Raw genomic sequence first — 144,179 nt, 5'->3', positions numbered from 1 at the left:
ATAGACTCACTTTCACATGGGTGGGGACTCTGAAGGTAAAAGTTTCATTCCACTCTGGGTTGTCATTGTTTGACACAGTTTTTGTACGGTAGGGTCTTGCCGTTGCCGTGGGGAGAGAGAGAATAACGTAGCAGTCAGATTCAGACCCTGTAACACAGAGACAGGACAGATCAATCAGTCAGTTTCATGTGAAAATGTTTTAAAATAAAGCAGGTTAAAATTATTCTTTACCCTCTGAGACCCGCCCACGATCCCGACCGACTTTACCGTCTTTCAGAGGCTGTAGCAGGTTGAGGTTTAGAGCTACTAGGATCCATCGGTACCAACCTGGTCATGCTAGCTTTTCGGGAAGGAGGTCAAATAACACTCCAAATTTGGGCTACATTTTGGTAAGGAAAAACTGGCATAACCATTTTCAAAGGGGTCCCTTGACCTCTGACCTCAAGATATGTGAATGAAAATGGATTCTATGGGTACCCACAAGTCTCCCCTTTATGATAATCACATGCAGTTTTTTGAATGCATGTATAAATGTGTTATTTTCACCGATACTAAAATGGTGTATTTGAATATTTCTGCATACTGGGGTCCCTAAAAAGTCTTTGAATGACATAAATTGGGTATCACTGTAACTCTTGTGGATCCAATGAGCCCAACTGTATTCATGTGTGATGATGTTAGTCCCCATAGTAGACATTTCATTGTAGTGAGACCATTTTTTTAAACTTGACCTCACTGTATAAAATGACCTGTGGTGACCTCTATGATAATCACAGCCTCATGAACCTTTACAGCCACAAACTAGAGACCTAGAGCGTTCAGAGGATGGATGGCTTTCCTAGCTAGATTGACAATAAGGGGGTTTCTGAGCAGTTTACACAACAGAAGTGCTCGCCATCTAATCGCTGAAAAATGCCATTCTTGCAGAAATCTGTGATTTGGAATCAAAAAGATTTGATTCCAAATCACAGCATGGCTTTTTCTATGGTGTCTAATGTGATATGCTGGAGGGATTATTGATAATTTTTTATCAATTCTCGAATGGTAAAGAAGAAGGTTAAATATTACACCAAATCTGTGTAACAAATGGTATCAACCCAAAAATTGCTGCAACAACTTATGAGGCATAATAGAGCATGGGGATGACCATCATATACTTCTATCATAATGTTCTAAGCCCTGATACACTTTTAACATTTATTTTAAATAATTAATTAATTAATGTGTTGAGCAGCATCTCAAATTAATCTTCAGGTTCTCAGCTTTCAGATGATGTACATCACTTCTACATGACATCTACTGTTGACCTGCTATCTCCCCCTACAGACCCCCTAATAAAGACAAAAAATGGGTCTATTGTGGGTCTCAGAAGGTTAAAAGTGATTATATCTCATTCCCAAACATGCGCAGCACAAATTATTACTTAAAAACCATGTGAAGTGAAAAGCAATACTTACAGTAATCTGTGGAGTGATGTCGTTCTCCTCTCAGTATGGTGACATTCAAGGTCCAGTAGAAGACGGTTTCCTTCTGTTGAATAAGCCAACAAGAGTTAGTTTGCCGTATTTGCTAAATATGGCTTTATGAAGCTCTCACTAATCACCTTTAGTGTTTGGTTACTAGATTCAGATTGTCTTTTGTTTACTATTGTCTTCACTAGGGTGTGTATGTAGAGACCTTACCACTGGGGGGACATCTTTGAGGTGACTGCCTACTTTCTTCCCACTAAAGAAAAACAAACAGAACGATTTCAAATTAATGTAAAAGCTAAATATTTTAAAGTAAAACATCAAAAATTAAATAAAAGTAAAAAAAAACCCCACCTTTACCTTTCCAGCAGCTCAAAATCCATCCACAGTTTTCCCTTCGACCGTAGGGAAGAGGGCAGGAAAAGGAATCTACTGATTAATGATTTAGTCTACAAAATGTAAGAAAAAATTGGGAAAAATGCATCCAAGGTGATTCAATTTTTATGTTTTTGTCCAACAAATGGTCCAAAACCACAAAATATTTCATTTACAATGATATAACAAAGACAAAAAACAGTAAAGACCTCACATCTGAGAAACTGGAACCTGAGAATATTTGGCTTTTTTGCTGGATAACTGACTGATTAATTTTCTGTCCATCGACTAATTGATTAATTGACTGATTGTTTCGGCTCCACGGTACCCTTTTCAAATCATCTTGCCTTCAGATTTACTTCAGATTTGTAATCCTGGACTAATGTTGTCTGTTTTTAGTTTTTCAAAGTTGCTCTGTTGTTGTCTGGCAGTCTTCTGATCAATCAACACGTTTAACTGCATCATCATCAAATGTCTAAAGGTGCTGTGGGGGTATGTTTATTGTTGGGTAATATCTTTACCTCAGGGTCTAGGATGAATTCCTTGGTTTCCTTCTTCCCCACAGTCAGACTGCTGATATCAAACTTTAGGGTCGCGATCAGGTCGTCAAACTTCATGGGGTCCTCGTCATACAGGTTTATCTCGAGAGGGTTCTGGAAATATAACAGTCTTTATAGAAGGGTACGGCTTTACCAGGAACTATTTGTCATTTGTGTCCTTGAAAAAACAATGTTTTATAAGGTTTGAGGTTTATACGGAAGCCCTGAAAGGCAAGCGAGAACATTTTTTTTTTCTGGTAATCCTTTTTCTAAGTCTGATCTAAATTATTTTCTCTCCCGTGTTTATGACTTAAGAACAGGTGGAACATTGTTTTTTCTTTTGCCAGGATAATCTTTATAAGTTCCTTTTTTTTTTTTTTACTGTGAAACAGGTAAAAAAAGAAAAAATTAGGCAGATTTTTCTAAGTTCATTGTCATTCACATACACTGTAACAGGAAATAAACTGGGACACATCTGCATGTATACAACTGTGAAATGGTCTATCGTCACATTGTCTGTTACCAAGTGATGTAACATGTCTTTCGTTTGGCTAGAAATGTATTTTAATCGGCATTAATCTGCCGTTAGCGTTAGCTATACTGAATTGGCCGTTAGCCCACTAGCTAGAAGTGAAAAACTTGTTGTTCATGGCTAACCAACAGATACAACCCAGGTTAAGTCGAATGTCTAGCTAAAGTTGGTTTATTGTAAAATTTTCCCCCCAAAAAATTTCACTTGTTTTCAGACAGGAAAACAAAGTAACTTAACCTGTTCACAAACAAACAAAAAGGAACTAAGAAAGATTATCCTGGAATAAAAAAAATCCACCTGTTCTTAAGTCATAAACACGGGAGAGAAAATAATTCAGATCAGACTTAGAAAATGGATCACCAGAAAAACAACATTCTCGCTTGCCTTTCAGGGATTCCGTAGTTTTACCATTAAATGTTTTTCTTTTTTAATTTTGTTAGTGATTTGGAGTTTTACATTAATTAAATTGAGGGTCTAATAGTACAGAGTGTTGTGTTGTACACCCCCATTCACAGAGAAAAATTACACCAACCTCTAAAAAAACAAAAAAAAAGGACTCTCAGAAGTTACATGGCTTTTGTGGACACTAAACCTTCACAAATAAGACCGAAAAAAATGTAATTTAACTGTTGTCACCCATAAAGGGTGAAATGCATCCCTAACTGAGCTGCCGAGCGACACAGCATCTCAGTGCTATTTGCATGTAGTTAAATTAAGTAATGTGCAGACATTTGGCGCTAAATCAGCCATTTTCTTTGCAAATGAGCCTCATTGCCAAAACAATCCAATTCACAAAAGATCAGCGCTGATAGCCACACGCATGTTACAGTGAAATTATTAGCGTTTCAGAGTGATGGTGGTAACTGAAGTGCGGGAGGTGACGTCCAGATTTTCCAGTGATCACGGCAGCAGTGACTGTAGCAAGACATAAATGAATAAAGCTCCCCTACATGTCATTAAACCAAATATTATATAATTATTTCTTCTTTGCAAATTGATGCACTCAGCTTCAAAACTTTATGAGCACTGTGATATCATTAGCACAATATATGTATGTATTTGTCAAATACGTACAATGTGAAATTTGCCATGTGGTAAGTTAGTTAGGTACCAAGATAACTCATGGGGAAAGGTACTTTTTAATATTCGAGCCAACAGCGTGGGCTGTGTGCAAACTTAGGGTGTAAATAGGGTTTAAAGTGAACAACTGGTGACCTGAAATATCATAAAAAATAACAAATATGTTCACTCCAGTAGTATAATCAAAACTTCCATGAAAGCATGTAGTCCTTTGTCTTAGACAGTGCGTTGGTGTTGGTAGTAGTGTGTGATGGGATGCTTGAACACAGAGTTATACGTTTCAAGATTAACCCTTCAAATATGAAAGAATCTTCGGACACATGTTGTAACTGATTCAAGCTACAAAAAACTGTATGCTGAACTGAGCAGTTTTCATTATTCAGTGGTCTTACCTTGAGATCATCGGCAACCCTGACAGTAAAAGTTTCATTCCACTCCGGGTTTTTGCTGTTTGCCACAACTTTTGACCGGTAGACTCTGGTTGATGTGGAGGGGAGACATACGGTAACATAGCAGTCCGCTTCAGACCCTGGTGGGTGTTTGAAAACAGGAAAAGGATTAATAGACGAGAATGCAACAGTAAGCACAAGTCATAAAATATTTGGCCTGCTCATCACTAAAGTGACTAAAGTATATGTAACTAAAGTCATCGATATGGAAAGCTTGTTAGCAGCCCATATGATGATAAAGGTCTTGATTTATGGGGCAAAGCTTTGTTGGAAAAGCATTCTGAACTGTCAATGAGGTCTCATGAAACCACACCCACACAGTCCTGATGAAGCGAATTAGCTTAGCTTTTTAGTAGAAAGTTCACAATAAATAATGTTTTTTTCTTTTCTCCCTCAACTTAACTTAGAATGAATATATAGAAATACTGCTACGAGGAACTTTAATTGAGTGTTGATTTTGGCGGTCCCGGTCCCTGTGGACAAAGGCGGTAGTGTTTCCGAGCTCCAGAGTCCCTTTAGAAAACCTCTCATTTTACTGCGGCAGGGACAGTCTACCCTGCCCAGTCCTGGTTCAGGTTCTCCCGTGCCCCGGTTCTTCCCTCCAGCTGGCCCAGAGGTCGGTGTTGGCTCCCAGCGGAGCAGTGAGGTGAAGCTCTGATCCTGGCCGGACAAGGAGCCGCTGCAGCCGGGGCAGAGAGCTCTCCACCTCCCACCGGAGCTCCGACTGCAGGTCGAAGAGGGCAGCGAAGCCGGATCTGTGTCCGTCCGCGGTGGGCCGGTCGCTGCCGGAGGCCCTGCTGCAGTTTGAGCTGAAGGAGTTTCTGGTGAACCTGCACGATTTCATCTGATTTCACGCGGAATTGGACCCAACCCGAAAAAACGCAAGGTGAAATGCCAGGTGAACAAAACTCGTTCCAAAACAAGAGTGAATCTGGGGCGAGCAGTGTAACCCTCGTTGAGGGAAAGAGAGGGAAATCACCAAAGGAAACCTTGGATGTGGGTTGTACTTTCTTCAGGTATCCTTACTCAACTTATAGCTAAAACAACAAAAAAATAACATTGGGACATCCCTATAACTACTACTACTGAGAGGGCCCCATTTGTTTTCCAATGCAACATGTTATAAAAGTCACTTCAAACCAGGTTTAGGGCCCTTTAGGTTTCCTTGATGGTGGTGAAGGTTTGGTATCAGTGCATACCCTCTATACGTGGAAATTAAGCAACAGAATTTCATCACGATATACATCAAGGTGTGCGGGTCAAAATATGTTCGTTAAGATCAAACTGATAGTTACTGTGTGCGTACAATAATCTGAGGAGTGGATGTTTTCTGCTCGAAGCACGGTGACACTCAGTGTCCGGGAGGTAAAACCTTTATTCTGTGGAATAAAGCAAAACATGAAATCATGAGGCTATGAAACATATTTAAGAAAACACCAAATATGTACTGTATTCAAAGTCCTCTCTGGGACTAAATGGTATAGTATGAGGTTTCAAATACAGCCAAGAGTTAGGCTCTGTCATCACTGCCAAGATGGCGACGGACAAGCTTTTGAGCCTCACAACGGCTCTTCAGAAACCTATGGGTGACATCACGGAGACTATGTCCATGTTATACAGTCTATGTCTAAAACTTAGCTACCTTTTTTTTCTCGATTTGATTCCCATCATTTATCATCTTATTTGTTTTATATAAATATATTTCTTTTTACTTTATTCCTTGACATATGTTAGAAAATGTTCAATGTATTTGTTGCTTTTGTAATCATTTTTGATGATATACGATGTACATAATTCACTTGATTGTGTCCACATGGGATCAGACTAGCCCTAGTTCTTCAATGACACACACCTGAGTCTATTTGATTCCTTTGCATCTGACAACTGTGTACATTCTCTATTTGCATTAAAGAGGTAGCGGTATCGGGTCGACGCTGACGCAAACAGCCGGATCAGGTATCGGTGACAGTGGGGACGATCTATTCAATTCAATTCTATGTTTATATACTATATACATTATATAAAGGAATTTTAATTCCTGTTTAAGTTTTGACCAATGTGTTGCTGCACTAAAAAGGTTTACACTTGAATTGTAATTTGTGTTAATTTTGAAGATTTTTGTATTATTTTAATACATAAGCCCAGTCAATTTCCACTTGCAAATTCAAATGTGGGATGTGATGCAAAGTGGCTAAAATCATCACGAATAACCAAACAGTAAATTAGCATGAGATGGTTATTTCATTTTCATATGAAAATGAGAAAACGGACTACTGGTGGTGTCTATAAGCGATGTCGAATGAGCTCTGTAAAACATCGCTGGTAATGAATGAGTGCATGACGAGTGATGATGTGTTTAATTCATCATAAAGGGGGTGTCTTCAATGAACAGGTGCTGTCTTCTCACTGTAGCAATAACATGACTAGATCTGCAGTCATCGTTAACATGAAGAAACTGGGATCGATCTGATAAACAGGACTTAAACCAGCTTAGTGCGATTCCTTTTAATGCCAATTGATTGTTCCAGTCTCTGTAATAGGATGTGATGGTCAGTGGTGTCAAATTCAGCACTAAGATCTAACAAGACAAGTACACAGACAAGTCCACTGTCAGATGCAATTAGAAGGTCATTTGTCATTTTTACTAATGCTGTCTCTGTGCTGTGATACACTCTAAATCCTGACTGATAATCCTCAAATAAATTATTGTTATGTAGAAAGTCACACAGCTGACTGGCGACTGCTTTCTCGAGGGTCTTAGGCAAGGTTAGATATAGTTCTATAGTTGGCTAAGACCTCTGGATCAAGAGTGAAGAAGAGGTTTAATTACAGCTACATTAAAGGATGGTATGTAACAGATTGGAAAGTTTCCATATGAAATAGCTCAGACATATAATACAACGTGGTTTTGGTTTACATATTTTACTCACTATAGGGGACATTTAAAATAGTTTTAAGAGTAACAGCTATGTTTATTGGCTTTATCTTTTAATGATAAGTCATACAAAATTACTTTTTGCTACACCAAAACAAATACACAATCCTGTTAAGGCAGTCAATATGCTCTCATTCCGTTGTAAAATACTACAAATATCTGACAATGTAATATTGCTTGTGTCGTTATTATTTGCAATATAATATTCACAATTAAGACCAGTCACTTTCTGTGGGCTAAATTAATATATTATTGTCTTGGAATGATACAGAAACATAAGTACAAGAAAAACACAATAATAGCACCACAAACTCATCATTCTAGTATCAAGCAAACTATACAACCTTATAACAGTATTATGATGATTTCTCTTTTCAGTTATACTCACCATTGCCATTGGGAAGTTAGACAGTTTCACCAAGAGTTTCAAGAAAGCAGCTGTACCGCAGTCTTCAAGAGTCAGCTACTATCTGGACTAATGGCTGTTGATGCTTGCAAGCTAGTTTAGAAGTTTTACATAAGCTATGGAAATCAGAAACAAATTGGTGGAATTAGCATGAAACGGATGTTTCATTTCCATAGGCAGTTGAAACAAATTACAGACAGACGTCATCTCTCCAATGTGTTCTTGGTCATCCCCGTGGTGTCCTATCAGTTGGATATGTGTCCAGGAGGCAGCCTAATCATTTGGGTGGCTTGTATGAGCTTATCTCTTTTGTTGGGTCAGTACCCAAAGTTAATGACCATATGTGAGGCTCCCTCTTCACCACAATAGTCCTGTACAATGTATGCAGTGCTGACTTTACCTCCAATTGCTTCACACCCGGTTGCAAAACACTGGAGGTCACAGATTAATGATGCCAGCGGAACTTCATATAGGTAAAAAGCAGATAATATGCACTAGTGAGATCCCCAAACTGGATGCTCGCACTTCCTGATTCTGTCCATGAAAATCACAAACAGCAGTGATGAGAATGGACGGCTTTGGCAGAGTTGAACAGTTGAGAAACCAGAGGAAATTTGACTTCACGTGACTTACCTCTCCACAACGTGCTCATTATTCAAAATGATGGTAAATGTAACCGGTGATGTAAATTAAACAGGTTTAAGCCCCTAACAACTCGTGTTCACACTCTCATGGGAATGATAGTAGTTGATCTGTGGTAAACTGGTGCACTTGGTGTCTGATTAGATGGATCACTGCACTGTTTTCAGGCTGTAAGGAAGATCTTTCATTGCCACTCCACATTACTACTGCGTTGTGTGTGGCAATCCTTATGTGTGTGTGTAGCTTTTTTCCCATCTTTGTTCAAGAGCGTGGTCTTTCAGTTTGAGAGCATGACTTATTGATTTCACATTCACATTTTTTTAATACTTTCCCTCAAAACCCTGTCCTCACACTCAAGTAGCTCCTGCTTGTGCTTGGATTAGCTCTGCTTCTACTCAATCTGTGCAAGCAACAATATGTCTGAGTGCAAGCATTCAGTTTGAGCAGAGGCAGAGCTAATCCAAGCTAGTTCAAGCACAAGCAGGGGCGATTTGAGTGTGAGGACAGGGTTTTGAGGGTAAGCATTACAAAATGTCAAAAATCAGGTGTGAGAGCATTACCACCTGATGTTACATATGCATATGAAACAGGGAGGACGAGGACTAGCGAGCGTCAGAGCCACTGTCCAGGATGAAACATCAAAAATCCAGGAGCACGTCAAGAAGATGGTCCCAAATGATGAGCTGCTAAGTGAATACCTCAGAGAGTAGACACCTGATGATAGTGAAGAGGAAGAGGAGTACCACCGTCAGATAGAAGAAGTGGCTGATATCAAGAAGACCTACCAATGGCTGGAAAAAGCTGCACTGGCAGACGACACAAAAGCAGTAATCATGGCAGCAAAAGAACAGGCCTTAAGCACAAGGGCCATAGAGGCCAGGATCTACCATAGTAGATCAGACCAGGATCTACCATAATAGATCAGACCCAAGGTGCAGGCTGTGCAAAGACGCCCCCGAGACGGTCCAGCACATAGTAGCAGGGTGTAAGATGCAAGCTGGATCAGCGTACATGGAGAGGCACAACCAAGTGGCTGGGATAGTGTACAGGAACACCTGTACCCAGTATGGACTAGAAGTACCCAAATACCAGTGAACATACCAACGAAGGTGGTTGAGAACAACAGGGCTAAGGTCCTGTGGGACTTCAGATTCCAGACTGACAAGCAGCTGCTGGCTAACCAACCGAACACAGTGGTGGTTGACAAACAGCGGACAGAGAGGGCAGTGGTGATAGATGTGGCGATACCAGCTGACAGCAACACCGGGAAGAAGGAACATGAAAAGTGGACCCCCAAACTGGGAGAGTAGCTCCAGCAGATTCCAGGAACGAAATCTGAAGCCTCAGTCCAGAAGAGTGCAGTCCTAGGAACAGCTAAGATACTTCGCAGAACCCTCAAACTCCCAGGCCTCTGGTAGAGGACGTGAGCTTGAGGAAAACACAGATACCACCTCACGAGGGTGAGAGGGAGATTTTTTTATATATATATATATATATATATACATATATATATATATATATATATATGTAGCATCCGTCCCATGTATCAATACAATATTAGGTGAGTGTGTTAAAGGTAGTAGTACTATGGGCGGGGCCTGGGTTCTGTTTCAAATTAAGTGGCGCTATTACTTGTACTTGTAGCTATTCTGAATTTCACAACTTCTGTTCTCTTATTCTGGAACTCAAAAATGAATGGCGGTGCCTCCAATAAGATTAAAGAAATACAATAAACGTATGTATCCAACTAAGTCTTTAGTCTGGTATATTAATTCAATTGACCTTTTGTAAATAGTTAAACAAAACCTGAAATATGTAAGATGAACTACACCACGAGTATGCTTTAAATACAAAACTCCCAAGCTTTGGGTATTTATTAACAAAGGTGCAAATAAAATAATAAAATAATAAAGTAGCAATGAATTTAATTCAATTATGAAAGGAAAATACCACCCAATATTAATTAGCAAAATTAAATATTAGGTCACCTGGTTACTTCAAGTATCTTTTAAATCTCTCTGTAAGACTTCTTATTAGGCTCTAATACCACAAGTGTTTATCAGCATTGACATATAGACATCATCAATTCACTGTGGGCCCACACTCACACACACACACACACACTCCTATTCAAACCACAATGAAACGAAATAAAACGTTGCAGGCCCGTCATGGCTGGGGAGCGTTGAGGCCTAAAAACTGTATTGGTCGTTTCACTTGTAGACACAATCAATAAAATAAAAGGCACGTGCAATTTCAGTACTCACGACTCCATGGAACATGCAGGGGGGTAGGTGAGTGGATGAGTATGGAAGTTTTTATTGGACTTTATTAGTTGTAACCCACAGAAGACATTCCACAAATGTATACCATGATCTGCAAATGCACAAATAGCATTCCACGTGTAGAAATAGATGCACAAATGCGTGTTTATCACTTTACATGTAAACCTTAAAATACGTATTTACAGAGTAAGTTATGTGTATTTGCAAATCGCCCTGTATTTTTGCGGATGTGACTTTACACAACACAAATACAAAAATACATTTGTGGGTAGTGAAATATTTGCAGATCATGGTACATATTTGTGAATTGTCTTCTGTGGATTACAACTATTATCTACAGATCTGCTGCGCTACCAATCGGACAAAATTCTGTAAACAAACAGGAGGGAAGTTGCAAATGTCACATTGCCCAGTAATGCACAGGAAGCAATCTGCAAATGTGCAAACAACATTCCATGTGTAGAAAATAGATGCACAAATGTGTAGATATCACTTTATATGTAAACCTTAAAATACGTGTTTAAAGAGTAAGTTATGCGTATTTGCAAATCGCCCTGTATTTTTGTGGATGTGACTTTACACAACACAAATACAAAAATACGTTTGTGGGTAGTGAAATATTTGCAGATCATGGTACATATTTGTGAATTGTCTTCTGTGGGTTACAACTAATAAAGTCTTTTTGCTAAATCGCCATTAGCAATACAACTCGTTTTTTTACACAATAACACTTAGTCACAGTACAGAAACAATACACAAGGTTATATTTACCTCCTGAAGGTCACACATGTCCAAACCAGAGGATAACTTGTCGTCAACCCTGAAGTTATGAACCTTATGCCTCTATGACACAATTTTCACTCCACAGTGGCAACTGACATCGGCCCACTCCCAAACTCCATGAACTGCAGCTGACGCTAAGCCCTGCCCCTCTACCTGGAATTTCACTTTGGTTGGCTGTTTGCTTTAGGACATACCAATGCAAACAATGAAATATGTTGCAAATCAGGTTAGACTGCAAGGCTGATTACGGGTGTTGGATCATGTCCAGAACAAACAAACAATGTATTTTCATTTTACAGCTGTCTCTTTGTTTTTACACAAAATTTCACAACTTAAAGGGACTGTTTGTAACTTTTTAAGCGTATAAATGTACCGGGTCGGGACACATGCTCGCGTGTGGCCGCTGTCTCTGCTCCTCTGCCTGCTTGCCTTCACTCAGACAGAGCGCGCGCGTACTCGCTCCACCTCTAGACGTGAACACTCCACACTGCAGAAGAGTTAGTTTAGCTTCTATGTGTGCGTCATTCCTTTTTTTCCCCCTCTCTCTCTTCTCTAAACCTCTCCCCTTACCAATACCTCATTTCCTCACACACCTCGCACAATCGTTGCTCTGGTCTCCACCATCATAACCAATGGGATTTTGTATGTTTTGTATATTTTTACAATTCATTTATTTATTTATCTTTTTCTTCTTAGTAATTTGTTTGTATGATTGTTGGTATTATTATTGTCTTAGTATAAACTGTGCTGCTAAACTATACTATTATTATCATTGCTATATCATATAGATTATCAATCAATTATTATTGCATAATGGATGTCCAAATTATTAGTATATTAGATCACTATCAATGTTTTCACTCCCTTCAAACAACATTAGCATGTATATATGAGTTTCTATTCTTGTTTTATTTTTACCTTTCTCTTAATGATAGTAATAATGGTAATATTATTATTATTATTATTATTATTATTACAATTCATCAATTGGTTGCTGTTTCAATACTTGATTAATTGGTTTATTTGGTTATTTTCTTTCCTCTCCATTTGTCATTATTATTATTACGACTACCATTATTACTAATTTACTAATGAACTAATTAATTAAGTGGCTTATATATTGATCTACTACTAATGGCACTATGACTATAGGTATTATCAATATTATTATTATTGATGCTGCTATTCTCCCAACACAGAACAGGCTCTCTCCTGACGGGTCTGGGGGCTGTTCAGAAAGGGCAGAAGGGCGACAGTAGACACCTCTGACAGCCAGCCCTCTCTCTAGGGTCAGGGGGCAGCTTGAGGGGGGTAAACTGTCTCAGGAAACAAAATAAATACAAATGCAAATACAAATAAAGACCAATATATAAAGACAAAATATGATATCATAACATTGTCGGACTATGGGATATTATAAGCCACCCCTGCGACGAAAAATACTCAACCCCCCACCCCACCCCCTCTCTCTCTTTCCCGCCCTTTTCTTTCTCCTCTTTAAATACAAACAAACAAACACCCTACACCCCCCACACTGCATACATACAGTGGCACACAACTGTATACACACACTAGAACCTTACACAACAGACTGCCCTGCACTGTCAATAACACCACCCTCCCTCCACCAACATTTCTTATTTATTTGTCTCATTTTGTTCGTTTTGTTAGAATTGGCCTGTCCCGTTCATTTTGTCATGACACCCGATGTATTTTGTTTATTTATTTTTCTCTTTTGTTTGTTTCTGTTTGTCTTGTCAAATTTCAACTGTTTTGTCATGCTTCACTAAATAAAATTAAAAAAAACAAAAAAAACAAGGGGGGAGCGAAAACACAAAAAAAAAACAAGACTACATCTTAAACTGTAATTTCAATTGAATTAAGAGAAAAAGGGAGGACACATACTTAAACAATCCAAATAATTAAAATAAAGTAAAATAAATAAGTAAATAAATGAATTTAAATAAAAATGAATGTGGTGAAGGGTCGGATGTCAGGGAGGGGAAGTGTGTGGAGGGTATGTGTTGTATGGGTGTGTGTATGTGCTTAGAGAGATGACATGGGTCAGAAAGACAAAGATCATTTTTAATGTTTTTAAACCATATTTATACATTTTAACCAGCTTTTTAAAACATTTAGCCTTTTTTATTTTTTTTTTAAACTATTTGCATTCTGATATCTAAATGAATTTTAGCTAGGGCTACATATATATATACTGTATATATATATATATATATATATATATATATATATATATAAACAATAATAAACAATGAACAACAACATACAATGTCAAACTATTTCTGTAAACTGTAAAGAGCTGGAATAAATTTTGAATGATTAATGTAACAGGTTACTATATGCATATATACACTATATACACATACACATGTCTATATACAGTATATATATGTATATATATATATATATGCTTAGATTTATATTTAATGAGGATGATGATGATGATGATGATGATGATGATGATGATGATGATGATGATGATGATTATCAGACTGAACTATCTCGTCACATATGAAATGTATTGCCACTTTTGCACTTTGTTTTTTATTAAATTGCACCTGGTGTCCTTTACTGACGTCCCAAATGATACTTTTTTATGATCTCTGCTCTCTGACCGGACTCATACGTGTGATAGTCCATGAGCCTGACCCCCAAAATTTGGCCGCTTTGGAGGAACCTAGTCTCATAGTGATTTTTTTTTTTAAAGGTCTATGTCCTTAGTGTTGGAAAATACATGATAGCATGGCAGCAATGGTAGCTTTCTATGTGCTATCACTCCTTTTTTCATCCCTCCATCATTAAAACATTTCCATCTTTTTTCGCCATTTTTACACATAGATCCAGTATAAAAGAGGGAAACCAACACACAATATCATGAAGTCATATATCATTGTAAAGCTTTGACTGTAATCTATCCATCGGTCACATTGTCATGACACTGAGGTCAAGAGAATTTGACCTTTGACCTCTTATGCTGCAATGGGGCAAATTCTGAATGCCACTTCAAGTGCCCTTATAACTAGCTTCATATTGATCTGATGTGCCCATGGATAGTTCCAACATAAAGAGCACAAAAAGAGCTTTAAAATGATATACTATATGACTAACAACAATAACAGAATTTCTTATGAGAATAAACGTAACTTTGTGCAATTTGTATTTGATAGAATGTCAGAACTTTGCATCGGATTCTGTTATTGGGGCAGTTTGTAAATGGCTTTCTAAGCAGCAGAAACACAAAATAATAGTAAAACTTTCCTAAGAAATTAATTCTCTATCCATTATTTTATGTTTTTCCCCACTCTTACCTCATTATCAATATAAACATGTTACAACTGATGAGGCCCCAATTCAGTAGCAACGGGTTATATTCCAGGTGATATGTGAAAATGACGTTCACTTTTTCATTTTACTTTCCACCATAACCAAATTATGTATTTTGCATCATATCTCCTTAAACAAACACGATAACACAGAAAAGGTGATGTCTACCCCCCTATGTTTTGATGGCCAACGTTTACAATGATACCATTCACAACATCATAAACTGTTCCGGTGAATAGTTAATGGTGAATTCGGTGATGTTGTATTAAGCAAATCACAGTATCTGAGAACCTAGGCTTGACTTTATGATATCATGTCTGTTGCATGTAAAAAAGTTTAACACTTTTGTTCATTAACCCTGACAATACAGTGAGTGTGAAGAGTATAACAACTTGGGTTGAACCCTGGTCAGGTCAATTCAGATACGACCTGGGTCACAACCCGGGTGCAGGCCCAATTCATTAATTAGACCCAAAGCTGTCTGAAGGTTTACTTTTGAACCAAAGACAAATGTTGCCAGCCTTTGACTAACCGGGGGGGAAGTATTACCCTCACGGGCCACATGAGGGCCTCAGAGGCTTAATAGTCACACATCTCAACTGCTGCTGGAACATTATACAGAAACCATCCAGCGACGGGATTCTCTGTCCCACAACCTTCTAATTTAACGGCGCCGCGCTTTGGCACAGGAACCCTGCATTCATATGCAAATCCGTGACTGACATGTATTCCAGCATCCTAATTTATAGTGGTGAATTGGCCTTTTGATTATGGGCTGGAAGAATAGCAAATCAGAATATGATTACATATAAATCAAACATGTTTGCTCATCCATTGTAGATATGGGAAATGGGATGGAGTAACAAAGTTTAACAAGGTTTTTTGTCACAGGTGAGTAAATATTATAACTTGTTTAATGTTGTGATCAGCGGGTCTGAGTCTGCTGAGCACTTTTAAATACCTTGTATATGTATATTTAAATACCTCGCATATGTATATTTAAATATCTCATATATGTATATTTAAATGCCTTGTGAGGACTGTTAGGGTCAGGGCCGTAGCTACAACTGAGAGCACACATTTCATCATATCCTGATTCTGATATTTTCTTAAAATAAAATAAAATTGTACTATATAAATATATATATATATATATATATATATATATGGATTTTGCATTCCTTCCCCCAGAATTATTATTTATTTGTTTATTTATTATTATTTTGTATTTATTATATTATTATCCAGGCAGTGTCGTGATTGAACAGTTACATGAAAATGGAGGAAAAAAAAGTTAATTAATTAGATGTTTTGATTGGTGGCTTTTTGAAAATAACTTCTTCTTCAGGAAGTGGGGTGATGCCGAGGTGATTTGGATTCATGACCTCAGTGTTTGTTAAATCCTGCGCACGGACCTGCTGGTTAGATGATTGTTACTTGAGGAGGATGAACGAGCTGAAACGGGACAAAAGTCTTATTGATGTCACCATCCAAACATTATACCGAGATCCTAAAAAACAACGTCCATGTTGGCAAAAAGCGATTGATGTTGATGTGATCCCTATGAACATAACTACATATATACTACAGATTATTTTTTACTTTTTTCTTCATTAATCAATAAATCTTTTATCCTATAAAACATAGAAAATCTGGTGTCCAACCAACATTTCCAAACCCACAAATACATTCCGTTTACTGCGATGTAGAATCAGCAAATCTCCACAAAATCAAAAAACAAACATTTGGAAGTTTTGCTTTGATAATTAATTCTGATGATCAATCGATTATCAATAAATTTTCTGTCCATCACAGTGTGCTTTTCTACAAATTTTAATAAAAAACAGTCATCATCGACCTTAAACACAATATAAGGACATACACTGCGCATGCTGAATATTTACAGGTGTGAATAAAACATGTGTTTACACCAGTTCCATCTAATGGAGGTACTTAGGCCTCATACAAACTTCACATCTGCAAAAAGAAAACAGATTTTCTGTCTTAAATACTGAAAGTTAATGAAGCGCCAAGGACATCTTTTATATGGCAGAAGTGAAATAAAAAAGGATGTTTTGATTAGACGAGACATTACCAGACTGAATCACTTTCCTTTGTCGGCGATGTATGGGAATGTGTGAACACTTTACTTTTAGGTAAATGATGCACTGGTATAAAGGATTATAAAAGTGGTATATGTTTTAGTCTCGCAGTCAATGGTTGTAACTGACTTTGACTGTGACTGCTTCCACCTATTCTTCAAGTGTGATTCCTTTTCATCACCTCGGTAAGACTGTTAGTTCATAAAAACAGTTCTTAAAAGTCCCACTGATTAATGAAATCCATCTAGCAATTGAAAAATAGAAAAAAAAAAAAACAGGAAAGAGATGAAGGGCTAAATTTTCCTCATACCTCATTTATTCATCTAGGTATTCATTGCTTCTTGTGACTGCTCTGTTTTGTTTTAGGATAACGTTGCTGCTGTACACTATTATCGATACGTCTGCAGGACAATGATTGACCTTAAGTGAGGTCAATTGTGTTGGACGGTCAAAATCGGATCGTGTTTTCATGCACTTGTACGTCGTCCAAGGTCTGTTGTGCTTGCACAGCCTCATATTGTAGCATCATTTGTGAAAAATCTCTTTATCTTGTCCACAAATTTCAACACACGAGACCAAAATGTGTCCTCCTTCCAGTGATGGGAGAGCCAGTATGGGTTTTAATTTCTTTGCATGTGTCTTTGTTAAAATCCTATGATCACTGGAGTGCTGCCGTTCATCATGTTTGCCTCTTCCTTTAGATTTTTTCTGTGTGTTTTCTAAAGTCATACAACACCTACTGCGTGAAAAAGGCTCAATCCTCCGACAAAATGCAGACGGACAGCTTGATTTCATGGAACAGCAGAGGGCTGTCGACGCTTCATCCATCCAGACGTCTCAGGTCCTCGTCCACCAGCGTTTTGCTCTGTCTTTGCTTAGAACTGTTCTCTCGTCATGTGTTGTCTGCAATTAACTGCTTTATCCTGTTTCCAGCCTCTCTTGTCTCCTATGAATGATGTCCTTTGTGCCTTTCCTCTTTTGTGTGTGTGTGTGTGTGTGTGTGTGTGTGTGTCTGTCCTCCTATCCAGGTCTTCGTCGTAGAGAAGAGGTTTTTAGGGTCCAGGTCTTTCTTGCTTGGTGGCACCTGGAAGTTACTACCTACAAACTAGTGTTTGCATATTAAGTACTTAATATTGTCACTCTTTTCCTCCATAGCATAATGTACGCTACTGTTATTTCTGTCTACACACGACTATCTATCGCACGTCTGTCCATCCTGCGAGAGGGATCCCTCCTCGGTTGCTCTTCCTGACGTCTCTTCCTTTTTTTCCCCGTTACAGGGTGGAGGATGGGGGTGGGGGTTGTACTGTATGTTGTACAGATTGTAAATTTGACCCTTTGAGGACAATTTATGATTTGTGGCTGTATAAATAAAACTGCTTTGACTTGACAAACTTTGCCTCACGCAACCATAGGAGGAGCTCTTAGGCAACAGTCGCTGTTAAACCTTTGACTTTTCAAAAGATGTTAACGGATATGGTTGATTTTGGTGTTAATCCTTCAGCGAGAGCTCATAATTTTACCGCTAATATGTCCTGTTGTAAACATATTTAATTTGTGCAATTGTTGGTACAATTGCTAAAAGTTAGTAGTGGCTGGTAGTTTTATGTTAACAGTAACAAAATTGGTTTCACTACATCAGTGTGTCCTCTTTTCACACATTTAGCATGTCTGTTAGTCTTGACAGTCACATTTCTAACATTACTACATTAAAATATTACAAATGTATCAAATAACAACACAATTATTTGGGTTCAGGGTAAGGGTGACATGTTCCTTCATTACTATGAACACACACACACTACTTTGACTCATTACAGCACCAAATGGGGATTAATCCTCTGCTGAAAATATGTCCCAACAAATGTACTAGTTCCTACTGTTTAAGTTAAAAACTAAATTTTAAAAAAATTGACAGTATGACACATTTTTAAAAATTGATGTCAGTAGGAACCAATGGGCTTGGCGCTGAGAGCGCCAGACTGGATAGGGAAGTTAGAAATTATTGAGAGACGGACGAACGCATTGTTGGTTTTGGTCTTTTCATGAGAGTTGTTAGCAATACAAAATAAATAACTATCTATCCTTTAATTGCTTATGCATGTTTCTTTTCTAAGGTTCTCCGTACTCTAAGTCATTAAACAGGTATAAGTACAAATAATACTATACTGTACCATTCTGTGCTCTTCTTCTGTGAGTTTATGGCAGAGACAGAGAGAGGAATAGATAGAGTAGGGCCCCTAGGCCATACATACAGTAGGTCCTCGCTCCCAACAGATGTTACTGTTCAACAGCTGTTTGCAACTTCATCACTACAGCTCCCAGCAGGAATAATCTGCTGTAATTCTTTATCACCCAATCCAGTTAAGATGAGGTTAAACAGAGAGCAGCGCAGCTTCACAGTCAAGCCTGCCGTGTTTCCAAACACTCCCAAAAGATTTGCCCTGATAAAGAAAAAAAAAAATCCATCTGTATTCTGACAAATGGTGGGCTGAGTGGAGAGAGAGAGAGGGGAAGAAAAAAAAAAAACATGATTTATTTTCAAAGCTTTTATGATGCTTTCCATTGTTCCCCTCACGTTTTAGTCTCGATGCACGCTATGACTGCCAATGGGGATGTAACTGTTGCAGAGACACAAAGGAACTGCTCAAATTACACCTGTGACAATTACTACAGCAAGGCGCTGTCTGCGGGACAAAAGAGTGTTATCTAAAACTACTCACGGAGAATGTACAGAAAAAATCAATTACTGCGAAGGCTTTGTTGCAGGTTTTAGGCTGTCTGGTATGTCACACTTGAAATATTGTATTGCCAACAGCAGATTAGTACATCATTACTGATGTATTTTCTGTCTTTAAAATGTAAAATTACATATACTACCGTAAATACAAATTACCTCTGAGCTAGTCAATTTTCAATCTACATTCATAACGTGTCTTTACTCCACATCATTTCATAATGTAATAGGAGAAGACAATTTGCTTACGCATTGATGAATTACAGAAACCTTGCATAGGCAGTCAAAATCTAAAACTCTAAAACATCCAGCTGCTGAAAGCACGGCCTATTAGAACGCTCGATGATGAGATGACCGATGACTTTAGGGGGTCATGTCAAGGAAATTCTGGAAAAGCTTAACAATTCAGGGGATTGTATCAGAGCACTAGTCATGTTCGGAGGATGCATTCATTGTTGGTTTTTAGTCTTTTCATTGGATTTATTGACAATTCAATACAAAAATGAATGAAAAACACCAGCTTTAACCTTTAAGGCCTGCACTTTTTTGTTCTCTTCAACATAGACATATTATCTGCACACTCTCCTGCAGTCATTCCAGTACGGCTGCTCCTTTTCTACAACATATTAGCTGGGCAGATTATCTGGAAGCCCTCAGTGCCCATCAACAATAGAGTTGTCACTAGCCTGAGAACATTGGGTTCTTAACAACACAAACCAACACACACAGCAATTCATCCCAATTATTAGCTCAGTTGTCAAAACTGCTCCGAGTTAATAATGTGTAAACTTCAAAGCTTAAGGAGCAGTGTGTAGCATTTGGCGGCATCTAGTGGTGAGGTCGCAGATTGCAACCAACTGAAACTCTCCCGTGTGACAAGCAGGTAGGAGGACTATGGTGACTGACGAGAAAATGTCAAAGCCCTCTCCAGAGCCAGAGTTTGGTTTGTCCGTTCTGGGCTATATACTGTAGAAACATGGCGGCCGGCTCCATGTAGATATAATATTTCTGCCAATAGATCTCCCTAAATGCTATGCACTGTTCCTTTAATTGCTGTTTTCACAACACCACCAGTAACTACAAGCACTCCATGTTTATAAGGCACCAAGGATTTTGAACTAAAGGGAAAAAAAGCAGGATACAAATTCCACGCTCGCAGTGGAAACCATCAGCGCTTTTTAGCTCAGCTGCCAGTTTACCCTCCGCCATAGATGGAAACAAGCTCTTTATCTGGAGGGTTCAAGAACAGCTTGCTCTCTTACTGTGGAACATAATCACCACATTTGTAAACGTAAAGCAGGGCTTTGAATATAACCATTCATCTTGAGTTACCATGTTGTCGTTCAGACATCAAGGCTCTCCAAGGCCTGCGCTCAACACAGCAACGCACCTTGTATAAGAGAACCTAAAAGGCTTTGCCACAAAGTGCCAAGTAGCTCTGGGTCCTGATAACAGGACCACAAAGAGACAACTTATGGTAGGCATTAATAGCATGTTAGGTACACAGTTGTTTCTCCAGTTTGCTTTGACTGTGTTAACTGAATGCCACAGTCATAGCGGAGAAGGCATTATAAATAAACATGCTGACATCTCAGCAGGTCCTGTAACAAAAGTAACCATTTCCTCCCATGAAATAACTTGAAATTTCACACCCTCATTCTATTCGGACGGCTTGAGCAGTTTAGGGTTTGATTGATTTTCTGGGACACATTTATTTCTAACCAGACATTAAATGTGTTCAGAGAACAACTCTAATTTCCGGTGTTGAAATGAATGAAAACTGGTCCGAGCAGGGTCACATGACAGCACAGCGCATTGTTCAGCGTTGTAAAGGATGTCACGGAAGCATTGTGTTAAAATGATGAATTCACCTATTCAACTTTTGCATTTCCTTTATGTCCGACTTTGTGCTTGTCCGACTTTGTACTTTGTGTTAAATTGGATTGGATGAAATGCATTCCACATCAGCCATAATTCACTAAGGCTATGGTTTAGTCAAACACTGCAAAGTATAATTTTGTAAGCATATTATGGAGGGTTCTTTGTAATGCCAATGCTCTAAAATAATATGAAATAATGCTGAAGTGGCAATACTTTGGATTCCAGCCTCCAACAGGAGAAAATCAAAGGTCGTTTTAGTTTACAGGATTACTTTACTGGCAATTGGTGGGGGAAATATCAATTTCAACAGAAAATAATGAATATACAGTGGGGGTGATATGTCTTGATTAAAAAAAAACATTTCACTGACTAAGGTTTACTACTAGAGAATCTAGAAATATATGGCATTAGAAGGGTTAAAGTTGCAATGTGTAAATTCTGGCCAGTATTTTAGTTTAAATCATTCAAAAAATTAACTAACATTATAAAAAGAGTGTGAAGAAGTAACAGTTTTGACGTTATGTAAATACGTCAAAGTATATTGTGCTGCAGAGATATCTACTGACAATCAGCAAAGTCCGGCCCGTACCTTCTTGTATTACCACTTGTTCCTCAAGGAGCGATAGTGAGTCCAGTGTGTAGTGTCCCGTCTGCCCTCAGTCCAGAGAACAAAGAAGTAGAGCTGCCTCGAGGGCTTGTCAATAATACTTCCAGGGTCCGTGTGTGTTTCACAGTTTGTTTATTGGATTAAATCCAAAGTGGCAGAAACAAGAAAACCACTCGCACCCTTGCCTTGTTCTCCCTGTTGCTCCAAGAGACATACCCCCAGTTAGCAGTTACCAGTTAGCTCAAATTCAACTCCAACAAACACAAGGCTTTTATCCGCAGGAGGAGGTGGTCCGGAAGCAGTTTCAGACACCGTCAAGTTGTGGTCGCTGGTCTTGGCTTTGTTAACGCTTGCCGTTAGTTGACAATCGGGAGAGGATTGGGCCATTACCTGCGATGGACCACGCTTTGACAGCTTTGGTGTCTCCATCTAAATCAGTTCTTGGGAAGAATAGTTGCTCGAGCAAGAACTGCAGAGTGATGGATTAAGCTGATTAAGATGCATGGCATTATGGCAGTCCAGACCCAGTTGGCTAACACGGGGGCCATATTAGCACTTTACCAAAGCCATCTGACTCACCAGCTGAAGGACGGGCGTGTGGTGCCGACCTGATCACGCAGTTGCAAGACTTCTCCCTAAACTCATGAGGGAGCAGGCAGAGGCAGCTGGCAAGGCCATGGCAGGACTATGGGGTGTTAGGCACCACCTGTGGCTGTCACAGTCCATGCTGGACAGAGTGTGTCTGCAAGGTTACCTGTGGAACCGTCTGCCATGTTTAGTTCTGATGCTACTAGGATGCTTCAGCAGGCTCAGGAAGCTTGTCGCTGTGCTCGTGAGGGGTAAGGTGCATTAAGGCGGTGCCAGGAATGCCACACAGTCAGGGGGATCTGAGGGGCCAGCTGGACGCATCACAGAGAGGCAGACTTAAGCGGGATAGAGGAGGCGGTGGAGGCCATGGCCAGGGTCTGCCCTAGCCCCCGTCTCAGTCCTGACGCAGTGCCATCCCAAGCCTACCCCTGCCCTCAGAGGTTTCGTGCACCATGGGAAGCCCTGGAGGCAGACCCCTGGGTTGTTTTAACAATGACCCAGGGGTATCGATTACAATTCATGAGCGCCCCCCCGTGACACGGTTGACTTCATTCTTGGTGACATTGGCACAAGAGAGGCAAAAATCCCTCAAAATCTGCCTCTTTCTTTTTGGGCTGGGAACCAAGGTAACATGGAGGCTTTGTCTATGCCTCTTGGGCCTTATGGCAGCGTCAGTGCAAGTGGTGCCATTGGCTCTGCTGCACATGCGGCCGGTGCAGAGGTGCCTCTTTTACCTGGGGCTACGCCCTCAGAGACACCTGCAGACCATGGGGCTGGTCACCGGGAGGCTGTGTGTGGATCTCAACGGGTGGAAGACCCCGGCCAACATCTCAAAGGGGAGAATGCTTGGTCCAGTACTGCAGATGCATCCCTGGTGGGATGGGGCACAATCCACGACAGCAAGGGCACCAGCGGGGGATGGAGTGTCCCCTGGAAGAGCCAGCATATCAAAGTCCTAGAGCTGTGGGCCAATCACCTACCGAGTGTGCTGGGCCGTCACATGCTTGTGAGAATGGACAGCACGGCGGCAGTGGCATATGTCAACAGGCAAGGGGGCTTGGACTCCCCATGCCTTTGCAGGATGGCCCACAGGCATGTGCACGATTTCTGTCACTCAGAGCCTTGCATGTTCCTGGGCGGGTGAACCGGGGACCGGGGGCTTGGGCCCAGGGGAATGGAGACTGCACTCAGAGGTAGTTGAGGAAATTTGGCGTCACTTCGGCAGGGCAGTGGCCGACTTGTTTGCATCCAGAGAGATGCAAAACAGTACTTTTTCATTGCAATCAACAAACAACAGGGTATATCCATGGCTGGGATTACTTTTTGCTCTACCTGAAAAATATAAGAGACAAAGGAAACGAGGGTTGTGGGCCGGGGATTTAAACAACGCCAAACTAAGGAAAGTCCTGCCGAGATATCATCAAAACATCAGCTGTGCTATGCGTGCAGGTAACACACTTGACCATTTGTACACTCCTCTCCGGTAACAATATAAGGCCCTCCCTTTCCCTCCCTCTTAGCAAATCAGATCACGTCTCAGTTGTGTTTCTGTCTGTCATCAAGTTTGCTGATGACAGGACCGTCATCGACCTGAACAGGGACGAGGTGGCCTACAGAGAGGAGGTCAGAGTCCTGACATCTTGGTGCCAGACCAGAAAACTCCATGTCAACACCAGCAAAACTAAGGAGCCGATTGTGGATTACAGGAAGTGTCAGGGAGAAGGACACCCATCTCCATCAACGGGAACACGGTGGAGAGAGTCAGCAGCTTCAGGTTCCTGGGGGTTCACATCGGTGAGGACCTGACCTGGACTCTCCATGCCAACCACTGAGAGTTTCCTGACCGGTTGCATCACCGCCTGGTATGGCAGTTGCACCACCCTCGAATGTAAGGCTCTACAGAGGGTGGTGAAAACTGCTCAGCACATCACCAGGATGGAGCTGCTATCCATGGAGGACCTCTACATCCAGCAGTACAGGAAGAAGGTCAACAGGATCATCAGAGACCCCAATCACCCCAATCACCCCAACCACTGTTGGCTTTACCAATATACTGGCACTTTAACTTTATACATATAGTTACTGTTTTACAATCTGTTTACATCTCTGTATATATCCATCCATTATCTGTAACCACTTATCCTATTCAGGGTTACGGGGGGGCTGGAGCCGATCCCAGCTGACATTGGGTGAAGGCGGGGTACACCATGGACAGGTCGCCAGACTATCACAGGGCTGACACATAGAGACAGACAACCATTCACGCTCACATTCACACCTACGGGACATTAAGAGCAAACAATGAACCTAACCTGCATGTCTTTGGACTGTGGGAGGAAACCTGAGAACCCGGAGAAAATCCACGCTAACACGGGGAGAACATGCAAACTTCACAGGAGGGGCCCCAAGCTGGGTTTGAACCTACGACCCTCTTGCTTTGAGGTGACAGTGCTAACCACTGCACCACTGTGTAGCATCTCTGTATATAGCCTATATATATTTATACTCTTCATTATGCGTATACATTTACCACATTCCTGTTTACATGCAGCTTATTTATTTACAATTACTGTCTACCACAAATGTGTATTACTTTATTTGTTATATATTATATCCCCACATTCTAACTTTCACTATTTTATATCTTCGATTCTCATTTAGTTTTTTTTTAATTGTGTGATATAATTAGCATTGTTGGAGGGAGCTTGAGACCCAAGATTTTTTCATTGACAACAACTGTTTCTGTAATTGTTGTGCGTTGGATAATAAATAACTTGAAACTTGACACCAGCTAAAGGCATCACTGGCAAACACTTAACAGCACACCTTCCTCAAGACTGTTCAGCATAATGGCTGCTTATGGTGTTAGCCAACAAATATAATGTCAGGATTTCCCCCTTTTCATACGGCTAATTTCAAGCAGGATTAAACCAGGAAACCTGTATCTACAATTTTACAATTTCATTTAGCATATGAGTTTGTACAACACAAGCAAGGATTCATTAACATTATCAACAACGCCATCAATATCATCATCATCATGAATATCCTAATCAACATCAGCAACATTGTCAATATCATCGTTATCAACATCATCAATGTCATTAGGTGCGGAGGTGTTCACGAAAGAGCTGGGTCTTTTATCTATCTACAAGTGAAAACTCAGATATCTCTCTCCTCTGGATGTACAGTATCATATTAGTGAAGCCTGTAGGAGAAATTTGGTGTTTGTTTCTGGTGTTTAATGTACTGTTCACATTTTCTACGGGAATTGCACTGCGATGTCGGTGTGCATCATTTACAATATAATTAGGAAAGTGCTCTTACATTTTTATCCATCTATCAGTTGAAATTCCATAAAGTAATCTACCATTGGAACATGTGTGTGTGTTGTAAGAGAGAGATTACATGTCGCTATACAGTACACATGCAGTATTCTTCGCACATTGCAGCCCCGCGTGTGTGATATTTTTGGGGATGTGGAAACTGAACACATCAGTCTTTTCTCCTCCTCGGCCATTGTGTGTAGCTGAGAGGCCAAGACGCCGCGTCCTCAATCTATTTCCCAGGCTGGGGCTCTGCACCACAGCTTGAGAAGCCCAGGTTCCCCTTTAGTCGTTCCCTTTTTAGCCTCCTTTTTACCTTTCTCAAACAATGGATCCTGCCCCTCTCCAAACAGCAGCCCCCCAAACACTCGGTGAATAAAGTTAGTCCAACATGCAGCCCTTAAACCCACCCCGAGACTGCTGCCGGGCAGCCACACTCACAGAATTGTTTGTTAATAGTCCAATTAGATAATTGCCATCTTTCACTCCTTTTCCTCTCTGTTTCCCATAAAGGCATGAATGGCACTCAGGGAGGGGGGCAGATTGAAGAGGGCTTCTGGCCAGCTAAGGTGACAAGAAGGGCCAGAGAATGCTCCTTGCACTAGACCACTGGTTTGAATTGAATCATTGTGGCCTAATCAATGGTCTTATTGGATTACTGGCCACTGCTGTGTTCAGAGATATTGTTGCACTGACAATGAAAATAGCTAAGAGTTGGTGGTTGGGTGGGTGGGTGGGTGGTTAGTGGGCTGGAAGGCGAGTGGTGGAGAGAGGTAGGGGCCATTCCAGAGGTATGCGTGTGTGTGAGAGAGAGAGTGTAGGCAGCCTAAACACTAATGACAAGCTTTGTTCCCCTTTTTTGTCTTTTTCAAATGTGCAGGTTAAGATTATGAGAGCTGGAGATGGCTTCTGGGGTGCAATCATTTGAATACTGAAGGATGTGGCGTTAGCGGCCAGGACCTCGCTGGGCTGCTCTGCGTAGCTCTCTGAATGAACACAGGAAACTTTAACACAATCCCCGTTAAAGCAGAGCCCGGCATCGCTGCCGTGCTCAAACCGGCGGAGTCGTCATTGCCATGATAAATTTTGATCGACGTGGATTTGTTCGTTATCCTTTTCACCTGTCTCTCTCTCTCTCTCTCTCTCTCTGGCTCTCTCCCAGTGTCTCTTGCCTGCGATAGCATAGTGGCGAGATACGCACATTGCAGAATTCTGTTGATCGTGAGAGAGTCAAAGGGAAAAACGGGATCAAAGTTCGCTGACATGCTGCGGCAATCAGATGCGCTGTGAAAAGTCGGTGGAAAAAAATATCTGGCTGTGTTCTGCAGACGGAAGAATGAAGCACCCGGGAACTTTTTTCAGGTCTGGAAGAGTCGTACCACTGTGATTGCGTGCGTTCATGTGGGGTTCACGGAGGCTTGGTTGCGAGGCAAGACCAATCATTTGTCTTGATTCTCTGGGCTGAGAGCAGGCAAACTGAGGGGGACGGGACGAGCAAACCCCTCTATCAAGACCTGATCTATTTCCCCAAACAATTTAGTGTATTCATGAGGTTACACAAATGTGGAGGCAGCAAAATTACCGTAATCAATTGAAACAGCGAGTGCGCATCCATGGCTCTGATTATTTGGAGATCATCTATCAGCCTGATGTCTATGTAACAAGGAAAGGGGGGCATTGAATTACTGTTGAGTTCCACTGAGAAGTCCATGATCATTGGGCAAGGGAGTTTGGTCAGTGATAATAGGGCTCCTTGGTCGGCCGACGGAAGTATTTCACCAAACATTAGATAGCTGACTCTGCCCTGCTGAAAGGTGCTGTTTTGAAACTAAACCCCACACTGTCCAGACGATCTGGTGCACCGTGTTCTCTGTAATCTCCCTTTTTTTTCACCTGACAAAGGAAAAAAGAGGCGGACGAGCCACAGGTCCAAGAGGATAAACTGAGCATGGAGGTCAGGTACAACCAAGAGACGGAAGGGATGGGGCTGAAGAATGGACTAAAGAAGGGGAAAGATGACAAGGACTCCCAGGGCAGCTTGTCCAAAAGCTTCCTCAAGGAGCAGCAGGACTCCTTTTCCCCCTCTGGGACCGTGGACAACTGCGAGAAGAACAGGGGGAGCACGGGGGACCCGGACTACTGTCGGAGAATACTAGTCCGAGGTAAGGCTTTTCTTTTTTTGGAACTTGCTGTGTCGTACTTCAGAGATCACACAGTCCTTGTACATAATGTGAGTATACATTGTCTAAACTGCTGTTACGTGCATTTTAAAATCAGGAAACCTTCAAGAATTAAGTTGAAAAATGTAGCCACAGTAATATTAGACAGTTGTTGTTGATACACAGAAAGTTGATAATTAGGAGGATTTCACTTAACTTTAGAGTTAATTGCAAAATACCCCCTTTAAACAAAAAATTAATTTTTGAGGATGGAGCCTTTTTTTTAAAGTACAATTACAGAAACATAAAAATATAAGAGAGCTACATTATTTGTCATGAAAAAGAGATAATTGTTATTTAAGATATGTAGCTTAAATTCTAGGCCATAATTACTACATGTAGTCAGTAGGGATTTTTTGATTTTCATTTTTGTCATAAGACTTTTTGTAAATACTATGACGAGCAAGATGTTTCTTTAGATTTAATACCTTATGTGAAATTATTCAAAAATGTTTAAAGTTAATTATTAAAATGAACAATTCAGTCATAATTCCCTGTGTACATTTAGATGTGTGCAAGGTAAAATGCATTTAGGGGGAAAAGGCCTACAGGGTTTATACTGTACAGTATGTACTGCTTTACACTTTCATGGTGATAAATATTAAGATTATAAATATTTAAACACAGAAAAAAAGGAGTTAGGAGTTTGTTTTACAGATATTTAATGTCAACAAATCATTCCGTGGAATTGTGTGTATGAGTGTCAGTTGCCCAGAGAGTGATTTATGTAATTTCCTTCATGCAGTGTTGGCCAAACAACTATAACTATAAATATAACTTCACCATAAAACGGTGGATTAGTCACGCAAGATATTAATGAGACGGAGCAGCCTCACTACCTAAAATATAGAGAAATATTGTATTGGACATAACCTATATAATATTAGTTTTTATGTTAATAATAACATAATTGTGAATTAATTTATTGCAGCATTGCAAACACATTTATTTAGCATGATTTTTATATAATTATAAACTATAGTCAATGTAATATCTAAAACAAATTGCATATACGTAATGGAGGTTAATTCTACTATAATTTTGACCTACACCCATTGTTGTAATTTCTCTTTTGTAGTAAAATATATACCACTGTATACATGAGTGAAAATCTTATTTAATAAATGTTTTATGTAATCTTTACTTATTATGTGTACACATTAGTAAACACATATTTTCGAAGACATCTCAATTGAATTCATACCAAATTACAGAATTTAGGTGTTTTCCTTTCATAAGATTTAATCCAGACTGATACCCCCCTTTAATAATTACTGATAAAAAATAATATAATATAATAAAACTCCGAGATGTAATGCATAATTCAAACAAGCAGTATTTTTCTCTAAGTACATCATGCATGCACTTAAAGTTAAATTCACAGTTAAATTTGGAAAAAATTTGAATTTGTCTCATTACTATGAATTGTCAGTACCTCCACCACTGTTCTATAATATCTTTATTATTATTATTATTATTATTATTATTATTATTATTATCATTAATATTAATGATAATAATAATAATACGAATAATAGTAATAGTAATAGTAATATAATAATATTAATAATATTATAATAATAATATATATGTAAATCAGTCTCCACCGAGGAATATATTGCATTTATCTGTTCTACCTGTTCCTTGGTTCTTCTCTGTGCCTCAGCGTTGTTATTAATTCATCATTACAGATGCTAAAGGCTCTATCCGAGAGATTATCCTGCCTAAGGGTTTGGATTTGGACCGGCCCAAGCGAACCCGCACCTCCTTCACTGCAGAGCAGCTCTACCAGTTAGAGATGGAGTTTCAGAGGTGCCAGTATGTGGTCGGGAGGGAACGGACAGAACTGGCCCGTCAGCTCAATCTGTCTGAAACTCAGGTATGTTAACTGAAATATATGTATATGAATAGTGTAAATTTCATTTAATTTCCCTTTTGTTCCTGTCTTTAGTTTTATACTACCATCTATGTTGACTTTAGACAGTCATGTTACAATCTTTTAGGACCACTTGCTTTGCCACAGAGGAAAGTGAATTTACCCACATAACCCAATTCGATTTGTAAGCCTTGATGCAAATAAATGTCCATTTTAGACAAAGCAGTTTTATTTTAAAGGTGCAATCATTTTTCATCCTTATACCAAGAGGAATACTCCCATACATAATTACAGTTTGAGTCGAGATGGGAATAGGCCTGTTTTACAAGCACTTACACTACTGTAAACAAATCTTTAATGGCACCGGTAATCATTAAAAACCTGGAGCTATTGGCGAGTGTTATAGTATTCACAGACTTCGCAGGTTCCAGTTCAGTGTTTTGAAGAAGAGCGCCGGGGCTGAACCTTTTGGTTTGCATCTGGAATCTATTGTACCTTTAAGGATTTCCCCCACAGAGATATTTCTAATAATAGGCTATGTATCCCTTTAAAGTAAATGCATTGGCCTTCTTAATAAATCGAATGTAGTGTCTGTGTAGCTTATGGAGTGTTTGCCATTATTACTTGAAGCTGCTGAAATGAAAGCTGCCATTAGAAAAAAGTGCAGACTCGCTCCTCATGTCATGCGTGTGGGGTCAACAGTGTCCGACACCGTGTGTTTGACACCAGTTTCAGGTCAGCCTGTATGATGTGGACTGTCTGCTTTGCTCCGGTTTCATTCATCTATTTGTTTATTTCTCTAAATGTGCAAAGCGGCTAACGGCGCCATCGGCCAGGTCTTTGGTGCTAATGTGTTTGTGACTTTCATGCGGGCGGAAGGAGGTTGACCTCGAGCGGAGGTCTGCGAGAGCGAGAGGTCAATCTTTTTCCTCACAAAATGACTCCAAAAACCGACAACTTGAATCCGATTGTTGACGTACAACAAACAAACTCACCGTTCCTTTTATCAACAGCTGTGCACATTTTACTTACGGAGTTTTTACATTTGAAACATTCTTTTTTCATTCAACTAACACGTTTTCTTTTTTTCCACATAAATTCAATAGCAGTTAATTAAGTGTCTGAAGATGTTATTTCGCTCACATAAAGGTAATCTAGAAAATAACCTTTGCTCCCTACTTAGGCAGGACAAAGGCTTCAGGATTTTTCTTCACAGTGTCTCCCTTCTTGTCCTGATGAAATGCCTTTTAATGACATGGTGGAATTAACATTTTGTTCCCTGGTACTCGCGGGGTTGTTTCATTAAGGAGTGACAGCCATCGGCTGTGTGCACACCTCATCATCTTTGTTTGAGCTACACCAGCTTCACCTTGTTTTCTTTGCACTGAGAATGGAAACCTCTAAAATGAACAAGATGTTCCTTCTGAGCAGTCTTTACGTGGCAAACACAAACTATTGGGACGGAGCAGCAGGGCTTATTGATGTGAAATGGTTGTTAACAGCTGGTGAAGAGTTAAACCGCCCACTGAAAAAGGAAAGGAAAAAAATAAAAAATCAATGTGATTGGTGGAGCAGTAGGATTGAGATGGTGGCTCGCTGCTGCTGATTGGTACATATACATTAAGTTCCATATGAAAAGTAGTCTAGTGTGATTACGGCAGACTTACAGGAACAAATCACCTTGTATTTGTGTCAATTTGACATTAATTCAATTAAGATAATGTGAAAGTGAACGATGGATACGCCAGAATAACTAAATGGATCTGTGCAGTCAGATGAGTGCCTTGACCTAGTTGTTAAATTATCACTAAGAGGGCGTTCTTTTCCTCCTCCTCAGGTGTGGGAATATAGAGAAAGGTTTCTATTCGTTCTTTATCTTGATATTCCAATAACAGCTGGATATATACTCGACATACTTCCCACAAAATCTCAAAACTTTGAGAAACATTTCTGAAACAAATGGAGCGGATGATCTTTGCCATCAGAAATTACAAGAATCAGATGTCGTCATTATCCCGAAATGTAACCTAGGCGGCCTTCTTAGATTTCCAAAGAAGAAATTTAGGGTTTCTTCATTTCTGTACAAGGTTCTATATAATTTTGGAGGCTAAACCTAAATACATTTTCAGCGCCAGAAAATCCCATGGTGCTAATTAAAAGAAGGTACAGGTCATTGAAGTCATTGTGGCCATTTTGAACTTGGACGTGTAGGAGAGGATGATGAACTTTAGGTGAATGTGTCATTCAGGGGTTTCATGCCTTAAAAAATGTTTATCTTGGAACATCTACTGTCGAGTAACAACATTATAGGGCCTCAATTTACAATTATTTTTACATGTCATGTAGATTTCCAATTAACCAAGTGATCGCTTAGTCCAGGGGTCAGCAACCTTTTACAATTGAAAGAGCCATTTTTGGCCAAAAAATAAATTAAAAAATACGCAAAACGTATTTGAGCCTCATAATGAAGGTAACACCGCCTATAAAGTCTAATGCAGTGAGGACCCGAGTGCAAACGAGAGGCGGGACATTGAAGAATCGTCTTGAGGAGATTTGTCTGGAAGCTCTTTTCAGCAGGAGCTTCCAGTGTGTTTGTTTTGGAAATGTCTTTAACTTACTTTTTTTGTTGTTTGCAAATTTTTTGCCGCAGAAAACAAACAAATCTGTCCCCGCACTATTAAATTCTTCATTTTCCTCTAAGAATTTTTCTCTTTTTTTTGGATTTGGAAAACTACTGTAGCTATATGGAAACTCAAGACTAGCCAACGCTATTGAGGATTGGCAAAATTAGAGGATAAGTGACAGGCCGTAGACACACAGTTTAGTTTACTGAAATGTTAAAACTTGCTAGGGATGCACCAGTCCCACTTTTTCGGTCCCGATACCGATACCTGGGCTTTGGGTATCGTCCAACTGGTATCGGTGCATCCCTAGTATAGGCTACACATTTTTCCAATTGGAGAATGTAAAAATCACTCTAGGCCTACAACAATGATTCATTAAAGTTAAAATGTTAAATAATAACCATTATTCATTTCTATATAATTTTTTGTCGAAGCCACAGGAAGCCACTGGAGAGAGGCTAAAGAGCCGCAGGTTACTGACCCCTGGTTTAGTCTATAACATGTCAGAAAATATACTTTATACTGTTGTTTTCTCCAATCTAAAGTCTAACTGAGATATTCAATTTACAATAATCCAAAACAGGGAAAAGTCCTCACATTTGAGAAGCTGACTCCAGCCAATGTTTTTTAATTTTTGCTTAATAACTGACTTAAACAATTATTAAAATGATTGCCGATTGATTATTCCGGTTTAAATAAATAACATCATACCACAACTTTGCAACATGATCACAACAATCAATGAACAATAAAACAATTATCTCTTATACCGTATATATATATATTGGCAGTGTATCTGTGTAGGTTTCACATGGGGAGTGGACTATTTGGAGTTCATGCTTGAACCTTTTGGTAGCGTAGGAGGCTGAGAAAGTTTAGCATTGTTTTACATATGAAAGGTTATCTGTGAGTCAAGTCTGACTGAATTAACCTCCTGCTGCCTGCTAGTGTGTCACAGTGAGCCCTCTCCTCCTCCATGACGGGATTAAATCACCAATCACAGTCTGCGATCATTACCTGGTGGACCGCTTGTGTGTGTGTGTGCGTGTGTGTGTGTGTGTGTGTGTGTGTGTGTGAGCATCGCTGCATGTATAGCTCCAATGTATTAGTGAGTATCTGACAGTGCATGTGGTGATTGAGTAGGGATGGACAATAGACAAAAAAATAGACAGAGCTCATGACTGACAGAGTGCTCCCCCCTCCCCCACCTGATAGTGTGATACTTTAAATTAGGAACCAAAAATGTTATCCATCTCATCTATTTGATCTATTTAAGCTGCAACTGGGGTCCCCTAATTGAAACAGAAAGAGAAAACAATGATGTGAAGTCATTAGGAACCAATTGATTTGACAAAGTCATGAAAAATTGGAACGGTAGAATGAAGCAGCTGTGAGATGTGACAGAAAGTAAAACCTCTGGGGTCTGATGAGGGTTAATCTGTGAAGACACACAGTTCAATGGTGCAATTATTGTCGAGTAATCAGATTATTGCGACACTGTGATCACAGGCCTGTCTTTAAAGATTGTTTTTTGCCTTTATTGGTCAGTTAACAGTGAGGAGGCAGACAGGAAACAGGGGGGGAGGGGGTTAATGACATGCACCAAAGATTGTGTGCACGGTAACCATTCGGCTACCAAGGCGCACCGAAAAAATTTTTTTTCAAACTAATGTTGTATTTAGATATTTAAATTCACATGTTTTTTGTATCCCATGAAGGCATTATATAATATTACATGATCTACACCATTACTAACTATATGTTACACATTAAAGGCTCTGTCTCTTATGTGTGTGCCTCTCCAGGTGAAGGTCTGGTTCCAGAACCGGCGCACTAAGCAGAAGAAGGACCAGGGGAAGGACTCTGAGCTGCGGTCGGTGGTGTCAGAAACAGCAGCGACCTGCAGCGTCCTCAGACTACTGGAGCAGGGTCGGCTGCTGACGCCTCCGGGCATGACGGGCCTCCTGCCCCACTGTGGCAGCGGCGCGCTGGGCTCCGCTCTGCGCCCTCCCTCCATGGCCATGGTCAGCAACGGCAGCAGTAGCAGCAGCAGCGGCGCCAGCAGCGGCACGGCGGCGGGGGGCAGCCCCCCTCTACCCGCCGTCACCAGTTCAGGGACAGTGGCGGGCCTGCAGAGCTCGGCGGCGGCTCACGGCCTCTTCGGCTTCACCATGCCCTCCTTACTCAGTGGCGTCGCCACCCGCATTTCCTCCAACCCCCTGTCCATGGCCGGCTCGCTGGCTGGCAACCTACAGGAACTTTCCGCCCGCTACCTGAGCTCCTCTGCTTTTGAGCCTTACTCGCGGACCAATGGCAAAGAATCCATGGACAAGAAAATCCTGGAATGATGCTGTGTTTTTACATAGATGATATTCCTGTTTAGTCTGGACGCGTTTTGGTTGGTTTTCTTGGCTTTTACCGTCTTTGTTTGGTTTTGCTCATTCTCTTTTATCTGTCTGTGTCATGTTCTGTAGCAGTTCATGTAATCCAGTTGCACATCTGGCGCCTTGTACAAGGAAGAAAACAAAGACCTACACAAGCTCATCTAACAAAGACAGGGTGGTGGTGGTGGGAAGAATTTGCACAAAATGTTCATATAGGACTTTGTTACAGAGATTTAGAGAGACTAAAGACTACTGAGGGATCTTTCAGGTTTCTGTTAAACAAATGTTTAGTCCTGTCTATCAATCCAAAATAACAATATACACATGGGCCCAGGGAATATGGCTGCTTCACACCACAAAAAGCTCTATGGCTGCAAGAGCAGTGGCGACATAATGTATAGCAGGAAGTACAGGATCGGTGACAGAAAGTGTAAAGTGATGGTACCTTTCTGAATTGTGTTTTATTATTTGACCGTGTTGGGTAGATGCGTGTCACTGAAATGAGTAGATGTAGAGAAAGAAAGAAAGCGAGTTGTCAATGGCCACCTGAGCAGTGGTTTTGTGAGATCCAACCAGCAAATCAAAAAAAAAAAAAAAAAAAGTAAATTTAAAATGCAGCATTATGAATGAACAAGCAAGGCCAATTTCTCAACTCACAATTGGGGGGAGAAAAAAGAAAAAGTGCCTCTGTTTGAAGGTCACTGCAAGGCCAGTGTCAGCACCAAACCCAATGCATTTTGACGTGTGAATGCAATTTGCTTATGCAGATGCCTTGCAAAAAAAAAAAATCAGCTTACAAAAAGATCTTTTGTATATCCGTTCGTATTAAAGTTTGGACCAAACCGAAACATAATCCAGAGAAGGTGTCGTCATACAGTACGAAGGTTCTATTGTTCAGTGTTGTTTTCTCTATTGTTTGATGAGGACTTTAACATTTTACAACAAAAAGTCTTCACTTTGTGGCATTTTTCGTCTCCAAGATGCAGTACCTGACTTTTTTTTTTTTTGTCTGTGATTTTAATACCACTGTGAGTTCTCAGAGTATTGGTGTACAGTTTTTATTCCATGCACGAGCTAAGCAAAGGAATGAGTTGGTGAAAGGGGGGGAGGGGATGGGGGGGAGTTCTGAAGAAAAGCTTTTCAGCATTAGTAAGCTGCTTGCTTTGTCGAACACCACAAGGTAACATGTTTTTTCAATCATTAAGATAATACAATAACCTTTCCTTCCTGTGTGAACATTTCAAAAATCCACATCCTTCACAAAGACTTCAGGCAGAACTGATGCATGTGGAGACTGGGTGGAATTATTGTAGTATAAAAGTACTGGAAATGAGAAATGTACCTTCAAATTGTTATTTTATTGTAAATTATTCACTTCTGTATCTAATAGATTATTAGTATATCTGGGGAAAATAATGGATGAATGAATGTATTAGCGGGTTGAGGAATCAATCTTAAAGCTCTTTGGTGCTGTTGTTGTGAAATATCTTGAAATTTTGTGAAACGTGTGGTACAAATGTGCATATATATTATGTATGGCTACAGACAAAGACAAGTGTGTTTTTTCATTTTTCTTTCATACATGTTGCTGTGAATCAAGTTATGATAAATTTCATGACTGTTATACCTCATAACGCCACGGCTTGATGTGTATGCTCGCTATTTTTGGTCATGTGACTTACGATCTTATCACCACTAATCTCTGACTGAGTGGACGCGATGTGGAACTCCTGGTTGAAAGTCAAACAGCAGCATTACTGTTTAGAATGAGAGGTTTCAAAGGAGCACTAGCAATCATGATATTGTGATCAATGGGTAAGTTTGAATTATTATTGATTATTTTCAATATCAATTAATCGTGCGGTTTATAAAATGTCAGAAAATTGTGAAATTTTTCCCAATTTCCAAGGTAACATCTTCAAATGTCTTGTTTTTTTTCTGACCAACAGTCCAAAACTCAAATATATTAAAATTACAAAAATCTATAACAGAGAAAACAGCAGCAAGCCCTCACAAGTTTGAATCAGAATTACCAAAATCTATTTTTGTTGATCGACTAATGAATTAACTGATTATCTGTATCACTTCTAGGTTTCATATTTGCCTGAAATGGTATAGCCACAAGTGGGGAATAAATCTGTGACACGGCAGGCGAGATGTAATATAAAAATGGGAATAGTGACATCCCCCATTCACTTTCAAATAATTACTATTTTTGTCCTCCCGACACTTACATAAGAGTTTCAGTTTGATTTACCTGCTGAAAATCTCTGTTTTTTTATCACCGATGACAGAAGAGTTGACCAAAATGAGGATATATGCTCCTCTGGCTTCGATAATTACCGCGAGCTCATAACGACAAGCTTTATGAGCAGCAGCGTGGGGGGGGGGGGGGGGGGGATCAGTGACCTCTTTTCACTCTGGGTTTTGCTGCTCAGAGGTTGTTCTAGCTTGATGAAGGACCTGCAGACACCATTCAGGGCTGCAAAGCACCTTGATCTTGCATGTTTTTAGGGTGAAAAAAAAAATCTATATTTTCATTTAGAGTTAATATTCTCCAGAAAAAACCCCCACCAGAATTGAGCATCAATCAAAGATAAGGAGGTGTTCTTCTATCAGGTTTCTGTCAATGAAACTAAATGTAATTTTACATTTTTAAGAAATGCATTAATAATACAGCCTTTTACATAGATTTTATTTATTTTATTTTTTGTTGCTCGACAATCATTGAAGCAATTTCATCATAATGTGTAATTTATGAGATTGATATCAATTAGTAACAGCATAAATAAATCATAACTCAAGGTCCACTTACTGGCTTCTCCAGAGCTCAATCATTAGTCCCAATCCCTTGGTGAAGACCGTGAGATGTGGTTGAAAGCTCTGGAGTAAGCATTTAGTTACTATGCACACATCATCATGGACTTGGACTGAGCTGAGAGAGTGTAACGGGACATATGGAAGTGAGCACCGGTGGGCCGTGGCCGAGGTGTGCTGCAGCGGAACAGCTTTACCGGTTCCCCCATTAAGAACACAACAACACCTCGCCTGGACTGGAGACCTTTTTCTAAACACACATAAAAGACACTGTGTCTGAAAGCAACTGGCTAAAACTAGAGCATCTAGAGTAATTTAATAATTTAAAGGGATAATTTAAGAGCAACAGTAGTCCTCAGCAGTAGTTGAGGATGTGGACCAGAAGCACCGGTTGTAGTTGAGGTGTCTCTGCTAGTGGTGTCTGCACTGTAGTTAAGCATCATTTTGAGGTACTTCACATTCAATTTATGCTACTTTACTTTAATTCCACAACATTTCAGAGGCAAATATTAATTTATTAATGTATACTCCAACAATTATACTTCATTTGCAGATTAAGATTTAAAGGTCCCATTTTGTAAAAAGTGAGATTTTCATGTCTTTTATATTATAAAGCAGCTTTAAGTTGTATATAAATACTGTAAAAGTCTCAAAACACTCAGAAATACACACAGCCTGTATTCAGAAACTGCATTCGAAACAAGCCGTCAGGATTTCTGTCCATTTGTGATGTCACAAATCTACAATATTTAGACCATTTCACAGTTTTAAACGTAAACATACCAAAATGTCTCCCACGTTTATTTCCTGTTGCAATGTATGTGAATGACATCAGCTGACAGGATGTAAACATGGACCCAAGCTGTTTCCTAGCAACGCAGCTCCGTTGTAATGCGCTAAAACGGAGCGTTTCAGACAGAGCATGGATACAGGTATATTCAGACAGACAGGGTGAGAAAAATAATGTGTTTTTTTAACTTTACAGCATGTAAACTTGTTCTAGTAGAAACCCAAAATACAAGCATGAACCTGAAGATGGGCATCATATGTCCCCTTTAAAACATGTGATCAGTTTATCTACCATGATGTATTGTTAAAGATTAAACTACCCTACAGTAGTATACTATATTTTGCTGGTAATACTGTATAAAAGTTGTAAAAGGGCTTTCCACTTGTACAGTGTGGCACTGCAACTTTTACTGAGCTTTTTACGGATCTAAGTACTTTGGCTGTTGCTGTAAATAGAAAACAAGGACTTCCATCGTGGTTATTTTGTACTTCTCCTGGCAGAATAATCAGAGTAAAATTCAGGGACTGTCCTAACAGAGACAAACTGAGGCTCTTTAGTGAGCAGACCCACAGAAACCAATCCTCCCCACTGTGTCTTGGGAATCTCCCGGGGGAAAAAAAAGGTCACATTTACGCCTCCAACCCCCTCTCCACCCCCCCACAGCCCACCCCACCCATTCTCTCCCTTCACCCCAAGTCCAATTAGAAGGAAGGTCGGGGAGGTTTTTGTAAGTGGGGGGTTTCGGGGGGGAAAGTGTGTGTATGTCTGTGTGTGTGTGTGTATGCACGCGCAGGGCTGTCATAGCTGCAGACCACCAACATATTCCCCCACCCCCTCCGTCACATGGTCCGGTCTTTAAGCTCAGGTTTTAGGAGGTGAAAGAAAGGCTACATCCTGTCTTGTTTTTAGTATCTGTTTTTTTGGCCTTGTCCTTTTTGTGCCGGGGATTAACATGCTAACAAGTCTTTACTGAAGAAGCGACCCTGTTGCAGCGCTATACGGATCTACAGGTTGTGAAAAAAAAAACCTGCACAGTTTAGTCTCTCTGCTTCCTCACAGAATAATTAATCCCATTAAGTAATCAAAGAATGAGGGGAGCGGAAACCCCTCGAAAGCAAGGGTTCCACTTGTGTATTCTGTAAAACACTTAGCATAAAGCCATGAAATAACCGTAATTACCAAATGTGTTGAAATACTACAATGTTTAATTACATCTGCAGCACCCTTGCTACTGTATTGTATCGGCAGTTTAGAAATACCAAGAAATTTCCGTGTCGCTTTTACAGTGCCACCAATGCTATCAATGGCTACACAGGAGGAGCACACAATCCTAGTACATAAGTAACTAAGCTACAATATTATTTGCAGTGGAAGTATTAAAGTAAAATGAGCAAAGCAATTGTCATTTAGCCTGGTCTCTATTCTGTTAATTGATTACTTATTTACTGATTTTTTTATTTGAACCTGCACTAGCAATAATGGATCAAATGACTGTACGTAAAAAGATGAATTATCACCCGGCTGCAGCTCTTTGGAGCTCATTGTTTTGGTTCATTCTCACGGCTCTCGACACCGAGTTAGAGACTAGATGGTGAGCATGGTGGAGCATTTAGCAGCTATACACATCCAAATATTTTTAACTTTTAGATATTTTATTGAGGTGTTTGGAACGGTTGTTGACAATTATAAATAAGATACCGTTATTTTTTGTAAGAACAGGCAACAGAAACAAAGGACAAGATAAGACTGCAATCATTAATAATGAAATAGAAAATAATAACAGAAATGACAAGGGATACTTCCTAACAACAAGATACAGGGTACTTGAAACAAATACAGTAGGTTCGTAGCAAAGCCCCCCCCCCCACCCAAGAAACCCAAACATTTAACCCTTATAGATTACTCTGAAGTGGAGGGTCAGTCATACTCTCTCTCAGAGACAGCCAGCATTAAAACATTAGACCATACGGACATACATACACAAACCCTCATTCATTTTGTCTATCTTTGCGGTTCGGAGCCCACAACAGACACAAACACACACATACAGATAAAAAAAACAAAAAGAAACACAGAAGGAAAATTAAGAAAAATGGAAAAAGAACCTCAGCAAAATATATAAAACCTGGCAAGATTGTCAAAAATGATTGTATCCAACTATAAAGCAAGGAATCTCTGTCTGTATGTCTGTCTGTATGTCCTTCATTCTCTAGAAGCGCTCATCCGATGAACTTCACACTTGGAGGGTGTATTGCCAGGGACCCGAGGGAGTGCTTTTTTGGTGCAATTTGGACATGCAACTCATTCAATATTAATAAACTTTGAATAAACAGGCGACAGCAGCGGGGTCAGAGCTTCAGGGCTCTGCAGACATCCAGCATGTGGTCTGCAGCAGGCAGATTGCAGCTCTGCAGTTCACTTTTGCTGCTGGATCCTGGATATAGCCTGCTAAAGCTGGATAACGTTACAACCAAACACTCTGCCATTGCAACCCAAATTGTGTATGTTTTTGCCACATTGACTTATAACGTCCCCGCCGGCAAAATACCTCCACTCATTAAATCCATGCTCTACTTTATAGCAACTAATATGCTTGTTCTGAAATTACTACCTTACTACTAAGTGTATTTTGCCGATGTTGCAGTCAGTATTACTTGCGTGACTTGGGTGTGTTTTTTCGAGTAAGACTGTATTTCCCCGCTGTAAGACTTATTACTAACTTATAACACTAATAATGTTAAGGCCAGCAAAATACCTCCACAAATCAAATCCATGCTCTACTTTATAACTGCAGTTGTTACGTCAAAGCAAGCGACCAATACACCTATTTGGAAATGACCTCCGCTAAGTGTATTTCACCGACATTTGTGATCGAGAGTAACCCCGACATGTGTGTGTGAAGCAACTATGTCATGGTAGGTGTATTTGCTCCGGACCCAAGGACGCGCAGTGTCGAGTGTGAAGTTGTTTGTATGAGCGGTTCTCGAGGAAACTGCGAGCAGCAACACCACAGGCCAAACATCCAGCCTGTTCTGAACAGGCATGTTATGAACCAACACAGTCTCACGGCAGTTCGTCAAATAGTCACAAAATTTAATCTATTTGATTTGTGTACATTCACATGAATTTTTCATGAACGCTCAGCACGACTTTCAACACCATATCAACAGTTTTCTTTTGAATATCCAGCAACACGTGACACACATGTCAATATCCGCTCCAGTCTTTTCAAAATAAAACAACTTAGTTAGGTTTAGGAAAAGATAGCACTTTTGGTTCAAATAACTCTGGAAGTGCTGTAACTTAAGTAAAGGAAGTCACGTGACAAATAAATCAACGTTGACTTCTGGTTTCACACGGGACACGAACCAACACGAACGCCGGTTTACTGGGCGTAAGTCCTGTGATTTTTGACCCACCCATCCAGCCTGACCGCCTCCCTATGCGACGTTCGCCGCTCTTTATATGGTTCACAATTAAGTGGATCACATATGAATTGATTTCGTGCTGACCATCATGAAAAAAATTTGAAATTCCTGTGAAATCAATACATTAAATTTCGTGGCTATTTCACGAACTGCTGTGCAACAGGCACTGCACTAGTTTCATTAATACCACCCTCCAACTCCAACAAAACAAAAACCCAGAGATCTTTGAGGTCTTTGATAGAAGTTTCGCCCAGAGGTTGAATGAAAGGTTGCCATATTTAAATCAAAATCTGCCTGATCCATCCTAAAATATCTAATCCTCTCCACCTTCACTGTGGTTACAAGGTCCACTATAGCCACATTTTAAGTATAGGTACACATTTCCCCTTCCATAGTATTACATGAGACAAAAATTAAGAAAGCATTGGTGAGCGGATGAGAGACCACCCAAGGTATCTGATAAATTAAAAATAATAGTTTGGGAGTCTGGTTTTACATGGCACGCAAATATTTCATATATATACAGTATATAATGTTAAAACCATAAAGCTAGTAATTCTTGAGACATAGCATTTAGCTGTGAAACGGAGTGGCCTTGCTGACGTCACATTCTTCACACAAAGGTGAAACGGAGGGGAATATCGTGTGCAGTTTCACCTTGGAGTAATGGAGTCTGTGAACGATCTTAAATTGCATGAGGCTATAGATCCTAATATTTTTCTCAGGAGTTGGTGGAGACCACGAGCCAAAAGGGGAGTAAACATTGGACTTAAATTAATCTGGTCGACACAAACGCAACTGATATTGCTTCACGCCTGGTGCTTGTGGAAATAGGCCATCGTTTGCCAACAGGTCATTATTAGATTACAGGTTTCCATGATGCTTTTGCTCCGGAAATATATTATTTATATCTCTCTGTCCAGCCCAGTCGCATAGTAAAAAAGACACAAATTTCCCTTTTTTTCGTGATGGTCAACACAAAATCAATTTATATGTAATCCACGTAAAAGTGAACCTGGAAGTATAGAGAGCAGCGGACCTCGCATATGAGGAGGTCGGGGTGGATGGGTGGGTCTAAAAACAACGGTCTTTCGCCGTGGGGAGACCACTGTTCGTGTCCGATGTGAAACCACAAGTCAACGTTGATTTATTTGTCACATAATGTCCTTTACTTAAGTTACAGCACCTCCTGAGTTATTTTAACCCAAACCGCAATCTTTTCCTATACCTAAGTAGTTTCGTTGCCTAATCCTAACCAAGTGGATCGTTCTTCCGGCGATCTTCCGCATTCATTGGGCACATGGAACATGCGCAGTAGCGTCCGCTCGGTCACATGACTCGGTCACGGGGTCCCAACGTCACGCCGTCGTCACGGCTTGCGCTATCGTCACGGTCTGGGTCTCATTCACATGAACGGAGGACGGGAATAACTATGGATTTGGCTATTAGTGCATTTTACAACTTTTAGGAACTAATGATTTAAATAAGGACTGTTAGAGTGTTCATACTGGGAAGTTGATTCACCAAAAAAAAAAATTTTCTGCTGAGTTACAGACGTCTCTTTCCCAATGTAAGTCTATGGGAAAAAGTATTTTTGTGCCAAATGGCATCACGTGACGGACACGGAAGTTGCAGTACCGCCGTTTGGCCACTACGAAAATTGGGATCAATGACCGACGCTCTTCCTGGAGGCTTTGGGAGGATCACCAGGCCCCCGTTAGATTGTCCCAGCAACATTATCGCCCATGCTCCCGATATACAAGAATGACACCTGCAACTCAAAATGCATTTGACATAAAAATATTAAATAAATGACAAAAATGAGAATAAAATTTCACTGAGGAAAACTAAACTAAAATACCTGACTGTTATGACTAAAACTAACAAAAACCAGGTGCCAAAATGAACACGGGTGCTTATCAGAGCGCTTTCACTGAAAACAGCTGCCTGCTTCTGCTTTAAGCTCTATAGAGCTGAGGGGAACTGTATGGAGCCTGAACAGTGACAGTAAGTTTTGGCATTGAAAATAAAATTTGCCATTGAAAAAGGAAACATTGGCACTGAAAAAATAAAAAAGGCATTAAAAATTATTTTAATATTTTTTTGCATTCTGGTGTTTTTCAATGGATTGTCTTCAGATTGAAAAAAAAAACTGTCTGCATAAAAAAAAGTGATACTGAAAAAGATGAAATCAGAAGATTTTTTTCAGTGCAATGTTTCATTTTTCAATGCCAAATTTTATTTTCGATGCCAAAACTTACTGTCATTATTTCAGCTCCATAGAACTGCAGAGTTGGATGATAATTCAACCCTAAAGGGAACCATTTTCACATTATTACCTCCGCCAAGGCTGAAGGCCTAGGAAGGAGGTTATGTTTTCACCGGCGTTGGTTTGTTGGTTTGTTGGTTTGTTGGTTTGTTGGTTTGTTGGTTTGTTGGTTTGTTTGTCTGTTGCTCCAAAAGTCTGCAATGGAATTGAATGACGTTTTTTGGAGGGGTGGGATGTGGCACAATGAACAATCCATTCGATTTTGGTGGCGATCCGGTTCATGATCCGGCTTCGGGATTTTTTTTAATAACTCCGCTCAGCCTGTGCATTAAAACCACAGGCTTTAAGACATGCGCAGTGTAACACAGTGTTAATGTTTTCACATTAAACTTGATGAAATTACAGTTGAGTTCGACCAAAGCACACTTGGTGATTGTTGGAAAGAGTAACGACGATGGTTTAGGTGAGTTTTACTTTGTTTCTGTCCAGTTTGAATGAAGTGTTTTACGATGCTCCGCTACGTACAGCTGATCTCCACATAACCAAATACACGTGGATGATGGCGCAAGCTGCACAGAGAGGGGGGGCAATCGTACTTGGGCACCTTGGTGGAGGTCTGCGCTCTATATTAATTATTATAATAATTTTACTTATTGTTCATATTAAAAATATTGGTTTGTGCAGCTACAAAGTTACGGAAAGGTTAAAAGAGGTGACCTGTCTGCAACAGGGTATGATCCCCTGTGAGTCTCCTGCTTTAACATCAACAGCAGTAGACATACAAAATGAATGCGTGGATTCCTATTACCTGTTACCTATTTGCCTAGATGGCTGGATCTGAGGAGTTTGAGGGAAATCATATCCCTTTGAACTCATCATAAAAAAAAAATGGTATTTCGAAAATGAGGGCACTGCGCCTGTAGGTAGAAGCCCTTCACTTGCATTAATTTGCTATTTTTTGCATGCGGCCTGAAACGTTTGGATGAGCTCTCTAGGGGTTGCCGTCAGCCTCACCACGGCAGTGCTTACCACGGCAGTGCTTACCACTTCAGTCTGTAGTGCTTTTTCCGCCATCAGAGAGAGAGAGAGAGAAAGAGAGAGAGCTGTGCATGTCTGTATGTGATGTGTGACTGCCACTGTGTTGGTTGTGCAGGGGGCATGGTTCAAAATCATCTTCAAAAAGTCGCTTACAGGCTATTGTGCAGAACATGCTGCGTCAAATGAGAATGGATCAGAGCCTCAAAAACGAGAAAACGGCAAACTAAGGGTTTTTAAGGGGAAATTTGTGCTATCATGTAATTTTACCTGTCACTCAACAGGATATTGTCTGTGATTGTGTGTGCGTGTGTGTGTGTGTGTGCGTGCAGAGGTTTCCAGAGCTACAAATCACTAAGCATTTCTGTCAGATTTTAAACATCTTATCATATTATCTCAAATAGTAGCCTAGCTGGGGCCTTTGTTTAGTGTTGTGTGCCGTGCGTTATCTTTCACTTTCACTTTACAATCAGCTATTCGTTCATGTCCTGTGTTCACAACATCAAGTCACATTGTCACAACATTAAGCATGTGTTTACTGTGGCCGAAAAGTTAGGCCGAGGGGTCTGACAAAGCGTCAGCATGTGACGAGGTGGGATGAGAACATGTTGTTGTTTAAGTTCAAGAATGATTTATTATTATAGCTCACCTGGTAGGGGGCGGGCGCCCCATGTACCACGGCTCAGTCCTTACCGCAACGCTACAACCTACAGAATTGGAAATCCCAGTATACGTTCATTCATCTCTTTCTTCAAACTACTTCAATAAACAGCAAACTAAACTGCAAATAACGACTGGAAATCTGTTGAATTGGGTGTGCATAAGATCATACCTATATCTACCTGTGTATAATGGATCATTGGAATCTGTTCAAATAAAAAAAAAATGCCATCACAGTGGCCAAACGGTGGAATTACATAAAGGAAGTACTTGAGTTTCATATCTTCTTGACTCTATTTTTCATTCGGCACCAACTAGCAACTTGTCGTTAATTGTGACAAAAGCATACAAGCTGTGATGTTGATATAACATGATAACGAATTGATGATAAATCAAAATATCTGCAGGGAAGAAGGCCTATGTAGCTCTCAAATGCAGCAAGCATACATTCAAATAAGCTAAGAAAGAAACACAATATGAATACTTTGGCACATTTCCCCAAAAATCCACGCTCTCCTTTCTGGTCTACCAAAGAATACAATAAATCAGCAACAATTAATTCAAAAATCTGCTGCACGAGTGCTGACTAAAATCAAAAGGAGAGCAAACATTACGCCTATTTTAAAGTCTTTACACTGGTTACCTGTTAGTTTTTGTATTGATTTTTAAATTATTTTATTAGTTTATAAGGCACCACATGGCCTTGCACCAGACTACCTTGCAGAAATGCTTTTTGGTTTATGAACCAGGAAGGTCCCTCAGATCCTCCGGTTCTTCTCTTTTAGTTGTTCCGTAAAGCGGAACAAAAACATTTGGTGATGCTGCTTTCAGCCATTACGAGGAGAGGAACTGAGAGGAGCTGAAAATATAGATATTTTTAAACGTAAACTAAAAACCCATCTATTTAGTCTGGCTTTTATGTAGTGTTTTATAATTTTATGGTTTTATTGTTTATACTTATTTTATTTATCATCATCATCTTAGTGTTTATTTTACTCTATTTCGTTTAATCAACATTTTAATGCTGATCATTATTATCTCTTTTATTTTATTTTAATTCATTATTTCAATACAATCTGCTTATTTTGTGTAGTTTCATAATTTGTATTAATTTAATTTGTTATTGTTATTTGTATTCCTTGTATTTTATTTATCTTTTATTATCTTAAATACCAATCTTTTATCGCTTTCTTATTCAATGAACTTTTATCTTGGTTGTTTTGGTGTGCATTATAGTCTCTAAATCCATTTTTAACACTCTATATTTTGTCTGTCCAGCACTTTGAATTGCATTTGACTTGTTTGAAAGGTGCTAAATAAATAAAGTTTGATCGATTGATTGATAAGGACCCCAGACTTGCTTTTATTTTTAATGCAGCAGAACTGGCAGCTAGATATAATAGCTGCATGCTACACCTACCTATATGCAAGTGCTTATATTTTTTTTATTATAGGCTATAAACAGATAATAATGCACTATATTCACTTTTTTAATAGTCGTGTATCACAGCTGTTACCCTGCACTATAGTCAGTTTTAACAGTTTTCTTCATCTCCTTGTATTTTTATATCTGGTATATTTTTTTGTACTTTGTACTACTAACTTTTTACTGCCTTTTTACTAACATGTTTAGCACTATGGAACTGTGATGCTGGAAACTTGAATTTCCCTCGGGATCAATAAAGTTACCATCTATCTATCTATCTATCTATCTAATCAGATGGTCCACCTTGCTCTGGTAACGTGTTATGATTAAAAGGTAATCCCCTACTTACCCATATTTTCTGCTCATGCGCCCATCAGTCAGCTCCATCCCCTCTGCAGGAGACATCCGGGTCCTCGGTGTGTCACATGACCAGCGCTCTGCTGTCATTCATGTTATTCAGCAGCATCTAGAGCAGCTCTCTGAATCATCCTTAGCTTTCTCCAGGTCTCCTGCTCTTTATCCCAAGATGGCAACACTGGTGGCAAACAGGGCGATGGACGTGAACGGCTTGGCAGCAGCGGCGAGGACACACACCCAGGCTGTGACCCGAAACTACATCTCTCAACCTCGGCTAAGTATGTAACGTTAGCAGGCTGCTGGAGGTAGCTAGCTTCTAGCTTCAGCTGTAGCTAGTGGCTAGCAAGGTTGTCGTGCTGCATTCAAGGACATGGGAACAGTCAGGAATACGAAGCTCTTGTTAGAATACTCCGCTTATCTCAAGCTTTTATTTGGCAAAATACCATTTCTTGTTACGCTTCAGTTGGAAAAAAAATTCAGCTCGGATCCAGGATAGTAATACAGGGAAGTAGAAATTGAATGAGAAAGTCTTAGTCATGGTTTTTCACACAACAGTGTGTATTCCCAGTTACCATGAATGCAGCATACGGGGGCTAATGTTAGCTAGCTACCTCTCAAGCTATGAAGCTAAAACTGTGAATCACGACTATATACAAGCGATCTGTTTTAAGCTGACAATCAAGTGTGGGTTAAGGTTACACTTTAGTAGTATAACCAACATCTGTAATTATACTTTTCATGCTGTATTTATTAAACTAAATGTCATTCGTGTCGAATAGCAGAGCAGCTAAGCTAGCTGCGGCTAGCTCGGCGTCATTAACCGTTTTAGCTACACGTAACAGGAACTGTAGTCATTAGTTTAACTTAGACTATTCTATATAACGTGACAAGTCGGATGTTCATCTAGGGACAAATACATCCTTGTCACTGTTGTGATGACTGGCCAGCTAGCTAGATGCTACTAGCGCAGTGGGTTAGCCCACACTGCAGCAGTCAGCTGACTGATGGCAGCATCACCAATGAAGGAGACAGCGTGCAGTGTGTTTGTGTTTAATGTGTTGAGTTGAGATCTGAACATGTTCAACAAAGCTCAACTGCCTTCAGATGTGCCCTCACTGCCGTGTTATTACTGTTATGTGGACTCCTTGTTGAAATGTTGGAAGCTTCAGCGTCTGGTGACAGATGGGATGATGTCTCATGTGACTCGATCACATGATGAGTGGTGGTGCAGCCTGCAGTGGTGTTGATGAGAACAGCAAACCTGCAGCTTTCTCCTGTTGGTTTACTGACACCTTGACCCACAGTTGTTAGACAAATGGAATCCGTTTATCTGTGCTGATAAGAAAAGAGTTATTAAGAAATGTTTTTTGTTGATTTGTTTGCCATAAAAGTTGTCATGTTTCTGTCCTTTACATGGCCATTTCAATACAAAAGATTTTACATACTCAGACATATAGTATTCGAAGTTTTCTGATGTGTTCATGGTGAACTAAATAATTGTAACACTGACAATTCTATAATAGTAGACCAGGTCTTGTGGAAAGTGTCACATTTATAGTTTGGCTGTTGTGCTATAGTGTTGAGTGTTCAGAAATCAGAACTTTGGCTAAATATTTTTAAGACAATAATGCAATGCTATTAGCATATGTGATCAAATATTTTTTTCAGGTATTATATTTATTAGATCATGGGGGATAAAGAGATGAATGGTGATAAGTCCAGCCGATTTATTTGCTGTTATTACTTTTATTATATTGTAAGCAGGGTTTGAAATTCATTTTTTTTCTCTTCCATCCACTGTGGCAGGCAAGTATTTGTTTTTAGTCTGCCACTCAGAAATTGTATATGCCACTTTTTAAATCACTGCGCTAAATGAAGGAATAACATTTTATCTGTCATTCAATATTCGATGTATTTTACACAAAAAACAATATGCACATGGTAAATTCCAGTGTTCAAATTACACCATAGCTTCCGGGGGAGCCCTATTTTTCTATGGTGGGATGGTACTGTACACGGTACTGTACTGTACTTTGTTATTTTCATCTATAGTGGTTGTTTGCATAAAGACACACAATTCAAATGATTATTTAAATATTTGCTTTGATAAAAAAAAATCTTGGCAAGCTGCTTAGAGCTAGTGTTAGGAAGTTAAACAGGTCATAATTCCCTCTCTAATATCTATTTTATATTACTGTGAAAACATATCCCTCAAACAACTCAAATTCTTAAACTCTTAATTTTACGAGGTTACATTTGAACACATCATGATAACGTTGTAATTAACCTTCGCCCAATAGTCATTTTTCCTAAGCAGAGTTTGAACGCCTCATAATAATATATTATAAATATTCAGTATAGGTACAGTATGTTTCGAAAAATCTATATTTTTGACAACAATACAACCTAATTATTATGTTATTCCTTCAAGGAGTTTGCTACTTGTATAACACATTTTAGTTTTAAAAAAATCATAAAAATACATTAAAAAAAAGAAAAATCCCTGATACATAAACCCGGGCCACACTGCCTGTGTGAGCAGTGCGTCGCGGGACCTCTTGCTTTTTATTTTCTGCGCCCATGTTAACAGGTTAGAGCAGCCACACTGCTCGCTTAAGCTGCGTGTCTCTTTTAGAGATTCAAGGTCTCGCCTATTTTTTCAGCGTGTTTTCCTCCCTCAACAGTGAAAATGATCTTTTGACAGTATATGGACATCACTCCAGCAACATTGCTACAGTTTCCATGACTATATCTGTAGAATATGTCACAGGCATGAAAAAAGTAAATATTTATTGATAACTCCCGTTTCAAAATAAAAGCCCCTCTAGTGTTTTTCAGTAGACAAAATTCCCTTATCTGTTAACACACGGCTTTTATTCTGAAATATTTGCAGCACGTCTCCGTAAATTAATAAAGTATCGGCTTTTAATTGTGGATTATTATTTACAAATGAGCACACGCTTCTAAACCTTTTTCTGTCTAAAATAAATATAAATGACATTTACAATGATATTAAATGGCCATTATGAAAGGCAAACTCAGTAGCAGCGCTGCAGCAGAAACGCTGTTGGTGTGGACATAAGCGTGTGAGAGACGCAGCAGTTCAGCGAGACAGCCACCGCGTGCTGCTCACGCATCCAGTGTGGCCCCGGGCAACCCTGAAGCCTAATCCTAAATAAATCCAAAATTTAAATGGAGCGGGGTAACCTGTCTCAAAGAGCTAGCCTTCAAATAATTTCATTAGCCTGTAGGGTTTGAACAGTGAATTTTAGTACCTCATGATAGTCTGAATGCTAGTTCAGCTTTATTACCAGCAGCCTGATATTAAAAGTATGGATTAGTCGAGTGAATCACATTGGTTGATGATGTCAGAGCTTTAGATGAATGTCCTGCTTAGGGAATGAATGGTTACACAGTATTCTGTATATTATTGATCATTTTATGGCCATGCTGGTTACATTATTTCAATCAACACAGTTCCAAATGTTGTTCCTTTTTGGCACTTTGCTCTGTGGGTCTGATGCTGAGTCTTCACCGTGACTTTGATTATGCTGTCGAACACGGCCCGAGCCATGAAGCCAGCAAGGTGATGATTTTTCCGTTTTGTAAGTGTCAGAGAGGCAAGCATGGACTAAAAGCCTCTTAGCAAACTAGAAGGAAATGACTTAATGGAGCTTGGGTCATCTGAGAGGTAAGCATAGAGCGTGCAACATGTGATAAAACCCTTATTCTAAAAACACCTAACCATCCTACTTCTGAAATTCTCTTATTTGCTGAATGGCTCCCCCTTTTTTCTCTCATCAAACACATTACTAAGCAGCAGCAGCAGCAGCGGTCCATTCTGATGTTGAGGCAGCAATTCAGAGCCAAATGATTATCTCAAGTAACTGTTCAGAAAGTTTTTATGTGCTCCTCAAATACTGCAGGTGCTGCATTTACAATGTGTTTAGCATGTTTAAAGACCCTGCTGGTGGCTAGAGGAGATTTTTTTTCCCTTTAATGTCTCTTATAGTGCTTTTATGTGGACATACATGGGAGAGGCATACACAGGCACAGGTCTACAGGTGTAGTTTTATTGACTTAAGTGCAAAACTATAGAATTTACACCATCATACATTATATTACATGAGTGCCAGTGCTAATGCAAACGCCTGTTCACCAGAACCGAGTATATACTGTAGCCCATGTTAGGTCCTGCTCAGCAGGAGGTTTGAGAAGCTATAGGGCCCTGTTGAAACCTGGTATTAATATGCGTCCTGGGTGAGACAGCTCTAAGTACAGGTGTGAACGCACTCAAGACGCATTGAGGTCCGATCGCTCAGACCACAATCGGAGGTGGTCTGGGCCATATCTGGCCACATTCTTTTAGCAGTGTTTACGCCAGTGTGTCCTGGGCCACATTAAGAACTGTGTGTTTTACAAGAGCGGTGATCCACAACGCCTATACTTTATAAAGGTAGTAAAATAATGGCAAACACTTTTGTGATCGGATCACCCAAAGACACATGTTAACGGCAGGTCTGAACAGGGCCGTTGATCCTTTCAGATGGACAGCCAACCACTCGGGGCTGCAGAGAGAGAGAGAGACGGTACACATCTAGAGTAGGTTTCAGTTCTCAGTTGACAGTCCATTAGTGAATTATGTCTATTATTCCGGAGTGTTGTAACTTCTGAACTTCTTTTGCTGAGCAGAGTGAGGTTGTCCTGTTCCTCTTTTAGTTGTAAATTCCCCTTTTTGTAGGGTATGTGAATCACATTTTGTGCCAAACCATATTGAGAGTCAAACAAAGTAAATGGGCTCAAACAACGAATAGAATGTCTCAGAATGAAGAGCTGACAGCTACAGACGACAAATGTTCTCAGAATTAGCCTTGTCCCTGTTACTATAACCTCAGTTTGTGTAGAGTAGGAAATCCCAAAGACTTTGTTCAGTATAGCCAGTTTCCAGGCATCAAACAGTCTATAAGATCACAATGTTGAGATGGTTTTCCGCTACCTTATTGACTTGACAGAGCTCTAAGAGAGGCAGCTATTGAAAAGCTGCTCCCGAGACAGAGCAGGAAAATAAACAAATAAAGAGATTTCTCATCAGACCAAGCCTTTTCTTTTAAGAGGCCTTTGTCTCTCTCATGTCAAATGCGACAAAAGCTATTAGCCCACGAAATGGCTGGTCTTTGTTTTAGTAGTGCATTCTGTCATTTAGTGCTATGAAAAGACATAGAGCAAGGCACTATACTTCTTTGTGAGGATTTAATTAATGGTAATAATGTAGTCACGATAAACAAATGTCTCATCTGTCACCCTGAAAGTAATTTCTATAAAATCAATGTTATTTTTATAACAGTTCTATAATCCACATTCTAATTAGGCTTAAGCAGCTAGCTTGTCAGTAGGAAAAAAAAGACTCCCGTGGGCGTTTGCCATTCTTCTCATGAAAGAACATTAAAATGTAGGCTAAGGATTTGACACCATTTCTGTCTGTCGCATGAACAGAAACCAATCCACATGAACAGCATACTTGTATTGCTGACCGCTCCATCGTTCATTTCCTGACATTCATCTTTAGAATGGGTGGCTTATTTAGAGAAGTGCATATTGTCCGATAGGAAAAAAATCCCCCATGACATTGTATCAGTCGAGTAATTTCCATAGCAGCGGTGATGATTAAATCTGTGCAGTGAGCCCAGTGTTGGGAAGGGTCTCTAACTTTTGGTCTCTTGTTTCTGGTTTTAGTTTTAATATTGTATCCACCAAAGCTCTCGAAACGGGAGCAAGTTTTGCTGCCCATTAGTATAGCTAATATTCAGATAGTTGAGTATATAGCATGCACTTTTAATATAACCTGTTATTCTCAGTCTCATCATCTCAACATTTCTCACTTACTCACTGTAACTTTTCCTCGTCCTTGACTATAGTTTTCCATCTTCATGTAGTAGTGCAATACATTAACCATCAACATCTGTGATAACTGGGGGGGCGGGGCAACGGCATCGTCGTTTGGCGCAACCTTATCAGCTGTAACTGCCGTATGGGAGCAGTGCAGAGTGGCGGCCGTTAGCTAGCCGGTGGGGCACGCTCACATGCGCGATATATTATTCAAGCATCGATATTGCCCACATATTCGCAATGGTCACAAAGCAGGATTTGCGATGTTGGCAAATAAATGCAAACACGTCATTCTACAACTTTTTTGCTGCTAGATACAAAAGGAAAACTCGCACGGTTCTCATGTTCCATGACTAATCCAGTGCTTCCCATTAATTACCTCCAGTCTAGGTAGGCCCGCCACAGTTTCATAATGAAGTGGAAATATTTTCACACTTCTCAACGGGTGGGGTTCTACGTCTGCCCGGGGGTGTGATGCGACCGCCTCTAAAGTCGGCTCGGAAAGGCCCGGAATGAAGTGGCGTGTGGCACTGGCCATGAGCTTACTGTGCCTGCTGCACCAGCGCTCCCTGTTGGGAGGAATGGGGCTCCCAGCGTTACTGTCGTCAGTGTGTATCAGACGCTGAGGGGCGTGTCAAAACTACCTGAAACGGGCTGCACACCCTGCACGCTGTCATTGGCTGGGGTTCACTCACCCAGCGTTGACACAAATTTGTTTTGACGCCACTTATTTCTATAATGCATTAATGCAACTTTGGATTTTTAGCTTTTAGCGGGCTCAGTTTTAAAGCTAGAGCGAAGATACTGGTATCAAATGAAACTATAAAAACCTAAGGAATCCATCGGTACCAACCATTTCATACTAGCTTGTTGTAAAGGAGGTTAAATAACGCTCCAAACTTGCGCTAAGTTTTGGTGAGGAAAAACTTCCATGGCCATTTTCAAAGGGATGGATATGGATTCTATGGGTACCCACGAGTCTCCCCTTTACAGACATGCCCACTTTATGATAATCGCATGGAGTTTGGGGCAAGTCATAGTCAAGTCAGCACACTGACACACTGACAGCTGTTGGCCATGAGTTGAGCATATTTTTATGCTAAATGCAGTACCTGTGAGGGTTTCTGGACAATATTTGTCATTGTTGTGTGATGAAAATGTGTGATTAATTTGCGATTTATCCTAATTAAATGGTTCAATCGATTGTATGTATTTATGTATGAATGAATGTATGACGTGAGCAGGTTAAATGCTCCAAAATGTGCCTGAATCACAGCAAACGGCTGTAAACTGTTGCTCTGTCAAAGCCCCATGCTTCTAGCTATTGTAACCATAGCACTCCACCACCTTTGTAATGAAACTGTTGTGTTAACCAGCTGCCTTTCTGTATAGACAGCTTTGTTCCTCTACTATACTACCCGCCAGCAAAAAGGCCCTGCAGACAAGAGGCCCCACTCCGCTCGCAAATTTGCTTTTGGTTCGAGTCTGATTACATTTCCTCACAATCAGAGCAGTGAGGTAGGGAGTCCTCTTTATGAGGAGTACCTGCGTACAGTACCTACAGGGTTAAAAGCCCGTCTCATCTTACTACACAGATTGCTTGGCAATTGGTTGGAAAGAGGCGTGTCTATCCTGGCTGCTGTTTATAACGTACTTTCTGTTGAAAACTTGATCCTAGATGGGCTTTTGTATTCAAAAACATAGCAATTTTTTTTTTCACTACACTAGGTGGAATGGAACAGCTTGTCCGGTGTGAAACTCTCAAACAAATAATGGTTTATTTTAGCAAATCCCAGGGATACCTTCTTGATCTTATTTGCTATGACCTTGATGTTAAAGTGCCAATCTCGAAGATTTTCATTGAAGCAAAATTCAGTTAAGTCACTATTTATCAGCGTATTTGGTAACACAATGGTGATTGAGCCTATGTGACCCACTGATGATATATTTGCAGTATTACAAACTGGGTGTCTGCGGCAACGTTCCCGGCAAGAAATGCTGTATTAAGGCCCGGTCACACGTGCGAAATTAACATTTGTCTCCCGTTCACTTCCATTCCGTACCTGCGAAGGGGAGAAAAAACTTTTGCTTTCGGCGACGAAGCAAATTGGCACCTTCACATTCCTGTGGAGTTCAACTTCGGTTGAACTTTCAGTGCAAATATTGGATCCGTGACTCTTGGGGCTGAAACGATTCCTCGTGCACTCAAGTAAATCGATTACGAAAACCGCAAATTGTTTGCATCGAAGCTTCGATTCGCGCAAGGGTTTGCGGTGGCTCTATCAACGGTGCGCAGATTGATTTTGCGAGTGCAACTGAAGGTGGACACTAGGGCTGTCACAAGCAATCCCAAAACAATTATTGGTTTGGTTGGTTGTAATTGCATATTGGCGCTCGACAGCTTGCACCTGAGAGAGAGAGAGAGAGAGAGAATACGCAGAGCGAGGGAGAGAGAGAGAGCGATGAACGGACTTACTTATACAGTCTATCCAGAACGCACTCATTTCTGGCGAAAGATCGCAACAATTGATAAGATGACAGACATCCTTTTACTCGTAATGTTGGATATAGCTCCTGTATTTTGTGCCCACATGATTTGATCAGTTTGGATGACTCGTGCAGCTCCAGCGCGGCAGAGAGGAGAGACGTGCAGCGAGAGTCCACAGGGAGCAAGACCCCCAAATATTAATGAATCGATATCAATTTTGATTTTGAACACATCATCACAGTTCGATCAGTGGCAGGCAAGTTTCTTTTTTTTGTCTGCCACTTTTGAAATCTCTGCACTAAATGAAGGAATAACATTTTAGATCTGATGTCATTCAAAAAACATGAATTTCTTACAAGGAATTTCTTCCTGCCTCAACGAATAGATGCCTCCCGGACGCAGAAAATGTAAATATTGCGGCGAGCCACACTTTGTCGCTGACTGGTGTGAATTCAGTGTTACAACCTCCAGATTCGTCACGTGATGCCACTGGGCCCAAAAATACTTTTTCCCATAGACTTGCATGGGGGAAGAGATGTCTGTAAATCAGCGGATAATTTTTTTGAGGTAAATCAACTTATGAGTTCAAACACTCTAATTAGGGGTGGGCGATACATCGAATATAGTCGATGATCGAATAACTCTGGCTTCCTCGCTTTCCAAAGCAATCCCATATGACGAAAAACTGCAAAATGCAAAGAAATCACGGCCGCTGTAAACTACATCGCAACGCTGGTCAGCGTAGTTGAAAAGCCCTGATTCAAAAGACTCATTAAGACACTTGATCCAAAATATGAACGTCCAGCTAACAGAACCAAAGCTGTCAGCCTGAATAAGTGGACAAGACTGCAGTTTTGGCAAAATTGTTCCAACAGAAAACCACTAATGAATATAAACAAGAAGGTTTTAATGCAGACAGATGCTGCAGGGACTACAAGAATCATCATATTGGTGTGATTGTATGCATCAAAGGGTTAAATCGAGCATTTATGAAGTGCTTAGAGGATATTTGAAAATATCGCGATATATCGTGTATTGCGATATTGCCTAAAAATATTGCGATATTATTTTTAAGCCATATCGCCCAGCCCTCTCAGAGCGGCTGTGCTGCAGCGCCTCTTTTCACCCCCCTGCCTCCCCACCCCCACACCCGAAAAGCCCAGTCTGCTCTGATTGGTCAGCTGGCCCGCTGTTGTGATTGGTCAACGAAACTAAACTCTTTGGACTCCGCTTCAGCTCCGCTCTAACTGACTTTGTTTGAGGGCGTGCCAAACTAGCCGCTATAGGCAGATATTATGCAAAGTGTGTTACATGGCGACATCGCCACGTTACAGAAGAAAAGGCTATCCACTTCTCTTTATACATCCATGTTTGATCCAGTCAGTTAATGTGGTAGTATTTTCCCCGGTAAGCAGTGGCATTGATAAATACAGACATGTCAGGTACTTAAAGCATTCAATCCCATGTTTTTCAATTATCCAGCCGTAGCTGTTCCAGTCAGGCTTTATGGAACATGGCCCCCATGTTTCTTTTCATTTCAGTGCTTTTGTTTCCCCATCAGTGCTGACATGGCTCGAATTGTTCGACGATTAGTTCCTTGAGCCTGTTAAAGAATATGAACCTTAAGGAATACGTTAAGATTTCTTCAAGTATATGTTAATACACTGCTCAAGTGCCAAATGTACATTGAAAGAGTACTTAGGTAATCGTTTCAGACTGGCTGTGAAGAGATCCTTTCGTAGAGCAACTACACTGTCAAAATGGCAAACAAAATCTGCAGTCATATTTTATTTTCCATTCTCCAGTTGAGCCAACGCTAAAATAAGGCTCAGGTTATTAAAATCCAGTGGGTATCTTCATCCTGGTAATCATATGGGTTTATTGTCGGTGTTGTCTCTTGGCAACAGACTGACGTATGACTGCCAGCACGTATCAACTCCGTAGCAGCTCAGCAAGGAAACGCTGTCCCTGGCAACACAAAGAGGTCATTCCATTTGATTTGTCTAACTCTTAAGCCTCATGTTAGTTCACATTAGAATGCGTTTTTGCACAGAACAAGGACTTTTTATTCTCTTTGGTTCCAACGTGTGGTAGCTGGCCCTGTGGTCCAGCAGAGGGAGTTCTTATAATTCACTTTCAGCTTGACCTGGCAGTAAAAAAAAAGAGGACACTAAGTGACCGAAGCCATGCTGAATGGATAATCATGACGCCGAAGGATCTTGAGAAGCAGTGTGTGGAAGTATTTTGGTTTCTTCACTGTAGATGGCAAAATTACCAACAAAGATGAGGCTGTTTGCTGACTTTGTAAAAAAAGCAGCTGCCTTACTCTAGAACAACGACAAATCTGAGGACTCACCTGTGAGCTGCAATCCAAGTGAGGCTGCGGAGGCACCAGAAAGATGGAGCAACGTCAACTGTACAACCTCTTCTGACTACCTGCTTTTCACCAAACTTATCCTCATGACCCAGATGCTTGTAAAAACGCTGTCACCGATAAGACAGCGAGATTTCTATGCAAGGATATGCAGCCCATTGGCATTGTTTCTGGAGAATGTTTTCAGGATAATGACAGAACTCAATACACCATTCCAGTAGGGTTTTTCCACACATATGTGCCGGCTTGGCTCGACTCGGTTTGACTCGGCACGTCAGCCCAGCACGGCAGGGATTTGTGTCTCCATTGCAGACGGTGGCTAAATACCTTATCATTTCCTATATTCTTCACAGTAAAAGTTCTGTAGACTAGTTTTTAAGAATAGCCGCCAACAAATCTCTGCTAATTTGGAGATAAACATTACATTTCCTATAAATTCTTCCCAATAAAAGTTCCACCGTTATTTTGTTTATTTAAAAGCTTTTATTATGAAGCAGCAAAATCGGGAAATGTTTTTCAGTGGTCAGCAGTAAATAAACATCTCTCCCGTACAGCTGAAAGCGAAACGATAAAATAAAGCAGATATCTGAAAGTACAAACGGGGAACCACGTGAGATTCAGCCAGAAGCTATAACCAAAGTACTGAAAGCTGAACACACAACGTCTCTGGTCTCCTGCACAGAAGTTGAGTCTGGCTCGCTCGCACACGCTTGTTTGAGGGAGAAAGGGGGGGGTCGTCGCGGGTTGGCCGCGGTCGGCGAGACGGCACCGCAACCCACTTGGAGGCACCGCTGCATGAAACTCACTAATCTTGTCGGTTAATAATTGGTGAACGAGGGTTGGCTATCGGTTAAAAATTAGCATCCCTAACTGAATGGTAAGACACACACGCTGACCACCGATGGGGTGCATTACGCTTCAAATTCCGTGTTGGTTTGCTTCCATTCAAACTGGACTTTTGGAAAAAAGTGACAGCCCTGCTGTGAATTTTGTCCCCCATCTTTTACATTGTAGTCGCTCTATGAGGGGTTTGTCCTTGGCCAGTGTGAGCATGATTACAGTGACCAACAACTCTCCCAACATGCAAATGGCATATGAATGTTGTTTTATGGTAGACTCCGGGAAACAATTCAAACCTATCCTTTAACGATTAACGATGCTCTTCATCTCATCTTAGCTGCCATTGCCACACCTACCAGAGCCAACGTTCTCAGATTTTGGCACCACGGTTTGTGTTTTAACCAGCCACTGGAAATGTGGAGAGGAGGGTAAATAAATGATCCTGACCTGCAGCACAACTACACAAATGTGTGGGGGCCCTATGGTGGACTGTCCCGTGCCATTTTGACCAAGTGCAACTTTGATACTAGTGCACACTGCCACCTTAAACCATCAACTGTCAATGGAAAAGTGACAGTAACAACATGGAAACAAAGGCTGTAGAATGATTAGAGGATTAGAAGTAATTTTATCATGTTGCGTGTGTGCGTGTGTATGTATGGGTGTGGGGGGGGCTGGTTGTAGGTTTGAGGCAATTAGCATTCCCATGTCCAGTGGGGCTGTGGGAATCCCTTGAAGTAGAGGCGAAGACGTGATTGTGAGGTTGCACATCACAGCAGCCACTGCTTTGTAGCGCTCATTTATTGTCAGAATGATGATGCGCCCCCATCTCCATCCCGGCTCTGACCCCCCGCCTCCCCTTGAGTTCCTCCCTCTTTCAGCTGGGAAATTGAATTGTGTTGGAATGCTCTGTGCCTCTTTTCTCTGGCACTTGAATGGGCTCTTTAGTATTTCACACCAAGGTGTCCTTCAGGGTGCGAGGTCAGGCTACCAAAACAGCTTCTAGTGGCGGATTAGGACCAATTAACATCTTTGTACACAAAGGGCTCTGGCAGCTGAACAGGCTGCAGGGTGACCCACACTGCTGTTGCATGCCAAGCCAGGGGACTGCTGCACTTGAGCTGAAGTAGCAAAAGAGGGGTGGAGAAAGTTTTCCAAACCTAATGGGAAATGTTGCTACTTCACACCTCATGGCCGTATAGCCCATTGAGCAATCGTTATCTTGTGAAATGAGAGCAAACCACTTTTTTTTAAACATCACAGTTATACGTAAGAGGGTACCATGAACATTTTTTTTTCTTTCATATAATGATGGGCTACCATATAGGCCAGGGTTAGGCCTTTAATCCCTCTGGAACTACCCATTCTAATATTATACGCACCTCAGACTTTGTGCCACCAAATGGCTGATCAATTTGCTAAAAGAAATCAACCTTAATAAAAATAAAAAAAACTATAGGAAGTAGCAACTGATGTAATTCCACTCAGAGCCTGACAATTGCAGGAATTTTGAGGCCAATACCAATGTCAATATTTGGAAGTTTAAAAGATCCAATAATTACATATTGGCCGATAATAGAGATGTCTATGACCAACATACAGTATGTACTGAGAGGGACATTTTACAGTAGAACAAAATAAATGTGTCAGTGCTCTCTAGTGGGCAAACTAAGTCTTTATCATTTCTCTACTGTAATTTCTTGTTACTTGGCCAACGGCTGATCTAATTGTAGTTTCAACATGACAATAAAGAAATGGTTTTCACAGTTTGGCGTGGAACAACTAGACTAGCCTGCACTCAACCTCACTAATGCAGGTAAAGGGAAAATGGTTCAATCACAAAATAGATATTTCCATTTCTTTTTTTTTCTTTTTCCAAAGAGTAAACTCCTTATGGTCTTTTTATAGTTTCTGTATTATTGTATGTCTGTGATGGGATGTTGTGGTTGTGAAATATAGCTTGATTGTCCCAATGAATGAGGGAAGGCAATGTTACTTTAACTTTCTTTAAAATTTCATTTACCTCCTCCTCTCGCTGTTACCAAATATCTACCATTAAGATGCAGTACATTGATGAATTTCTAAGATGTTCCTGTATAACTATGTAGCCCAATTTCCCCTGCATCATTATTATTATTATTATCACCCTTCAGTTAATAGCCATGTGTATCTATTTTACGTATAGGCTAAGTGTAGCTGCCAACATGGACAGTCTGCCATTTGTGAATGGAAAAAAAGGACTGGCCATAAAAAGAAAAAGAAAAAAAGATAACGTTGTGAAAATGTGATGGAATTTCCATTAAAGCAGGTTTTTTGTGAAAGGCATGTTTGCGTATGGGGAGCTGTCTTGAGCTTTAAGTATAAAGATGTCAATTAACTAACTATAAAGCAATCAACTTCACGCTTGGTGGGTGTATTGCTGCGGACCCAATGGTGCAATTTGACCACATGGTGGCGCTATATACCAATGACCTTTACGTTTTGGCCTGTAACTTTTGAACTTTTAAGTCTCAGAAACACAATTCTATCAATCATTCTATTCAGTCGTCCCATAAATTTTGTAGAGAGAACATCTCTGGACCAAGCCAGAAAAAGGTGCTTTTTTTGGATTATTGGTGTTCCGTACAGTTTAGTTAAAGCTGGCCCTCACAGTTCGCTGCTCAAATACTGTGGGCAGGGCTTATATTAAAAAAATTGTCGTATCTCCTGAACGCTTTGTGCTATTAGGACCACATTTGGTGGACATACTGTATGTAGATATGATATCTGAGTGATCATGGCAAATTTGGTGCCATTTGGGCAATAGGTGACGCTGTAGCAGCATCATCTAACTATATGTATGTATGACTATCCTTAGCTTATCTCGAGAACTGTTCATCCAATCAACTTCATACTTGGCGGGTACAAGCAGCCATAATGTGGTTCTGGAAAACGCTGCAATCAGCACTTCCGGCGGCCAAGTAAACGGCCTGTTCTGGACGGGCATGCTCTCTCCGAACCGGGCACTGCACTAGTTGTAATAACAATAATTCTTGGAGCGGTTGTGAAGTCATGGACTGATCTTCACTGGGGAAAGCCATACGGTGGTTGGATTTGTATTTTGTGTACGACAAGTATACTTTGCTCAGTGTATGGTGCTCCCCAAGTATATGAATTTACATGGTTACATATGGCTGGTTGGCTACATGGTTATGGGGATCTGCATTTATACCATCCAGTGAAGATGAGGATATTGTATCATGTGTTGCTATTTCAACATAGCAGGTGTGGGCTATACCGATGAAATCCTCTACTGTGGTTAATGTTATTTAGCAATATTAATGTACATCGTAATATAGTACATTTTCTGGAAAATTGGAAAAACTGTTTATGAATAACAGAACCAGAAAGAATGTCTGTGTTGGCCAATCTACCACCATACTTCATCACAGCGATGCAAAAATCATATTAAATGTAATATAATAACGTGTTTGATCATTTTAGAAAAAAAACTTTTGGCTGGTATATTTTACTAGAGCCCAATCATTAATATATGACCGATAACTAGTAAAATATTAATATTATATTTATTTAATTTATTAAATATATGTGTGTGTTCGAACAGCTCATTTGAGTGAAGCTGTATGTTGGCTGTTGTAACATGGCACAATATTAGTACAATTATTAAACCATGTTCTCATTCAATAACTTGCCCCTCACTGCAGAGCAAGGTCTTGTAGAACAAACAGAGAAATGTGTGTGAGAACTTGAGTCATTCACCAGAATCTGGGCCCTGAGGCAGGAACTGAGATAAAGGAAGGCTGTTTAGAGTAAAACTAATTTTATTTTGGAGAGGAAAATGTATTTGTGGTGCCCTTGGTTTTTATCATCACACTTGAGCCATCTTTTCTCTTGCTCTCTCAATAGTCTCTGCCCCACCCTCCCACCACCACCTCCCACTCCACCCTCAACACACACACACACACATACACACTGTCTGCCTGGCTAATAGAGGGTGAAATGCAGGTGTGTGTGTGTGGGAAATGGCTGCAATACTGTAGCGCATTGACAGGTTATTTTGTTGGCCTCTGCCTAATTAGTGGCATAGTGGATGCACCCCGCTAAGCTTTAGTGCTTTATGTTCGTACCAGTCTGCTCTAATTTCCTCGCACCTTTGATATTGGCCCCGAGACTGACGGCTCGCACATAAAGAGGAACACCAGACCATGATAGAAAACCCGGTGGAAACAATACGGGTCTGCAGATGTGCACGAGGGCCGTTATGGGGGGCGTCAATGGATTTGTTGCAAACTCGACGTTAAATCGGCCTCCACGTCAGCAGAGTAGGGATGCTGATTTACAATTCTTTTCTGACCGATAGCCGACCCTCTTTAACCGATCATTAACCGTTAACCGACAAGATTAGTGCGTTGCATTCAGGGCTGCTAGTGCCTTACAAGCCGCCCAGCTGCAACGATAAGCCGATGCACAGACGGGTTGATTCGATCATTTATCACCAGCTGCAGCGTATGAGCAAAACAGACTGAGTCCTCAGTTCACCAGTCCATGAGAGTTACTATAGCAGCCACGACGCTGCGTGCATTGTCGCAGCCACTTTCCCAGTAAGAGTCTCCGCCGCATCATTTAGTTTAGCTGCAAGCTTGTCAGCTGCGTGTCTGCCTGGCGTAATCTTTCGGGGTTTCCGCCAGTGTGTTGCAAGCCCGGCGGCCCGCTGTGTGTACGATGATGAGTATGAAGCTAGCAGTAACGTTATAACTGTGAACGTAGCAGTGCAGTGTGTGTGTGTGGTGAATAAATGTGTACCGATTCATGTTAAATCAAGCGGTGCCAAATTTCAGTACCTTAGCATGCATCCGAGTGAGAGTATGAGCCAGTCGCAGTGGCGAGCCAAAAGCTGTCACAAGCGGGGTTAACGTTAAAAACTCAACGCTGACAACCCTCGCTGCAATATTTGTAATGCAAAATGCAAAGCTGGCCAGTTGTAGCCTCGTAGCATTTATTCACCGACAAATAAAGTGTACACACACTGTCTGCTACACTTTTGTTCACAGCTATAACACCACACACGTACACGGTCTGTCAGAAACTCGCTGAAGTTTCACTGCGCTGACCGTATGTGTGTGACTACGGTCAGCGCAGTTCACTACGGTGAACTGGGGACTCCGTTGTCTGTTGTGCTCATACACTGCGAGGCACAAATCTTGTCGGTTAACGGTTAATAATTGGTTAAAGAGGGACGGTTATCGGTTAAGAATTTTTTTTCAAAGTTAGCATCCTTAATCAGATGTGTGTTAAACTATGCCCTGGAGATAGACTGACGTTCTAAATGCGTAACAATGTTGAAATTGAAACTTAAATTACATGTTTGTTATTACAGAGAGAGTAAATTATCAACAAACAAAAAAAGTACTAGTATTGGTATCGGTTCAAATGCGAACGGTGCGCAACCCTAAAAATACTGCTTATCTTCTTAACAATGACCGAATCCCAGAACGGCATGCATTTGGCAAGAAATGACCTCTACTTTGTGTGATGGAAATGAGGGAGCTTTAAGCACAAATTGAGAAGCAAATTGCCATTTCACCTCATTGAGGATTAAAGAAATACACAGCAGCTAAAGTTCAGGGAAATGGCAATGTGTAATGTTTTCCGTGACATATTTGATGTGTTGTGTCCATTGAGTTGTAGGAAGTTCTTTCAGTACATTTTGCTGCAGTTATTATAGTTTAATGTTGGGGAAGGCCACAGGCTATTTCCACTAACCTTCATCAATGATGACCCTTCAATTAGTGCTCTATTATTGTGAGGCACAGAAATAACCACATGCCTGTGTAATTGTACGCAACCATACAAGTGAATTTCATGCATTTTTTCCTGACATTTTCCTGCCTTTTGACATTCGGGCCTCGAAGTGCATGAAAGCTGTTTAAATCTCCCCGTGAAAGGTCAGCTTGTCATTATTAACAGTATTGGTTGTAAGGGCGTCTACTTATTCTCACGTGGATTGGTGGCTTTCAGTCGTACAAAGAAATGGGAATATTGTCAGTATTGCCTGCGGCATTATCTTGTCTTGATGCCTGTTGGAATAAAGAAATGAATGGACTATGAAATTCTTCTCTCTTTCAGCCTACTCTACTGTGTCGGGTGTAAATGGACCCTTGGTGATCCTGGATAATGTGAAGGTGAGGCTGAATGAGTTGTCATATTACTACTACTAATACTGCTACTACTACTAATAATCCATTTTGAGAATTTATTAAAGAGGTTGAGAGTGTAAAAGCAGTGTCTTCACAAGCCAATGTACATCACCACTAAATATTATAATATTCTGATCTATTTAGTTTCCAGGTAGCTGTAGTGAATCTGTGTTGATTCTCTTTTGAATTAGTTCCCCAGGTACGCTGAGATTGTCCACCTGACGCTGCCGGATGGCACCAGGAGGAGTGGGCAGGTACTGGAGGTGATTGGAAGCAAGGCAGTTGTCCAGGTAAGAAACAATCCAAAAAGTGCACCTCCTCTACAGCTGAAAATGGTCCCCAACATATTCACAACTTACTCCTTGAGTGAGTAATGTTCACTAAAACCACGGTACCCAGCTGTTTTAGGAAATTACCGGGCCTTTTTAAAAACATTTAAAACGAGGTATCTGTGAGCCGTTTTCAAAGATTCTCTCCAAACATGTTTTAAGACGCATGAAAGATTTTCTAAGATAAGATGAAGCTTTATTTATTCAATTAAATTTATTTTTTATATAGCGTCAAGTCATAAGAGAAGATATCTCATGATGCTTTTTATTTATCCAGATGGAAATTGCACTACAGCAGTTTTAAAGTTTAAAGTAGGTGAGATTGGAAGTTATTTTTATAATCCTGACAGTAGTACATGAAACGGGTAATATGAAAAGAAATCATGTTCCTCTGTGTCCTGCGGTGCCCCTAACGGCATCTGCGAGATTTCACAAACCGGAGGAAAACAACCAGTGAGAGATGATCTGGAGTCTGCTGCCCAGCTGCCGTCTATGAGAGTCCAACATTCGCGAACTCTGACCAAACGATCAAACTAGGCAGCTCTGATCAAATATGAATCAATATTCTGTTACTGTAATGCCTATTTCGCTCCTCAAATGTTTACAGAAACATCTTGTAGTGTACTATTTAGCTGTAAAATGAAGAAGTTTGTGACCAGGCAGCCATGTTGAGATCTGCTGAGGAAATACCAAGCACCGCCCACCAGCCGGAGCACAGCCAATAGGAACGCTGTCTCTCTGAAATTACCTAGAGGCTAGATTTTCTAAAGCCTGAAAACAGAGCCATGAGGTGGTGCAGAAGTCTAGTTTTCTCTCAGAGCACAATATGCTGAAAAGGTTATTATGGAATTTTTGCCCAATGATGCCAAAAACGTGTTGCCTACTGCAGCTTTAATATTGTGTTCAGAATTATTTAGTTTATTTATTTTTAGAATTTCCCCCCCCCCAATTTTTAACAGTTTGGAATGCTGAATTCCTGCTGTCACTGCTAACTACGGTTGGCTTTGGGAGGGCTGCAAACAGAGTGAATGTTTCGCCAACTATTTGATGGATTGCCATGAAATTTCCAACAGATATTCAAGATCGTTCGAGGACACATTCTGACGACTTTGCCGATACTCTGACATTTCCCTCTAACTTCACCAGAGGGTCAAAGTATTTCCTTGTGCTGTGATATAATCTCTGATCTGGCTCAAATAATGTGGACTCCCCCCTTACCTGTACCTAACCTAACAGAGAAACTTTTTTTTTTTTAATGTACTGGCTTGTCATGTGTGTTTGTTCAGGTGTTTGAGGGAACGTCAGGCATCGATGCCAAGAAGACTGCCTGTGAGTTCACTGGCGATATCCTGCGTACCCCGGTGTCAGAGGACATGCTCGGTAAGATCAACCTGATTTCACTTTGCATATTTAATCCAAATTTAGCATTATATAGCATTAAATAATCCTCTGAATAGGTTCAGGTTTTGTTTACAGCTGCACAGTGCCCCATCCTTTCTGTCTTTGGAACACAAAGATAATCATTTTAGAGCATGTTGAATGCTGTTTAAAGTGTTATACTGCATTTTCTTTCAATATGCTTATTTTACTTGCGTTTTCAATCTACTCAGTAAATGGTAAAGGTGAAACGACACTGAATCAAACCCTTTTTGTCTGAATGTTCTCAGTGTGATTATCTCAGTACAGCCCAAGGTTACATGGATTTCAATAGCAGTAGAAAGTAAACCTGCTTTTGTTTTTGAAGTATCATTAATCACGTCTATGAATTTATAATTACTTGTACTTGTTACTTGTAGACTCGACAAGAGCCATCAGAGCCACTCTTATCTGTTTAGAGTCTGATACAAAACAGAATAGATCAGATGTGGTTGGAAGCGTCATCTAATGAATTTCATTTTATCTGTGTTTCTTAGCAATTATCTTTGAATTCAACTTCCAGATAAACCGTTATTTAATCAAAAAGAAAGACTTCATCTGCCTGGCTCATAGGAAATCTTTCTCTTTCAGGGCGTGTGTTCAATGGCTCAGGCAAACCCATCGACCGCGGGCCCAACGTTCTGGCTGAGGACTACCTGGACATCATGGGTACGACCTCAATGACCTGTCGCCTTCCTATGTTCTAGGTTATGTCTCTCACAACCATGCTACATTAACAAAGCACTTTCATCAATAAGAAATAAAATATGCTGGTATAAAAATGTGCAATTTTTACACATTAAAGGGGACATATCATGAAAAACTCCCTTTTCTCAGTGCTTGTTCTCATCCATCTGGGTATCTGGAGCGCCTACCAACCCTCAAACTGTGAAATAAGACGACCCAGTCCGTTTTTTGTGGGCTGCCTAGATCAGAAAATTCAACAAGCCAATCAGATCTGGCTCCCCTTCCTATGTCACATGCAGGCTCATTAGAATATATCGCCCACAGCTTGAGAACTACCTTTGTAAAGGTGGACCGTATTTTTTCTCCCAAGCCAATCAGAGCAGACTGGGCTTTTTCAGGAGGGGGGTCTTAAAGAGACAGGCGCTAAAACGAATGGATGAAATGAAAGGAAGTCTTATATACAGCATATTGTTCAGAAAACATGATGTGCTCCTAACAAGCGCTACTGCAGCCTCTGTGATGAGGAAAGATGATCCGTTACTCTCTACTGATTGGTTAGGATATAACCCCTCCCAACAGACATTGCCTAACCTGAACACGGTGTCTTGCTTGATGAATGAAGTGAAACAAAATGTCACTTAAATCTGTTATCAAGCCTTGTAATCTCTGGCATTGCGGTTCCAGTCCAGCCGCAGCAGCCAGCTGCATCAGTGCTTCATGGAATGTGACTTGGCATTTGTTTACTGTGCGTACTTCCAAACAGCAGCCAGATCAGAGGCTCGGCCCCTTTGGCTGCAGGCTTTATGTGTGCTGTACAATTTGTTCACTTTGTTTTATAAACAGTATTTCTAGCAAACAGCAGGAAGCAAGTTGATCATAGAGTTGCCAAACATAATTATATAGATTTTATTAATTGAAGCGAAATTCCTTAATTCCAAAGCGGATTCCTGACGGTGATTGGTGTTTTTCCAGGTCAGCCTATCAATCCTCAGTGCCGTATCTACCCCGAAGAGATGATCCAGACCGGCATCTCAGCCATCGATGGCATGAACAGCATCGCCAGAGGACAGAAGATCCCCATTTTTTCTGCTGCTGGGCTGCCCCACAACGAGGTGAGACCACCAAGCCAGTTCATTTCATCAGCTTCAGGAAAACATTCCTCTGGTGCCTGATTACCAGCATCCTGGGAATATGTTCTGAATGAAAGTAAAGTAGTATCAGACACTCAGCATCAGTTGGGCTCTAGGATCTGAGATTAACTTTTTTCACTTCTTGCCACTGTGACAGGCAAGTATTTTTTTTGTCTTTTGAAATCTCTGCGCTAAATGAAGGAATAACATGTTAGACCTGGTGTCATTCAATGTTCGATATATTTTATAAAAAAAACATATGCATGGTAAATTACAGTGTTCGAATTACACCGTGGCTTCCAGGGAGCCCTATTTTTTTGGGGAGGGAGGGTACTGTACTGTACTTTGTTAGTGTCATCTATAGTGGTTATTTGCATAAAAACACAATTCAAATGATTATTTTAATATTTGCTTTGATTAAAAAAAATCTTGGCAAGCTGCTTAGAGCTAGCGTTAGGAAGTTAAACAGGTCATAATTCTCTAAGATCTATTTTATATTACTGTGAAAACATCTCCTTCAAACAACTGGATTCATTCAAGTGTCTCGCCAAAAACTTAGTTGTACAAGACTACATTTGAACACATCATGATAATGTTGTAATTTACCTTTCTCCCAATCGTCATTTTTCCAAGCAGAGTTTGAACGCCTCATAATAATAACTCAATGGCACCTCTGTTAACGTTAGTAGCTCTGTTATTTAACCAAGCAGGACTGTGCTGCCCACCGGCTGCTAAAAGTTAACGTTACTAACTCTCCTCCTGATTTCCTGATTTCAACAAGGATTGTTGTTCACAGTGTCGCATTATCACGGAAAAAATAGGCTGCGTCCCCTCAGGTTTAGTAGTGCCATGCTTTTGAGCGCAGTTTTTTCTCTCCACCGTGGCTACGGTCCCAAACAAACTGAAACATGATACGGCGTGCGTATGCGTCACTGTGCGTGCGTATCTGTCGGAAAGCATCTATACAGAGGAATCGATAGTCAAGGAGGTATGAGATGCCAAGGAATTGGACAACTAGGAACCCGTTCTTAACGGGAACAGGTTCTCTATTCCCATCTCCCATAGTATTTTACCTGTTTGCCAAAGTGGCGGATTGCCTGACGATTTCACCCACCAATGACAACAATTTACCCGTATTTGGCAGGTGGCGGGTGCTAATTTCAGACCCTGGTTGGGTCTGAAGACTACAAGTTTGAAAGTAAAAAAATCTACAGGTGTTAGAAAGAAGGGATCTTACCAGATCTCTGTAGCCCGCCGCTCAGCTACTTGAGGCTACATTAGCCGCTACGAGTATAACACACCCGAATCTCTGAACTGAGCTGTGAGCAGTCTGGGCTCAAGATTTTAACCAAAGAAGAATTTGTGGAATGAAAGAGATGATCCACAGGGACCGCCAAAATCAACACTAAATGAAAGTTCCTCGTAGTAACTTTACGCAAACGGCAAACTGGCAATAAACTCGGCTACTAGCTCTACCTGAAACTGAGCGGGTATACGCGTTCCTAAGGTCAAGAAGGAACCTCCATGCTCCAATCGCATTATATTTTCTATAAATAAAAATGTTTTCCACTTAGAGTGCCAAAATCTAAAGAGAAACGCTTTGGGACACGTTCATGTTTATTTCTGTGGCAGTCTCACAATGGAAATGTTTAACATTGATGAGTCAGGTCATTCATCTGTGTCAGCTGTTGTCCTCTGTGTCGCATGACACGCAATTTGACTTCTACTTCCTTTTCCAGGGTTTTTCATGCCTCACAATGGAGATGCATGACTCAGTTGTCCCGCATAAATGACAATGTGTTACATACTAGAATATCACATGTTGTGTAAAAGATGTTCAGGTGAAGTAAAACATTTGACATTTAGCAATTCCTAAGATTTTAGTCTTGGTTGATTTAGAATTTCTTTGTTGAGTGAAATTGATGGAATTGTGCTCAGAGTTTAACAATCTGGAGTCTTTGGTTGCATCTGAAATTCCACACTAACATGCTATTTATACACTAAAACAGCTTAGCATGAAACCAGTAGTAGGTGAATTGCACACTATCTCTGGTGAAATATTACAGTATGAAACGCTGGACACTATGCCGGCATAAATATCCCGCAATGCAATGTGGTAGTGATGACAACGTTGATAACAGACGTTGACAGACAGCTCTGTAACGTCAATACGGCCGCCGCTCTGCACTGCTCTCATACCGCTGATAACATCACATCGTGGAAGCGTAGCACCCCCCCAGGTTAACACTGTTAGCACCGTTAGCCGCTAACCTCAGTCTTCGCCATGTTGAGAGCCGTGTGGAGGCAACCCCTCTGCTCTGAATATGGTATTGAGAACTGAAGGGGAGTCGTTGTGTTATTTTCCAGCGAATTTTTGTCACAGTAGGACTGCTTTGGAAATCGTCCAAAGGCAAAAAAAATAAATAAATTAAATTAAATAAAACAATAGCCACAAAGATAACTCCATTGTATTTGGCAAAACAAGATTGATTGATTTCATCTACTGGAGCACTCCAGCACAACAACACAGTTGAGGCTTGTTGTGTGATAGACCATTGGCTGTTCTTGATGCTCTTCAGTTAAAAAAAAAAGAAACCAACGTGTATTCTTCTTTTCACTCCTACAGTCCGTGTACACATCAATGCTCAGGGACGAAATGTAATGCGTTACTGTCTCACAATGGTTTGCAATTGTCAGGCAGTAACGGCATTGTACTATAAATGTTCCGATATCCACTAAAAACCTTATTTAGAAGTTGTTATGACAGCCAAACATAGAGCACCTTGACACAGGGAACAGCCTGTGTTTATCTGCCACCATCAGTTGTTTCACAAACTGCAAGTAGAAATGTTCCTGTGTAAGTCGTAGCAGTTAAAAATATATACAAAAGTAATGAATAATAAATACATTTAATAAATTGAGTATTGCCTCCAGAGGAGGTCTGAGTACGGTTCGATTCAGAGGGGTCTGAGTTCTTCAGGAGTGTTCACATTATACGCAAAAAAATGAGTTCATTTGGTGGGGCTGAAAGGGACCAAGTGTGAAAACACCTTCTGAGACAATTTTAGGTTTGAATGTTAAAATGTAGAGAAGCTTTAAAAACATCCCTTAAGCTCTGGTTCAGCCTCGGCGCTCTCATCAACCTGGTTTCCAGCAGCAGCAGCAGCAGGCAGCTGTTTTCAGAGTGAAGCAACACATCTGGCTCTTTAGCTTCGAGTCTGCTTTAATATCAGAGTGTTTGGCAAAAAAAACAACGAGGCTTCTAATGCTTGATCTGAACTAGTATTCTAGTGGAAATGTACAGAGCAAATCTGTCATCGCATCAGTTTCTTTAATCACTTCTCGTGTTTCTACGAGCGTAAACCGAGCCGTCAACCTCGGTCCCGTCCGCAGTGTGAAAATGAACGATCAAACGGTTCCCGCTGTGGAACCGGCCAAAACAACCACCCCGGGTGTTGTCCCCCTAATGATGAGCCGCTTGTCGTGCCGTTGGGATGGTGTGAAAACTCGGCTCATTGTTTCATTAAGCGCATGTCACAGAGGTCATGCATGTGCTGGTCTCCTCTATGGGCCAGGTGCCTGAACCCGGGGTGCATGCAGAGGTCAGGCCCGATCAACGCCGCGGCCGTGACATCATGTGATGAGCGTGAAATTCCTCTTTCATTCCACAAATTCATCGAATCCACTTGATTTCTCAGCTTCAGTAAAGAAAGTGGTCGTGGTTAGTCGTACGACACATTTATTAAAGAATAGATACTCTTATTGATTCAATGAAAATTGAATTGATCTACTGATACGTATTCTCTGTGCTCTCTACTGAAGATGGAACCCTTGTTTGATTTTTTAAATAATTTCCTTAAAATAAAAATAAGGTGTGCAAAGCCAAGTAGGCTCTCAGTGTGTCGGATACATTTTTAGTAGTATTTCATATCTTGTGTTGCTCATCTAGTTTTCAGCTTGTGAACATGAATTAGGCGAAAGTGTTTCTGCGTCTCAATGACGTCTTTGAGTTTGAGTAGTTATTTATAACCTTAGGTACTTGCAAATGTTGGAAGCTAAATCTAATTAGATTGGATAAGGGCTTCAAAAGGATTTGGGTTCAATAAGCAGACTCAATACTGGATTCAGAATCAACCAAATGCTGGCGAATCCAAAGCCTACTTGACACCCAACCTCAGACAGAAAAAGAAAGTTATCATTGACCTTCTGTCAGGAATACACGCTGCTTCATTAAGTCATTAAAGACTGTGTGTGTGTGTGTGTGTGTGTGTGTGTGTGTGTGTGTGTGTGTGTGTGTGGACTTTGAAAACTCTAAATCCTCTATGTGTGTTTTTCTGGCTCCCAGATTGCCGCCCAGATCTGTCGCCAGGCCGGCCTGGTGCAGAAGTCCAAGGATGTGATGGACTACAGTTCTGAGAACTTTGCCATTGTCTTCGCAGCCATGGGGGTAAGCAGACGCCCCTCTCCCCCCCCACCCCCCACCCCCATCTGTGACTCTAATCCCCTTTTAACCCTGATGTGACACCCTGTCCCTTCTCTCCCGCCCTGCTCTCGGCCTTTTATTCACCAGGTGATTTAACCTTTAAGTCCCTCTTGTTCCTTCTGCTCCTCTGAGCGTGTAGACACGTTACTAATTCAACAGGCCCTTTAATGCTGTCAGCAGCCCGGTATCAAGTTCTCTCTCCTCCTCAGCTGCTCCTCCTGTTCCCCTCCCCGGTGGTGACAGGTTGACCCCTACCAGAAACACACACACACACACACACATACACACACACACATGCACACACATTTGCTTCACTAGCTAAATACTAATCCTTCCCTCTTCCTCTTCTCATACATTTCACATCCCATCGTGGTAAGTCTAGCGGGAGAGTTGAGGAGCAGTGTGAACAGAGATTTATACAAGTCAACACATTGGTATGCATTTTTTTTAAAAGAACAATTTGAAGGACATAATGCACACAGTAACAGCAATGCATCTTTTTAGTGGTAAAAAAAACAAAAAACAGGTTAAATCACAAAACCTTTCTGTTGACCCAGAGTGTAAGACTTCTATTGAGCTATCAGTGAGCGTTTTAGCCCCGTTTCTTCTTTTTAGTCAGTTTTTGACTGAACTCTGACAGTGATGAGACTTACCAAAGAAGAGCATGAACTTTGGTTTTTAGTTTTAACCTTTTCCATTCCAACCCTCTCTACCTGTTTTGTCTTTTTGTAGGGGGGTACAGGGGGTCTGTAGGGGGAGATAGCAGGTCAACAGTAGATGTCACATAGAAGTGGTGTACATCATCTGAAAGCTGGGAACCTGAAGATTAATTTGAGATGCAGCTCAGGACTGTGTGTAAAGCTCTTCTCGTCATAAATAAGAAATAGACGTGAATTAATTCAAATAAATTGTGAAAGTGTATAAGAGCTTAGAACATGATGATAGAAGTAAATGATGGCCATCCCCATTCTCTTTTAGGTCTCAAGGTGCTGCAGCAATTTTTGATTTGGTGCTAAATGTAACAATTTTTTTACCGCTTGAGAATTGATAAAAATGCTCAATAATCCCTCCAGAATATCACATTAAGACACCAAGACCCTGAGGAACGCCATAGAAAAAGCCATGCTGTGATTTGGTTTCAAAAACTTTTGACATTTGGAGATTTCTGCAAGAATTGCCATTTTTTTGGCGTTTGGATGGCGAGCACTTCTGTTGTGTAAACTGCTCAGTAACCCCCTTATTGTCAATCTAGCTAGTAAAGCCATCCATCCTCTGAATGCTCTAGGTCTCTAGTTTGTGGCTGTAAAGTTTCACGAGGCTGTGATTATCCTAGAGGTCACCACAGGTCATTTTATACAGTGAAGTCGAGTTTAAAAAAAAATGTCTCACTACAATGAAATGGCTCCTATGAGGACTAACATCATCACGTTACACATTCAATGTGATCTCTTGTGAAAACGGTTTAAGGGGAGTTTCAGCTAAGGTGCCTCCGTCTCATTTAATTTCAGGTCAACATGGAAACTGCCCGCTTCTTCAAGTCTGATTTTGAGGAGAACGGCTCCATGGACAACGTCTGCCTGTTCCTCAACCTGGCCAACGACCCCACGTAAGATTCAGTCCGATCTCATTCCAACAATCAGAACGGTTCCTGTACCAGCCAGTCCCAGTCTGTGTATGCTGTTTACAGTTAAATTCAGAACTCATTTTGTTATGTGTAATATAGAATAACTTAAGTTTTTTTTTTCTGTGACCAATCAGCATCGAGCGTATCATCACCCCTCGCCTGGCGCTGACGTCAGCCGAGTACCTGGCCTACCAGTGTGAGAAGCACGTCCTGGTCATCCTGACTGACATGAGCTCCTACGCTGAGGCTCTGAGAGAGGTACTGTCTCAGACACACTGCTCACACACTGTGTACCATCTGCAAACAAAGTGTTTTACTCCTGGATCTAGTGGGGTTAAGGTAGACTAAACAGGAAGATACTATTTTCATCCCAGTAAATGGACACTTGGTAAGTAGACGCCGTTGAAGATGTGCTTATTAGGTGTTCTCAGCACGAGTGACGGGCTCAGCAAATTAACCAGAATATCCTTTATTTTCTGTCCATTTAAGGCGTTTACAGGAACACCTCTCACTTTATCACATAATACTTTACCGACTCGTAACCACCTTTGAAAGAATTAAAAGGCTTCTGAAGTCTGGCATTTTTAATATATTTTCTCTTACTGTCAACAAATCTGATGAAAACTTGTAGTTTCCTAAAACAGCAACTCACTGTAGTTGCTGTTTTAGTGCTCATGGTATGGGTGTCACGATATACCAGAATTGACTGTGATATTTAAAAAAGGAAACATTGATATCATGTTAATAATACACATATGATAATATTGTGTAAATAATCCAGCACTTCTTAATTCATTTTTTGTATATACAGTTATGGTTACAGACTTAGAACTATGTCTGCCTTACTGTCCACTATATTCAGTGTTATCTTCAGGAGGGTGTCCAGCAGCAGTTAAAGCGCCACACCGTGTGGCAGCCCGTCAACATAACACACTAATGTAAATCCTCTGCAGCATTAGCACAAAGGTGATAGACTCACTAAAGTAGTGTGCTCCTTGCTGAAATGTACGATAATGTGTCCTTCATTCATACCTTAACTTCATTCTTGTCCGATTGGCTTCAAAAGGAAATACCCCCCCCCCTCCCTACCCTCACTGTCCTCCTCTCTCCTTGTGGTGAGGAGTCAAGCCCCTTCGACTCACTTTTGTGTCTCGGTAATAATTCTTTTATGTTGTACAGTTTGCTGTCTCAATATGCCGGCAGCACAATGCAGGTTTTTTAAATGGTGCATGTGCACATTGGGTTTCCCTTCTTGCATTCGCCGTCCATAACCGTGGCACGCGTACGCCTCGCCAATAGTCTGCTAAGACCCAGGCAGCAGCACCTACAAAGAGCCAGGAGGACATTAACATTTAACTTCTGTTCCCATTCAAGGCACCTGAAGGTTGAGTTTTTGCATTGAATATACAGTTCAGAAGTGTTTAGCCTGCCCATTCACCTTTGACTCAAGGATGAATGGGGTGTATTTTCTTTTCCCTCTTGCTCTCAATTCACTTGACTTTGGGGACAAGGTATTTGCTTTTGGTCATTTTTGTAGAGGGCCTGAAAACAGAATGGCAACATTTCCAACCAGCTGTTTGCCTCTTGTGAAAGCTACTGAAGGAGTTAGCATCACTTGACCCTCCAACGGTAAATGGTTTTAGTAGATATTTGTTTTTTTTGTTTATTTGGAAGAGTACAGCAAAGAAAACCCAAGTAAGATTAAGTCTTACTGAAGATTAAAAAAAACAACCTTTACCAAGAGGTCTTTTGGGGAAAAAAATCAAGACATGAATTAGGACTGTAAAGCTGCACTAATCTTTATTTTTATAAACAAAAGACAAACATGTAGTGAATAACCCACAGAGAACTGACCCTTTAATAAGCCCCCCCACCCTTACATGCTGTTGTTATCATGGCATCATTCAGTTCACAACAATAGCACTGGCATAGAGATCTGTAGGAGCTTTTTAGATAGTGCATCCTTGATTTCAGACAGGTTGGAAAGCAAGCTCCTAATTTTTAAACAACAACAATCAATTTTGATGTCTGAATCAACAACTGTCACTTGACTGATTGTATTAGCCCTAACTAGATAGATTGGTTAGCTAATTAACTTGAACTGAGTTCATTGGACGAGTAATAAGCTTGCTAACAGCTGGTGAACATAGTGGAGCATTTAGCAGCTGAAGAGACGGATATTCTTCTCAGGAGGTGGTGGAGACCATAATGGAGCTAAAAGAGCGAGAGTATCGTAACTTAGATTCATCAGTTGGACACAAACACAACTCCAAACATAGATAAGTGCAAAGCAGAGAAAGATAGAAAGTGTATCAATGCGTCAGCACACAGCAGACAACAGAGCATCACAAGACATAAGTATTTCAGCAATCTGTTGTTTACAGTTACAGAAGGCAAAACCGTCGGGTCACTGTCTTAATGCTTATGGTGACACGGTTGAACATCACGGCCCTGAGATTATCTAAAGGTACAGTGTTAACTGCAGATATGGAAATTGCCATTACATTGTGTAGTAGGGAAGGGGGAAAAAAACGATTCACCTAGGTATCATGATTTTTTTTTTTTATTATTATTTTTTTAAACTACTAATCTTTTTTTTAATGCCAAAATCATAAACTGCATATCAGAAGTGGCCGTGATCACCGTGACGTCACCCATTTGTTTGTGGACTGCCATTTTGAAGCCTCGAGTTTGGCATTTTGGCCGTTGCCATCTTGGTTGTGACACGTGACAAGAGAGGGTGGAGCTAAATACAACCGAACACTGAATAAGATATTTTTAGGGAGACCAAAATATGAATATTAACTGTCATGAACTGAAAATGAATGAATGCAAGTTTAAGGCACTTTGGCTTCACTGGTCAGATTCAATACATTTGAGTCTATGTGGAGGTAGAAGGAAGTTACCGCTTTTATTGTTGTAGTCGTAGTAGTGTGATGTCATATCCGTTCCGTATCCGCCAACCAAAACAAACCGCAGTCGGCTGCAGCGACCTGAAAACGGCGGAGGGTCTGCGTGGATACGACCTGCACCCTCCCATGTTAAGTCCAAAGTGGTAAACACTACACATCCAGTAAAGTATGGAAACACTTTGGGTTTCAGACATTGACAGGAAAAGCAGAGCTAGACATTTATACATTTATGTTTTATGCATTCAAACGGCCCCGATGGAGCTGACCATGGATGTATAAAGAGAACGGAGCTGACGAAGTTAGAGGAAGTATACACGTCTGTTTTTCAGAATAAGGTGTTAACAAAGGGAACTGTATATACAAAATACATATATGGAAATAAGATTGATTGGATTATATTCACCACAAGTATAAAACATTACATGTCCCTTATAAATTAAAAAAGAAAATACCACTAATTTGTGAGGGAAATGTCTTTATTCTTTGATTTTTGGGTTGCTGGAAAATAATTAATAAATAACACCTGACAATAACTGATATATTTGACTTCAGGACATCTCTGACTACTAAAATCAAACATTTTAACTGGATTCATTTAGAGATTTTCCAAAGTTAAAGTCCCTAGAAGTGGTATGATTCAACTTGAATATTATCGAATCGGGAGATAGGTGTATCGTCCAGCCCTATTGATAAACGGTGATCATCATTTTCAACTTGTTCTGCTCCCAAGTAGCCAAAAATGAATTAATGCAGCTTTAAAATTTTCTCAAACTTGATGACATAAATAAAAAAGCATGTAACCAACTTTGCTCTCTTTAGCTTATGCTCTCATGTCGCCCACCTTAAGGTCTCTGCTGCCCGAGAGGAGGTGCCCGGTCGTAGAGGTTTTCCTGGCTACATGTACACTGATCTGGCCACCATCTACGAACGTGCCGGCCGAGTGGAGGGCAGGAATGGCTCCATCACCCAGATCCCCATCCTCACCATGCCCAATGACGGTGAGAGCAGCAGCCTTCGATGCTTTAAGTCGGACTAAAACCACATCTTCACAACTGTCAGCCCTGTAGGGGACTAATTATAAACATATGTGTTTTATGCCTTCAAAGCAACGTTAACAGTTTTTTTTTTCTGCTTGTGCATCTGTTGAATATCAGCGTGGTCATGCACATTATACTTTTTGTATTTTCTGTCCTTAAATGCCGTCTCCGAAATCTTCTTGACAAGTTATTGTTTGAATCACTGGAGCAGGCATCTCAAATGGACCGAGGAGACATTTTTGATGCCTGCAGTTACCATAGCAATACTCATGAAGAGCCTACTCCTATGTAGTTGAACAGGAGTCCCCCCCATTACAGCATCACGGGGAGGTGATTGTGTCGGCTTTTACTAAACACTGCTGGTGTTCCCAAGAGCTCTTGATTTAGAGTAAAGGTCTTTAAAGTGGGAAGCTAGTTTCCTATGTGTGACTTTATTTTAATGCCTGCAAATCACTGAGTGATTTGAATTGTAGATGTTCTTCACTGTGTGTGTGTGTGTGAACTCAACTGAGGCCTTATATTTAGTGTTTACATTAATTGTGCTGCAGTATGTAACAACTACACACTAATTTATGGGATATGTTGTGGGGCTCCAAAAAAAATACCTTTTAGTCGACTCATCAATTTGATTTAATTGACAGATCGAGTTTCTCCACAAAGAATCACCACTTTAAATCTGGTGTTTACCAGGAATGTGCTCACAAGTTTCCCTGGAAATAAGTCATTCAGCATGAAAAATGACAAATGGACTATATAAATCTTAGCCGTCTAAGACCAGAATGATGGAATAGTGGAGGCAGCCCTAATATGTTGTGATTGAATGCATTTTTGTGCCTCTAACAGACATCACCCATCCAATTCCTGATCTGACTGGATACATCACAGAGGGTCAGGTCTACGTTGAAAGACAGCTGCACAACAGACAGGTATTCATCAGGCCTTTTAAAGCCATTTCTTTAAAACAACATTTATCCAATTTGGGGGCAAAAGAGCTGCTACTCATTCCTGGGTTCGATGGTTCCAGTGTTGGATCCAGCATGCCACATTTAGTTCTGCTCATTTTTGTGTGCATTTACATACATTATACATGGAGCATTTAATGGTCAAATCAATGGTGCTCCAAAAATATAATACCAAAATATCAACAGAGTGAAAACAAGTGGAATGCAATCCTGTGGGAAGGCTTATCTCATCAGTCCTCCTATTTCTGACTGAGTGAATATGTCCCTAAATAAAACAACTTTCTGTCATTACATTGTTAGTTTGTTTTAGTAACCTCTATAGTTGATATAAAATCTTTTTTTCTTTCTTTTTTTTTCACATTTTGCATTAACAACACATGTCATCTTGTCTTTCAGATCTACCCACCCATCAACGTGTTGCCTTCACTGTCCCGTCTGATGAAGTCCGCCATCGGCGAGGGGATGACCAGGAAGGACCACGCTGATGTCTCCAACCAGCTGGTAACAAACATTTTACCTGTTGTAAAGAATAATCCTGTAACCTGAACACGAGGGTGAATTTTGGAAGTTGGATGAATAACTGAAAGCACTGACTGAGGATACTATATGGAGGGAAGTGCCAAGGGCCCAATCCCAACGTCCATACTCGCAGTCTCACTCAGACTTTGAGGCGCGTTCCCGCACAGTCCGTGAGGGTTCAGGCCTTAGGGGGGACTTTGGGATTAGGCCCATATCTAGACGTTTGATGTCAACCATCTGATGAACCGTCATCATTATTAATATGTCTGTCTGTCCTTGTCTCCAGTATGCGTGTTATGCCATTGGTAAGGACGTCCAGGCTATGAAGGCTGTGGTGGGAGAGGAGGCCCTCACCTCTGATGATCTGCTCTACCTTGAGTTCCTGCAAAAGTTTGAGAAGAACTTCATTGCTCAGGGTAAGAACACGCTAAAAGAGCCATTCACACATTTTCAACCTTGTTTCCACGGATTAGTACAGTACACATACAGAAGAAGTACGTCTTTGTCATTCACAATAGCGAAGGTGCAAGCGGCAGCTGGCAACCACAGTTAATAGGATTCCTCTGCCTCTTCACAAAGGCAGCCATTACTCACATCTCGAATATTAACCCATTCAGTCCATTGACAGAGAATGAATGGCCAACCATTTTTACAACAGAGAAGTCATTAAAGACATTTATTAAGCAGAAATATCAAAGTTTTTCTGCTTGCTGCTTCTCACGCATAAGAGTTTGCTGCTTTTCTCTTTATTGGGTTTTTGTCTGTTAGTCAGACATGACACTGTTCACTATTTTTGAATCATTTTAAAGACTAAACGATTAAAGCTTCAGTAGGCAGACATTTTTTGGCATTATTGGGCGCAAATTCCATAATAACCATCTGCCGTCTATGAGAGCTAGCTGTCAATCACTCGCGAACTCCGATCAAACGGTCAAACTAGGCAGCGCTGATCAAATGTGAATCAATATTCTCTTACGTTAATGCCTATTTCTCTCCTCAAATGTTTACAGAAACATATTGTAGTGTACTGTTTAGCTGTAAAATGGAAAGTTTGTGACCCGGCAGCCATGTTGAGATCAGTTGAGGAAATACCAAGCACCGCCCGCCAGCTGGAGCACAGCCAATAGGAACGATCTCTCTCTCTGAAATGACCTGTGATTGGTCAAAGTCTCCCGTCACGGTCTAGATGTTCTAAAGCCTGAACACAGAGCCATGAGGAGGTGCAGAAGTCTAGTTTTCTCTCAGAACACTTGAATTACAATATGCTGAAAGGTTATTATGGGATTTTTGCCAAATGATGCCAAAAACGTTCTGCCTGCTGAAGCTTTAAAGAGCTTGTGCTCTCTGCACATGCAGTCAAACTTCATGCTGTTTTATTTAGGCAGTGTGGGAGCAGGAGGAGTCTGATTTAGTGGTTAGTCACTGCTGCTAACACACAGCAGTGAAACGCTCATTCAAATACCCAGAACAAACAGCTCAGCATGGGGGGAATGAATGAATGAAACCACATACGGAACCTTAACTTTATAGGGATTATGAAATCAATTCAGAAGTGGGAATGGGTTCTCGTGATTTCCTGATTTTCCCTGGAGGATGTAAAACTTAGTAAGCGGTGGAAAAGTGTCTCCAGCGGTGACACTCGCTGGCTTTGAGTTCCTGTGTGTGATTCAGTTCTGTTGTATAGTCCAGACGACTTTTACTGGAAATGTGTTTCACTACATTTCTGTCACATTTCTCTCAAGTATTCATTATTATTATTATATATATTTTATTATTATTCACTATACTATAGCGTCCATTGTGATTGACTGTAATTGCAGATACCACATGCTGTGTTGTGCAACATGCGGTTGTTGTTACAGTTGAAAGTAAAACCACAGAAGTCTTTATTCATCGCAAAGAGATCAGATCAGAATACTGGTGGTGTGATATAAGTAGGAACAGTGCTTCAGGTTATTGCTCCTCTATTACAGTATATTGCTTTGTAAACTGGCGGTTGAAGTGGCGTCCACATTGTATTTCATGTTTCCATCCGTCACTAGAAAATATTGATCTGTGCAGGTTCCTTCTTTTGTTGCCGAAGCATACGTGATCATTTCTTCCTGTTTCTTGAAAGTGACTAAACAAAGCTCAGCCTTGCAGCAGTTTATTCGTCTTTGTAGATGCTGTACATACAGTACCTGTTACCTCTTTTGAACACTGATGGATTCCACAGGAGAATAGTCATCATGGCAAGACGAGATGGGATATGGAGAGAGAAATATCTTTAGCTTTTTTCCCTCCCAACTCGACGCAACGATCACACCAAGAGCAAAGCAAACTTTTCGTGCGGCGCGATCACACACAAAGTCAATGCAAAAGAGGCGAATAGTTGCAGAATCAAACCGGGTGGCGCGAAAGGTGTGAGTGGCGCCAATGGTGCAAAGCTAACACGCGAAATTCGTGTATTCGCGGGATTTGAAATATTTCAACTCCAGCGAGACATTTGCGTGACGCTGCGTTGCGAAAGCCTCCCGGCGTTGAGATCGTCCTCCTGTCGTCACTGACGTCACTGATGTTGTTGAATCAGAAATGAATTAAATAATTCTTGTATGTGTCTGTGATCAACCAGAGCTACGATAGTACATCATATCTGTACAGAGACCGGACCGAACTCTGTGTATAAACCACAGACTGTCTACGGTAGAAACAACGACGTCGCTGCCGTATTTATGCCTAGATGACTTTATGTTGAGTGTTGATGAAGCAGCTGCATAGCCTGGCACTGATCCATCCAAACTCCATTCAGAAAAACTAGCATTTTAAAAGTTGTTTGCTTGTCGTCATGCGGACAGACCTGATGAAGCATGAATTCAGACTTTTTACACATCGGCATAATTATGTAGTTATTTCAGCATCCTTTTGATCCATTTATTGACATTAAATCACAACACGATCCTATTTATTTTGGGTTCATACCACAGTAGCAACGTGTGGCTTGCTAGATACAGTCAGTGCAACGGCGCTGTATGTGAATACAGCTCGCCGCCGGATGATGTTATGAACCCAGACACGACGGCAACAGTGCTCGTTTCTCCCATGGTTGATGGCAGAAAAGTTGTTGGTATCAGGTTTAAGTGCTTTATAAATACTGTTAAACTATCAAAACGCTCAGTATACGGAGAAACACACACAGCCTGTATTCAGAAATTGTGCGTTTGAAACAAGCCGTCAGGATTTCTGTCCATTTGTGATGTCACAAATATACAATATTTAGACCATTACACGGTTTTAAACGTAAACATTCTAAATGTGTCTCCAGTTTATTTCCTGTTGCAGTGTATGTAAATAACATCAGCTGACAGGAAGTAAACATGGACCCAAACTGTTGCCTAGCAACGCAATTCCGTTGAAATGCACTAAAACGGAGCGTTTCAGACAGAGGGTAAATCCAGGTATATTCAGACAGACAGTATGAGGAAAATAAAGTGTTTTTTTTTAACATTACAGCATGTAAACATTTTCTAGTAGAAACACGAAATACAAGTAAGAACCTGAAAATGAGCACGATATGGGACCTTTAAGACTGGAAACTGATAGCTTAGGATGCTATTTGCATGGAGTAGCATAAATACCAGAAATAGTTTAGTTATTTTCAAATTGACTTTTTGCAGGTATTTAGTCATAAACCAAAGTATTGTACAAATGAACATTTTAACTAGATGATGGTTCTAGACGAGAAGTTACAGGATCACCAAAGTGATTACAGTTCGTCCAGAGGAGGAAACCTGAATGTCTGAATCACATTTCAAGGCAATCCAACAGTTGTTGAGACATTTCGCTGAAATCCACAAATGTCAACCTCACGGTGGCGCTAGAGGAGAAGCCCTGGGATCAAAGTCAGTAGGATTCATGAATCTGTGGACACTCGGGACGCACGGTGGCTTTAATATATTTTATTTATTGTTGTCTTTTATGAGATAAATTGAACTGTTCAATGTCCCGTCATGTATTTTGAAGCCAGTTCTTGTACAGGAATTATGTCATTGATATTTAGATGTATCATGAAGAGACCCCCCCCCAGCCCTACTATGTATACTGAGCATCCATTCAGTGGTCTGTACGGTGTCTCCCATCTAAGGTTTGACAAGTACAGAGGTGTTGTGGCTCACCAGATGGTAACATCCTGACCATAACGAAAGAAAAGAAAATGAAATCTTCAAATCTCAAACTATGCACTTGATCAGACGTCATGTCACAAACAGTTCAAGAGAGTGCTATCGTCACAATAAGGGCTCTTGGTATGTTGCCCTTGAAAAGCAAAAGGAGCTGACTATACAGCATGCCTCGTGATTTCTCAGTATTTTACCAATAGCAGCAGTGTGATGACTTATACATCTCATTTTTCTATTTGTGATGATTCACCAAAAGAACCACACGGTAACAGTTACAGACGGATGGATGTCCTGATATTATTGGTTGCTACCAGCTTACACGTCATATTTTGTTTTACGGGAAGAAAAGAGACTTTGATATAAAAATACCAAGAAATTGTTTTTATATATATATATTTTTTGGTATATATTGTTGAATAGGTACACTGTAAGCCCGGGGATCTAAAAGGTCATTTCATCTGGACTTGAACACTAAGTTTCTTCTTCTTATCTCTTTCCTCACGGTCCATTTTCAAGACCCTTTTTTTTGCTTGATGTGATGTACAGTGAATGCATTAGACAGCCACAGTTGACACTATGTTCTAACCCAGCACCCCCTCTCGCCTTCCCTCAGGCCCGTACGACAACAGGACGGTGTATGAAACCCTGGACATCGGCTGGCAGCTACTGCGAATCTTCCCCAAGGAGATGCTCAAGAGGATTCCTCAGAGCACCCTGGCCGAGTTCTACCCCAGGGAGTCTGGCGCCCGTCACTGAGGCACACTAAGGGATGTCCTGGTTACCCACCCTCCTCCTCCTCTCCCTTTATCCCTGTCTGTCATCTCACCCTACAGCCCAATGTTGTCAGCCATCCCAAAGCTCACCTCCCGTTTTCTCCACTGTTCTTATTACCACCAGTTCATCATGAATCAGCTCACCCCAACACCACCACCCCCTACTTCCCCACCCAGGATGATAACAGGATGATAACCCCCCCCCCCTCCTCTGTAGATGTACTGTACTGTATATGTGTCCAGAGGTTTTGTATGGAAGGTGTCTGTGGTTGTGACGTCTACCCCCTTGATTGCAAACAAGTCAACATATCCTTAAAATGATAGATGAGTCCTTATTTATTGGGGCGTGTTACCGCTGGATTCCCCTCTTCTTCTTCTTCTTCTTATTTAAATAAATGTTTTGTAGTCTCCATCTCCCACCAAAAACAAGAAGTTTCCAGCTGAAGGAAGAGGGGTGTGTGTGTGTGTGTGTGTGTGTGTGTGTGTGTGTGTATAGGAGGGTCCAACCCACCGCCCTGCAGTCATGAAGTTGGCGTTTTATTGTCTTGAGATTCAACGTAAGTAAGACTGACTATCTGCTGACAGCTTCACGAAGTGGACATCATAAACATCACCATATTGGTATTTACCTGAGGCTGATTTTAAAGTCCAGTACTGCTCTTATTTTGCCGTATGTATTGTTTAATAGTCCCTCCCTCTCCCCGCGCGCTACTCTGGAAAGAATACAGTGGATGTTTACATTATTTGTGTTTTGTTGTTTGATTTGTGTCGTGAAATTACGAGTATATAAGATTATATTAAACATTCCCGTCTGTCTGCAGAAACTAATTCTTTGTTGTGCAACAATACTGGTTTTGTGAGGTAATGTGTAATAAATTAAATGATGTGAGTCCGCTGTCTCTATCTGTGTACACCTGCATAATACATCAGCAGCCAGTCCGTGTCTCTCTGTGACATAACACGGCTCCTCTTTGGCCACAGATGGAACCATATGTCACACGTCTACTGTCATTTTATAGGAATTGAATATACATAAACATAGGAATACATTCAATCAAGCCTTAAATTGACAGATTCAGCGAATCTTTTGTGTTTTACCAACTCCACCACGTTAGGTAAAGGTGTCGTCTATTGTTACTATATGCAAATTACTTACTTTGTGTATTTTGCCTAATACATTTGTTCTGGCCACAGCCAGAATCTCAGAGAATCTGGTTTTATTAATTCTTCGCACGTTCAGGTTTTGGAACAACGTGATCCACCTTAAAGGCAGAATGATTGACGACAGCTTGTCTTATCTGTCAAGCTCCATTTGTTTAACAAAAAAATGAAGCTCAAAGGTCCACTATACTTATTTTTGTATGTTCCTTCTTTATTTCCTCTCCAAAATAAAAGCCGACCTTTCACTCCGAGAAACAAGAAATAGTTCTAGTCCAAGGGAGTCGCTCTTCAGTATTGTACACATTTACATCAGAAGTAGCCTATTTGATTGTTTCAAAAAACAGTAGTCTACATCATCAATGTAGCAGATCCCTTTAACAAAACATACGCACAAATGATAATAGGCTGCTTAATAGATATTTATTTAAGTATTTATTACCATTTAACTACTAATGATATTTTATCTTTACAAATATTAATTTATTTTTATTTTTTTTATTATAATTTGTTAATTGCCATGCCAAAACACTTTAGATGAAACAACTCCAAAAGCTGCAGCACTGTTACACAGTAAGTAGTATAGGCAGTATTATGATCACATGTCATGTGTGCTGTGCTAGAGTACGCGCGTGAGGGAATGTACCTTTGCAGGTGTGTCGCAAGGAGGAACTTCCTGTTGGACTTTGGTTGTCTCGCTATGGCTGCGGAAGAACTGGATACGATGGATGTCATTACTAAGTTGTCAAACCAAGGTAAGCTTGCTTTGAGCAGCTCTGTCAGTAAAAGATAACCGTTAGGTGCTTGGAGTCCGGTGGGATTGGGATAAAAACGCTGGTGGAGGATAACGAGTAGCGTTATATAGTACATGATCTTACCGTAGCCTACTGCATGCTGGGGAGACGTTCCTCCACCTGGACTGAGACTCACTAGATATACTCAAGTGAACTCGGGGTTAATGTTTACCAACTTAAAGGGTGGGGTGAGTTTTCCTGGCCAAAGTCCATGTAATGTACAGTGCAGTAGGAGGTGGGCTCACCTAGCCATGCTTGGTGAACAGTAGCTATTACATGACGGTGGGGAAATTTTCCCACCAGTTAATAAACTTGTGATCCAATTTCACTGGACATTTTACAAGAAAAGATGACACTTAATTTGTGTAGCGCGCTTACTTTAATCTTTAACGTCAGGTGGCGGTGTGTCTGGCCTTCCCGGTAGAGCTCTCGGTGCGGGGCTGCAGGTTTCCACCTGGTGCTGCTCACGGCGATTACCTCATTAACGTTATGGTTTCCTTACAGCATTGGGTTTAAATCTGAAATGTTGCCAAATACGCGCTTTTGCTTTTCGCTTCGACACCAAATCCTCCACCATCGTCTTGTTTGACAACTCTCTCTCATCCCGCGTGTGTAAAATCTGAGTCCTGCTACCCTGAGTTGAGACTACGGGATGTATCCCCAGCAACGTCGCACGAAAAGGCCTGCGAATGACATGATAATGTGCAAGGCAAAATAATCCGATGAGAACGGCGTTCTTGCTTTAGGCGTGTCAGTTGTACGCCATGTTGTCTGTATTGATTGCAATGTAAGCGCATCCGTGTGAATATGCTACGCTTAGAGTTAGTGACGTAGAATAAAAAGTGATAAAAACCACTTACAGCGGGTAGGAGGGGAAGTGGATGGGTCCAACAAACACAAACCCGGCTTGAGGCCCTTCTGTGTGGAGTTTGCATGTTCTCTTCGTGTTAGCGTGTTCTCCGGTTTCCTCCAACAGTCCAAAGACATGCAGGTTAGGTTGACTGATAGTCTGGCGACCTGTCCAGGGTGTACCCCGCCTTCGCCCAATGGCAGCTGTGATCGGCTCCAGCCCCCCCGCGACCCTGAATAGGATAAACAGTTACAAATAATGGATGCATGGAAGTTCGTGACGTGTTTTCCGTATGTTATGTTGTTTCTGTATGTTTTTTTACTTAGTTTACATACTTATTTTAACGCCAACCATGAAGTTTTTCCTAAATCAAACTAAGTGGTTTTGTTGCCTAAACCTAAGTAAGTGAATTTGTTGCCCCCTGCTGGTACCGCACCTTCATACACACACTCTGCGAGGCAAAACGTTACACTGACATGCTCTTCTGTGGTGGACAGGTGGGTCCATTACACACTTTAGCGTGATATCGGGTTGTGTACTTGCCTCTTGCCCAATGTCAGCTGGGGCTGACCCCATAAAGGATGAGCGGTTACAGATAAAGGATGGATATAAAGGAAGCATATAAGCACCAAACTGAAGGGTATGGAACTAGACTAGTCCGTCTCCTGGAGCTCCAATATACAAACTATCAAAACGCACACAGAGTGTATTAAAAAGCCCCATGCCATATTCAACGACAATAAGTCAACTCAGTGGTGGAAATAGTATTTAGATTCTTTACTTACGTAAAAACAAAACACAAATAGAAAGTACAATTTTTCCCTCTAAAATGAAGTGGAGTTCGAGTAAAAGGATAAAGTAACATAAAAGGAATACTGAAGTAAAGAACAAGTAGAATTCACAGTATTTGAGTAAATGTACTATTTCACTTTTCCCCGCTTAATTACACCGCGTCTTTAAGACGAGTAATACAGCTTGTTCTGTGACAATGAGGCATTACAAAATACTGTAGTCATTAGGCTCCTTGTTGCACCTGGAACAATACGTCATTAGGTTAGCCGTAAAGAAACGGTTGATGCTGGTTAAATGTGGTGTCCTCTCCTCGTATTGGTTGGTAGATTTGAACACCACTAGTCATTACTCTGCCATCAGCACAAAACACTTTTTGAGTGAGAAAAAAAAAGAGAAAGGTTACTCAGATTCTCCCTGTTTTATTTCTACTCCAATCTTTCCGTCTGCCTCAGGTTTGCTTTCTAACAAGCATACTGTACATCCCAAAATGTCAGACTGTTTCTTTACAAAGCCCTCAATTCAGAGCTTACCTCACTGCAAGGAAATGTCACCCTTAGTCAGCTTCCTCAATGTCTCCAGGATTTGGTTACTGATTAACACATGTTGTTCCATAAGGGGAAAATGACATACCTCTTAACACAAGTCTGTTCTAACTGCATTGTACAGTATAGCATCATGACAGCTTAACATCACCCCTTCTCAGTTTGTCTCCTCTTAGCAGTGGGTGTTTGTGTTGGAGGGTTCTTCAGGCATTCAGCATGAAGCAGCTAAAGGGGTCATATTATATATACAGTATGTAGACTGTATATGCTAGAACAAACAGAGGACTGTTACAGGAGATCCTCTTTTATAGAAGAAACCGGGCAAATCCTTCCCTGTATAAGGTACAGTCATAGTTTGTAAAAAAAAAAGTGGTAACACGTCATTTTACAGGTCCGCAAATTATAAATATAATTAGCAAGTAACCTATTTAAAATGCCTTTAGAATTACTGCGAAACTACCCCAATATTTACCTCAAAATGTATTGAAAATTACTTTATTATAACCATTATTTAATTATTATGCTAAAATAGCATATAATGGTTAAAATAGGGCTCTGAGGCTCGAGAATCAGCTGCTCTTCATCGGAGGTGGAAAACCAAAACTAATAGAAGACACTTCTGATCAGACACAAATCTCACCTTCTTTGTGTGACTTATTGTCTACGTACTGTACAGTAAGGGATAATGTACAGCAAGCCGGTCATTGTTGTGAAAGAATCCCCGACAGGGCGATGCTTCGCGTCGGGGTCTCTCATCGCCCTGAAGGGGATTCTTTCACAACAATGACCCGCTAGCTGTACATTATTCCGCTTATTACACAGCTACTTATTTAAGAAATCAATATTTGACACAAAAACGGTCCGCCAGAGTCCGACATCAGAGCTGTGCCCATAGCAACAGTCTGTTATACATAGCAACGGTCTGTTATACATAGCAACGGTCTATTATACATAGCAACGGTCTATTTTAGAGAAATTACAGGCCGCAGAACGCCGTGATTGACCAATCAGAATCGGGTATTCAACACAGCCGTGTAATAAATGGAAATAAAGCATATCAATTAACTTTGTATTCTTTTCCTGGAAATGTATTAAATAAATCACCAGCTATTGGGAAATAGCGGAATATAATTATTATATAATGTTTCTAATAAAGTGTTACAGATCATTTGTATGGTCACTGACAAGATTAGAAAAACAATACTTGTTTTTCTATGATACATGTGTCGTAGAAGTAAAACAGTATATTTAACAGGTCTGCAAATTTCATGGTAATTAGGTGATAATTAGCAATTAACCTATTTGAAATTTCTTTGGAATTACTGCCAAATTACCCCAATATTTACCTCAAAATGTATAGAAAAATTAATTTATTATAAACAATATTTCATAATTATATGCTAAAATAGCATATAATGGTTAAAATAAGATCCTTAGGCGCTGCTCTTCATCAGAGGTGGAAAACCAAAACTAATAAAAGACACTTCTGTGTACATAGAATATAGCATATCAATTAACTTTGTATTGTTTTCCTGGAAATGTATTAAAGAAATCACCAGCTATTGGGAAATAGCGGAATATAATTATTAAATAATGTTTATAATAAAGTAATTTTCGACACATTTTGAGGTACATATTGGGGTAATTTGGCAGTAATTCCAAAGAAATTTCAAATAGGTTACTTGCTAATTATCGCATGTATTGTAGAAAAACAAGTATTGTTTTTCTAATCTTGTCAGTGACCATATAAGTTATCTGTAATATTGTCTGTAGTATGCTGTCATACACATTTATGATAGAAGGCAGTTCCCCTTACTTTGGTAGTTACACCCAAGGCAAACATTCAGACAAGCACAGTTACTATATTCAGCTTCCCTGCTATAACAGTCAGCTGACGCAGAACACGAGCTGAGGTAGTCACCAAATGAGAAGTTATCACATGCCGGACAAGTTCCACTTGTCGTCTTATTTTAAACAGGCTGATGTGAGTTCTGTGTTCTTGACTGACACTTGCTTTACTGTGATTTCCTGATGAACATGGCCTACTGGTGTCCTTTGCTCCCCACAGCCCTGCAGGAGTATGAGGGCCTGCAGAGGAAGCACGAGACAGCAGCCATGGAGGTAAGTGTTAATATCAGTCAGAGTTAGACAGATAGATATTGTATATTATAGACTTGATACCTGGTTCTGATAAATGTCATATAGTTTAGTAACAGTGGCAGCGCAGCAGTACTGTAGGATCAGTACACAGTTACAGTTAAAGTACTAGTTGGCCAGGCTCTTTTGAATGAAGGTAGTAATGGTTTAACAGTAGTGGTAGCTTACTGGTACTCTCTACATGAGGTAAGAGCGACTGTCCACAAGAAAATAAGAACACTGTTCAGAAACAAGCTCTGTTTGCATTACTCTGACATGGACCTCTAGCGGCCGAGTCTGGAACAAAGGTGGAAGTAGTGTCACATTGTTGCTACGCTGCGGGGAGGAGGTTGGGATGGATGGCTCCACGTAATCACTTTGACATGGGAGCCCACTGTTTGCTTCTCCTACCAATAGTGGGTAGGTTTAACCTAACCATGATATTTCCATAAACTAGCCAAGCTGCTTTTGTACATAAACCTAACCTAACCTAACATAAACCTAACCAGAAAACCGTCAGTGAATAATGTGTGTAACAGTTATCTGTTATGGTTTTGGAAAGCAATAATAAATGATGTTGTCTGCCGACCTATTGGAGGACTTCAGAAATATTACCATTAGGGATGCACGATACCGATACCGGATCAGATATCAGGCTGATGCAGACTCAAATAGCTGGATCGGATATCGGTGACAATGGGGCCGATCTATTCAATTCAATTCTACGTTTATATATATATATATTGGAATTTAATGTTTAAGTTTAAATTCATTCCTGCATTAAAAAGGTTTACACCTGAATTATAATTCCTGTTCATTTTGAAGATTTTTTTATTTTGTATGATTTATTATGTTAATAATAAATAACAATTCAGCAAAGTTATATCTATGTATTCATTTGTCACATTTTGTTTTACAAAGTTAGGAAAGCGATGTTTAAGTCAGGCCTGATGTTGCCTTTCACATAAAAGAATGATCCCAGTCACTTCGACACAGTGAGGCATACAGCTTATTAATTAAACACTGGTATCAATCGGTACTCGGTATCGTCCGATACCCAAAGCCCAATGTATCGACGGGAATCCAGGGAATATTGCTAATGGAAAATAATTAATAAATAAATACATTTACTAATGAATAAATAAATAAAAAATATTTATTTTAAATGAATAAAAAAGAAATACAAAAATAAATAAATAAATATAAATGAAAATCAAACAGAAGAGTAGATAAATAGGGGAATTAATAAAAAGGTAAATAAATAAAGCAAAGCAAATTTAAACAGAAATGTCAATTTATGTCACATTTGATCAATTAATTAATGGCTACACTTATTTTTAATATTATTTTTGGTACATTTAATGGCACATCCATTTATTTATTGAATAATTCATTAATTAATTCATTTATTTTGATTCTGGCAGATTCCGTCCTCCATATAGGAGAACTACGATGGCCGATGCGAAAATGCAAAAGCTCTCTCTAGAGTCAGCATTTGATTTGTCTGTTCTGGACTACTGTAGAAACATAGCGGCGAGGGGACCCGCTCCCTATGTAGATATACACGGTTCATTCTAAGCTAACGAAAACAAAACGATTCTTATTATCAGGTGATTATAGACTAAAGAAAATTGTATTATATTAATAGAGATCCCCCTAAATCCTACACATTGTACCTTTTAAGAAAGCATCTTTGTTTCATACAGGTCTCCACAAAAATCACACCATCGTCATTTTTGTATGTTTTTCAATGAAACTGAGAACAGTGATGAATTCCTTTAATATTCTAAATCATATTGCAATATCAGTCAAAATAATCGCAATTAGAGATTGTTTCAAAATCGTTAAAGGAATAGTGTGTAGTTGCAGATTACAACTTCCCCCGTGTGCCGAGAGCGTGGGAGAGATATGGTGGCCGACGTGAAAACGCGGATGGCCCTCTCTAAAGCCAGTTGTTGAAAGAGCAGCGTAGGTCATTTGGAGCAGAGCCAGTGGGAACTGAGTTGTGAAGCAAGAGAGAGAGAGTGGCGGCGACAGGAGCAAGTAACGCTATCGACTCAGGCCCGAGCAGGAAAAGTTAGGTTGGGTTTGTCCGTTCTGGGCTACTGTAGAAACATAGCGGTGCAACATTGAGCACTCTCTGGAGAGGACCTGCTCAGGTAACTAAAGAAAATGTTAATATTATATTCCATTTCTGCCAATAGATCCCCCTTATTGTTACACACTGGTCCTTTAAGCCCTAATTAGTATCAGCCTTCAGAAACCTATTAGGTAACCCCCTAGTTACGTCTTGGTATAGAAGCTCAGAACCTTTTGAGCACTGACTGATATTTTTTCACAAACTCAAGTACCTCAAGCTGGCATAAAAAATACCTCTTCTTTACTTCCTCTTTGATTAAATTGCTCATTGAAATCATAATTGTGATAATTAGGGCCCGAGCACCGACCAGGGGTCAGCGAGGCCCTATTGAAATCGCTATGTTTATTCTTCTTCTCCTTTTTCTTTTTCTTTGAAATGAATCACATTTTTGAGAGACTATACGTGCTCAAAAATGAACGACACTTTGCACATGTATCAGAAGTGGTGAAAATTGATATATTTTATAGGTTTTCGTGTATGGGTGTGGCAAAATGGCTCGATAGCGCCACCTGTTGAGTAGCCTCGGCGTGGGGTTTCACCTAGATGTATGAAATTTGGAAGGCATATGTAACATGTTGAGACATAAAAAAAATTGTCTGTTGGAGGTATACCGTAACCCGACAGGAAGTCAGCCATCTTGAATTTAAGGTCGTTTTTTTTACCATTTCCAGGCGCTGTACTTTAAAGAAGATTTAACCCGATCAACTTCAGATTTGGTCAGTAGTATCTTAAGACCTTTGCGATGAAAAGTTGTAATGTTCGTTATGTGACAAACATCATCCGATTCACATGAAATTTACATTGTGTGGTCTACACTTGATAATGAGCAACATAGTGCATGTTTAGCGTGTGTTCTCTAGCGCCACATAGTGGACACAGGACGTGATGAAAAATTTGCAATACGTCATTTCCTGTGCCGCTCAATCCACGCAGGAAATTACGTCTAACTTGTGCGTGCAGTGTCCGATGGTCACTGAAATGTACGGGTGTGTCAAGTGACCAATTCTTGGCATATTGTATGTCTATCCATACTGAAACCAAAGTATTGGCACTGGTATTGGAAATGTTCAAATGCCAGCACTAACCCTTGTGTCCACATCCACTGTTAAAGAGAAAAGAACTCTGTATACTACAGTATATGTCATCTTTTAGACGTATCTCATAAAAGTACTTCCATTGAATTTCTTTTGTATGAGCTGACCTTTAGCATTAGAAGCAGGACTGGACAAACGTTTAACAAATAATTATGAGGGGCCGTACAAGACATGATTAATTATTGCACTCACACACAAATACATTCTCCTTTCACGTACATATATTTTCACTCGCACAAGAATATATGTATGTGTGAGAAGAATATAAGTATGTGCGAGAAGAATATATGTATGTTTGAGAGAGAGTATAGTTGAAACGAATATATTGTAGATGTAATGTAGGCTACAGTCTAATACACAGTCAGATTCCACCACTTTATTAAGGAAATGTAAGTCTGGTAAAAGATGAATTAATGGACCACACTGAATAAAACTTTATTATATTATTGACACTTTTCCCCGCTCTGACTTTTTTATAGATAAATGTGCACAGTCAGAATATACTGTACGAACATGTCTACAATCTGTACGTCGACTGGATTCAAATGGAGGCTCTGCCTCTTATTTACCTGTCGCCATGTGAATCATAGTATCAGAGCTCTATTGATGATGGCTTTTTATGTTCAGGTTCAACCTACTCAGAGTTGATTGAACTGACCCTGATCAGCTGTTCTGGAACCAAAAACTCTGAGGCTGCGGTCGAAAAGTCAAAAAATTACGTCCTAACATCTTTTCCTAACCATTTTTCCTTGACCTAAATGGAAAACGTCATAAGGTCAAGGAAAGATGAGAAGGAGAATTCATAAGGACTTAAGAAAAGACAACCATGGTGTTAAGAGAATCTGACTGCACTAACACTAGGCTCCGTAATTATGATGCGACAGCAGCGAATATTAGTGATGTGAGTCTGCTGTGGTGAAACTACAATGTTCCGAAGATTGACTACAAATGGCACTGCTTCCACGCGTGAGTTATTAGAGTGAAAATATATGTATGTGTTGAAAAGTAAAGTATATATGTATGTGAAAGGAGAATATATGTGTGTGTGCGAGTGCAAGAATGAATTATGTCTTGTACGGCCCCTCATAAATAATGATTAATGATAATGATAACCGGAGACAAACAATGGCAACGTGGAGGTGTGTGAGTGATAACATGGAGAGAGAAAAACACATGTGTGGCTATTAAAGGATATTATTAAAAGATATGCCGATTACACAAACAAATGGTTTGACGTGCACCACTCTCCAACCTGCTTCATTATGAATCTGACTACAACCAAATAAAGCTGCACGGCGCCAGGTGACATTATATTTTTGATACCTTTTAACACATTTTCTTTACATTGATTTAACTGCTTTTCCAGGCAGTCTCACTGAGTCATGGTTGAACGTTGATTAAAAACAGCAGTGGTCCTGTGTTGAAGCATCTCTGTCTGTCTCTCTTACATAAGTGCAAGAGGCTGGAGGGGGAGAGGGACGAGGCCATCAAGAAGCTCAATGAGTTCCAGCAAGGTAAGTTTATCTCACCTGTATGTCCAGAAAGTGAGATTAAGGCAGAATTGTTTTCATTCTACAAACAAGCTTTAAATCATGGATGTATTCCTATAAATGGATACAGTGTGGTAGAGTCAGCATTACGGCCAACCGCAGTACTGCAACAAGAATTGCAATCTCCTGCAGCTCTCAAATCAGATCCATAGACTTCTATGCAAAACTGCAGAAGACATATCTATAAAATATCATCTCAGTGTAAAGTCTATGGGATGAACATGGACGAGGCAGTGGATAGGAACACTAATCTTCTTGTGCAGTTGGCCGTACAACATGAGATCTGTCCACCTTGTCGTAGAAACCAGGCTGTAAAAAACTTTTTTTGGTTATACGCTCAGGGTGAGAAACTTTCATTGGGCAACATCTTGAAACACAGTACCCAGTTCTCACAATACATCCACTCAACCAAGAGCCATACAACTATTGTTTTTTTGTTGTTGCAAATCTGCTAAAGCCCAGGACAGACCGGCCGCGTGAGCAGCGCTTAAGCGTCAGACTTGAATGGCAAAGAGTGAGTTCAAGATAGAGGTAACTAGAATGCCACTCGGAGAGCGCAGACCTCCGCCCCCCACCCCCTCTCCGTGCAGCTTGCGATATCATCCACGTGTATTTTTTTGTTTATGTTGAGCTCAGCTGTACGTAGCGGAGCATCGTAAAACACTTCATTCAAACTGGACAGAAACAAAATAAAACTCACCCAAACTGTCGTCGTTACTCTTTCCAACATCAACAAATGTGTTTTTGTACAAACTGTAATTTCACCGAGTTTAATGTGAAAAAACGCAGAATATACAGGTGTTTTCCCCTCCCTCCACCCCCCCGCTCTCTCTCTGTTCCTCTCTCTGCAGGCAGAAGGAAAGAGGCAGGGTGACGCGTTATGAACGCGTCATCAGTTACACTGCGCATGTCTTAAAGCCTGTGGTGTTAATGCACAGGCTAAGTGGAGTTATTAAGAAAAATTCCCAAAGCGAGATCATGATCCGGATCGCCACCACTATCTAATGGATTCTTCATTGTGCCACACCCCACCCCTCCAAAAAATGTCATTCAAATCTTTTGCGGACTTTTGGAGTAATCCTCCAAACGGACAAACAAACAAACCAACAAACAAACCAACGCCGGTGAAAACATAACCTCCTTCCTAGGCCTTCGGCCTTGGCGGAGGTAATAATCAAAATGCCAGTAGCCTCTAATTTCATATATGGAGGACCATGGAGCTTCATTAATCAACCTAGAGTACGGATGCTAATTTTGTATTTATTTTTTTTTAAACCGATAACCGACCCTCGTTAACCGATTATTAACCGTTATAACCGACAAGATTAGTACATCGCATGCAGCGCTGCGCCAGCTGCACTGTATGAGCAACAAACAACTGAGTCCCGAGTTCACTTGCCCCGACGCTGCATGTATTGTCGTGGACACATGCAGCCACTTTCCCAGTAAGTCTCTCCCGCATCATTTAGTTTAGCTGCGAGGTTGTCTGCTGAATAAAAAAAACAAAACAGGAAGAGGAGAAAGAACTAGAAAAATACATGTCAGACAAAGAACATCAAACATACATCACTATTGAAGGAAAACAATAATACTCTTACCATAAGTGATCAGGGCACATGATCATAAGTATACAGAATTACACATTAAAAACATTGCTTGGTTTTTTCATGGTGCAATGGATATGTGATGATGTCACTTCCTCAACCAATAGGGATGGCAGACACTTCCAATCATCCAATCACATTGATTTGGTGGTGTTTAAAAGAACCGATAATGTCCCGATGAAGGTCCTTGGTGACTGAAACGTTGACTAATAAAGCAGAGAAGCTCTGTCCAGAACATATATTCGTATGGAAAAGACTCTAACTTGTACACACACACACACGTCTGTTATACTGCTACTTTATTATTTTATTATTATTTTTGTTCTGCCATTCAATATGACACTAACAGCATTTGTATCCCAACATTTTAAATTTTTAATCTGAATATTTGGATCAAATGTCAAGAAAATATTGGTAGACATAAATTCAGCTCAGTGAGGGACGTGGCCAGAAGTTTTTCATTTGTGCTCGCCCTCTTGTAACATAATCACAAGATGCTGTGTTTTCAAGCCGTCAGACATTTCAATGTGAAGTGAATCAACCTTTGATGGCACTAGGACCTTGTATTGAGGAATACAGTACATTCTCAAGAAGCTGCATCAGATTCAACACCTTCATCTTGATTGATGACTCCCTTACTTTTAAACCACATGTGCTGTACCTTGTAAAAAAAAAAAAACTGTGGCTAAAACTGGGTTTTTATTTTCGAAACATTTTTATTTTAATGTAAAAAAGTGTCTTGTTTCTACAACATTTTTACTGGTTTTAGATTATGGAGATGTTTTGTATATGCATGCCTCTGCTCAATGCCTTCATATGGTCGATGTATCTTACCATGCGTCCTTGATGGTTCAGTACAGCTCTGACTCACCGCTGTGAGTTGTACTCTCGGGTGGGATGGCCTGCACTGGCAACCCGTTGGTACATCTTGAAGGTGATTCTGGGTCTGCTCCCACACTACTTAAGTGTTTTTATTACGCAGAAAAATTGTTGACAGTATTCACTACGTTCACAGGACCTCTTTGTGCTCTCTGTCCCAAAAGCTCAGACAAAAATTGGGGAAAGGGCTTTTGCGTATTCTGCACCCTCAGCCTGGAATTTGCTCCAAAATGACTTAAAAATCAAGGAGCTGGTATCATTAAACATTTTTAAATCTAAAATGAAGGCTTTAGAAGCAGCCTCTATGGCATGCCAATGTTTTTAGCTTCCCTTGTTGTACAGCTGACTCCCAGAAAAGTTCCTTCTTGTCCCCCACATTTGTCTTTTTTAATGAAAATTTTAGTGCTTTTAGAGTTTGTGAACTGTACTTTGTCTCCGTTTGTGTCTGTGTCTGCAACTTTGTGTTCTTGCTGCCGACTGTCTTGGCCAGGTCTCCCTTGGAAAAGAGGTTCCTAATCTCAATGGGACTAACCTGGTTAAATAAAGGTTAAATAAAATAAAATAAAAAAAACACATCTGCCGACCAATACCTATATGATCCATGATCCTATATTTGTGGCAGCATATGCATGCATGTGCTCTGTTGCAATAAACGTATGTTGTTTTGAGAATGATCACGCCCGTACAAATATGTGAACCGGCACACCGATAATGGCATTGGAATAGCAACGCCGCTGCTTCAGCTTTCATCACAAACCTGTTTCCAAACACTGCAAATTTCAAATGTTTTGGCCCACCATTCAATTTTCCAAAATGATTTTCCTTACAGGTTTGAATGCTTTTGCTATGACCACTTAAGTGAAGACAGAATTTAAAATAGGGCTCCGCATGTCAAAAAGATAGAGCAAATAGTTTGTCTTTGTGACGGTGACAGTTGTGTGGATTTTCATCTGAATAAATCTGGCCTGTGCTTGTGTATTCAGCGATTCTCCAGCCAAAACACATATTGTGTTTGACTTCCGCGTTAATAGAGGCTGCCTCACTGTGCCAAGCAGCTGCATATTAGGACCTATTACGTGATTTCATAGCTCTTAGAAAATTGCTCCTATTCACAACGAAACGGCTGGGGGTGGGGCAGCAGGGTTGGTGGGGGGAGGGGGGGTAGTGGGAGGACGGGAGAAAAAGCCCCCAACACACAATCATGCCTTTTCAATTGCCGATGGCAAGGTTGATGACAACATGACCATTGTGTTATAATGATAACACCACAAAGGCATCTGCCCCCCTCATCAAGGCTTCACAGCGGCTGCAGATACAATTTAATTCACTGCTCCGTTGGCGGCGCTGATACCATTATGCAGCTCGTCGGCACAGGGGTAATCACTGTCTTTCCTGAGAGGAGGATGAAAAAAGACTGGCACAAAAAAGAGGGTAGAAAAAAGATGGAGTGATGATGATGGGGAGGCCGAAACTTACAATTAAGACTGCCAATTCCGACGTGTCGGAGCCCCTCGTCGACTCGTGCTCATACACTTTCAACACTTCCACCGCTGTTTATTTACCATGGCTACCAGTAATTATAATTAACATGTCATTTAGTTCAAGGCGTCCTTTCGTAGGTTGCTGAGTGTGGCCGCAGCATTACGGAGACAGGCCGAGGATGGAAACTGGCAGCTAAGTGCTATTGAATGACTGATATGGAGGGGCGCTGCAGGAACGCGGATATCGCCAGGCGCGCCGGCGTTCATCAAGTTCTTAATTAGGTGTCACTGGGGGAAGGAATTGCCCACAGCAATGGCACTAATGCTTAATTTTCTTCCTCGCTCAACCACAATATTTAATTAGCTAAGTGGTAGGGCATTCTTAAGGGGCGTTATTGCAGCTTAAACAACATTACAGTTTGTGATTTGGATTTTTACCTGATTAAAGTCGCACTAATCAATATGTTTCATATCAACAATGGATCAAATGACTGCGCGTAATGTGAAAGGTGTCACTCATAATGAGTCCACGGAGAATTATCACCAACTCTACAATTCACCTCAGCTCATAGCCTGTATATAACAAGTGGACGTAGTCACCATGACATTGGTTTGTTGACTGCCGTTTTGAAGCCTCGAGTTAAGCATTTTGGCCGTCGCCATCTTGGTTTTTAGAGTGAGCCGTCGTCTTGGTTTTTGGCTGGACCACAAGTGATACAAGCTGATGCTGCGTTCCTGACAACTTGGAGGTCTGAATTTTTCCAGTTAAAATTTCCAATTTCCAACCTCCAAGCATTCCAGGTGCACGACACCAAACGTAAACGAAAAACATGGCTGACTGTGGGCGGCTGTGGCTCAGAGGGTAGAGCAGGTTGTCCACCAATCGGAAGGTCGGTGGTTCAATCCCCGGCTGCTCCGGGTCACATGTCGATGTGTCCTTGAGCAAGACACTGAACCCCAAATTGCTCCTGAAGGCATAGCCATCAATGTGTGAATGAGTATTTAGATTAGATCCTGATGGGCAAAGTTGGCACCTTAGCAGCCTCTTTCATCAGTGTGTGTGAATACTGACATGTAGTGTAAAGAGTTTTGAGCGGTCGGAAGACTAGAAAAACGCTATATAAATGCAAGTCCATTTACCATTTACTGTGTCAAACGGATGTTTTTTTGGCAAGTGTGCACACATTTGAACTCTCAGCAGTGCAGCTTCCACAAATTATTTCGTATTGGAATTTGGTTTTGTGCGGAGAAGTTAAATTTCACAGATTGTTTACCGTAACCAGCTACCCAATAACATGCCGACATATTTCACATCAATTTACATGCAGAACAGGTTTTACTATATGATAGTATGCATTATTTTAATTGGGAAAACATACTTAACTTTGCATTTTAAATGATAGTTTGCCATTTACTAGGGCTGTCCCGAATACCATTTTCTGGGCTTTGAAGCTTCAGTGAGAAATATTCAAAGGTATTCGAATAATGTTGTTGGGTTATTCCTTATTGCATACTTATATATAATTTTTTTTAAAACGAAGCATTCGAATAGTGATTTAGAGGTTGAATACCATGGCAACTGTCAAAGCTTCGAAGCATTCGGGTCAGCCCTACCATTTACAATGTTACATTGTTGTGTGATGTCAAGCAACTGCTTCTTTGTGAAGTCATAGATGGATTGGCCTTCTGAGTTCACAGTTAGGAACTCCGACTTTGAGTGGCGTTCCATTGTACTTTTTCTAGTAGGATGTTGGAAATTTTCGAGTTCCGAGTTGTCTGGAATGCAGCATAAATGCAACTGAACGCTGAATAAGACATCTTTAGGCGACCAAAACGATTATAATGAACTCTGATGAACTGAAAACACACTGTGAAAGGGTTAAAGTTGTAAGATGAAAACACAGACAACTTCCAGACCGGACAACGCTGTGGTAGCGACCTGTCAATCACAATGTAACCCCGCCCTAAAGCATCCACTGCTTTATGGTCTATTTGACTCTAAATGGGACCATAATTTACTAAATGAACATCGTGCTGTATTGAAGAAGTCTTGAAACTACAGTTGAGACCATAAACTCATGTTTACAATGTTTACTGAGGTAATAAATCAAGTGAGAAGTAGGTTCATTTTCTCATAGACTTCTATTTAATCAGACTTCTTTTTGCAACCAGAGGAGTCGCCCCCTGCTGGCTGTTAGAAAGAATGCAAGTTTAAGGCACTTGGAAACAGCCGTTGACAGAAGTCTATTTACTTGCTTATTTTGGAGCTAAGTGGAACTTAAGTTGAGGTTGTCTTTGCAAAAATATGTGAGATATTGTGTTTCCAGCTTGTCCTTTTGCTTTCAAAAAAATATAATAATGTAGCTTTAAAATAGATATGTGTCAAGGAACTAGACTATCCAATATACCTGCAGAAGATTAGACTATAGGATTAACTTTCAGGCTACTGTTTCTGTATATTGAACAGTCTTAGATATAAATCCATTGCCTATACTCATTTGATTTAATGTCCATCAGTATTTTATCAAATAGAAATTCACTGTCCATCTCGTCATATGCAGCGCTAATGTTGTTGTACATGCTACAGTATTTTAGCATAGAATTAAGGCTTGAAAGTAAATGTTTCCGTTCACCCTGGGTTAAGTGCAACATCACATGCATCTTAACAAAGTGCCCACATACACTCTAAACTGTTATTCATAGTCTTACGCTCTAAAGTTGTTTCCTGCATGTATTCAGTCCATACTCAATGCGCATCGGTGCAGGCTGATGGAAATAAAAAGGTAGGAGAAATTATCTGAATAAAAGATACATTGGTAACAACATTTAGTTCACTTCCTTTTGAATTCAAATCATAATGACGTACATAGGTCACTCACCATTGAGGCTACTCAGATGACAGCCACAATAGCGAGCTGTAATATGTTTCCTGTGTCAAGTGTTACAGCACTCTTATCTCAATTAGCTGCAAAATGAGGAGAGAAGTCACAGGTATGGCACCCACTCATTTAGAAAATCCTAATCATGTTCTTTGTCTCCTTGATGGCATTTTGATCAGGTTGAATGGTCATGAGTTGACTTTTAAAGTTTGTATTGACATGAATGCAGCCATTCAGTAGAATTGTAAATGCAGCTTTGCATGTTTCATTAACGTTGTCACATCGACGAAGGCTATACTGATTTGTGGGCTTCTTTGCTAAGGGCCACAAATTGTAAGATGAGCATGCATCATTTTCTTGTGTCTGTATTTTTGCCATACTGACTCGTGGATCGATTTCAATCTGTTAATTTGTTGCTCTGTCGTTTGGTAAACAGTGTTTTGATTGGCCAAATGTGAAATTAATGTAATGGCTCTTTGTTACTGGTTGGGCCAGAAAGGCTACAGTGTTGATTTTGGCGGCCCCTGTGGACAAAAGCGGTAGTGTTTCGGAGCACCAGAGTCCCTTTATAAAACCTCTCATTTTACTGCAGCAGGGTCTGACAGAATACCCTATGCCCAGTCCTGGTTCTGGTTCTCCCGTGCCCCCCTTTCCCTCCAGCGGGCCCAGCAATACGGCCTGGAGCTCCAGCAGCGGCATCTTCTCACTGATGGGGTTGTTTAGTGATGTTGGTCATATACTGTAGATGCATCAGTAGTAAATTGAGACTGTTTCGTAACCAGTTAAAAGTTCCTCACAGTAACTTTAAGTACAGTCTTGAGGTACATTACATTTCGGAGGGAAATTATTGTACTTTTTTACTTTACACTACATTTATTTGATGGATATAGTTACTAGTTAAAACTAGATTTACATTTATGATGAGCTTTTAAAATTATGTATGGTTATAGATTAACTTACGCAACAGTATATAAAGCAGCCAAAATGAGCTCCGTCTCAGCCTACTACCAACTGTAAAATGCTACTTATACATTTTTGCGATTATTTGCTTATAACACCTGAATGTAGGACTTTTGTGTCCTTATGCCTAAGGATATCCCAAGAAAATATTCATATACTATTTTATTTTTTACATATAAGTATTGATACTTTGACTTCAGTATATGATCTGAATATTTCTCCCATTACTTGCTCTCTATACACGGTGCAATAACATAGAGGTTCATTTCATGTCACACTTTGCGAAATCTACAAAAATATTGTTAATACATTTGTATACTACAAACTACAACAGCAAATATCATTTGAAAGAAATATAATGTCACCTAAGTTTTATGAACATTGAAAATAAAAAGGATTAGAGGCTGTGTGTAGGCAACTCTCATCTCTGGGTTAAGGTTGGGAAAGGATCCTGGTTTTGGTTACATAATGTTCATCAACACTGAATTGCAACCATAGACAGGACTTCATTGAAATGAAATGTTTGACAGTGAACATAATGCAAGGGGCAATTATGTTTCCTTTTAAATGTATTTGGCAAAAATATGAAGGTAATTTCTAGGAAAAATATCTATGAACATAAAGTGTATGTCTCTGGTCTCCGTCGGTGGACGTGTTCCACAGCGAGATCTAGGACCAAAGTATTGGATCGGACTACATTCCTCTCATGATTTTCAACTGTCCTCTGGAATCTCCTACAAATTCACACAGTTTCTAGGGGCCTTAAAGTGGCAGTAGGTAGAATATTTTCGGCATCATTGGGCAAAAATTCCATAATAACCTTTCAGCATATTGTAATTCAAGTGTTCTGAGAGAAAACTAGACTTCTGCTCCTCCTCATGGCTCTGTTTTCAGGCTTTAAATAAATCTAGCCTGTGACGGGAGACTTTGACCAATCACAGATCATTTCAGAGACAGAGAGCGTTCCTATTGGCTATGCTCTGGCTGGTGGGCGGGGCTTGGTATTTCCTCCGCAGATCTCAACATTTGAGGAGAGAAATAGTCATCACAGTAACAGAATGTTGATTCATATTTGATCAGCGCTGCCTAGTTTGACCGTTTGATTGGAGTTGGGGAGTTATTGACAGCGGGCTCTCGTAGACGACAGCTGAACAGCAGACTCCAGGTCAGCTCTGACTGCTTGTTTTCGTCTGTGAAATCCTGCAGATGTCATTAGGAACACCGGAGGACACAGAGGCACATTCAGATTACATGTCTCATGCTCTGCTGTCAGGATATAGTGACCGTTTTATAAAACTATATAAAACTTTTTTTAATCCTATTTGCTCCATTTGTACCCTCTGCAGCTTTAAGTCATTCAGTGCTTCTCACCAAGTTATAAATATAGAGGTAATGTGGTTATGGTATCTTTTTCTTTGTCTTTAATCCTCTTTTTTTTCTTAGTTTCTCAGATGGTCATTGAAGAGGTCAGCGCCATTCAGGAGAACCTGGAGATCGAGAGGACGTGTAGAGAAAGTGCTGAAGCCCTGGCCTCCAAGGTACACGTATATACTGTCAACCATCTGCATTATTTTTATGTTACTGACATTGCCAAAGTCCTATAAAACATGCTCACAATCAAGAAAACGCTATCATTAAATTACAACGAGAGGAATAATGTAATCAGAATAATAGGATCTGTTGATTTAGACTAAATAAATAAAACGGCATCAAATCAGCTATTTCAGACACCCTGGTCGGTGTGTTCCAGTAACCGTCACTTTGACACGTTTAACCCGTGTGTTGCAATCAAAAGCACTCTGTGGTCCTCCAGTCCTGCTGCTGTCCCCATATCGTAGTTTCTAAAAACTGCATTGGATTCTTTTGATTCAGAGCACACTTTTTTTTGGAGTCCTTCCTAAAATGTGAGTTGTGATTGAGAGTGGGGGAGCCTGGCACGTAGTGATTTTGCAGCCCACTGGTGTTGAGCTTATCACTGTAATCATTTCTCATTCAATTTCTGGACAAAAGCCCTCACGGTCCACCTGGTTGGACCAGATTTTCGGCAGTGGGAGGCTGGGGGAGAATTATAGTGAAGGTCGACTTTTTTTCTCACCTCTCCTCGGCCTTCAGTTCTCCTCTTTCCTTTTGGGTTGTTTTCATCCTCATCTTCCTGGGGTGGTAAGTAAGATGTTCACCGCCTCTAATGACCACGAGGTATCTGAGTGAGTTGACTCGGTTGATCGATGCTACCGGCTCCGAGATTACTCGTCTGGCTGCTGAGATTTCTGGCTTTGAAAAACTGACCCTCAAGACATTCCCAATACCCGTCACTCATCTATTGACATTATCTACCGCTCATTGCAATTCATTTTATATTTTATGAAGGTTAAAAAAACTTTTAAACCAATTTCAATATTCAGCAAGCTGATATTCTACATGTTTCTGAATCTCTGCTACACTAGTCTGTAAATGACACATGGGATGGTGAATCTGACCCGTTAGCATCGCCTAATAATGACAGGCTACAGCGCAACCTGTCTACCTACTTGTCTACCTACCTACTAACTGTCTACCTACCTACCTACCTTGGGGCGGCTGTGGCTCAGCGGGTAGAGCAGGTCGTTCACCAATCAGAAGGTTGGTGGTTCGATCCATGGCATGCTCACATGTCGATGTGTCCTTGAGCAAGACACTTAACCTTTTTAAAGCGTCTTGAGATAACTTCTGTTGTGATTTGACGCTATACAAAAATAAATTGAATTGAATTGAATTAACCCATCGGTGTGTGAATGAGTATTTAGATTAGATCCTGATGGTCAAAGTTGGCACCTTAGCAGCCTCTGCCATCAGTGTATGAATGTGCAGTGTAGTGTAAAGTGCTTTGAGTGGTCGGAAGACTAGAAAAACGCTATATGAATGCAAGTCCATTTACCATCATTTACCATCTACCTGTTTACCTACCTGCTTACCTACCTACAAACTGTCTACCTACCTACCTACCTACCTGTCTACCTACCTGTCTACCTACCTACCTACCTACCTGTCTACCTACCTGTCTACCTACCTACCTACTTACCTACCTACCTGTCTACCTACCTACCTACCTATCAACCTACCTACCTACCTGTCTACCTACCTGTCTACCTACCTACCTACCTGTCTACCTACCTACCAACCTACCTACCTACCTACCTGTCTACCTACCTGTCTACCTACCTACCTACCTACCTATGTACCTACCTACCTGTCTACCTACCTGTCTACCTACCTACCTACCTGTCTACCTACCTGTCTACCTACCTGTCTACCTACCTACATACCTACCTGCCTACCTACCTGTCTACCTACCAACCTACGTAGTCTACAATAATGTGGTTTTAATATAAATTAATACAATCGCCAAGAAAACTACTGCTAAACTAATGCTAAATGCCACTACTCTCCTCAATTGGAAATCCAGACACCTACTCTCTATAAAACAATGGTTGAATCTCCTCTCAGAACATGTATCACTAGAGCAAGTCTCTGCCAAACAGAGGCACCAAATCACGGAATTCAATAAAAATGTCTCATATCTGATCCTGCCTCTTAGCTAAATGCCCCCCCGTCACTACTATCATCTTCATATTACAATCCCACCCCTTTCCTAAAAATTGTCTCTGTTCTATGTTTGTCAGCACGTTGTTTTCTGTCATTGTTGATATTTGTCTGTTTCCATACTGTATGTGTCCATGTCCACTCTTGAAACGTTTTTTTGTCGTTGTTGCTGTCTGTTTATTTCTTTAGATGTCGTTAAGGTGGCCAGCTTATTCGCCCTTGCATTCTTTTCTTCTCTTTTTATATAAGTAATATGGTTTGACTAAGATTATGATTATTATTATTAGTATTATCACTTTTTATTTTCCTTCAGTGGCTATTCATTTGAAAAAGAATGAAAACAAAGAAAATGTTGTCCTACAAAGAAGAGGGCCCAAAAAATATAAATAAATCGAAATAAATGGATACAGAAAGGGGGAATGGTGCCGAGATGTAGCAGATGTATATCTATTTCTGGCCACCGTTCTGAGATAAATATTCCAACAATCAACACAAACACAGACTTTCTTTTCAAACCAAACAAATAGGAGACTTACATATTCAAACAACTGATGACACAGAATCAAATGTGATGTATTGAGAGATTATTTTGTGTCATTTTTTTTTTTTTTTCTACCGACTTCAGAAAAAGACATGATGTCCACTGGACGGGGCCGCTAAGAGGCAGCAATAAACTAGCCCCCCCCCACTCCTGGGCTTGACAGCAGGAATTAATCTATTTGTTCTTAAGAATATAGTGGCTAAAAGCTTGCCTCGTGGCGGTCTAAGTGACTACTGTCTTTCAAGCTTTATTTGATGTCTTTTGGTATCTTCTGCTTCTTTCTTCCTTGATATAAAACAGTGTCCGTAACTAGAGTCTCCCCATGCAGGGTGGATGAGCACTCGCTGTGTGGGGGGGCAGACTGATAGTCCTTGATTAGCCGTATCCCAGAATATATCCATACATCAACTATTCACTTACTTTAGTTAAAAGCAACACATTTATTCGCCATTAATCCAAGTGCTGTGAATAAAATAAGGTTGGAATAAGTGGCATTACCTTTTTAAACAGTGTTGACCTTTCAATGGCATTTCAGCAATATTGTAAAGTCACAATTCCTACACTCTGACGGTGTTAACATCAGTTTATTTTCTCATTTACATTTAAATCAAACCCAAAATACATAAGGAGGTGTTCCCAGAGGAGGACAGACAAATTGAACTCTGTATTAATTCCTTTCTACCTAATGATGGTAATTCTGCATACCAAATATTCCCGCGCCCACTCGGAAAGAAGCTCAGAGCTTTTTTCTTTAACTCCTCGGCATTCTGCATTAAAAGGCAACTTTGTAATGTCGACCTCAGGAAAGTGCTAGCCCGATGCTATGTCAGCCTTGATTTATTGGAGTATATATGTCATTTTATGTTTACATCTCTCGCAAATTGTAGATTATTATCAAAAGAATGTGATTCCGTGTTATGTTTTGTTGATTGCGTTTCAGAAAAAGATGCCGTCTGAAGGGCATCATCAAAAGATGGAAGTGCTGCAATCTGCTCCCACCGGGAAGCCATTAATAAATGTTTCTTTTATGGCTCGCCTTTTTCTATCTCTCTCTCTTCCTTTGTCTCCTCTCCAGACACTTCTCTTCCTTCAGATGACATCAAGAAACATGCATAATTGGCATCCATCTCCTTCCCATAGGCTCCATTCATGTTTTAACTTAGCGGTGGTCTCCTTATGGCCGTGCTGATGATTGAACTTGGAAGAAATTGGGCCATTGTAGCGGTTTTGTATGTATCTGTCATGTGGGACTGGATCAATTTGCAAATAATTTCAAAGGCAAACGCCGAATAAAAATATGTGTTAGAAGTGATAATCACACAGAAAAACATGTTGCAGAGAAATGCAAGATGCAAATACATCAGAAAAATGTGATTACATCTAAAAGGAGAGATATTCACTGCTTGTGCTTCTCTCCACACCTTATCATTGCTTTTGCATGCGTCCTGCCATTATGGCTGATTGCAGGGCCAAAGAAAAGAGGAAATCAACAACATCTCATCTGCCCCGTCTGTCGCTCCGCCGCCGTATTTCTCTGCCTGTTTTCCCACTAGCTTAATACGGAGCACACTTGTCACTCTATGCAGATTTGAGAAATGAAGGCGCTGTAAAGATGCAGGCTCTGTTAGTTTCTGTCGGGTTCTTGTCATCTTTTAGGGAATACGTGCTGAGCGGCGGCGGCTCGTGGCTCAAAACATTGGGGAGGACGGGAGGAAAAGCAACCCACGGCGGCGTGTTATTTTACACTAGTTGGCTACTTATCTCTACTTTCTTTCTTTATTAAACAAAAGAACATAATATTCACATTCAGTATAACAGTAACAAAAGAGCTAGGGGTATATCACAGTAAACAAAAATATTAAAACCTACATATGTATTGAGTGTCTTAATAGCTTTTTTCTTAGTCAAATTATAAAGTGGTTTCAATATTGCTCAGCGTCCTTCAACAAAATAAGATATGTATTGTTAAATTTATATTTATATATAAAAGATTAAAAGAAAACGTATCAAATTTATTATAAGAAAATATGTTGTTTTTTTTAAGAAGAAACCAACAACACATTTTCCCATAATAATGTCTTTAAAAATATGATCAATGACAAATCTGCAAAGGTCTTTATGTCTTTTTTTTATTTCTGTATGTAGTGACTGACGGGGTAATATTTATTAATAATTTTGAGGTGGCATATTATCTAACGCAACAGTTAGCTTGTTGTAGCAGCCCTGAATGACTAAGTTAGCGGCGGGAATGGATTTGGACGGGGGGGGGCGACAGCAGCAGGATGCCGCCGGAGAGAGAATGGAGTCTGTCAGGAAGTTTGTGATCCACTGACAGGTGGAAGAGTCGCTTTCTCAGGGTTTGTTCTCAACCATCTGGGTATCTGGAGTACCTACCAACCCACAAACTGTGAAATGAGACGACCCAGTCAGTTTTTCAAAACATGTGATTCAACAAGCCAATTGGATGTGGCTCCCCTTCCTATGTCACATGCAGCCTCATTAGAATGTATCGCTACGGCTTGAGATTTTTGGGTGTTAAAGAGACAAAACAGAGGGTGAGTACAGGTATATTCATACAGACAGGATGAGAAAAATAGAGAAAAATAGAGAAAAAAAGATTTGTCCCCTTTAAATAGTTTGACATAGAGTGCGATTGATACTATATTCTTGATTACATCGAGCATTGACAGTCACGTGTATGTCCTTTTATGTTTCTCTCTGTGCCTCCTCACTCTAGCTGAACCGTCAGAACCGCTCGCTGAAGAGGAAGAGCATGATGCTGCTGCCCCACCTCAGCCCAGAGACCATCACTGAGATCAACCTTGAGGTTGATGAAGAGGAGGAGGAGGAGGAGGAAGAGGAGAGCGAAGAGCTACATGCAGCCAGCAAAGTCTGCCTCTCTCCCCAGAGCCAGACCACCTTCTCAGGTACAACATGTCTCCAACTCCTCCAATTGAGATGTATATGTCACATATTTTCCAGAAAGTCACCATAGCCGATAGAGCTGCACAGAAATAGCAACAATATTTGTGGCATTGTTCAAGTAACTAGCTTAATGGCAACGGTTTTGGAAGGTAACAGTCCGAATTTGACAGCATAATTCCTACCGTTTATCACTACCTGTCACCAGTCATTGATAACAGGTAGTGTAGTGTGTACAGCACCAAATAGGCACTACTACACAGATGTTAGACATGGTATTTTACATGTCACAGGAGCTACTCAGCCTATGGAAACATCTGGATAATGTGTTCTGCTATGTATACTTTATTAAAGTCACTGCATTGAATTTAACTTGTCTTGGAAACTACACATTCATAACAGAAACCCTGTGTGAAGTGCAGAGGCCTGTACTACGAAGCGAGTTCAACATACCCAGGGTATCGGTATCTTCTCGTTATATAACTAACCCTGACAAACATGATCCCGCTAAGCGGTCCTACAACGCTGCTTATCAACTCTGTAAATCAACCCAGGGTTTCTCCATCTGGCTATTAGCGCATTCACATGAAAGGAGCGGGGTTTACAGCATCTGACCAATCAGAAACATGGACTAATCTACTGTCAGCAGAGCGGCACATTTTACAAAGGAAGAGCGAACTATAATATAAGATATAAAAGTCATATATATTTGTCTAGATGGGGCAGTGATGTATAAATAGCTTTCAAAATATAATAGATAAATAGATTACACTTACATAATACACATACTGTTTAACAACAATGTGGCGTGTAGGACTATTTCAGCCTTCTTTCAGCTGCGTCCCCGATTCCGGCGGTGGGAAACGGACTCGAGAGCAAGTAAAAAAATAAATATAAAAACATAATTCAAAGCGGTAAACACCAACAGCATACAGCCAGCTGTCCTTCCTGCATTTGTCATTTTAAACTGTTGTTTATAGCCTGGATTATGAATTAAACTTCTTTGTCTTTGTCTTTGAGCTCTGATTGGTCAGTAGGCGGTGCTGTTATACGAGTCGAGTCTGCTCCGGAGCAGGTTATGTGTTCAGCACAAGTTACCATGGTAACGATCTACCCCGATAAGAAGTGATCCATCGTCGTAGGACTGAAAACCCTGAAGGGTTAAACCTGAAGTTATACCTTCCTAACCCCAAATCCTGCTTCGTAGTACAGGCCTCTGGTCTGTGACAGGATACAACATTTGGACGTCCTGCATGCATTAGACCTTCATCTGATGAAATTAAGTAATTTGACCTAATTAAGGTCTGAGGAAAAACACAATTGTTAAATAACTCCATCAATAACCATCAGTGTGCAGGATTCTTTGGTCATGTTGATTGAAGTGCAATACTTCCACATCGTCTGTATTCATAATAAAAATAATAATAATTTCAATTAAAGTATATACTAAATGTACCAAAGTACAAATATTAAAAGAATATCTATATTTTAGGGGGCCAAAAAGTGTAAACTAGCCATTTGTAAACTGCTAAACTGCATATGCTTTAAGTAAGTAGCAACTAACTACAGAGTATGTTCAGTGAGCCTTTCACAGTCTAAAGTACAGTACTAGTCTACTACTTCCCTACCCATCCAGCTGTCTCTGGGAAATGTCATGGTCAACCAGTAATTATACGTCAGGTGTTAATGGATTCATACTCCATGATGCTTTTCCCATCATGTTGGCATTATAAGGGGGAGATAATCATTCCATTTGCAAATGATATACTCTGATGCAGAAGATGATTGAATACGGAAGGAAGTTGACTCGCTCAAAGATTGTGGGCTTATTATTGTTGAGCATTCATAATTGCATGTTAATGGACAGCTGGTCAAAGCACTTCCTGCCAGGGGAACACATACATGTAGGGTGATTTCACTCTATACGCTTTTACCACACGAAGGTTTCAACTGAATTTGATCAAAAAACATCTGTTGTCATTTCAGAGCTGAGCACATCACCGGTCCCGTCCAGCCTTTGCCAAAACTGTAAAAACATTTTTTTTTTTTAGCATTTCCATTTAATGTGACAATTTAATCCATCAGAATACTTGTCCTACTCAGCAAAGGACATTCCATCCTCTCCCCAAAAACAATTTGAGGTGTCAGCGACCTTTTTCTGCTTAAGTACCCTCATAAATGTCTCAGCCTGGTCCCGCTGTGAGCTGCTTTGTAGTAGTAGATTTAATCTCTGTGTAATTTCAAAGATTTCAGAACAAAAAGTCTAAAATTTCCTCTGCACAGATATTCCTACATCATTTTGAGGCAGTTAACACGTGAAGCAATAACAATGCTGCCGGTTCCATTGGGCACAAAAATCAGGCAAAATGACAGCTGGTAACCAGAGGGTTGTCAGAGTCCAGATCAGGTGAAAGCTCCTGCCATAGTGCCCTCGGGCTTCTCCAGTTTATGGTTGTGTGTTTGTGAACGGGGTTAGATGCAGAGGGTATTATTTATTCTATTTTATTCTATTCTAATTTATAAACGGGGGAAAATTCATCAGGGGTAAAAACAGAAAGGTGACAAAGATGCAAAACCATATATACTGTATATATCATTCTGATATATTCGGTTATATATTATACTATACCATCTGATACCAGACTGATATATTCTTCTTATATATGATACTATACAGTACTATATAATACCATATTGATATATTCTGTTATATATTATATTATAACATATAATACCATACTGATATATTCTTCTTATATATTATAATATAACATATGATACTATACTGATATATTCTGTTATATATTATACTATAACATTTAATACCATACTGATATATTCTGTTATATATTATAATATAACATATGATACTATACTGATATATTCTGTTACATATTATATTATAACATATAATACCATAATGATATATTCTGTTATATATCATACTATAACATTTAATACCATACTGATATATTCTGTTATATATTATACTATAACATTTAATACCATACTGATATATTCTGTTATATACTATACTATAACATTTAATACCATACTGATATATTCTGTTATATATTATACTATAACATTTAATACCATACTGATATATTCTGTTATATATTATACTATAACATTTAATACCATACTGATATATTCTGTTATATATTATACTATAACATTTAATACCATACTGATATATTCTGTTATATATTATACTATAACATTTAATACCATACTGATATATTGTTATATATTATACTATAACATTTAATACCATACTGATATATTCTGTTATATATTATACTATAACATTTAATACCATACTGATATATTCTGTTATATATTATATTATAACATATAATACCATACTGATATATTCTGTTATATATTATAACATATAATACCATACTGATATATTCTGTTATATATTATATTATAAAATATAATACATACTGATATATTCCGTTATATATTATAACATATAATACCATACTGATATATTCTGTTATATATTATATTATAACATATAATACCATAATGATATATTCTGTTATATATTATACTATAACATTTAATACCATACTGATATATTCTGTTATATATTATAATATAACATATGATACTATACTGATATATTCTGTTACATATTATATTATAACATATAATACCATAATGATATATTCTGTTATATATCATACTATAACATTTAATACCATACTGATATATTCTGTTATATATTATACTATAACATTTAATACCATACTGATATATTCTGTTATATATTATATTATAACATATAATACCATACTGATATATTCTGTTATATATTATAACATATAATACCACTGATATATTCTGTTATATATTATATTATAAAATATAATACATACTGATATATTCCGTTATATATTATAACATATAATACCATACTGATATATTCTGTTATATATTATATTATAACATATAATACCATAATGATATATTCTGTTATATATTATATTATAACATATAATACCATACTGATATATTCTGTTATATATTATACTATACCACTTTAGCATGTCATTTGTCTTCAAATGCTCTTGAATAGTTTCTATTTTTATTCTATTTTTATTTTAGTTTATGTACCATCTTTTATTTATTTCTGTTATGTTCTATACTTATCTGTATTTATTATGTCTTTGTGCTGCTGCAACAACCGGATTTACCCGCTGGGGATCAATAAAGGTGTATAACTTTTCAATTCAGGGCACTTAATCAAATTAAATTAATGATAAAAAAGATAAATAATCACAGTGAAACGCCAAAGAATGCTGTCAGAGTCCTCTACCAAGGGAACTACTGTAGAATGCAAATACACCCAATATGAGCAACTCAGGATCAACCATTGATGTGTATTAAGAAAGAACGCTGTTTAACACGGCTTTGATTTTCTTTGTTTCAGAGCTACAAAATAAGTTGGAGAAACATCAAGCAGTCCCTGATCTTGAGGCCGTGAGAGAACAACTGAGGGAAACCAGGGAAGAAGTAAGTTTAAGATGTTTTTTGTCTTTCTGGCACTTAGATTCCAAACACAATACAAGATTTTTGCTCATAATAAATTATATAAATGGCAAGGCTACCCAATTGTTGAAAACGTGTTACAAAGAGAAGGCCTCTCCTCTTCCTTTGTTGCTGTTTTTAGTCATGCACCTGTACCCAACTTAGCTTGGATATGCACACTATCCACCTTTTTTAATAAGCTAGCAGCAAAATTCAGATGATTGAAATGAATGCTGGTAAATGCAACATTTCTATCACTTGGGCATGATTTTAACCTTGCATCACTGTGACTCATCAGTAACAACATCAGAGGCACTACAATATCTCTGTGCGGGTGCATGTTTGTAGTGGCAAGGTGACATTTCTTTCTGAGATGCAGGGAGGTTTTTTGCATCAACAGTGAATTAATCACCCTTTTTGTGCTGTTTTCCTCACTTCCGCCGGCAGAATCTGGCACTGTTTATGTTAAATTTCTCACAGCAAAGGTAGTAATGGAGAAATTATTTGTTCTTAGGTATAGGGGAGTTAATTAACACGAAGCCCTGCAGCTATACCAGCTACTAAAAGGCCACAACATATAGTATGCTGAATGGCAATGGTTGCCAACTACCAAGAAAGGATGTGGGCCAGCTGAACCCCAGTGCACTCCTCTCCCACGCTGGCACTTCTTGCAGCGTAGACTTACTCAAGCTACGTGGTTGGCTGGCTGGTCTGGTGTCTATCTCTACTACACAGTATCATACTCTGTATTCTTTGTATGTTGCTGTATGATGAACAACAATGTTTTTGGCCCTCTTCTTGTTTGCACATTACACTTAGTAGTATTCACTCCCTCCCCATCCAAACTGTATGGAACGTGGTTAGCTCCCCTCACTCTCTGTGGTGTATGTTGTGATGTGTGATGTGAAATGGCTTTAAAAAAACAATACATTTTATAGGATACATTAACAATCCATAATGCCAGTCGCATTAGCAAGCCAACATTACACACACATACTGTATGCAGTGAAAATAGTCTGGCAGCATGCTTAAAGTTACTGTTGGTTACTTTCAAACCCCAAAACCGGGACCCTTAAGTGTACCGCACGTTTGTGCACTCACACGGTCATGCGCGCCCACGTGCACGCGCTAATATGCACGCACCAAAGGCGTTTTCATCAGGATGGCTAACTTGGCGCACCTGTGGCGCATTTGAGCACGGAGTGGGATCAGAAAGAAGGTATTATTATAGCGGGGTGGATTAGAGGCTGTGACAATCATGACTTCTCACATTCACTACTTTCACCCCCTTTAATCACAGGGCTGTCCACCTCATGACGCACTGACAGCTTGGGAGTCCTGTAGAGAGTTTTCCCTAGAGGAAACGTATTGCTGTCTGGGCCTATGGAAATTATTTTTCAACATTAGTTCTGATCCTGAACCATATCCGTCACATCACGTTGCTCACCACAGCCACAGGATATTTTATTTAAATTAATTATTCATTTATTAAAAAATTCATTTATTAAATGTATTTAATTGTGGCTTGACAGCACACAACATCACTCTATAGACTACAGCGATGCGCTGTGCTGGCTCTCTTATCTCATGCACACAAATGAATTAGTGAGTGGAACAAGATAAATGTCTATGTAAGTGTATTATTATTTTAATTGTAGTGAAAACCGGGGACATTTGAGTGTTTTACAGATATTTGTCGGGACTCGGGACACGTCAGCTTAAAACCAGGACAGTCCTGGAAAAACTGTGACGTCTGGTCACCGTACTGTTGGTCCACACTGCAGTACGCTACAAGCTAGCAGCCAAGCCCGCATCGTGAGCAGCCTAAAATAAAACTAACGGTGCTAATTTCTTGATTGATTTATTGAAATACAGTAGTACAAGTACAGAATGTAGTTACCGTGAAGCATCGCATTTATGTCGTCAGCTCGTTCATGTCGCTCCGCAAGACCCGGTGCAGAGTCCGGAGACCGGTGATACCTTCAAAGTATTGGAAGCTGTACGGCGCGTGCATGTTACCATATTTAGGACATTTTATATGAAACATGAAATGCGTTGAAATTTCATCTTGGTGTAGATCACATTTTGCCGACCAGTGCAATATGATGTCTCTTTTTCAACCGGAAAATAAATGTGTTTTGTGACACGTTGATGTTGTAACCACATTTAAACTGGTTGAAAAGAGGGCGAAAAGAGATCTTAGATGTTCAGACCGAATATCACCCAGTTTTCAACTAGGAATCAATGTTGAAATCCCGGTTGGTGCTCACCGTGACCAGTTAACAATGAGCTGAAATTAGCATACTAGTTGTAGCACTAACATTACCATATAAACAAGAATGAAAATAAACAGCAAAGATACTATTTTCTGACATAGTTAACAAATATTCTGCTCTTATATATAATATATGCCTAATAAACAAATATACAGACATTGCGTCTTGCAAAGCATGTGAAGAGGATGGAGAAAGATTACAACTCCAACGGTACGTGTCCACAGGCTCCGTGCTTTCCACGCTCCACATTCATTGTCTATGCAAGCAGCCGCGCAATGCATTCCCGTAGCGTGGCGTCGCGATTCGAGAGACTAGGCGTCACGACGCCCGCTCCTTATTTGCATGAAGTTGAGGTCCTGGCTACTTTATGCAAATCACGGGCGTCCGACGTGACTCGCCGCCTCTCGAAACTCCCGATAATCTTTTAAACTAAACGTTGTCGAGCCAAAATAAAGACAGATTCAGCAACTGCATGGATTATTTCTCGCCTCAAATGTTTTCAGAAACACATTTCAGTGAACTATTTACGTGAAATAAGAGAAGAAAGTTTCCAAACGAGCCTCCATACTGGTTCTGGTTTGAAAGCTGGGAGCAGCAGCCAAGGCGGGAAAGCGTTCGTCCAATCAGGAGCTGAGTGCCTTGTTTCTAGGGACAGCCCACCAAGCGTCCAATGTTGGGAAGCGTTGCGTCGCCTCGCGATAAAAAACGCCCCTGTGGACACGTACCACAACTCTTTGGGATGCACACATACAGCCATTCATCTCTCCCTGAATAACAACATCCTGTCTAGACAGGAAATGAGGTAAGTCTAACACTGCGGTATACAAACTGCCTGTAGGGGGCTCCAAAAACGTTCTGTCATCTGTCATGGTGTTAACAAAACCAGTGATTGCTATAAAAAAAGAACTTATAACACCCTCTGTTGCTTTTCTTTACTCTTTCCCTCTTTACGTTCGCAGCTGCTGAAAGAGAAACACGATAACACAGGTTTAATTGCTGAGACAGTGCGCCAAAAGAAGCTCCTGGGGAAATATAACAGAGGTTAGTAGGGGGTAGTCTTCATTTTTTTAAACACTATCACTGATAATCTTACATTAAAAACATTGATATTAATCATGGGCATGGTCTTATTTGCTAAATTTATTGTTTATAGATATAGTGTAGACTACATGTTGCTCTTTATGGTAAAGGCATGAATGACACAACGTGGAAATCTTTGTCCAGTGTCTCAGTTTGCTGTGGGGGAATATGAAGCCTTACAGGACACCTTTAACCTGGAGAGGGACCTGAGGACAGAGGCAGAGAGCTTTGCCAGAGCGGTGAGTATTTTTTTTTACAGTAGCCCTCTGTGTTCCTCTCTTATTCTACGTAGGAGGATTTTAATTATGCTGTTTTCTTCCTTGCAACAATGTGTCCTGACTATCTTCCATATGGGGGAATATCCATTTTCCTCGTGGTCCCTTTCTTCAGATGTTGGTCGAGCAAAAAAAGCTGAAGAGACAGAGTCAGATCCTGATGCAGAGCTCGTCGCCCAGTCAGGCTCTACAGGAAGCCCTCGGCCAGGTCACCAGACTGACCCAGGATCTGGAGACACAGAGGCTGGAGTACCAGAACCAGGTCTGTGTACACAACTCATGCACAAACTTAGACTAGTTTATGGATGTAGCATCACACATAGAGACGGGCTTCTTTGGTTCTTAGAAGAGTGAGGAAATAGTGAATACAACATCTGTGCAGATGCAAGCTCTTCAAGCCTCACAATGAGATCTCTCCTCATAAAAAAAACTCATAAGCACTTGTCATTTTTTTCTTGTTGGTTTGAATTACATTCTCAAAGTGCATTTCTCTTAAAAGAGAAAACACAAATTTGAGGCAGTGGCGCAGCCAAAACGATGTCTTGATGTCTCTGACTCTTTCACCAGTTACTGTAAAATGACCAACCAATCTTTTTGAAACAATCTCTGATACTGTTATTAAAGTTAACAACCAGCAGAAGTTATGGGGTGGTTGCTTATTACCAAAATGTGGGCCTATTATCTAAAACAAGGCTGTAATAGTCTTATGTGAAGAAATACAAGTAATGAATTTCCCTGATTAAAAGACACAATCAAATAACTTGAAATGGAAAAGCAGCTGGGAGCAGCATACTAAAATACTACTACTGACATTAATAGTAGTGTCTTTTAGTATGTGTAAAAACAGTCTCTCACTTTAAACTTGTCAAAAGTGCAGATCTGCACGAGAAAAAATAAGTCCGGAGAACACTTCCGGTATGTCGCAGAGCTGATTAGTCGCATCTTTTTTAGCTCTGCAACAGGTTTGAAATAAATTCTGAAATAAATTCACCTTTGAGCTCAAAATACCAGGACAAGCAGTTATTGTTTATTGGCTTCCAAAACCCACAATGCCGATGGAGAAGAGTCACCCCAAAAAGACTGATTTAAAAAGTGGAACTGTACAGTCTGAGAATGAAGGGCGCCGTGCCAGTTTCAAGTGCTTAATGCTCGTGGTGGAACAGATGCGACAAACATGAGCAGTGTCATCAGCTCTGAAGATATCGTCAAAGCCATCGAGGACATGAATGCAGAAATCTCTACCAAATTTTAAAGTGTACTGTCTGCAGTGAACAATGTTAAAAAAGAAGTCAAAGAATGTGTTGGGCAAATCTCTCAGGCCGAGGTATACGCATATCCGAAGACAACGTTGTCTGCTCTTGAAGAAAACGTTACATTGCTCACCGCTAAGGTAGTTGATTTTAAGGGGCCGCAGCAGGTGATCCGACTTGAGGCTGGTACATCTTCCACAAGGCGCTGAGGGAGGCGATGTTCGCTCGTTCCTTTGTTTCCTGAGGCTCTGGAGATGGAACCACACCCAATCTAGGAAAACCATACAGCATTTTATGAAAGATTTAAATTTAATAGAGATTTGGAGAGAAATTAAATCAGATGATGTAATTACGCTCTAAAATTGAAGATTACTATTACAATAGCCCTGTCATCTCTGACTATGTTCCAGCATCTCTTATAAACTGGAAAAACAAAGTTCGGAAACTTGTGTTTGGTCGATTATTTCTCTGTTGTTACAATGCTAATTGGCATTGTATTTTATATCGTTGGAAAGCCTGTTTATTTACCTTCGCAATGATGTCCAACTTGTAAGGATCATGCATTTATGGGATGAGCAGCACAGATGATTATGTGGGTAGCGCCCAAGAAAAATTTGCCAAAATGCTCCGTCAATGGTAAACAGTGTATTCTCCTGTTGGTATTGACTCTTGTTTTGAGTTGTTTGGTGGATTGGATGATTGAACTCTCTATCAGTAACAAGGAACAAACAAGAAATATTGGCAATTTTACACTTTATTCATTTAATACACCGTCAGGAGCCTCAGTAGCGGGTGGAAGATCCATACGCAGCCACAACAGCCTGGCACCTCCTCCTCATGCTGGTCACCAACCTGGTCACACGTTGCTATGGGATGGCGTTCCATTCCTCAACCAGGATTCGTTGCAGGTCAGCCAACGAGGTTGTGTTGGTCACTCTAACACGTACAGCACGCCCAAGCTGATCCTACAAGTGTTGAATTGGGTTGAGGTCTGGACTCTTGGCAGGCCGTTCCATTCTCTCTACTCCCACATTGTGGAGGTAGTCTGTGATAACCCTGGCTCTGTGGGGGCGAGCGTTGTCATCTTGGAGGATGAAGTTAGGTCCCAGATTGTGGAGATATGGGATCGCCACTGGCTGCAGAATCTCATCCCGATATCTCCCTGCACTGAGATGGCCTTCAATGATGACAAGCCTTGTTTTGCCAGTGAGGGAGATGCCGCCCCACACTGTGACACTTCCCCCACCAAAAGCTGTTACTCCATCGGTTCAACAATCAGCATAGCGTTCTCCACGTCGTCTCCATACTTTGACCCTGCCATCCAACTTTGGCAGACAGAACCTGGACTCATCACTGAACATGACATTCCCCCACATGTTCAGGTTCCATTGTCTGTGTTGTCGACACCAGCGCAAACGGGCCTGACGGTGAAGGGCAGTCATTGCAGGCTTCCTGGCAGCCTTATGAGAATACACTGTTTACCATTGGCAGAGCATTTTGGCAAATTTTTCTTGGGCGCTACCCACATAATCAGCTGTGCTGCTCATCCCACAAATGCATGATCCTTACAAGTTGGACATCATTGGGAAGGTAAATAAACAGGCTTTCCAACGATGTAAAATACAATGCCAATTAGCATTGTAACAACAGAGAAATAATCCACCAAACACAAGTTTCCGAACTTTGTTTTTCCAGTATATATTACTACATTACACTAAATTAGTAGGTGACCCACGTAGGTGGCACTTTCAACCTAAATGGCTGCAAGATAAAACATTTTTTTTAGTTCACATTGGACAGCAAAATGACTATTTGATACTTGAAGCCTTTAAAGCTATCATGAGGGGTCGAACTATAAATTTCACCAGCTCCAAGTAAACATAAAAAAATGGAATTGCTTGAAACTAAAATCAAAACCCCGGAGAGAGAAAATGTCCTCAGTAATTCCACAGGTGCACACAACGCGCTTACTTAGGGCTCAATACAACAAGATCGCTGTTGGTAGGGCCGCAGCAAGGTTATTGAAATTAATTCAATCATCGTGTGACCAGAGTGAAAGAAGCTGGGAAGCTGTTGGCCTTGCAAATCAAACAGCAGCATGCAGAGAGAGCAATTAATCCAATTCAAGATGCAGGGGGATACATGACGGTAGACTATCGGGAGATCAGCACTCCTTTTATGAGAATTTCTATTCATCAGAGTATCCTCCTGAAACAGATACCCGGGCTAGCTTTTTAGATAGCTTGGAGTTCCCAAGCAAGTGAACATTTTGATCTTTGAACTGTGTGTTGGAAGCAGAAAAAATGGGCAAGCGTAAGGATGTGAGCGACTTTGACAAGGGCCAAATTGTGTACTGCAGCTCTTGTGGGATGTTCCCGGTCTGCAGTGGTCAGGACCTACCAAAAGTGATCCAAGGAAGGAAAACCGGGCGAGCTGGCGACAGGGTCAGACCCGAGGCTCATTGATGCACGTGGGGAGCGAAGGCTGGCCCGTGTTGTCCGATCCAATAGAAGAGCTACTGGAGCTCAAACTGCTGAAAAAGTTCATGCTGGCTCTGATAGAAAGGTGTCAGAACACACAGTGCATCGCAGTTTGTTGCGTAACTGCGTATGGGGCTGCGTAGCCGCAGACCGGTCAGGGTGCCGAATGCTGACCCGTGTCCAAAAGCGCCTACAATGGGCACGTGAGCATCAGAACTGGACCACGGAGCAATGGAAGAAGGTGGCCTGGTCTGATGAATCACGTTTTCTTTTACATCATGTGGATGGCAACGAGTTGGAGGTGTTGACTCGGCCTCCAAATTCTCCAGATCTCAATCCGATGGATCATCTGTGGGATATGCTGGACAAACAAGTCCGTTCCATGGAGGCTCCACCTCGCAACTTACAGGACTTAAAGGATCTGCTACTGACGGCTTGGTGCCAGATACCACAGCGGACCTTCAGAGGTCTAGTGGAGTCCATGCCTCGATGGGTCAGGGCTGTTTTGGTGGCAAAAAGGGGACCTACTCAATATTAGACAGGTGGTCATAATGTTATGGCTGATCTATGTATGTTACTGTGTTACTGCAAGCAAGTGCTTCATAGCACTTTGCCTGGAAAAGCATACAATGGGAAAGATAAGATATACTGTATGGTTAAGGATGAACAAGACACACAAAAAGGTCTGGGGGTCATTTTGGGATTTTGTTGAGCAAAGTAATGTGGGTGAAATACTGGCTAATTAAGGGAACTCTGGGTAACTGGTTTACTATGCTCTGTATGCACTGTGGGCACTGTGTTTCATCTTAAACATGTCCCAAATATGTTCTATCCTGGTGGATCAGACCAATGTAAAAAGTAACTATGTTTGTTTTATGCTGTTGTGACTCTTTGTTTGAGAGGTTTCCTTTTTCTTCTTTCTTCTTTTATGTTTTATTTTGGGGTTTGTTTTGTTATGTGGTTGTTGTTTGTTGCAATACTTTTTTTCTGTAGATCTCTTGTTTTCAAAAAAAGAAAAATCTATAAACAAACACAGTTTGGATATTTTTGTTCTTAAATTAATCAATATAAAGGAGAAAATACACCAGGCAGTTTTAGTGAAAGCACGTTGAGACTCTGGATCACACAACGTCTTGATGATTTCTGATTCATTCAGCAGTTCAAAACATGTCTGACAACAGCGTAGAAAGAATAATCTTTTTCATCTTTTGAACTGGAAATAACACATTTGCAAAAACAAAAACAGAATAATAGAAGTTGGAAGCAGATAAAGTCTTACTGTGGTTGCCTGAAGATCTTAGTTAAAGAACCCATGATCTGATGTGTGACATGAAAACCTTCAGCACCAGATTATGGTGACAGTCAACCAAACTCGTTTGTGCACTTACTGTATTCATTCATGCTTAACTCATTAGAAACAGAAAAATAGGTCAAATAGAAGAATATTATTACATATATAACCCATTCCTGTGCTTAACGTTTGTAGTGCCTCTCATTCATATGCATCAAAATGACAATTGTTTCGTTGGTTAATTACATCGGGGTGAATTATCACAGGCCATGACAGTAAAACCTAGGGGCTGTGACCTGCCAGATTCATAATTAAAAGCAGCATCCTTGCCTCCAGCTTCCTCCCAGCTTCCTCCCAGCTTCCTCTGGCGCTGATGGAGAACAATTAGAGCTGAGTGGGATCACTGATCTCTCCTGGTGCCGGGGTGGAGGTGAGCCGTACCCTTCATTTGAGGAACAATTAAAACACTGGTTAAGGAACTGGGGTTGGGGAGCGGATGACTAAATGTCAACTGGCAGCTACCCAATGCTACTTATCAGAAAATCATCACCGCAGGTGCTGCAGCCTCCACAGCCGATACAAAGCTGCGGGCGGAAACCGCTTCTAGTGTTCAGGGTTACAGTGATCAACCGCTTATACTGTACGGATCAAAAAGCTTGGGACAGAATCATTCCTATACAAACGCTGTTTAAATAATTCACTTTTAGTAATCAAGTAGTCTGCTTACAGTGTTCATTTGGGGTATTTTCATACATGACAACATACGGAAAAACAATTTAAAACTACGTTAGACTAACGTTAGTTGAATTTGTGTTTTTGTGTTTTTTACTTTACTTCCTTGATACTCTGCCTTGCGGACCGAATACGTGAGGCTGATGCTGCGTACACATTGATATCATGACAGGAAAAAAAGAAGTAATTTTCTCTGAATTAAAATCAAATCGCACGGGGAAACAACCAACTCAACCTGGCTCTGCGTCACACATGCAGACCGGCGGCCATCTCCCTCCATGCCGCTACCGGGAGAGCAAGCGAGGAGCCCCGGCAAAGGGGCGCCGTTCAACTGCATGCACGCTCGCACTGCAGAGCCGTCCAAAAACGGCAATGCGTCGCCCTCGATGAGGGAGAAGGCAGAAGAATTCATTACTTTGTATTCATGTAATAAATGATGCACAATAATACAAATATGGTTATAATAATCATCTGCTTGTAATGATCAATGTGACCCAGACAGACGTGATCACTATAAGAGTATATATTAGGGCTGTAAAAGTTAACGCAATAATAACGCGTTAACGCACATTCAGTTTGAAAGCTAGAGTGAAGATACTGGCATCATATGAAACTACACAACCTGACGAATCTATTGGTACCAACCATGTCATACTAGCTTGTCGCGAAGGAGGCTAAATAAGGCTCCAAACTTACGTTAAATTTTGGCCAGGATAAACTGGCATGGCCATTTTCAATGGTGGTCCCTCGACCTCTGACCTCAAGATATGTGAATGAAAATGGGTTCTATGGGTACCCACAAGTCTCCCCTTTACAGACATGCCCACTTTATGATAATCACATGCAGTTTGGGGCAAGTCATAGTCAAGTCAGCACACTGACACACTGACAGCTGTTGTTAACTGTTGGGCTGCAGTTTGCCATGTTATGATTTGAGCATATTTTTTAATGCTAAATGCAGTACCTGTGAGGGTTTCTGGACAATATTTGTTATTGTTTTGTGATGTTAATTGATTTCCAATAATAAATATATACATTTATATAAAACAGCATATTTGCCCACTCCCATGTTGATAAGAAATACTTGACACTACTGATGATTCATACTAAATACTTGACAAATCTCCCCTTAAGGTAAATTTTGAACAGATTAAAAAATGTGCATGATTGTCCATGTTTATTCAACATAATAGACTGTCAGTAGCTCCTTATAGGTTAACGTTGAAGTATAAGCTAGTTCAGTATCAAAAGCGTTTACAGGCCCTTTGTGGTAAACTATGTGTTGTGGTTCATACCTCGTCAGATAAAGCAGATGGAGGACAGACTGATGAGCTGTGAGGCTCAGAGGGAGCTGACAGCATTGAGGCATGAACTGGAGCTCCTGGAGGAGGAGAAGAGGGAGTACAGTGACAAATGCTCCAGGGCTGAAACGGAGGTCAAGGATCTGCGGTTCACAGGTGAAGACATATAATGACAGGAATACACTGTGAGGCATCATGTTGTCCGCTATACGATGCAGAATAGAACACTATAGAGGGACCGCTGTGTGTAGGCTCCTACAATGCCAACAGAGCCCATTTCATTTAAAGTATGACCATGGAAGACAATTGTCCTTCAGAGTTTCTGTTCTCGGTGCTGTTTTCTGTGTGTCTACTGTAACTGGATGTGTGTTTTACTGGCCAGTTGAGGAGCTCCAGAAGAAATTGCAGGCAGCTACCAACCCACACCCAGCTCCAGCACCTCCACCGCCACCTCCACCTCCCCCGCTACCTCCACCTCCTCCCCCAGCTACGGCCTCCAACCCGCTCAGGTTTGACCACACACAATATAAGCTCTGTACGTCACCAGTCAGGGAAAGCATTTTTACTTTGATGCACCTTTCGTATGATGAAATGTCTATGATAAAGTAAATGTGTGAAAACCAGTAACTCTCCGACTCATTCACTGCTCCCTTTATGACAGACACTCAATAGTTTGCGCTGTAGTGAGTAGGAAATAAGACTTTAAACACTTAAATATACTGTAGGCTTCTTGTTTTTGTAGCATCTCTGATCTTTATTGGAAAATTCATTTTATTAATTTTTTTTTCAAACATAGCATAACAAACGTAATAAAACAGAACACCGGTGCCATAATACAAAAAATGATATCTGACATTTAACATTTAATATGTACATACATATATATACACATACACGTCGCTTCTCACTCCCACACAGAAACAGGTCCAGCCTTCCTCCCACCCCAAGAGGTAAAGTTACAGATAAAGTTAAGTTACAGAAAAAAAAAAAGTAAAATAATTTTATAACTAATTTAATTAATTAGTTAAAATTAAAGGTAATAAGTTCTACAATAATATAATTAACGGTAGTAAGACAGAAACCTTAAACAAAATAATAAATTACATAATTACTTAATTGTAAAAGAAAAAAAACAAAAAAACAGCACATAGAAATAATAATTAGTAATTAAATAAATACCATAGAAAGGTTAGGTTAAGTAGATTCTTTGTAAGAAATCCATGGATCCCATATCCTCCCTATTTCCAAGGGAGCACATGAATTTACCTTATTAATCCACTAAGTAATATTAGGGGGATCCTCATGATTCCACTTAGATGTGATACATCTATTGGTAGCTGTGATTGCCAGGTTAACAAAACCCCTTGTCCTCATCTCTGATCTTAAACAATATTTGGATGCTGAGGGACAGAATCTAGATGAAAATCTCTTTAGAATTGGAATATTTTTGGTAAGCAACAAAAACAGCCGTCTGACACCGCTGGACGACTATGAAGCCTCACACTGCCCTGTGGCATCCTTTCTGGCACTGTTGAAATGACACTGAGAGTAGTCACTGTCTGTCTGGCTAATTATTACTGTATCTTTTTTTGCTGTTATAATGTAAGAGTGAGACTTTCTGGTGTGAATGCAAAAACAAAAGCTGCTGTATGATTATGATTGAAACCTTAATTGGTTCCTGAAAGATTTACAAGAAACATCGGTTGATTACAGTGACCAAATCAATACCAGTAACTAAGAAAGCAGCCGCCTAAATAACAACCAGGTGATCTTCATTTGTGCCTCCCCCTGTAGTTCGCTGTTATCATTGATCCGAAAAAGAAGAGACATCAATACTGACATCCCACTGGTGGTCCAGGACTCAGCCAAGACACCAGGTACACATCACACATCCAAAAATGTGCTGTATATGATGCCGGTCTTTGTTTGTTGTGCTTAAGTATAATGCACCTGCATTAATACGGTATACACGCAGTTAAGGCTTCAGCACAAGCAGTTTCAGAGTTGTGTTGTACTAGTTACAGTCACTATTTCTACAACGGCACTAAACACAAAGAAGCTCCTGAAAAACCAAATAAACAACAATCAATGCTTTTCAACCTGTTCGGCAAATACTCACGTTTTGAAGCAAGAAATGGAAGAAAACATGAGGTCAAAGGAGAAAGAAGAAAAAGGTTTGGTGTGATACTCTGAGAGCTAGACAGGGAAACACACATGTCCCTTTCTTCTTTCTCAGGGAAGCAAAATAAAAGTGGCCCCCAGCGTTTCAGAGCAGGGAACACTGCATATTTTTTCATGATTTTGAAACCTTATAATAACATAAGGTTATGTTTTCACCAGCGTTGGTTTGTCTGTCCGTCCTTCTGCTAGCAAGATTACTCCAAAAGTTTGCGATGGATTTGAATGACATTTTTGGAGGGCTTGGGTGTGGCACAATGAACAATCCATTAGATTTTGGTGGCGATCCGGATCATGATCCAGATTCAGGAATTTGTTTTAAGGATTCCGATCAGCCAGAGCATTAAGACCACAGGGTATAACACATGCGCAATGTAACTGATGACGCGTTGACGCGTGACCAAGCCTCCTTCTGAGAGCAGAGAGATACATGTGTGGATGTGTGTGCGGGAGCTGCTGGCCGTCCGCGGAGAGAAAGAGAAAAAGCGTTAGATGACGGGATGAGAGACGACGTAGTGTAACGTTAAACAGACATAACAAGGCTGCTGAACGAGAGAGGCATCCGCCGATACGTTACACGGAAATAACACGGTTAATAACAAGCCCACCACCTCACGGTACCGCCAGCTGTGAGCTGTGATCTGTTTTTAAAGGCAGGCACCTTGGCGGAGGTTCGCGCTCTCCGAGTGCCATTCTAGTTCTTATATACATTTTGTGTATGTTTGTTATGTGATGCTGTTTTGTCTGGATGTGTTTTTGTATTTGTGTCTATAGGACCCCCTCGAAAATGAGATGCTACAGCTCAAGGGTCTATCCTTTCAATGAATTCAAATGTACATGGCAATTTCTTAATCATTAAAATTTTTGCTGAGTGGTTAATAACACATTTTCTGCAGCGTGACAAACACAAACACATATTTATGTTTGCTTTACCAGGACTTTAAACGTTTTTTTTATCTGCAACCAAGACACAGGCCAAAGTAGAGTTTGCTCGAGTCATAAGTGTGGTGTGATGTTGTATATTATGTTATATATACTGTATATATATATATACCTGACCAGTTAAGAAAAGACACGAGTAGTTTACATCCCTGATAACAAATTCCTAACATATAATAAATGTGCAGCTTTTAGTATTCCACCACCATACAGTACATAATAATCATATACTACATGTATAGAAAAGTGGTGCATGAGTGGGGGGTACTTGGGAGGATTTTAGATTGATTATTGTTCAAAATAAATGACTTGCTTTTTATGCAAATATTAATTTTGTTCCAATAAACAATCTTTTTATTCCAAGTGATGTCAGTGAGGGAAATTCTCTTTTAATGTCCATATTCTGTAACTCATACTCTCAGGATTCAAACATCCTGTGTATCTTTTCTTTCTCTATGCGATCTATGTTCATTTTGTATTTTATTCTCCTCAGGGCTGCTATTTGTCATGCACGTCAATGTGGGACAACCGGTCTTGAATCCTATTTATGCCTTTCAGATTTTATCCTTTTCGCGCTTTCCCTTTGCAAATAGAAGTCACTTTTGTGTTGAAGGACAAATGTTGAAGCAAGTGGTGCATGAGAAATACAAAGTAAAATATCCTTCATTGGCCTATTAGGTCAACATGATAAATTCTTCAATTTGCGCAAACAAAAGGGAAGCCTTGACTTGTTGGAGCAGGTAGGATGTCCATGTTGACTGAACAGGCTATACTGTGTCCTCATTTCTTTAAATGAATATATGAGGCCTGAATTGGGCGCTGCGCGCAGGGTATTTGTTGGAATTACATACAGGACTGAATAGGTGCCACCCAAGGATCTTCTACTCTGACACCTGAATAATAGTCTCTTTCTGAGCACTTTGGAGAGAAAATATTTCACTATTACTTTAACACAAAATAGTTTTTGTGTGACATTTTAAAGACATCTTACTGACAATCGTTCCATTGTGTGTGCCATTGAATGTTCTACGTTAGAAAATTAAATATTCACATTCTTTGCCAATGGGCTGCATTATTGTGAAATTACATTTTTTGTTCCCGTCTTTTGTGAACTTGAGAAAACCCTCTTATCCTCACAGAACTTTCGGATGAAAAATTGATGAATAGCGTTTGTGTTTTACACAGTGAGTGGAAATTAATTCCATAATAATTTCTGGTAACCTCATGCACGACAAAAGGCTCTAAACTCTACAGGTGTTCTTTGAATACTACAAAATTAGCAGCCACGGCAATGATTATTAATTGTTCCCATAACTACAGCCAAATCCACCCTTAAACCGGATTCATAGTCATACAGTTCAGTCAATATTTATGCTTAATTAAGAGGGAAAAACTGGAGAACAAAAAAACTTCATTGATTGGTCCTGGGGGTTTGTGTCATTTTCAAGTTTTTTACATCCAAATGAGCTTTATTTCAAGTGCAGCGCTAATGATGCCCGTGAATTACACAGTGCCTCATACCTCTCAAAGTCATTTAAGCTCACTTTAATTTTTGGCACTGTTTCCCACTGAGCAGGGTCCTGTTTAGTATCAGTGAAGCCGCTAAATACGGCACGTCTGTTAAAAAAGAAGATAAATCTTTGTCCCTCTTGCTTGTGTGTCTGTCACTCCCCAGAGGTGGATATCAGGCATCAGGCAGTGGAGGAAATGATGCATCGGATCAAGAAAGGCGTTCAACTTCGACCTGTTGGCCAGTCACCTAATAGAACCAGGAGACAGGTACCTTCAATAATCATCTTAAATGGTGTATTACCCTGACATTATCGTCTGTGTTTTTAAAGCCAGTTCACGGAAGCTTTTAACCTCTAGTTTGGGGCCGGTAAACTGTCGGTAATGGCCGATAACGCTGCAGCGCCGTGTGTTTGCTCTGGCACACACCTCCGTGCGCTGGGTGTGGTGACCTTGATGTGGGTGTGTTATGAATGATCCACTTACTCTAAAAGATACAACTAATATGTCATTTTCTTTGAATTTGTTTGAACGCAAGCCACGTAGAATAGTCCTAAACTACGTTCATTTGTGGTGCCTCACTTGAGTGACAAGCTGATGTTACTGGAAGGCTAATCCATCCATCCATCAATCCATCAATCCATCCATCCATTTTCTGCCTATCCGGGGACGGGTTGCGATGGCATTTCAGACGTCCCTCTTCCCAGCAACATTTTCCAGCTCCTCCTGGAGGATTACGAGCCGTTCCCAGACTAGCTGAGATATATAATCTCTCCGGCGTGTTTCTTCCTTACAATACATGCAGAACCCCACAATATATAAGGCAGCGCACCTACACCGTCACCTACACCCTCTTCAGCGAGCGGCGCAAGAGCGACAGGGCCCCCTCAGTAGAGGGCTCTGTCTGTGCTTATAGAACTAGGGTTACAATATTGTAATATGTGTTCTAACTCACACAGGCTCCGCCCTCTACTGGACTCTATGGGTACAGTGGGTGGAGCCCGATGTACGTACACCCTGCCGCGACACAACATTGACCCAACCACACTGATCCTGACCGGCTAGAGGTTAGTCGCCACAGCTCACCTACTTCTTTATAACCTCAACAGCAAAGAAGTAGGGGGCCCCCGCCAACCCAGGTAGTATGCGACTGCACTTGGTAAAGCCATGGCCTAACCCTGCAGGGATCAAAAAGACAAGCAGTAGACACCCTGCATACCACATTACCCGGGTCATCAAGGAGCAAAGGAACATGTAGGTGCCCAGAGGGGGGTCAGGTCAGGTGCAACACAACTGACACACACCTCCCCTTTTTTCACCAGTCCTGTGTTGTTCCAGCAAGTACAGACCCTGAACAGGAGTCCGACATGTCCAAAAGATAGAACTGTAAGAACAGACAGGGCGTCCCCCACGACACCACCGCATATGTCCTCGCCACTCACTCCTCTAAAACAAGGCCGCGGACGCTGCCACGCTGCATGGAGAGTGTGCGTGAACCACAGTGGGAGGGTCTCCTCCCGCTTGGGAGATGTACTCACAAAGACATCCCGCCAGGCGTTTCTTGGATAGGGCTAAACCGGCCACACCATCCCTGAAGCACACAAACAGCAGTGCGCACCAGTGGGGCCGTGCGTTAAACATAACATGCCAACACACAAACTGGTCAAAGTAGGTATAACTGTGCCTCCCTGTCCCCCCGCAAAAAGCATCCAGCTGTATAACTCTCGACCTGAAAGAACTCCTTAAGTTCTTGGGAACAGTTAATTGGCGCTCGAGTGCGAGCCAACACCGTTTTGCCTCCGATCTGGGGCTTTCGTCGGGAGCGCAAAAAAACGATGAGCAGAAAATCAGGGCTGAAGTCGAGTAGTATGAACTTAAGCATTACATTCATGCTTGTTTGGACTAAACAGAAGAAGACTTTGTCAGTAAGACAGACACCTGCAGAAAGTTAGTCGAAAAGCACAGTACAAACTGAAGAGACATCTCAAAATATGAAACTGGAGTCATTAAAGGAAGTGCATAGATGTGATTTTGTGCTGTGAATGTGACAGAAAATGTGTTGTCATCTTCATCGAAATCACCAAACCGAAACCACATTGTTCATTGTTGAGTTTATATTGTTCGGTGCTCTTAAATCCATCAGTGTGTGGGATTATCTAAGAACAGCTTGTTTTGATAAAACATGACATATGGCCAAGACATCTTTTAGTCTGCATGTTCCTCCGCCACAACAACTCTGCCAAATTAGATAGCATTAGGACCTGCTCTACGAGGTAATTATAAATAATGAGGATGGGAAAATTGACGTGACTCAAAATGATTGTGTGTTTACACATTTACTTCTTGTAGAAAGCATACGTCCTTGTGCTTGCCTACAGTGTCTCGTCTCTGTGGTAAGAGGTGCAGTTTAGCCTCTAAGTGCTGAATGAGGAAAAATAAGTATAATGTGTCAGACTGCTGTTTATTTACCAAACCCATCTTTTTCCTCCTATTTTCCTTTTATCAGATGGAGAGACTGCCCTCTAATTCTGCCATTCAGGAACTTAAAGGAATCATGGTAATGGGACTTTAAAACAATCCAATGTCCTCACAAGCCGTATTTTACTGGTTGAACTTTCACTGTGTTTACGCAGGAGGACAGGCTTTGTTTTCGTCAGCGTACACGGATGTGTTCACACCAGAATGTAATGTTACAATATAATCAAATTCAACAAAGGTTGGAAAAGTATACTCAGATATTTTACCGAAGAGAAAGTGCTTCTGCAACATTTAAAGAGACACAGTCAATATTTACATACTACACATACATTATGAAGAATTAAATGACCTTTACTGTGGCACTGTTGACGATACATCCACTGAAGTCAGTACCAGTTAAAACTCCTGGAGTTTCTTCGAGATCTACTCATTTTGAGCTGTAATAGTTACTTTATAGCTCTGTTGTTACTGATCAGACTGTCTGTATGTGTTTTTATTAAGGAGAATTTCAGTAGAACTCCCCCCCAACCAAAGGCAGTGTCCCCAACAACAAACCGCGATGAGGAGCTGCAGAAGATCCTGCTGAGACGGCGGGACGCAGTGGAGTCCCAACACGATGCCAGTAAGTTTCATCTCCTTCACTTTAGAAGGCACATACCAGGTCTCTCTTAATCCTGATGAATCAATAGTTTCTGGTCTTATGTGTTGATTTCATCACAGCTTACTGCATCCAGATCACAGTACTCCCTCATTAGCCCAAAGAAAGATACTATAACATAATAAGAACTGATCTTTTGAGTTCCACAAACTTTAAAACATCAGTTAGAATTTGTATCATAGTTTCTCTCAAATATTTGGCCTTTGTTGAAAAATGATGTGACGCGATTTTGTGGAGTTTTGTGTGACTAGCAGCTGGCATTAGCAACAAATCTAAAAAACCCTGTATCTTTTTTTCAAACAGACCACACCTGTGTCCTAAGTGACTAAGTCAAATCAAATCATTTTTATGTGTCACATACAATCATACACAGTACAACGTGTGGTGAAATTTTTGTGCCAAAGCAACTAACAAATAGAATAAATAGAATCGGATAAATACCTTAAAATAAGTAAAATGTTTTACAAAAAAGCAAACAAATAATATATCAGTACATTTCAGAAAAAAATGGAACAGTAAACAACGAATCAGTATGACCCACGAAACGTGGGTTTCAGAAGAATTGAAACAATATAATTGGTGGATACAGTATAGCAGTGGTTCTCAAACTATGGTACACGTACCACTGGCGGTATGCATGCTCTCTTTAGTGGTACACGGAGGAATCTCTGACTATCGATTATTGATGCTTTCCCACAGTTACGCATGCACAATGACGCATACGCACGCTGTATCATGTTTCAGTTTATTTTGGACCGGAGCCACGGTGGAGAGAAAAAAAAGTGCTTAACAACGTGGCGCTACTAAACCTGAGGGGTTGCACCCTATTTTTCCCTGATAATGCGACACTGTGAACAACAAATCTGTGTTGTAATCAACAGGAGGAGAGTTAGTAACGTTAGCTGTTAGCAGCCGGTGGACAGCGCAGTCCTGACCGGCTAAATACTGGAGATACGAACGTCAATGGAGGTACCATTGAGTTATTGTTATGAGGCGTTCAAAGTCGGCTCAGGAAAAAGGTCTATTGGGTGAAGGTAAATTACAACGTTATCATGATGTGCTCAAATGTAATCTCCTAAAATGTAGTTTTTGGCGAGAAACTTGAATAAATCCAGTTGTTTGAAGGGGATGTTTTCACAGAATTATGACCTGTTTAACCTAACACTAGCTCTAAGCAGCTTGCCAAGATTTTTTTTTTTTTAAATCAAAGCAAATATTAAATAATCATTTGAATTGTGTTTTTTTATGCAAACAAAAACTATAGATGACAATAACAAAGTACAGTACAGTACTGTGTACAGTAGAGTACCCTCCCTGCCCCGAAAAAATAGAGCTTTTTGGACCTGCAGTGCATGTTTTTATATGTTGGCATGGCAGGGGATTCTCTGTTTTGTTAAGTTTTGTTTAAGGAAACATTACTACCCAAAATAGTCAGTCCTGTACGGTTCAAAAACTCCTGCATATAATGTAATTTTCTTAATAATAATTTGCTGTTTGAAGGGATTTTCAGAATAATAAATGCTGAAAAATAAGTGCACAGTATGTTATCTATAAATTAATCTAGTGTAAAATAGAGTCTGACAGAATTTGTTTGGCACACGGCAACAATCTGGGTTTCTCATGTGGCCCCCCAGGAAAAATAATTGCCCACCCCTGGTCATTATGGTGATACTTGTGGAGTCAAATATGTCCTGAGGTGGTACGTGGTGTAAAAAGTTTGAGAACCACTGCAGTATAGAATCTGCAATGTATGGCAGGTGGATGAATTATATTTATGAGTTATGAATGATATAGTGAGTTTTAGATGGTGAAAGTCACTGGTTCAGGACCAGTGTCATCATTTTAAAGAAATTATGGAAGAGAAGTTGATCTTGAACACAGGGTGTGTGATTCTGTTTTATGTCAGCATATCGTCATTCTCACCTGCTGTTATCTAATTGTTTCAGTGAGTGTTTGTGTCTTTGTGCAGGTCTCCATCCCATCCTCTCCCCCGCTGTGTGAAGGGTGCTACCAGGCTGAGGTCGGCCCTGACACGAGCAATATATAGACAGGATGTGGGTGACGGAAGATTACACGACACACAATCAATGTCTGGCACTTCAGTTTACTGCGTGTATACACAATGCATTTAAAAATAATCGTTTCAGACTGTATTATGAGGAGTCAGTAATGCAGTCAGATGGGTCCTAAGTAGATTTCCACATCAGAAAAAAAGGAAAAATCTGAGCAGTCATCCTGGTTGTGAATAAAGACAGAGGTTACGTAACACCTGAACTAAGAGCACAAGTGTGTCAGTGATTTACATTGAGGCCATTTCATTTCAGTGGAATGAAAGACGTGTATCCCACACCACCTGTTCAGGGTTCATTCAGCTCTTTTTCTAATAATGCACTGCGAGGAACAGTGGAGAGGGTTTTGCAGCCTTGAGCTTTTGCCAAAGCAAAGTGTGTCTCTGAATTGTTCCTGTCTAGACCTGTGTTAACCTTGTGTCTCCCAGTGAGCAATTACAGGCCACTGTGGCAGACTTTGTTTCCACTGTTCCCTCACTCGCTCACACTATACACCCCCCCCCCCCCCCCCAGCCTTCTTAGGCTACCATTTTCTGTAGGGCACTGTCTCCTTTGAGCTGCAACCACCCTGCAGTTTGAACTACCTGTTCTGTCCACATAGACTGGTGTAGGTAGGTGGTGTTGGTACAGTTAACGATGAGGAGGCCATTTGGAATATAGATTCATTCGTTTCGAGGATTTCAGAATTTCCAGACACCAAATCACCTCACAGCGCTTTCTAACAATGAGGACAGACTTTCCACTTCTGGAAAGTTATCACGGCAGCAATTTTGTCCTCCATCGCAACGATCGGCAGGTAAACTGTAGACTGGAGTCATCTTTGAGGAATGTGTACTCGCATTTATTTGATTGGCCGACACAGTGTGTTAAGGAGAGTATTTCTGGCCCAACTATACCTACTTCCAAGGTGCTCAAAGAGGGGGAAAGTATAAAGTATATGACGACAATGGCGTAGAAACACTGATGGGTCTTTGTGGTAATCACAGACAGGTGCTCTTTGGATCATTCAGGTGTATTGGGCTCATTCAGTCTTGTGAAGGGCTCATTGCATGGGTGGAATATGGTCTCAAAAAAGTACAAAATGCAAAAATAATCCAAGGCACACTGTAGTGTTTGAACAGAATTAAAATGCCTTTATTTTACATGGCAATACTTTTTTAAAATGACCAACATGTTGGTTGAATATGAGACCATATTCCACAAATGCAATGAGCCCTTCATAAGACTGAATGAGTATAAAGTATATGTTCTTTATACAACAAGTGTTGCTGGAGCTTTGACATCCTCCAACCCAATGTTTTGCCTACCCCCCTTTTCCACCAAATTAGCTCTGGTTCTTGAACCGGTTCTGTGCAGGATTCTTGGAACCTTGGTGCTATCTAGCAAACCAGCCTTTCCAATGAGACCAACTGTGTTCATGTGTGATGATGTTAGTCCCCATTGTAGCCATTTCATTGTAGTGAGACCATTTTTGGAAACTTGACCTCACTGTATAAAATGACCTGTGTTGACCTCTAGGATAATCAGAGCCTCATGAAACTTTACAGCCACAAACTAGAGACCTAGAGCGTTCAGAGGATGGATGGCTTTCCTAGCTATATTGACAATAAGGGGGTTTCTGAGCAGTTTACACAACAGAAGTGCTCGCCATTCAATCTCCGAAAAATGCAATTCTTGCAGAAATCTCCAAATGTCAAAACATTTTTGATCCCGAATCAAAGCATGGATTTTTCTATGGTGTTCCTCATGGTCTTGGTGTCTTAATGTGGTATTCTGGAGGGATTATTGATAATTTTTATCAATTCTCGAATGGTAAAAAATGGTTAAATTTATCACAAAATCTGTGTAACAAATGGTATCAACCCAGAAATTGCTGCAACAACTTATGAGAGAGATAATAGAGCATGGGGATGACCATCATATACTTCTATCATAATGTTCTAAACCCTTATACACTTTTACAATTAATTTTAAATAATTCATACATTCATTCATTTCTATTTATGATTTATAATGAGAAGAAATTGGCACACAGTGCTGAGCAGTATCTCAAATTAATCGTCAGGTTCCCAGCTTTCAGATGATGTACACCACTTCTATGTGACATCTACTGCTGACCTGCTATCTCCCCCTAAAGACCACCTGTAGCCCCCCTAAAAAAGACAAAAACGGGTCTATTGTGGTTCTCAGAGGGTTAACATTTGTGTAAGAAACGAGTAAATGACACTAAAATATGATTTTTGCTATTTTTAGTCATCAGATTCTGTTGTAATGACATGGAGAAAATCATAACGACATGATCAGCGAAGTCACGTCAGTAAATAACAAGACTGAAAAGTATTCCAATGAGCCCAGAAATGCAAAACACTTCACTACTGGCTGTTTTGTAACAGTGTTAAAGTGTCTTAGGGTGGATTTCCCCTTTAAGCCTCAGTCAGAGGTGGGTGTTAGTCAGGTATGGAGCGGAGGATCAGCCTGTGCCCTTTGAAAAATCCCAATGACCGTGCTGCTGATTTAACCACAATGGTGGGTTTGCTCGCGTGTTGTTTTGTTTTCTCTCGACACCTGCCCACATTTCCCAGACACTTCCTTGAGTGAGGGATTGAAACACGAGAGCTGTGAACTGTGGCCGATGTCCGTCACCCATTGTGTGCTGCTGTTAATTAAAGCTTAGGCTTCGTTTAGCACTGAGGTGCAATTTCCAGCTCCCAATCCCCCCCGAACAGAGTGTGGAGGAAATGTCATTGTGGCTCTTCTCTAACCGGATTCATCAGCAGCAGGCTTCAAAGACTCCACTCTCATCTTCCACACGTTCATTCAGTCCTCTCTCCAGGAAGTCACACTCTAATCTTATTTAACAGCACATTTAGTCACAACAGAGGAGCTGGTAGAAACAGGAAATGCTCTGTGAGCAGATTCTATAAACTAATCAGTTGTGCAGAGAGCATATTTGGCTACTCCTGCTCGGTTTTCTCGTGACACAAGTAGCATGAGGATGTGCGAATTATCTTGGATAACATCTCGGAGGATAGAGTGTCAGAGTGGTCGACCTGCTTGAGTAGGAGTACAATGGAATAAGAAGAGAAGGCCTCTGTATTGATTTATGTCCCTACGTCCTCATATCCTCCGTATCTAATGAGGTTCGTCTAGTGGAGGCCGTCCTGGCACAACTCAATAGTAACATGATATATAGTCTTTGAGGAGTCAGGAGGAGGAGTGGATCTGTTGTCTCTGTCTTCTTTCCCTCAGCAGAGACTAAAGCTTTCCCTCAGGACTAGGAACCTTTTGAGGCACTCATTGCATTTCAACCACAGGGACCAGGGTCTAGATTAAGTTCTGGGGACATCTTACCCCCCAAAAAAACCCTGGTCGGGGGGTAGTACTTTCTGAAAGTACAGGAACTATCTGGGTGGGGTTCGTAGGGGTTGCTGATTGGTGAAAAACACACACCGCCGCTGCTTCAACCAGGGATGTCACGGTGAGGACATTTTCCCACTGATTAATAAACTTGTGACAACATCAGTGTTACCGATCACACTGGACATTTAACAAGATGACGCTCAATATATGTAGAGCGATTACATTGATCTTTAACATCGGATGGCTGAGTGTCTGGCCTCTCCGATCGTTCTTCTGCTGCGGGGCCACAGGTTTCCACCTGGGACTGCTCCGTCGTCTGCACAACGATTACCTCATTAATGTTATGGATCCCTTATAGCAGTGGTTCTCAAACTATGGTACACATACCACTGGTGGTACGCGTGCTCTCTCTAGTGGTACGCGGTGGAATCTATGACTATTAATTCCTCTGTATTGATGCTTTCGCACAGTTACGCATGCACAATGATGCATACGCACGCTGTGTCTTGTTTCAGTTTGTTTTGGACCAGAGCCACGGTGAAGAGAAAAAAAAGCACTCAACAGCATGACGCTACTAAACCTGAGGGGGTTCACCCTATTTTTCCCTGATAAAGCGACACTGTGAACAACAAATCTGTGTTGAAATCAGCAGGAGAAGAGTTAGTAACGTTACCTGTTAGCAGCCGGTGGGCAGCACAGTCCTAACTGGCTAAATACCGGATACGAACGTTAACGGAGGTGCCATTCAGTTATTATTATGAGGCTTTCAAAGTCGGCTCAGGAAAAATGACTATTGACTATTGACTATTGAAGGTAAATTACAACGTCATCATGATGTGTTCAAATGTAATCTCGTAAAATGTAGTTTTGGGGAGAAACTTGATTAAATCCAGTTGTTAGAAGGTGGTGAATCAACTTCCCAGTATGAACACTCTAATAGCCCTTATTTAAATCATTATGTCCTAAAAGTTGCAAAATGCACTAATAGCTGAATCCAGAGTTATTTCCCTTCCTCCGTTCATGTGAATGAGACCCAGACCGAGGCTGGAGCGAGGGCTGGGAGGAGGGGTTAAAGGAAACGCTACTGCGCCTGCTCTATGGGCTCAACGGATAAGGAAGATCACCGGATGATCCGGGTACTTTATCACTCGGCAGTCGAGCCATTTTGGCTTCATGCTCCACTGAGAGACTCTCATAGGAATGAACGGGAGCCTCAGACGCTGTATCCAGTTCTCTCAATACATCCATGGTGTGACCGCACTGGAGGAACGATGAGGGGGGCGTGAAAATTTTAAAAATTCAAACATCAAGCCTCAGCGACGGCTCTGAACATCTGTGTGTACCGCTGGTAATAACCAGACTAATGAGGGTAGTTGATAATCTATCCATGTAGAATGTCGTAGTTACAATGACGTTGTTCAGCTGAGTTCAGAGCAGGAGCGATGTTAACTGCATTTTATCCACAATCCACATCTTAGACATGTTTTTAACAGCTGTTTTCCCTCATTATGTCATAATCATCCATCTGACAAAAAACGCTTTGTACTGTTGCTTTTGTCGTGAATGAAACCCCCTTGTGAGGAGCTGGTAGAGAAGGGGGGCGGGGAGATTGTAGGATGGACATGCGACCATCGGGGCAGGGCAGACGCGAGTTTAAATGTGAATTGGTCGCATACAGCCGGGCTGCACCGTGAGGTTTATTTATTTATTTTATTTCAACATATTTTTTTAGATGAAACGGGCGGGCACACTGAACTGCCGGCTGCAAAAGTCAATGACCGGCTCAATTCCTTCCTCCGCCGTCCTCGAGCCTCCAGCCCGCCGAACTCGCTGATGTTTGATTGACGGACGGGACACACACCGCCGATGGAGACAAAACATGTAATTACACAAACCACGCTGTGTCCTTTTCTTCTCCCCGCGGCCCCATTCTCAGCTCTCCGTCTTCTCCTCCGTCATCGGCCGATAATGTTTTGTTGTTTTTGTATTCTTGTCCCTTCAGGGACCGGCAATTAGGGAGGTCCTTTTAGTGTATATGGGAAACACTTAATTTGACCTATTTTGTTAGTCATTTCATTTATTTTCCCAAACATTGTAATTGCCTGCCGGGGAGCCTCGGTTCGAGACGCTGCTGCTGTGTTGTGTCCGGCCTCAGTTTGTGTCTGCACGTTTCATTGATTAGGGGTTGTCAGTTTCAGCAACACTGAGTGCACGCTGCCAGCAAACCAAGAAACAACATTGATTGAAACTGGAAGAATTATCACATTCGTTATTTCATTTCTTTGCCTGACATTAAAGTAAATTATGCAATTTCATAACTTAGAAATAAAAAAAAAATTAAAATAAAAAAGCTTCCTGTAAACCATGATGGCTTCAGTGAAACTGACGCACAAAATAATAAAACAAATGTGTACCGGTCGGTTTTGTCTCAACTGGACCGACTAGCAACATCTACGGTCTAATATTTCATTTCCAGCCTTAACAAGTTGAGCAGGACGGTTGTAGTGTCGGCTAGATTCTGTCTGTTCAACAGAAAAGAGCCGTGAATCAGGGAAAACTCACTTGACAGGCCCATTGATGCAGCTGTATGTGGCTGGTACACAAAGCACTTCCCACTGTATACAAGCAGCCTATTTTGTCTGTGCTGCAGGCCGGCCGGATGCTCCTCCGGGCAGCTCCCCTCCTGTCTTATTTCCTCCAGAACTGAGGAGCCATGAGAGGGGTCAGCGAGGGTTCTGACCGCTTACGAAGGGGTCTTTACCCCACACGTCCCAAACAGACAGGAGGCAGGCTTTGTTGGACAACACTGACACCACTCTGTGTGCGTGTGTGTGTGTGTGTGTGAGTGTGTGTGTGTGTGTGTGTGTGTGTGTGTGTGTGTTCTCTGGCATTTATCCTCCCACAGCTTCTTACAGCCTTTTCTTCTCTAGTTCTGTTATAGCACGGAGCTTCCACTGGCCAAATGAACACAATGAATCAAGACCCAGTTTGTCACTCTTGAATCAATGTGTTAACATATTGTATAGTTTGAGTATTGTCCTCTATAAATATGTGATTTCTTTTTTTTTTTTTTTTTTAAAGGGCCCATATTGTAAAAAGTGAGATATTCATGTCTTTTATATTATAAAGCAGGTTTAAGTGCTATATAAATACTGGTAAACTATCAAAACGTTCAATATACGGAGAAATACACACAGTCCGTATTCAGAAATTGTGCGTTTGAAACAAGCCGTTAGGATTTCTGTCCATTTGTGATGTCACAAATATACACTATTTAGACCATTACAGGGTTTTAAACGTAAACATTCTAGATGTGTCTCCAGTTTGTTTCCTGTTGATGTGTATGTTAATAACATCAGCTGACAGGAAGTAAACATGGACCCAAGCTGTTGCTTAGCAACGCAATTCCGTTGCAATTCCATTTAAATGCACTAAAATGGAGCATTTGAGACAGAGGGTGAGTACAGGTATATTCAGGCAGACAGTATGAGGAAAATAAAGTTTTTTTTTAACACTACAGCGTGTAAACATGTTCTAGTAGAAACACAAAATACAAGTAAGAACCTGAAAATGAGCACGATATGGGACCTTTAAAGGTATTCTAGATTAATAGTTCCCAACCTGGGGGGCCGGGACCATCTGAGGACGCGAGATGATTTACAGAATAGAGGAGGCATTTCTGCTAAACTTAAAAATTTCTTGTGATTTGAAAAGCAGAATTTGACATCTGCTATTATTCATATAAAATAATAATAATAAAAAATTATCTTACGGTTGAACTGGTCACAACCACATGTGCAAAATGTGAGAAGGGGATCCAAGTAGACAAAGCTTTATTTTAAAGGGTGGCATCACTGATCTGCATGCTGCTTCAGAGGACTTTTCTAAGTAACACTAATGAAGGCCAAAGGGTTGACACGAATGCAAATTAAAAGTTCAAAATATACAAGTGGGTGAATATATATATTCCGTGTTTTTCTACTTTGACAAACATACAAATTCAAAACTAATAGAAACTGAATAGTCTTCTTTTTTTCAATAAAAAATTGCGTAATTAAACAATACATACATTATTCATGAAAA

The 144,179-nt window shown here is 40.5% G+C and overlaps 4 protein-coding genes across 6 annotated transcripts in view; 3 read left to right on the top strand and 1 right to left on the bottom strand.

The window, feature by feature from the left end:
* Positions 1 to 8,586, bottom strand: part of pla2g4f.1 (phospholipase A2, group IVF, tandem duplicate 1) — a 23,061-nt gene extending 14,475 nt beyond the window's left edge. Inside the window, exons 1-8 of the mRNA XM_074645648.1 lie at positions 7,768 to 8,586; positions 5,751 to 5,823; positions 4,388 to 4,524; positions 2,366 to 2,497; positions 1,830 to 1,918; positions 1,683 to 1,725; positions 1,458 to 1,530; positions 11 to 147 (exon numbers count right to left, since the gene is read on the bottom strand). Coding sequence (XP_074501749.1) covers positions 11 to 147; positions 1,458 to 1,530; positions 1,683 to 1,725; positions 1,830 to 1,918; positions 2,366 to 2,497; positions 4,388 to 4,524; positions 5,751 to 5,823; positions 7,768 to 7,776 — 693 coding nt within the window. The 5' untranslated portion in view covers positions 7,777 to 8,586. The remainder of the gene's footprint in view (positions 1 to 10; positions 148 to 1,457; positions 1,531 to 1,682; positions 1,726 to 1,829; positions 1,919 to 2,365; positions 2,498 to 4,387; positions 4,525 to 5,750; positions 5,824 to 7,767) is intronic.
* An 18,366-nt stretch (positions 8,587 to 26,952) lies between these two features.
* Positions 26,953 to 37,549, top strand: vax1 (ventral anterior homeobox 1). The gene is made up of 4 exons (XM_074645647.1): positions 26,953 to 27,443; positions 27,984 to 28,243; positions 29,992 to 30,179; positions 34,606 to 37,549. Exons 1-4 carry the CDS (start codon positions 27,361 to 27,363, stop codon positions 35,146 to 35,148), a joined length of 1,074 nt encoding a protein of 357 aa, XP_074501748.1. The 5' UTR covers positions 26,953 to 27,360; the 3' UTR covers positions 35,149 to 37,549.
* A 10,409-nt stretch (positions 37,550 to 47,958) lies between these two features.
* Positions 47,959 to 86,666, top strand: atp6v1ba (ATPase, H+ transporting, lysosomal, V1 subunit B, member a). The gene is made up of 14 exons (XM_074645639.1): positions 47,959 to 48,244; positions 65,681 to 65,736; positions 65,943 to 66,041; positions 67,367 to 67,460; positions 68,088 to 68,165; positions 69,156 to 69,295; positions 73,659 to 73,760; positions 75,305 to 75,402; positions 75,555 to 75,678; positions 79,180 to 79,330; positions 80,213 to 80,295; positions 80,728 to 80,832; positions 81,137 to 81,266; positions 85,618 to 86,666. The coding sequence occupies exons 1-14, from the start codon at positions 47,974 to 47,976 to the stop codon at positions 85,758 to 85,760; spliced, it is 1,674 nt and encodes a 557-aa protein (XP_074501740.1). The 5' UTR covers positions 47,959 to 47,973; the 3' UTR covers positions 85,761 to 86,666.
* A 919-nt stretch (positions 86,667 to 87,585) lies between these two features.
* shtn1 (shootin 1) lies at positions 87,586 to 136,947 on the top strand. 3 transcript variants are annotated; one of them, XM_074645641.1, is made up of 16 exons: positions 87,586 to 87,690; positions 91,982 to 92,034; positions 96,737 to 96,797; positions 106,080 to 106,174; positions 111,494 to 111,683; positions 116,123 to 116,205; positions 119,456 to 119,537; positions 119,721 to 119,815; positions 119,967 to 120,113; positions 126,908 to 127,061; positions 127,288 to 127,414; positions 128,700 to 128,782; positions 131,698 to 131,801; positions 134,038 to 134,088; positions 134,511 to 134,627; positions 136,637 to 136,947. In XM_074645641.1, exons 1-16 carry the CDS (start codon positions 87,636 to 87,638, stop codon positions 136,712 to 136,714), a joined length of 1,575 nt encoding a protein of 524 aa, XP_074501742.1. In that variant the 5' UTR covers positions 87,586 to 87,635; the 3' UTR covers positions 136,715 to 136,947. The 3 variants fall into 3 exon arrangements, with proteins under 3 accessions (XP_074501742.1, XP_074501743.1, XP_074501744.1); XM_074645642.1 differs by having other exon boundaries at positions 134,511 to 134,670; XM_074645643.1 differs by having other exon boundaries at positions 87,587 to 87,690; positions 134,511 to 134,631.
* The last annotated feature ends 7,232 nt before the right edge of the window (positions 136,948 to 144,179 follow it).

Source organism: Sebastes fasciatus, chromosome 9 (genome assembly GCF_043250625.1).
Source record: "Sebastes fasciatus isolate fSebFas1 chromosome 9, fSebFas1.pri, whole genome shotgun sequence".
NCBI lineage: Eukaryota > Metazoa > Chordata > Actinopteri > Perciformes > Sebastidae > Sebastes > Sebastes fasciatus.
This window is presented reverse-complemented; position numbering and strand designations above follow the sequence as displayed.

What these genes read in the sequence shown, in the direction of transcription:
- vax1 (XM_074645647.1), top strand. Translation starts at nt 27,361, where the DNA reads ATGCGCTGTGAAAAGTCGGTGGAAAAAAATATCTGGCTGTGTTCTGCA. An exon ending in TCGGAGAATACTAGTCCGAG is followed by an intron (nt 28,244 to 29,991) that starts GTAAGGCTTTTC and finishes TCATCATTACAG; the next exon opens with ATGCTAAAGGCTCTATCCGA. An exon ending in TCAATCTGTCTGAAACTCAG is followed by an intron (nt 30,180 to 34,605) that starts GTATGTTAACTG and finishes GTGCCTCTCCAG; the next exon opens with GTGAAGGTCTGGTTCCAGAA.
- atp6v1ba (XM_074645639.1), top strand. Translation starts at nt 47,974, where the DNA reads ATGCGCCCATCAGTCAGCTCCATCCCCTCTGCAGGAGACATCCGGGTC. An exon ending in GAAGCAAGGCAGTTGTCCAG is followed by an intron (nt 66,042 to 67,366) that starts GTAAGAAACAAT and finishes GTGTTTGTTCAG; the next exon opens with GTGTTTGAGGGAACGTCAGG. An exon ending in CTGGGCTGCCCCACAACGAG is followed by an intron (nt 69,296 to 73,658) that starts GTGAGACCACCA and finishes TCTGGCTCCCAG; the next exon opens with ATTGCCGCCCAGATCTGTCG.
- shtn1 (XM_074645641.1), top strand. Translation starts at nt 87,636, where the DNA reads ATGGCTGCGGAAGAACTGGATACGATGGATGTCATTACTAAGTTGTCA. An exon ending in CCTGGGGAAATATAACAGAG is followed by an intron (nt 119,538 to 119,720) that starts GTTAGTAGGGGG and finishes ATCTTTGTCCAG; the next exon opens with TGTCTCAGTTTGCTGTGGGG. An exon ending in GGCTGGAGTACCAGAACCAG is followed by an intron (nt 120,114 to 126,907) that starts GTCTGTGTACAC and finishes ATACCTCGTCAG; the next exon opens with ATAAAGCAGATGGAGGACAG.